A 144,179-nucleotide genomic window follows, 5' to 3' on the forward strand; every position below is an offset into this window, starting at 1 on the left:
TGGTTCAGAAATCGCAATGTTGGAAATGCAAAAAAATCGCAGATATAGGCCAACAGGCCCATAGCTGCGAATGGGGCCGGTATCGCAATTTGCGATTCGGTAATAGAATTTGCGATTTTTAAGAAATCGCTATTACCGATTCGCAAATGTGATACATGGCACTTTGCGAGTCGGAAATAGCGATTTCTTAAAAATTGCTATTTCCGAATCGCATAAGGCCGTGATGATACATCTGGCCCTTGGTCCTTTTAATTTATAAAACGTTTTAGTAGTTCATTGCTTTTAAGGAACTATAACAAATGTGGGACACAAAGGTTTTAGGGTGTGTTCAAAACATATTTTTTTTCAACTAATCACAGTAATGACACAATGGCTACAACTTTTAAAAAAGTGTATTTTTTAATTTCTTTAATTTTATTTTGCACTATAAAGAGTGCTATTCCTATTCTGAATATATGTAATTAAAACAACAATCTTACAGTGGGATCTGCGGAAGGTAAACACTGTTCTTGAGAACACTGTTCACTTTCTGTGCTTGCTTTTGCCACCTCTAAGGCCAGGGTTTGCAAAAGCACTGCTATAGGTCACAGGGGAAAAGCCTGGAGTCGCCGCTGTAACCACTGGCGACCCCTAAATGACATCCATATGCCTAATTTATATACGTGTGAAATCTCGGTGTGCAAACTGTTTATGAGGCTTCCTTGATTTTGCATCACATGCATAGTAAATCAAATTATTGGACTGAAAATGCCGAAGTCAAATGAAGTGGTATTGCAAGCACTTTTATAGTGTTGTTGGCTCAGGTTAATTTGCATTTTTTCCTTAGTCAATACTTTTTTACTTTGCTTGGTTGCATGGATTTTTGGTTTTGCTTCTAGCTCTTATCAACTGCTAGCTGTTGTATCACCTGTAAATTGCAATTTATCTCTAGTGTGTTTAGGTATATTCATGTTTGAGAACATTACATCATCATTTATTTCAGACACCTAGCAATGTGTTCCTTATGACTTCAGATAAATAAATCTACATATACTGAGAGTTAGCACAAATTTTTGATCAATAAACATTGGCCAGAAATGTGCCTAATCTGTTACTCAAATAAGGGTTGGACAATCAGCACTTACTTAGTTGTCTTACTCTGCTCAAAAAAGCAAAAAAGGTAATCTATCTCTGTTATTGAGGGTTCAAGGAATAAAACAAGCACATGTTATCCCGCCCATAACATCTTCTTGTCCTGACTATTGATCGCCCCTTTCTTGAATCCAAATAGAACCTCATGAACCCACATTAAAATTTTATGTAATAAAAAGCTCGAGTACATTAGTCAACTTGGTGGTAGAAATTTTGTCTCCTTATGCTCAGAAATACTTTGAAGGAGGCACATGGCTCTTTTTACTTGCCCTTTTCATTTGTTTGGTTTTGAATCCGGCAGCTCTTGGCATGGATTCTATGTACCGTTTGCTTCTGACCCCTTCGTTTTGGATCCTGTGGTGTAATTAGTTTTAGTTGTTTTACCACTGCTAACCAGTGCTAAAGTGCAAGTGCTCTCTGTCTAAATTGTATTGATGATTGGGTATCCATGATTGGCATATTTGATTTACTAGTAAGTCCCTAACAAAGTGCCCAAGAGGTGCCAAGGGCCTGCAAATCAAATGCTACTAGTGAGCCTGCAGCACTGATTTTGCCACCCACATGAGAAGCCCTGTAAACAAGTCTTAGGCCTGCGACTGCAGTTTCTGTTGGTGAAGTTTTAAACTACCAGTTCAACCTGGCAAGTGCACCAATTTCCAGGCCCAAACCTTCTCTTTTCCTGGGTGTCAGTCACCCCTAAGGTAGGCCCCAGTTAGGCACATGGGCAGGGTGCACTGTATCTAAAAGGTAGGGCATGTACTGATGTGTTTTAACATGTCCTGATAGTGAAGTACTGCCAAATTCATTTTTTACTATTGCAGGGCCTATCTCTCTCATAGGTTAATGTAGGGACTGCCTTTAAATATCTTTTAAGTGCAGTTTCCCATTTGGAGCAGATAGGGGACTCTGTACTCACAATTTTAAAATACATCTTTTGGTAGATTGGTTTTTAGATTGTCTCTTTGAAAATATCACTTGTAGAAAGTTAGCATTTCTTGCTTCACTATTCTGTCCCTCTTCCTCCCGGTGTTATCTACGTCTGGGTCAGACTGAAAATTGGGCTATTTGTTAAATCACACAAGACAGTGCCACAAAGGGAGGTGGGGAGTGTCCTGCATATCTTGGGCTAGAGTGGGGACAGAGGAGCTGACACTTACACCTGAAAGGGCTGTGCCTGTCCTCACACAATGCAGACTCCAAGCCCCTGGAGTGTTTATGGGACCAGGCCTGGGCAAGCCAGGATCTTGTAAACAACAGAGACTTCCCTTTGAAGTTTGACTACTTTAAAGTTAGAAATGAGTATAATTAGTGGACCCATGCCCCCAGATTTTTAGATCACTTCTGGACCAAGAGGAACCTCTGCCAAGGAGAAAAGCTTAATTCTTGAGGAGGACATGCTGCTCTGTCTGTTGCTTTGAAGTGCTGGCCTGCTGCTGCTTCTGCCTAATAGTGAAAGGACTGGTTGCTTCTTTCTGCAATCCTGCTGGTGAAGTTTCTTCAAGTACTTGGATTGAGCTTGCCTGTCTCAGGGACAGCAAAGACTTTATTTACTAGTCTCTGCGTCTACTTGCTGTGGATCCTAGCTCTCCAGGTGGTGTCTACTCCAGTCTCTGGGCCACTAGGACTGAAAGCTGATTGAAACACAAGACAAACCAGTCACAGATTCTGGTCGATGCCCAGACCGACACCGCCCGTGATATCGCCTGTAACAGAAGCTGTGGTCCCCGCTGGAGTGTGACAAATCTGCAGACATCGCAGGCCTGATACCGCTGCAGCCCCGCTGACGTCCTGTGACTTTGTGAGTCACAAGTGCATGTCACTGACGTCCGTGACACTCGACTCTGCCACAGCACCTGCAGCCCCGTGGGTTGACCGCGACCCCATGAGCTCACCTCAACGCCTCTTGATCCACAGGACATCGAGCCTGCCAGAGCGTAAGGAACTGACGCTTTGCACTGACACTGCATCACCTCCCCTTCTATGCAGTAAGGAACCAAAACCGCACCAGAGCCAGCGACCCCTCTCCTCCCCAACTCCGTGCACCGGCTTGTTTCTTCATTACCAAAGGTATTGTACCTGGGGGTCCGTGTGGCTCCTTGACCGGTGCCATTGGCGTCGGATTGTTGGGAACGACTCTATCACGATGCTGCGATAACTCTAAATTGAAGCATTTATGCTTTTAAGCGCTATATTCAAGTTTAAATTTTGAAAATTCATAACTTTGCTTGTGTATGTTGAGTTTTTGTCATTTTGGTCTTGTTTGATTTAGAGAAATATTGGCTATTTGTCTAAACTAGTGTTGAGTCCTTTTGTAGTGTTTTCACTGTGTTACTGTGTGTGATGGTACAAACACTTTACCATTGCCTCCGAGGTAAGCCTGACTGCTTGTGCCAAGCTACCAAGGGGGTGAGCAGGGGTTATCCTAGGTGGATATATCTCTTACCCTGACTAGAGTGAAGGTCCCAACTTGGACAGGGGGCAAACTGTCAACTACATACCCCATTTCTAACATTTAGTTTTTGTACTTTACTTGTAAGGACTTCAGTCACTAACTGAATCACTTTGCCCTAAATACAACATACAATATAATAATTGTGTTTTTGTTCATATTACTAAATAAATGGAGCAATTAACGATACTGATATAGTTTTCTGGCTTTGGGTTATAGCTTTCAGATCTGTAATTGAATTTATTTGTAGCAAAGTTGTACTACTTAAGTAATACCAATGCACTAATGGCATAAAATCATTAGGTACAATTGACATATTTGTAGTTATCCTGGTAATCTATGTTATATATCTGACCTTTATTTACACAAACTCACAGAGGTTGAGGGTGGAAACTTTTGAAGTCACATTTGGATGATTTTTGGTGTTAGCAGTGATGAAGCTTTACCCTGAGTTCATTATACCAGGGTAACTTGTTTACCTAGTCCTAGAGAGCGGAGAGTACAGAGTCGTTTGCAGAGATGAGTGGATATGATGTGAGTTACAGTGAGTTGCTACGAGACGCATGCTGCCACTGCCGCTGGAGCAGCAGCAGCAAGGAGTCCCTGGATCGCTATAGTTGACAGGTCTGATCCCATTCCCCCATCCCTGACATGGGGGCTGCAGCTGCCAGAGGCACAGAAGGCATGGCAGGACTCTCTGGTCATTCAGAAACAGAAACACTAAGCCCTCATGGCTGCCAGCCACATGAAGGTACAATGTCCAGGGGGGTGCAGACTGCAGTGCGGAGTGGAGCAGGGCTGTGTGACCGCTCAGGAAGCCAGATACTGAGGCAGTGGGGACTGTTGCAGGTGAGGTGAGCTGCAGCATAGCAAGGTTGGACAGGGCGAGGAAGCAGTAACTTATCCTAGTCCTAAGAATTTTTAAGAAGCCCCTGAAGCTCAAGGGTGTTGGGCTGCTCCGAGTGAGTATCTTACACCCCACACCTCATTGCAAAAGAGACTTTGAGTTCTCGTGTGTGCCCATGCCCTTCTCCCTATGCTGAAAATCAACATATTAAGGGATGGTTGAGGCAGCACACTTCTTCTTTGCCTCTGTCTTAGACAGAAGAAAGACAGTGGAAAGCTGAACTATCATTAAATTATCACAGGGGGAGGCAAAGGTGATGTGGCCTAACTATACAATCTCCGGGTGCTAACCTATCTTTCATCAATCTGCCCATAACCTGTAATCGTAGCAATATAAGAAGCAAGCAGCCTACACCGGACCCCACAGTGGAGGCTTATGAGAGACCCTAGGTTGGTGGTGTCTGCAGGAGGAGGTGCAGAAGCTACTGGAGTTAGTCTGGTGCAGCTTGTACCTCTCCTTGCAGCCTGTTACCTCATATAACCTCATCCACTTGTCAATTTGCCTACCTAAAAGTATATTCACAGCAGTACAGACCTGCATCTGTGGACAGGGGTAGGATGATTACAGCCCGGAGCCAAGCTATCTAGACCCAGTTTTCATCATGAAATCTGGAAAATCACAGAGGCTAGTGGTGACCAAAAAAAGGAGAAAAAGAGGACAGTTTATCCAGGACTATGTTTCTCCAGACCAGATTTCACCATTAATTTAACAATACCAACAACAGTATCTCACCCTGAATCAACAACACATGCACCTGCAACAAGCACTTCAAGAGGGGCTGTCACAAACTGCTTTCAGTCCAAAATCACCCATAAATTGAACTTTCTAAAATATCCAGAGGCAGCCATTTTCTCCAACAACACCAATATTAAGGGGTTGCCCACCCTCCTCAGCCCGACTGTGATTGTTCTACAAGGGCTCTGCCACTCCCTCTGTTGGAAGAGAGGCCAGGATGTTGCCAGCCCCATTATAACTGGCAATGAGGAACCCCAAGGGTCTCAAGATCTGATCTGTGCACCAGTGTTTGAAATCTTGCAGAGCTCTGTGGAAGAAATGAACTTCCAAGTGGACATATAGATCAGGCTCCTGAATACCTTAGCAATGTACTTGGCAAGAAATGAAGAAAAGATTAAAGCTAAACAACTTGATAAAAAGGGCACAGGTGGGTAACTAGGGACCAGTCCAGGGTTTAATCTGCTCTCTGATTATTGACAAGCTATCTACGCTTCCAGAGATGATGTCAAAGCGAGTTGGACATCTGAAGGAAGTGTTCAACATGCAGTCGGATAACAGCAAAGGACGATTGCAAAAAGATAAAGTGATAGATGATTATGGTAATCGGGCTGGCCAAGGAGATGGCTTATACTGTATGTGACAATGTCCAAAAAAGTTGTGAGACCTCAGAATGAGAATCCCAGACACATGCGCAATGAAGGCAATTATCAGAGAATGTTAACCACATGTAGATACCTAGGGGATGTACCATTCTCTTCCATCTGTCCACATGATTCTGGCATGGAGCATCTGACAGCAAAAGGGGAGCCAAAACAAAAGAGTTAAAAAAAGGAAGATAGGCAACAAAAACCTTACTCTGACTCAAAACCTGGCGGCCTACCCAATAATCCACACTAGAAAAAGACGAGGCCTTGCCATCCTGGTCGAAGAAGAAAATCCCTCTAGTGTCCTGGAAGAGGCTCTCGCAGATGCAGGCTTGATCCCAGAGTTCATTTCTGTACCTCAAATTACTAACATTATAGAAACTTCCCAAGTAAGTGCCCCACAAGATGCCACAAAACTAGCCACTGTAGTTATATTGGCTCCCCATAAAATTTCCCCTTTGACAGCCAACTGGGGCAGACTGATTTCAGGCTCAAATATCCATGCTGGGTGTCCTATTGCCTCTCTTAATAACATGCACTGCAATAAGAATGGGGCAATGGTGCACCAATTGACCAACATCATGGAAACCCCCAAGCAAAAGCATCTCATAATGCCAGAGGATCAGCCACTATAGGCAAAGTGGAACCCCATACAACACCCCTTTTGACAGCTAATCTGAAGAGTTCAACTACACACTTAAATACCTATGTTGGGGGACCTATTGTCCTTCTTAATAAGATGCACGGTAATAAGATTGTGACAGCAATCACGTTTCTTGGACTCGATGGGGAACCTCATAATCAGCATGCTCTGCCACCACCTTCTACAAGAGATCCTGCAGTATTCGCCTCCCTAGACTAGGGTGTTCAGCCACCTTTTTTAGTTACAGGCTGGCTTCCAAGACAATCTGTTATCCGGAATACGTGTCCACGGACCTGTTTGACATTTTAAATTGGGGCAATATCCTCAAGCTTGTTCTATGTGGGGGGTATGTTGGGAGATGTTACATTGCAAGACATCATCTCTATTTAATTCATCAATCCAGGTCCTGGTCAAAGTAATGAAACAACGGAAGTAACCTGAAGATCCAGCCAGCTGGCCCAGAGGGTTCTGGGAAACACAGAGATCTTTTAGCAGTGGGGAATTATAATTACTCCGGTAAGGGAACCTGGCAATCCGCACATCCTGGAGAGTCTGAAGAAAGAGGTCACCACACTGATTTGACCTTGACCACTCTTCTCAGTCCTAAGAAACGTTCTTAGCGAACTCCTGTCCCCGTAGCTAAGCAAACCAACAAGCCATTTGATAAGCCTGTCTCTGGTCCTGAAGCAGTAGATAATTGGGGTTGACTGTCGGGAGCTTTAAAATCAACCAGGTTCCTATGTTGACAAACCAGCAACGTTGGGTGTTTAATATATGCTCCTAGAACATCAATGGACTAGCAAATTATTTGGGGACCCCGAAATCCTCCAATATCTTTGCTCTTTCAAAATTATTCTACTAGATGAGACCTGGTCACTGATGCCTCATTATTGAGAGACTTATATAAATCACTTCATCTCTGCTATTAAACAACGTAAGCATGGTTGCAGTATGGTTGGCCTTGCCATTTATGTCTACATCACCAGCACAATTGAGTCCTAGGAACAACACAGTGACGACGAGGGACTCCAAATAGCAGGATTGTCGCTCAAAACTTTCAACGGTTCAACAAAGAAAATCATCTTGGTAAACATTTATATCCAACCATATGCTAGACCAAGGACAAAAGGTCTCTGACAAAATGATTGATTTTACAATAGGCTCCATGTCGGTGTGGCCTAACACTGATCTCATATCAGGCAAGTTCAATATGTGACTAATAAAAGCACTACCAGTAAATGAGATCACAGGAGCGCAAGATAGCTTCTGGATGACACCACCTGAAGACACCCCTGGGTGACATAAAGACAATAAGAGAGGTTGGTTACCCTTGAACATCTTGGTATCAGAGCTCTAAACAGCCAGATACTCCCAGACAAACCACCTGGTCTCTCATACTCAACTTCATTAGGGGCATCTTTAAATGACTATATTTTTGTCAGTCTCCCCCTGCTAAATACTGTCTCTTCCTTTGGCTCTGGAAACAAAATGGACAGTGACCACAGACCAAAAGAGGTAGTCCTTGATATGGGTTTGGATGAATTTGATTGTGCTGCAGACCAAGGAACTAAAAGGCACACAATTAACCTCAAATGCATTAGGTGCCCTGCAGTCACCCTCTCAACCCTGGCCATAGAAGCCGAAAAAATATTGGCATCCACTTATACTCCTAAGGGAGACCCTCTGTTTTTTGGGGTAAGGTTTACTGAAAAATTTGCTAGTCATCAGGCTAAGCCTGTCGTACCCAAAAAGAAACCTAAAACACAATATATGACCCTCCACCAAGGATGGGGAACCAACAACTCAATAAGGAGGGCATAAAAAAAGCAAACTGGCTGTGGAGAGCCCTTAAAGGGTCTCCAGGGGCTCCAATTGTATTATGAAAGCTGAGGGAGTAATGAAGAATGCTAAAGGAGTAGAAAAAGATCAATTGAAGGGAGAGCGGGAACTCCTTTTGTTCCAAACTATTGCATGACATCAGGTCAAATGATTCAGCACATTTTTGGCTGGGCGTGAATGGAGTGGGCAGAAATCTCCCAAACATGGCCTTCTTTAATATTGTAGAGCCAAATTGGTACCATTTCTTGCTTGACCACTTCAATCTGCCTACACATCTGTATTAATCACAGCGAGAGGGCCTGGAGGACCTGAAGGCAACCAAATTCATTCCACTCCAGTTCTGGTGTAGAGATTACAAAACATCCTGGTGCTCTATCGCTACTAGTCAAGTTGAGAAACAAACTGCAAAGGGATGCAGAGATGGGGGCACCAGACACAGATGGAATTCCACCAGCAATTTATAAGGAAGATCCAATATTTTGGGCTACACAATTAACACCTCTTTTCTCCACCATCCTGCAGCTGAACTGTATCCCTCATGCATGGCATGGCTTGATTCTCATATTCAAGGACGGCGACGTGGGCCCCTGTGAACTAACGTTTGCTCTAATTGGTAATGATGCCAAATACTTTGCAAGGTTCTTAACAGAAGACTGGTCAGTGCCTTGCTCTGCCTCCCGTGGCTCCACCCTGTAAGTAGAGCCCTTTCCCTGGCTTCTACGAACTCCTGACCCCTGTCAGGAGTTTGAGGCCCTCCTCCACCCGCAGGCTTCTGCCTGCAGCTCATCCCTGGTGTCAAGTGGGAGAGTTCTGCTTTCCTAATAGGCTAACTTCTGCCTCTCTCCTCCTTTTGCTTTGCTTTGCTCTCTGCTCTGCTTCACTACTGTCCCTTAGTGCTCCTTTTCCTAATTTCTCTCTCACTCCACTCTCTCTCTCTCACTTTCGCTCTCCCTCTCTTTCTCTACTCCGCCGCTGCCAACTTCCGTGCCCTCAACACCGGCAGCTTTCCCGCCTGCCTTCAAGCCTCCTCGCAGACCACCCGCGGACCCTTCCCTGCCGGAACTGCACCTTCACCAGCCTCCACGCCAACGACTCACTCACTAAGGCAGGACGCAACCATCTCAGATGTTTTCCTCTTAAACTCCCGCTCCCTCCACAAGCACGCAGTAGAGCTATGGAATCTACTTGACTCAGCCTCCCCAGACGTCGCCTTCCTGACCGAGACCTAGATGAACCCCTCTCAGCACCTGACATCGCCATAGCCATCCCGAACGGCTACAATATCACCCGCAGGGACCACTCCAACAAACCAGGAGGAGGCATCGTTATCATCTACAAAAACACCCTCAGGATCACGACCAACACCAAAGACACCCTCAGCACCCCCAAATACCTGCACTTCCAAATCCACACTGACCCAAACACCACCCTCCGAGGGCCCCTCATCTACAGGCTCACCAGCCCACGACAGCAGTTCAGCGACTCCATTACCGACATCATCAGCACGCATGCTCTCTCATCCACGTACTACATTCTCTTTGGAGACTTAAACTTCTACCTCGAGAACACAAATGACAACAACACCGCCACCCTGCTCGACAACATCTCCAACCTCAGCCTCAAACAGCTCATCACGACACCAACCCACTCAGCAGGGCACATACTCGACCCTATTTTCTACACCAGCAATCACGTCTCTTTCAGCCACACCACTGAACTCCACTGGACAGACCACAGCTGCATCCACTTCTCTTTCAAGAAACCCACAACACACCACCACACACAACGGATCCCCCACCGCAGTTGGAACAAGGTCACTGAAGACCAACTTATCGTGACCCTCTCCCAGAACCCACCCATTGACACCACTTACACTGATGCAGCTGCCCGAAACTTCAGGCAATGGGGCAACACATGTGCCAATACTCTCTCCCCAATCAAGAATCCCTCCAACAGACGCAGAAAGGCCTTCTGGTTTACCGCCAACCTCCACGAATCTAAGAAAAGCTGCCGAAGACTTGAAAGAAAGTGGTGCCAAGATCAGACTCTGGACAACCTCACAGCCTTCAAAAACGCCATCCGCAGACACCACCAACTCATCCGAGGATCAAGAGAACCGTCTTCAAAGACTGAATCAACAACAACACACACAGCCACAAGGAGCTCTTCAACGTCGTCAAGGAGCTCTACAACCCCTGCTCCAACACCAATGACATCCCGCCATCCCAAGATCTCTGCGACTCCCTAGCCTCCTACTTCCACCACAAGATTGCAGACATCCACGACAGCTTCAGCACTGAGACTCCCCCGCAACCACCAACACCACAGATTCACCTCTGACCAACCTCCTGCTCTCCTGCACCCCCGTCAACGACAACAACACCATTGAAATCATGAACACCATCCACTCCGGCTCTCCATCTGACCCCTGCCCTCACCACATCCTCAACAAAGCAAGATCCGTCATCGCACCCCAACTACGGAAGATCATCAACAGCTCCTTCGAGTCCTACCACGTTTTCCCAGAGAGCTGGAAACACGCTGAGATCAACACCCTCCTCAAAAAACCCACACGGACCCAAAGGACCTCAAGAACTCCGGCCTATCTCCCTGCTCCCCTTCCCGGCAAAAGTCATTGAGAAGGCTGTCAACAGACAACTAACCCGCTTCCTCGAGGAGAACTGCACCCTGGACCCTTCCCAATCCAGATTCCTCAGCAACTACAGCACTAAAACCGCCCTCATAGCTGCTACCGACGACATCAGAACCATAATGGACAGTGGCGAAACCGCAGCCCTCATCCTCCTAGACCTCTCGGCTGCGTTCAACATCGTCTGCCACCAAACCCTATGCTCAATCCTCAGCAATGCTGTAATCCGCCTCTCCAATTCCGCTCAGAGGCCACTGAAATCATCTTCTGCGTACCCCAAGGTTCATCCCTCAGCCCGACCCTCTTCAGCGTCTACATGGCCCTGCTCGCTAACGTGGCCCAATCCCACAACCTCAACATCATCTCATGCTCCGACGACACCCAGCTGATCCTCTCCCTCACCAAGGACTCCGCCAAGACCTACCTTCACGAACGAATGAAGGCCATCGCCGAATAGATGAAGAGCAGCTGCCTCAAACTCAATTCTGACAAGATGGAAGTCCTCATCTTTGGCTCCACCCCCTCCGCATAGGATGACTGCTGGTGGCCTGCCACTCTCTGGACCACTCTGACTCCCACCGACCACGCACGCAACCTAGGATTCATCTTGGACCCCTCACTATCCATGACCCAGCAAGTCAACGCCATCTCCTGCTTCAAAACCCACCACATGCTCCGAAAGATCTACAAATGGATACCCACCGAAACCAGAAGAACAGACACCCAGGCCCTCTTAAGCAGCAAGCTGGACTATGGCAATGCCCTCTATGCAGGAACCATAGCCAAACTCCAGAAGAGGCTGCAATGCATCCAGAACGCCTCCTCACGCCTTATCGTGGACATCCCTGCCACTGCCACATCACCGACCACCTGAAAAACCTAGTAATAATGTCATAGACACCTTTGGGAGATTAGTCAAAGAGGACTTTAACAAATTGCAAAACCAGATTAGGAGAGGTCACTTTCAGAAGTCATATAATATAACTTCTAAAAAGAGACTAGCTTTGAAAGAACTTGGCAACAATCAAAACATAGTCATCAAAGAGGCTGATAAGGGGGGCAACATTGTCATTTTGAACAGAACGGACTATGTTAGGGAAATTGACAGACAATTGTTGGACAATGTTGCATTTATAAGATTACAAGCTAATCCTATGAAAAAAATTGTTGACAACTTAGAAAAATTGTTATTACTGTGGCGGGACAAGGGCTTGATTTCTGACCTAGAATTCAAATATTTGTTTAACCCGTATCCCACATCGCCATGTCTATACATTTTGCCTAAATTGCACAAGAGTAAGACATCACCACCTGGTAGACCCATTATATCAGGGATAGGAGCACCAACTGAAAGGCTTTCTGAATTTATCGACAGCTACTTACAACCTGTTGTTAAGAACATACCCTCATATCTACAGGATACAAAGGATGTCCTCGTAAAATTAGAGGATGTAATATGGACACCAGAAATGATCTGGGTTACGTTAGATGAATCATCTTTATACACCTGTATACCTAAAGATAAGGGCTTACAAGCATTGCAGCACTTTCTTTCTGGTAGATCGGCATCATATTATGAACACACTGAGATGCTACTACGTATGATAGAATTTACACTTGAGAACAATGTTTTCATACACAAGGGGCAGTGGTTTAAACAAGCGCAAGGAGTAGCGATGGGCTTACGGTTTTCTCCATCCTATGCAAACCTATATATGGGTCTGTTTGAGGCGATACATATTTGGAAAGAAGGTCCCCCCCTTCTTACTGAAAACATATTTTTGGGGGGGAGATATACTGATGACGTAATAATGATTTGGACAGGATCTGAACAACAGTTAGTGGACTTTTATGATTACATCAGTATAAACAGTTACAACATACAAATGACCTATAAATATAGCAAAAACAACATTTGCTTTCCTGATCTAAATATATTCATCAAAGATAATAGGGTTCATACTAAAATTTATCGCAAACCAACAGCATGTAATGCATTACTACATGCCGAACAATCAGATTTCAGCCATTCCCTTTGGGGAAATGACTAGACTTAAAAGAAATTGCAGTGAACCAAATACACGTGATATTGAATTGGACATTCTGGAAAAAAGATTCTTACAAAGAGGGTATTCTAAACACACCATAGGGGTGGCAAGAAAAAAGATTAATCAAACAAGTAGAACCACCTTATTGGGTAAACATATAAAATCCTGAGACAATTCATCACATACAACTGTCAATTTCTGTACGGCTTACAGCCAAAACAGTCAAAACATATATTGTACTTTATGTAAACATTGGAACATATTGCAGACTGACTGTATGCTTGCAGAGATACTACCTAAAAGGCCAAAAATGATCCATAAAAGAGGAAAAACTATTAAAAATTAAGTTTGTAAAAGTTTCTTATCCCCTATAAAGGAAAACAAACTCATATGGCTCCCCGAGAAAATGAATAGCTTTTATAGGTGTGGTCACTGCAATGTGTGTAATCTGGCATTGCATAGGACTTTAGAATTCCGTTTTAACAGCAGTGATACATACAAAATTCTAACCTTTATCAATTGTAACAACAAATTTATTGAATATATATTGGAATTTGAATGTGGCCAAATATATGTGGGCAGTACCATCAGGTCCGTAAAAGAACGAATTCAAGAGCACATTCGTGCATTCAGAAATAATGATACAACATCGCCAGTAGTACGACATATGAACAAAAGACACCCAGGCATAAAAGTCCCATTAATAAAGTATATGGGCATAAACCATACCCCAGCAAATCCCAGGGGTGGAATTAGGACTCTTGATTTAAGAAGGAACGTAGCAAAATGGATTATTAAATTAAGAACCATAGAACCGGGGATGAATTTTGATGACAAATTGTATCACTTCCTGTAACTATGTATGAACATATGTGCATTTAAAACAAGGTTACATACCAATGTTGTAAGTTTTCTTGAAAAATGCTTTTTTCAATCTGGTATGGCTATAACAGCAATTTGTCTGCATTTTATAATTTATGTGTAGTGTTGTTGTCATTTAATGTTCACACAATTAAGTCTCTATTGATTATGAGGACTTTCTTTTCAAGGTACCTTGAACACTCTTTTGCTCTGCTCCCTTAGACACTCTATATCTGTTTTTCGTATATGGATAATTTAGTGAGTCCACATAAGTGAGTCGATATTTATTACAGCTTTTTGGTTGACCCAGACCTTTATCTTGACAGCTCAAGTAGATTTTATCTTTTGCCATCAATTGAACATAATGTTAAACTTGCGGTCGGTTTTTAACTATGCCGGCGCTAGTAACTTAGAAATGGATGACTTTGAGAACTTTCATAGGTCATTCGACATGTATCAATTTTTTTTGGTAGATTGATTTATTGGTCATGATAGTTAGGACACATTTTATTTTTGTTACTAATTGAATTCAATGATTAACTTGCGGTCGGTTTTTCTGCATGCCGGCGCACGTTTTTTTAGGATGTTTACAGTTCGATTGATCTATTATGTTCTATTGAATCTTCGCCATGATGTCTTTGAAATTAAGGCAATATGTTAATACATCGAACTTATGGGTGATTTCGAACCGAAGATTCCTTTATTTTAATATGGAATCTATATTTTAAAAGCTTATGATGTCTATTTTTGGCAATTTATATATTACTTTATTTGTGTCTGTTATGGGTTCACTTTGAGATGACCACGGAATTGTTATTAATATTTATGAAATCCACATATGCAAACTGATTGTAGTATATTTCTGTTCAATCAGTGCATTGTTACACTTACGAGCCATATGGGTGACACTAAAGATGGCTGCTATGTTTTTTGGTACTTTTTAAGGACTTCTTCGCTTTCTACATTAGCCCAATTCCGTCCCTTCTTGGACAGCTTAGTAACCTATGTCGGCATTGGACGCATACTAGTCCTCTTAATGAGTATTTAAGGTGGCGATATCACTGGTTGGGTTAGACGTTCATAATTTTATTTCTGACAAAGACAAAAGGGACGCAGACTCATGACGCTCAGCGTTTCAAAATACAGGTACTCCCTGACACCAACTTTTATAATGGTTATTTTCTTTTGTTCTTGTTAGTGCTATGATACGTTTGGTCACCTTTTATAACGCTCATTTTAGTTTCCAAATTAATGCTTGCACATGTACTATGCTATGTATAGCATACACGGACATGTCACATGATGCTTCTGGTTTTGTAGTAACTCTTTTAAATTTAGATCTTACATACAGGGTCATATTAACACCTAAATCGGAGCGAACTCACTTTACCTTTTTCATAAACTATAATTCCGGATCTAGAATTTGTTGGAAACCATTTTGATACATCATGATGTCTGCAGTCAACTACTCATCTGGCACATTTAAACATCTCTGGATGTTAGATACATCTGCTGGTAATACTGTGTGCATTTTTTTAACAAATAGGTGTACATTGGAACTTGTTCAAGTAAATAAACAAGCTACATGCTGCTGTTCTATTACAAATTTAGAATTAGGGTTATAATAATCATATATAAAGCCCTTTAACCGCAAATCTTTTTTCAACACTTAGCGATTGTATTATCGTTCTTTCAGGTATAAGAACACTCCTTCGTGATGTTCTTCATTGCATGTGAGATACATGCGAATTATATCCTTTCCTAGCCGATATCTGAGAGATAAAGTAAAATTTCAATAAGTAAGGTATTTTGGGCCTACTATGAAGAATTCACATATAGGTTGTATTGTATCAAGGTTAGTATGAGATTTAATATTTTCAGGACTATCATATCCATTTAGTCCCTAGCTTACGAATATAATTTGGTCTTCTTTCTTCTTATAGTCTTAGACAATATTTTGAGACTTATGAATATATGGACGATTAAGGTACTTACCTTTAGGAATAGTGAGTACAATCACCTAGGTGATGACATGACACATAGGGATCATTCCCTCACAGCAACTTTGGGACCTTTTCGAATTTATATTCTTTGCATGGTTGATTTTCCTAAAAGATATTTGCATCTTTATTGCTTGAGCACCTGGCTCTGTTCACAGGGAATAAATAGTCATCTACTATCTTTATTACATTTAAATAATATTGATAATGGACACTTGGTGTTGGTCCTCTTTTCACAATCTATGTTACTATTTAACATCTTTGGTGACTTGATGTGACCTGATGTGTTTTTATATCCATCTATAGTATGTGGTTATTTGTGTAATTTGTATATAAAATATTTTAAACAATAACACAATGTTTTGTATTATAATTTATCAGCCTTGAAGAAGTCCAGTTTTGGACGAAACACGTGTCGGCTGATGCTCCATGATCATCATAATAAGAATATACAATGTTCTGACAGATGCAATTCTGTGCATCTTTATTGTATAATTTCTTGTGCTGTGATTTGTGTTTTATGATATATGTCGTCTTCAATAAAAGTTTGTATGTATAAAAGAATTTGTTTGTTTATCACAATAAGAGAACCAACACCGTTGTTGTTAATTTAAAATATTATCTTAAGAACAACCAGAAACTCACAGTATTTTCTTTAAGCCAAAATTGGCCTTTAATATGTTTACATAATGATTACTCTGTGTGCTCCGCTATCCATTTTTCCTGTCAGCTGAAAAACCTGCACTGGCTCCCAATCAAAAAAGAGAATCACCTTCAAACTCCTCACCCACGCTCACAAAGCACTGCACAACACCGGACCAGAATACCTCAACAGAAGACTTTCCTTCTACACCCCAACCCTGCGTCAGACCAAAGACCTCCTCACCTTCAGGAAACGTCTCAAGACCTGGCTGTTCGAGCAGTAGCAACACCTCCGACTGCTTCTCCCCATCCCCTCCTCAGCGCCTTGAGACCCTCAGGGGTGGGTTGTGCACTTTACAAATTCCTGATTGATTAATTGATTGATTGATTGAAGAGCATATAAATCAAACAGGTACACTCTTCCAAAAAAAAAGAAAAAAAAACACTAGGCACACTCCAAAATAGAAGGAAGAGCCCTCACACATCCATTGGATGCCATGCTTCATTGTAGGGCATGCTCCTCGTCAGACTGGCACTGCAATATCTGACCGGCCCCTCAAGAGGGCTCTTTGCTGGAGATCTTAAACAGTAGTGCATGCCGTGATTAACTAGACATGGGAAAGAAACTAAACCTACGTCTTGAGTGAAGCTAAAGAGAAAAACTGGATAAAATTGGCTCAGGACCCTCAAAGAACCTAAACTTTATTGGGTAGATGGGGTCTCGGTCAAGGTTAAAAACAGACAATCAGGAGTGAAATGGAAATAATATTCCAGCACTCAACCAGAAAAAAGTGGGGGTGACTACTTGGCAGACGTCCATAAGAAAAACAAATAGCTGGATATCAAATTCTGCCCTAGCTACAGTAGTAGCAGTCAAGTATCAATTAATTAGCATAGAAAGTATTAGGGTTCATTGCATGAACCATGTATTCATACAGCAAAAATCAATCGGTATGTAAAAAACAGATTGTCATGGAAAAATGAATTCTCTGTAGGTATATATAGAATTAATCATCACTTTCAAGAAAAACATTTAACCATAAGCCATGTCAATGAAAAAATAATAAATGTGGAGGACGTCGAAAAAAAGGTTATCCTGAGGTAGAGAGCTGTGAAGTAACAGGCTGCAGCTCAAAGTGAACTGACAGTATGACAAATCAAAATAAATGCAAGTCTAAAAATGGGAGTACTCACAGTTGGCAAAACGAGGTTCTAGGTGGTGAACCTACCCTCCGGCCGCACTTCCCAAAATAACATTGGAAGACGCGCCGGTGGTTAAATGTCACACACACCAGTTGTTACTCCAATTGGATTATGAGAAGAGCGTCATGTGGATGCGGAACAAACAAACCCTGCCAACCCATCCTAAAAATAAGATAAGGGTCTCATTCATTTATGAGGTGCTAGCATAGGAGAAGGACTCCGCTGGGTTATGCACTGAAATAAAAGAAGGACCATCAGTCTTCAGTTGGAACTTAATCAAATACATAAACATAGAGCTTCACTAGGACTTAGAATAACACTCAGTAAATATCCATAGGGGAGTAAGAAAAAGGACCATAAGTCTTGAGTTGGAACTTAATGAAATAAACTAACGTAGTGCGTCACTCGGACTAAGAATAACACACCCACTGAATATCAGTTGGGGAGGAAGGAAAGAGAAAGTAGTAACTGTGCTGACATAACCTAGAGTATAGGTTATGGTTGCAAGTTCCCAACAGAAGGATATAACATCTTCAGGAACCTTAAGCTATGTTTCAACTTTATCAGAGTAAAAATATATATGTTTTACATAAAAACATGATGTGTCACAACATGTGCTGCCAAAAATGAGGTAAAAAAATGGCAGCAGAAATAGATGGAGGTTATAAAGAATATATAAAAAAAGATGATAAAACATGTCTCATCCTCCCCACGGATTGTCAATTAAATACTCTGTAGTGCAGGTACAAGAAAAAATATATAATGACTCAGGTAGTGGGGAAAATACTCATTCATGGAATATCATCAATGAGTCCATGTACATGAGTCCCAAGTCTAAACACCCAGCGTTGTTCTTTCTCCAATAAAGTTTTAGAGCCATTAGGTAGGACATTGGGTGTATCAAGAACAACCCACCACATGTCGTTCGGACTATGATTCTTCTCAAGAAAATGGACACTCAATTTGGTAGTTGAACATCCACATCTAATGTTACTATGATGTTCATTGATCCTAAGTTTGACTGGGCGGGTAGTCATTCCCACATAACATAAACTGCAAGGGCACGTGATCATGTAAATTCAATTGCGTGTATTGCAGTTAGTGTGTTTCAAAAGGTGCCATTTTCCAATAGGTTCTAAGTCAAGACAATCCAACTATTGTGTCAGTGTACAAACATTGCAGCCACCACATGGATAATGCCCTGAAAACAGGTAGAAGTTGCCACAATGCCATCTGATTATGTTCTGCATCTGTAGTCAAAGGGTGTATGTGTTCTGCCAAGTCTTTAATATTACCTGTTCGTTTAAAGGCAAACAAAGGTTTATCAATAGACATCCCCCCACTATTAAGTATGGACCAACATTTGTTTATAAGCTTTTTTATTGTGTTGGAAAAGGGAGTGTAAGTAGACACGCAGGTAAGTCGAGTATCTGAAGTCTTAGGTACAGTAGTTAACAAAGCATCTCTATGGTTATTACCTGCCCGTTTATGAGCAGAGTTGGTTATATGTTGTGGATAATGTCTCTTTTGTAACTTTAGTTTGAGGTCGTCAGCCTGAGATTCAAAGGTGGAACTGTTACTATAATTACGGCGTACACATAGGAACTGACAGTATGGAAGATTATCCCGTAATGACAGAGGATGGTGACTGTCATAAAACAGTAAGTTATTGTGGTCTGTTGTCTTCTGAAAAGTGCAAGTCTCCAATTTGCTTTGTTTGATAGTAATAGTGAGGTCCAAAAAGGAAATATTAGTCGTTGAGACAGTTGAAGTGAATCTTAAAAAAGGATCCAACCCATTAATCCAGGTGGTAAAAGGATCAACCCTGTCTATCCCACCTTGCCAGATGATCAGTATATCATCGATATATCTTTGCAGAGTCTGATATTGTCAGTAAATGGATTGGCACTGTTCAATATAAACTGCTGTTCAAAATGATGCATATCGAGACATGCCAAACTGGCATGTCTCGCATATCTGATGGTAGAGTTGCTTTTCAAATTGAAAAAAGTTTTCTGTTAGGGCTAGAGAAGCACACTGCATAATGAAGTGAACTGGTGTTGGGGAAGTCCATGCATTCATGTTCGGAGCTTCCTCAACCACAAGTAATGTGGCTTCTTGGGGGATAATAGTGTAGACAGCCTCCACATCGAGGGTAATCAAAGCAGTCCTACTTGTTCATTGGTATTAATAGAATCTATGAGGTTAACGACATCCTTGGTTACCTTGTAAAAAGTAGATGTTGTCCTCACAATAGGTTGGAGGAAATGGTAACAAAAGGAGGAAAGCGGCTCAAGAACAGATCTTGTTCCAGGGACAATAGGCCGTCCTGGGGGAGGTATTCTGTTTTTGTGGATCTTTGGGAGGCACTAAAAGTAGGGAATTCATGGATTGGTAGTCGTCAAAACCTCAGCCTCCTCCTGACTTATCCATGCGTTTGATTCTGCTTCATTGATCATGGTTCAAATTTGAAGTTGCAGTCTATGGGTGGGGTCCCGTATGATAACGGCATAGTAGGTTGAGTGACTCAACAGACGTAGGCATTCTCGTCTGTATTCTTGAGAATCCAAGATCACTATGGCACCACCTTTATCCACTGGTTTAATTACAATTCCAAGGTCTAATGCCAATTTCTTAAGGGCTTAAGGGCGTTCTGTTCCCTAGAGGAAATGTTAATAGAGGGATGTTTAGGATGTAGTTTACTCACATCTGTGAGAACAGCCTCAAATGCAAGAAGTTCGCAAGGCATGAATGAGGTGGGAGGAATAAAAGACAATGGATTCCTAAGGCCCGAGTCAGCCCAGAAGAGCTACTGCTTTGGGCCGAAGCTAATAACATCATTACACCAAATTAAACCAGGTTCACTAAGCATACAGAGATCTCAGTTAACCTCATGGCAATCTCCCTAAAATCCAACTGGGCAAAATGCAACAGCTACTAAGTTTATTTGGGTTTGATCGAATACAAGTCTGTGTTCATAAGGGTAAACCGGGGGAGGCTTTGGCAGAAATTGGCTCTCCCTAACGTTCTGGGTGGCCTATTAAGGGCCCTGGAATTACAGCACAAAGGTATTTGGGTAAGCATCGAAATCATAGATGACTCTTGTTTGTCCAGGCCAATCAAACTCACAAAAAGTGTTAAGCAAGGCTGTGTCCTCGTACCAACAGTATTAAATCTGTTCCTATCAGATCAGACTCCCATGTTAAACTCAGTTAATTCCACCCACCCAAATTTGGAGGGCTTTAAGTTCTCAAATTTGTTGTAAGCAGATGATCTAGTCCTGATTAGCAGAACCAAGGTCCGACTACAACACCTTCTTGATGCAACCTCAGCCTTTTCAGTAAGAAATGGCTTGATGCCAATAAACAAAAAGAAAATTAAGATCTTGGTTATTCCAAGGACTAGATCTAAAAAGCAATGTGGTTTCTGGATTTAAAAAGTTAGAGTCAAGTAAAAGCTTTAAGTACCTAGGTCTACTTCAATGAGAACAGGAGATATAGCGATCAATTAGACAAAAACAGAAAGAAGGGCAATACATTGACCCTCAGGTCCCTCTCCACAAAACTAAAAGGTCCTACACTTACGCCAATCCTGCACATGGCCAAAGCAAAGATTCTTCTGACCTCAGCCTATGGAAGTGAGGCCTTAAAGACATGAAACAGTGCAATACTGGACAAAATGATACTCAAGATATACAGATCAATTGTTCAGCTTCCCTCCCACTCATCTCTAGCATAGATAGGGCTGGAGTTTGGCATTGTTAAGCAGACATTGGGACAGAAAGCGGCTTTTGCCATAAACTCAAGTAAGCCAAAAGAGATTCACTGGGCCATTATCTCTGGTCTGAACTGGAAACAAAGCAAAGCTCCCTGGCAAGGTCCTTCCTGTGGTAAGCTTTAATCCTTCTTGGCTCAACAAGTGCTTGGGACTTACCCACTAGCCATGAGGATTTTAAAAGGCTGGCAAAAGCAAGTACACAATTGATCTCACTGTTAGAGGACAAGACTTGTCTGGCTCATTGTAAAAACATGGATGGATGCCACTTTCTACCTATACATTGCTGAAACCACAAACTTATCTAAGCAAACCATGTAATGACTGGTCCAAGGTACAGTTCTTGAAATATAGCATGGAGATAATACTGACCCAAATTATTATCCCGTATGAAAAAGGCAGCAGGCACAGGTGAATTGTTGGCTTTGCGATCAGGTTCAGGAAGGCATCATTTACATATTGTGCTTGTGCGCATCCTAATGGAGGACCGGTAGGAACTGCTCCGAAGAAGGTGTAATGATCGGGGTATAAGATCCTACAGGGAGGTTGTGTTGGCCTGTTTTGCTCCTTCGGACATTAAGCTAAACTACACACTGCTGAAATTCCTGTAAAAGGTGGAGGCCTTGGTTCAAGCAGATGAAGGGAAAGTGTGTGATTAGGTAATAAACAGTTTTGGCTTCAGCCCTAACCTCTGACCTTGATTCTTCATGGTTGTATGTAGGCCCTGTAAGCCGGGTAAAGTATCTAAATGTTAAGCCTGTTATAACTGCACCCGAGTATTCTACGGACTGGGCTTCACAGCCTTGGCGTTTTAATTCTTGTTATCCCCACTGTTGACTTCTTGGATCATCAATAATGCCTCTGCCCCAAATATCTCATTAAACATTTGTATTGTCTCTTTGTACACATAGTTTCTTTTAGTAACAGTCTAAGTATGTGAATCACCCTGACTTCTGATGCAGTTTTAATCCAGTCACATTGCACATTTATCCATTGCACTTGGACTTTATTGAATACAAAAATGTGCTCCTTAAGCAACACTGTATTGCACTTGGGGGGCAATATGCCCATAAAATCAGCCATACGATAGTGGCGTGTTTTGATTTTGTACATTACCTCCCTTCCCTCCTTCGCCTTTCTTTTAGACCAATGAGGCCTCCTGCCTCCCCCCTAGACCCTCCCTTCCCCTTTTAAACGCACCCCCACCCTTACCTCCTCTGTTCTTTTGTCTAGCCCCCGCTAGCCGTTTTTCTTTCTCCTTACCTGCACAGCAGGGCCTGGGGGTCTTCGATGGAGGCAATTCTCGGGACGCAGAGCTCCGCGAGGAGTGCTACAGCCTGGACGCGGCTTTGCCGAGCAGCCGGGCTGCTCAGGAGGTGCGTACTGAGGGCCGGCTGATGGGGTCAGCCGGCCCTCTGTGGCTGGGGCGTCGGCTTCCGGTTTTCTGCGCCGCAGAGCCGCGGGGGAATGCGGGAGTGCTGCTTTCGATTTTCTGACGGTAGGACGGGCGTTCTGCCCGCTGTTTTTATGGTCTTTACAGTTAGTTTTGACCTTTTTAGGGATTGGTGGATTCCTGTTGTGGGAGGTCCAGGTCGCCATATATGGGGAGTGCTTTTAGGTAAAGGGCAGTGTCTTTTGGATTATTAGCATGCCTAAGGTTCCGGCTAAGAGATGTAGGATTGTCTCTTCTTCCTCCTCTGAGGAGGAGGGTGCTGCTGGCGTTTCCACTCCTGGGGGCTCCCAGTTACAGGAGGGTAGGGGTACTCCCCTCATGTCCAGGGAGGAGGTGCAGGAAATGATCGAGGTGGCTGTTACCAGGGCTCCTCAAGCGGGGATGGCCAGGCCTGGTCAGTCTAAAATTGCCCATACTTCGGCATCTGCAAGGAAGTCCTCCTCAGATAGTGAGGGTGATGAGGCCCCATCTACGTCCTCTGGGGGTAAATATGTATCCAGAGAAGAAATGTGGGAGGTGATGGCACATGTTCGGGACAATCTGGGTTTCCCAGTGTTTCAACCTTCAAACTCGGAATCGCACTTATTTCCACAATATCAGACGCCTTCTAAGTTTGCCATGCCTTTTCAGGGACCTGTGAAGGATATGGTGTTTCGCGAATGGAAAGATGTGGATAAGGCTCAAGTTCCACGATTCCTGCAGAAACTGTATTTACTTGAGGGTGAGGAGGTATTGCCTCCTTCGGTCCGCCTGGATTCAATTTTAGCTACCCTGATTGGCAAAACGGCAGTCAATCCGGAGGATTGTGTGCCTACGGATGCCACAGACCGTAAAGTAGATTTGGGTCTTAAAAGAGCTTTTGCAGTTGAGAATCTGGCACTAAGGGCAGGTATATATTCTGCTTATGCGGCCCAGTCGTTGGTGCAGGACTTTGATAAGCTGGCGGTGGCTGTTCAGGAAGGGGTGGAATGTTCGGAGCTCCTGGCTGGTATGGAGCAGCAGGCCAGATTGTTGGCAGATGCGTCTTCTGATGTGGTCCGTACTTCGGCTCTGGCCTCTGGGGCTTTGATTGGGGCTTGTAGGTCCCTCTGGTTATGTTCCTGGAAAGCTGATCCAGGGGAAAAGGCGGCCTTGCTCAGACTGCCGTTTGAAGGTCGTAGCTTGTTTGGGGATCAATTGCCATCCATGCTTTCCAAAGCATTTAAGGAACGGAAGCATGCCTTGCCTTATAAAGGGGGATCTACTTCGGGTAGAGGGTGGAAGAAACATTCCCGCTCTTCTCCTAAAATGGATACCAAATCCTTTTCATTTAGGAAGCGGAGTTTTCAGCCGCGTTTTTCTCCTAAGAAGTCTGCTCCTGCAAACCGGGGTGGGTTCAAGAAGGGGTCCTGACAATCACTGTGGGCCTGGCATAGGGCCGGTTGGGGGAAGGCTGAGTCACTTTCTTTCAGCTTGGGAGGAGAGTGTCAACGATCGTTGGGTGCTGGACATTGTGGCCAATGGTTATGTCATCGATTTTGTGGTGGTACCTCCAGATTCAGGGGTACGTCCCACCCCTCTGCCTTCAGGGGGGTCACGGAGAAGAGCATTATTGGACGGAGTCCGGGACTTGCTGGTCAAGGGGGCCATTTCCCGCGTTCCGCTGGAGGAACGGGGTCAGGTCACTTATTCGGTCTTGCTTCTTGTTCAAAAAGTTTCAGGGCGATTTCGACCGGTGCTCAATCTGAAGGAGGTGAATGCTTGGATCAGGACGGTGCATTTCCGCATGCTGTCTATTCAGACTATCTTTCCATTGGTCAGGCAAGGGGACTTTCTAGTGTCGCTGGATCTGCAGGATGCTTACCTGCACGTGCCTGTGGCAAGGTCTTCACAGAGGTTCCTGAGGTTTGCTGTGGATCAGGAACACTATCAGTTTTGCGTTCTACCTTTCGGTCTCAAATCTTCTCCTCGAATTTTTACGAAGGTGCTGGCCCCCCTGGTGGCTTTGCTACATTCAGCCGGGGTGTTTATTCATCCTTATCTGGACGACATCTTGATTCATGCCCCATCACGGGTCCTGTTGCAGAGGCAGGTGGCCCAAGTTCTGGTGGTCCTGCAAAACCACAGGTTTTTAATCAACTGGGAGAAATCAGATTTAGTTCCGTCCCAGGATCTGGTTTTTCTGGGGGCTCGGTTTCGGACTCTTCTAGGCTTGGTGACAGTGTGAGAAAAGAGGTTAGGTGTACTCCAGTCCTGGGTAAGGAAGGTAGTGTTACTGACGGCACCCCAAGCTCTTCTATGGTTACGTCTACAGGGTCATTTGGCGTCAGTGATATTTCTGGTTCCTTGGGCACGTTTCCATCTCCTGTGCTTGATGACATGGTTCTTGAGAAGGTGGGTGCCAGGGTCCGGTTCTCTGAGGACCAGGGTTCCGGGGTCCGGATTGATTCGCAGGGATTTGCAATGGTGGTTGGATGCAGATCATCTTCGGGTAGGGGTTTCTTTGTCACCTCTGAGACCCGTGGTGGTGACTACGGATGCCAGCCTCTCCGGTTGGGGTGCGTGGATGGGGTCGGCTCAGATTCAGGGGTTCTGGTCCCCTCTGGAGGTGAGCGGGTCGTCGAATTGGCGCGAGTTGAGAGCTGTCTTATTGGCTCTGGTCCATTTCCAGGTGTCCCTGAGGGATGTGGCGGTTCTTGTTCGGACGGACAACTTCGTGGCCAAGGCTTATGTCAACCGGCAAGGGGGGACCAGGTCAAGGGCTCTAGCCAGGAAGATTTTTGTGTGGGCTCAGGAGTGGGTTCCTTCTCTCAGGGCTACGTACATTCGGGGGTGGTCAATGTTCGGGCGGATCTGCTGAGCAGGGTGATTCCTTCCTCTCAACTTTTCTCCCTCTGGAAGTCTCTGTTTCTGCATCTGGTTCGGCTTTGGGGGCTTCCAGTGCTGGATGTGTTTGCGTCCGCGGAAAATGCGAAGTTGGATCGCTTCTGCTCCCGGTTTCGGTGTCCCCAGGCCTGGGAGGTGGATGGGATGTCATGTCCTTGGCCGAGGGGCCTGTTGCATGCGTTCCCACCGTTTCAGCTACTCAGGTCTTTTCTGTTGCGGGTGAGGGATCTGGGGTCCAGGGTTATCGGGGTTATCAGGATTGCGCCACTTTGGCCTCGGGCGAATTGGTTCCCGTTGTTGCGGCTGATGGCAGACGGGAGGATGTGGCCTCTGCCTCTTTGTCCGTCTCCCATGGAGTTTCCCTGCCTCCCGTTGGGGTCGTTGAGGAGGTTGCACTTGACGGCCTGGAAGTTGAACGACGGGGCTTGACGGGTCTGGGGGTACCTGTAGCTTTGAGTTCTACCTTATTGGCTTCCAGGCGGCTTTCCACTTTACTTTCCTATGGTAGACAGTGGAAGGTTTTTTCTTCTTGGTGCTTGAGTCATGAGTTGGATCCTACCTGCGCGTCTATCTTTGAGGTGATGTAGTTCCTGCAGGACGGTGCTCAATTGGGGTTGTCGGTGGCATCTCTACGGGTACAGTGGGCAGCTATTCAGGCATTTAGAGGTCCGTGGCGTAATCTTCCGGATGAAGGGCGCTTGATGCCTAGATTTTTTCAAGGTCTTATTAATTTTTTCCTCGCCCTGTACGTTCTTTTCCTTCATGGGATCTTTCTTTGGTTTTGGATGTTTTAACGGATGCCCCTTTTGAACCATTGGGGGACTGTCATTTGCGCCATCTGTCCTTGAAGACGTTCTTTTTGGTAGCCATTACCTCGGCTCGTCGTTTAGGGGAATTGGGGGCCTTGGCCTGTTCCTTTCCTTTTTGTAAGGTTTTTCAAGATCGGGTGATTCTGGTTCCGGTCCCTTCATTTATTCCGAAAGTCAATTCTTCGTTCCATGCTCGCCAGGAGGTCATCCTTCCTTCTTTTTGTCCAAATCCCTCCTCAAGGGAGGAGGTCAGTTTGCATTCGTTGGATGTACGCAGGGCTTTGTTGGAGTACCTGCGGGTGGTGGCTCCTTTTCGTAAGGGTGATTCGCTTTTTGTTAATTTCGGTCCGGCACGTAAAGGTGAGAAGCCTTCCACGGCTTCCTTGAGTCGGTGGGTGAGATCATTGATTCTGTTGGCCTATTCCTTAAAAGGGGTGATTCCTCCTCCAGGGATTCAGGGTCGGTATACCAAGGGTATGGCGGCTATGGTGGCGGAGCTTCAGGGGACTTCCGTGGTGGAAATTTGCAGGGCCGCCACTTGGGTTTCTCCTTCGACGTTTGTGCGTCATTATAGGCTGTCGGACTTGGGTAGTTTGGAGTCGGTATTAGGTCACCGAGTCTTATCCTCTATGAGGTAATAGGGGTAGGGTTTTTGGTGGCCTTGGTGCAGGATATTAATAAAGTTCTTGCAACTCAGTGTCCGTCTCCTGTGTTTTTCTTGCTATGTCTCATTGGTCTAAAAGGAAGGCGAGGGAGGGACGGGAGGTAATGCTTCCATTTTCTTGCGATAATGGCATTACTCCTAGTCCTACTCCCTCGCCTTCCTTTCCGTTCCCTCCCGCCCTCCCGGTACGGACTGTCCGAGTTGCTGCTTGGGCTTGGTTTTTGTACAGGAGGAGGTAAGGGTGGGGGGGGGGTTTAAAAGGGGAAGGGAGGGTCTAGGGGGGAGGCGGGAGGCCTCATTGGTCTAAAAGGAAGGCGAGGGAGTAGGACTAGGAGTAATGCCATTATCGCAAGAAAATGGAAGCATTCTTCACCAGTTAAGATATCTAGCAGTAGCAGGTTTGGGGTCAACTCACCTCAACCTACAGGGTTTGAAGTGAGTCTCTTTTAAATCTTTCAATAAGCTACTTCTCTAGATGTTTTTTTTCAAAGGGCTTTGGTCACTGTACTACGTGCCTGTATTATATATTTCTTTTAGCATATTTGTTTATTGCTTTTATTGCACATTGTATTGCAATGGTTTTAATAAACAAGCAATAACGATTATTTATCATTTACAAAAACGGATGTGGGCCAATCAAAGATAGTGAACATTCAGGGATAATTTATTGAATTGAATTATTGTTAAAATCATAACATCTTGGCATAAAAATCAATCCATAAAAAAGAACAATAGGGCATAAAAACCTTATTTCACGAAAAAGTGAATGTCAATTTCCTGATCCCATTATTCCTTCGGTGCCATTCACGGGGTCGCATAGCAATATACAGATTCTTAGGTGCTTGAGGCTAAAGTTGGCTACATCGGTCAGTATAATTTAAGTATAGCCTGGTGTAGGGAGGCCGCCTAGAAATGGGCAGTTCTGAGATGCTTGAGGTAGAAAGTGCTTTATCAGTCTGTGAAGTTAGAGTGCAATTCAGAGAGAACAAAATAGGTTACATCTTCACATGGATAAAAGTTAGACCTATCAGGTAAAATGTTTCATATTATGTATGCATATCTTACATTTGCTTTAGAAATTAGGTGTAAGCAAAATTTCGGCATGAAAAACCAACAAGCACCCACTTTCATTTTCTTATTGTGAATCCGGCAGTAAGTGTTAATCTGTAGGAAAGATAAGAAGTTTTAAAATGTCTTTACCCTTCATCCATTTATTAGCCAGACTTGATTCTGGTTTGAGCATGTCACTTGTTTTAGATAGCTTTAGATTTTGTTCAAATTTTTTAATCGACCATCTGTTTTCACAATTTGTATACCCTTTTAGCCTAGCTGAACTAAATAAAATTCGCTACAGCTTAAATATATAAAAATTGCTGCTTACCTTTCACTGTATTTATGCTTCTCAGAGACATTGTTCACTCAAACGCAGGCTATTAGGATCAAACTGTATCTATTTACTATTTATAGTCTTTGAGTCCCACGCATATTAGCATAATGGTTAGATAAATCTGAAGATAAATAGCAGGAAATGCATTTGTTATATAATTTCCTATTTCTCCAGAATTTCTATCATGTGAGGTAATGTTGCTGCTTGCTTGCAGCTTTATAACGTATATTTTGCTAATTCAATAATAAAGGTACAGCAGTGTACAATACAGATTATTCTCTGGGACATGGGATGTTATATTTTCATGGCGTTTAGCAATATCTCCCATACATTGGGCTTGACCCATTATCTTAGCCACAATTTTCGGCTGTTTGGTATAATGTAAAGATTAAAAACTGGACCTGCGGTTTATTAGGTTCTCTAGCAATGGTTTTAGTTTTGTATTGGAGTTGTTGAAATGTACGACTTTTGAACAGAACTGGTGCATGTCTGTTAACGAGAAAAGAATACAGCACTCCAACAAATCACAACAGAACAATACCATTAAGTTATGTTGTTGTGTTGCCTTTCCTGTCGCAGCTGATAGGCCCACCCACACAAGTGGATACTGGTTTTGAAGGGACAAAAATGAGCAAAGGGGAGGGCGAAATGTTTAATAGCACCAGAGGAACTTTAGTAATTTAGGGCCTGATTTATGAAAAGTCAGTGCCACCTTTGCGTCATTTTTTTATGCAAAAGCAGCGCAAACTTACATATTTTGTAAGTTTGCACTGCTTTTGCATCAAAAAATGACGCAAAGGCGGTGCTAAACTTTCATAAATCAGGCCCTTAGTATTTCCAGGTTGCTCATAAAAAAACAGAATTATTAATTCAATTCTGCCGTTCTGACGGTGGAATTGAAGGAGAGCTGTAATGGTTTTAAACAGGGCTGGAAGAAGAAACAGTCCCTCTATGTCTGAAAACCACTGCAGAATAAATTTTTATTTGCAGTGATTTAAACATAGGGTATGTTCTTTTCCTGATACTATGGTGATTTATTTAGGACACACGATCTGTGATAAAGTCACCAAACCAAAATTGAAGCTAGTAGAAACAATCAACTTAGCATCAGCCCCTATGAAAAAAGACAAAATTAAATCAGTTTAGGTTTGATAGGGTTTTACGCCAAATATGTGAAAGAGCTTGCAGAATAGCCATATCATATAAGATAGCTGCTCTAAGGTAAAGCTACGTTTTGTCAAAATGAACAGGAGTACTTTCAGGAAATCAAAAATGCTGTTATGAATGCATCATTTTTTTACAAAGATTTTATCTCCAAGCCACAAACATTTTGGCTAGTGATGCTAGTGACAATTGAACTAGTGCTGTTGGTAAGTAAAGGAAAGTAAGGGGAAGGAATGTATTGTTGTCTTTACTTCACATTCACTGTGCCCAATGGAAGAAAAATATTCCGTTGTAGAATATGAAACATTGGCTTGCCTATGTAACATTTAAATGCAAGGAAGGTTTCCTAAATGAAAAACAATGTCCTGGATTTTTCTGTAGACAAAATAAAAACAGATGGAAAGGAAAAGGAAAGAGAACAGAAAGTACTGTGATAAAACATGGAAGGTAGAGATGTTGAAGTACTAGATGGACAGAGGGTAATGGTGAAAAACCAGGTAAGATATGCAAAGGGGAAAGTGCATTTTATGAGATAAAAATAAATGTTAAATTGTTAATAAATGCTGTGAAGTTGTTAGTAGGTGAGTATTGCCCTGTGTGGAGAGTTGTAAAATGTGCAGAAACTCTCTTGTAGAGGAATCAGTTATTTAAGAGTGATTATAATTTGAAGGATAAGGAGAATGGAATATATTAATATTGGAAAAGGCAAGGACGTGTGGAAGTGGATCTAGCTGATAGTATACAGGAAAGGAGTGGTAACAAGGATGTTGAGAATATGAGAGAGGGAAAGTTGAGAGTGGATGATGGGGTAGAGGGTGGTGCGGGGAAGGTTAGAACTAATGGTGTACTGAGAGAGGAAGATAAAATGGAAAGATCTAAAAGAAAGGTAACTCCACCTATGTGGGTAAAGAATTATCAAAGTGAATGAGGATGGAATGTAGTAGGGTTAAGGCCAATCCATATGCTCTTTTCATTGAATTGTGAACTGCTTTGCATTTTTGTTATTGGTAAGATTACTTTGTTTGTGTATATTTTTGGAGTTTTTTTTAGAAAGGTGATGTGGTCAACTATAGTTATATGTTATGAATGTATGTTTCAATATGTGTTTAAGATATAGTCATGATTCTAGAATGTGGAATGGAAAAAGGAGAAAATTGTTGCTCTGTGTGCTTGAGCAGTTAATGTATTTGCAGGTCAGAGGAATACAAACTAAGAACTAGTGTTTTGAAGAATAATTGTTGCAGTACAGTAATTCTGGGCAAATGTCAGGGTAATACAGGGTGGATTACCAACTCACTATCAATGGACTATCAATTGTGATCCAACTTATGTCATTTTATTTTTTCCCTCTGTCCAGCAAAACAGGAGGCTCTGTGTACCAATGGTAATTCTTACTAAATTCCGAAATCCATTTTTATTGTGAAAGAATTATGAAAAATAGACTTAATTAATACACAATTGGCAAATTGAAAAATGGTATCATGATGTATTTTATTTTTCTAGCAAAATTGTTTATATCTTTCTGGCAATCCAATAAGTGCGTAATATCTATTAAGTCATTGTAGATGGCAATGGAAGGCGGGCACATATACTGCTGTGGAGTTAAACTGTTATAGTATGGAATAAACGTCTAAAAACTAACAGTAACTAAATATTTTATACATTTACCAATCAATCCTTGTTAAAATAGGAAGAGTCCTAAAAAGAAGTGTAACTTGAAAATTATGTTCTACTAGAAATGTTTAGTCAATAAGCAGCCAAGTTAAACATTTGCAGTTTACAACAATTGAGGACAAATGTAAACTTCACATATTTATTTTTATGGATACTATGGTTACTTCTAACACTTCATTTTAAATTAAGTTTGTAGACAAAGTTAAACTTTATTTTGTTATTTGATGTTCAATTAATTTATTCTCACAGGCTGCTAATGTGCCATAAAAAGTATTGGGGAAAAAAACAAACAATAAGCATTCAGGCCAAAAAGTATGGCCAAACAGACAAGATAAGAGAAACGAAAAGAGAGACATAGGCCCTCATTATGATATTGGCAGTAAATCCCACTTACCATCACGCTGACTGCTGCCAACTTATCACCGCCGTGGTGGATATCCGTTCACCATATTATGACACACATACACCAATCCGTCACTATTCAGACACAGACACAATTCCGCCACACCAAAGGTCAGTGATAAACTGGCAGTATCAAAACCCACACAGTTATGACAACAGAACAACGCCCACCACGTTATGACTCACAAATCACCACGGCAGACATTCAATGGTGGTAAACCATTGGCGGTACATACCGCTGCGCTCAAAATACACGCACACATACAAAACAACACTACATTGGCCAATTTAAATAACATACACCTGACACCATACACCCACCACATCCACACACCCACACCACTATAAAACACACACCCATATTACCCACAACCCTTTATGACTACAAACCATTGGCACGAGACAGACACCAAGACCAAAGACAAAATCAGAGACACACACTACTTACACCTATACACCACTCACGCACCCCACATCACACACCCCAACACATCACCCTACACACCCTCACCTACACACCTCACACAACACCCATGGCACCACAAAGACACCCCCGATTCACAGAGGAGGAGCTAAGGGTCATGGTGGAGGAAATCATCAGGGTAGAGCCACAGCTATTTGGAGCACAGGTGCAGCAGATATCGATACCTAGGAAGATGGAGCTATTGCGGAGAATCGTGGACAGGGTCAACACAGTGGGACAGCACTCAAGAACTAGTGATGACATCAGGAAGAGGTGGAACGACCTACAGGGGAAGGTACGTTCCATTGCAGCAAGACACCAACTTGCTGTACAGAGGACTTGAAGGGGACCCCCACAACTAACAGCATGGGAGGAGTAAGTCTTGGCAATCATGCATCCTGAGGGCCTAGCCGGAGTAGGAGGAGGACTCGACTCTGGTAAGTCAACTCTATACTACTACTACCCCCCTACCTGCATGCCATCACATACCCCCAACCTCGCCCTCACTCCCATCACTCCACCACTTCCCACACACCCCACCATCACATCTCACTTATCCCAATGCCAAGCCCTGCATGCCATACCAATGCATGGACACCACTCACAGACCTGCATTGACACCTATCACTAAAACATGCACACTAGAGAGAATCAGCTAACCCACCATATGCCAACTTGTACAAGTGAAAGCTGCCAGCGCAAATACAAACAAAGAGGGCAGGTCCCTGATGCACAATATGTCAGACACAAAAACAATAACACAGCATTTACATCCCCACAGGTACCCCAGCCAATGTCAGCAGAGAGGAGGTGCCAGCAATATCCAGGCCCCCAACTGAAGAGGCCCTTAGTGATGACAGCAACTCTGGTCTTCAGGATCTGGATGACCAACCTGGCTCATCAAAGACCTCTTGACAGCCGGTTACCCAGGCCCAGTCACACACCACCACAGAGACTCCCCTATTAGGAAACACCACCACAGCATCCACCAAGCGTACCCACAACTCTGTCCCCAGTACACGTCAATCAGAATGTGTCCAATGCTGCAGGGACCCCTGGCCACACCTCATACCCAAGACAAATCAGGGACCTGGGGTCAGTGGCAGTGGGCACACGGTTCAGGGGACAGAGGCACAGACCAACAGGGAAACTGGGAGGAGTGCTGTGTGCCAGGTGGATGGCAGGCCCAGGGAACCGACTCTCCAGGAGGCACTTGCAGAGATCCTGGGAGCATATCAACATTCCGAGGACACGATGGGCCAGATCCTGGACAATGTGCAGGAGAACAGGCAGCTGCAGGAGGGACAGTACCAGGGGATCAGGGATGACTTGCAGGCCATTAACAACACCATGGTTTCCATAGCAGGGGTGCTGGGAGACATGGCCGACATTATGAGGGAGGCAGTGTCACACCAGTGGGCCCCTGTCACTAGCCAGACATCTGAACAGCCTTCCACCTCCGCTGCAGCTAGTGGCCACCAGCACCCCTCCCCCTGCAGAAAGTGATCCACCTCACAAACGTTCCCTGTGATCCAGACAGAAGCCAGAGACCTTTGCCAAGACCCCACCAGGAAATTAGAGTCTCCTGATTGTCACCCTTGTGTCACCCTGTCCACCTTGAACTGCTATAGCTGCCCTTCCTATGTCCCCTTGGACAATGCACCTGTGCTACAAATAGACTGGAGAATACCCTGGACTTTCCTCCATCATCACCCCATTCCATTGCACTTGCCCCTCCATATTTTAGCACTTCAATAAACACCCTTGGAAAAAAAATACTTTTGGAGCATGTCAAATTCTTAAAGTCTGTGTTCATTTCAACAGGTACAGACATTGCAATTCAACTGTACGGAAAATGAGCATATGTGCATGAAATGTAGCTGGCTGCAGTGATCACACCAGGAGCATATGTGAGGTCAACAACATCTGTAAAATGAATTGCCAAAGGGTATGGTATGTGTTCATAGAAGTGGGAAATAACAGAATGCCAGTGCCACAGAAATTCCAAAATATTTAATTGAAATGTGAAGTAACACTGTCTTACCTGTGTGTCATTGGAAGTACTGTCTGATCACTGCTGTTCTGTTGTCCTCATCCTCATCCTCTGCCTCCTCATCCTCACTGTGCACAGGGTCCACTGGGCATCTCCAGCCTCCTCCTCCTACAGAAAAGGTACATGGCGTCTCAGGGCAAGGTTGTGCAACATGCAGCTTGCCACTATTATTTGGGAGACCTTCTTTGGTGATTAGCACAGGGATCCACCTGTTAGATGGAGGCACCTGAACCTGGCCTTCAGGAGGCCACAGGTCCTTTCAATTATCCTTCTGGTTCGTCCATGTGCCTCATTATAACGTTCTTCTGCCCTTGTCCAAGCGTTCCTCACAGGGGTCAGCAGCCATGATAGGTTGGGGTAACCAGAGTCACCTGCAAATATTGAGGGACAACATTTAGCCACACACTATCCCATATGGTGCACACAATACCCATACAACAACATATATTGGGTGGGAACCAGGGCTCACCTATTAGCCACACCCTGTGCCTCTTTAGTTGGGCCATCACATTTGGGATGTTGCTATTCCTAAGGACAAAGGCATTATGCACCGACCCAGGATACTTAGCATTGATGTGGGAGCTGTACTAGCCCACCAAGCACACCATCTGTACATTCATAGAGTGGAAACTCTTTTGATTTATGAAAACCTGTTCATTTTGACGGGGGGTATAAATGCAATATGTGTTCCATCAATTGCCCCAAGAATGTTGGGGATATGTCATATTGCATAGAACTCGGCCTTCACTGTGGGTGAATCTTCAACCTGGAGAAATACAATGTAGCTGCATATGTGTTTAATCAGGGCAGACAACACTCTGGTCAGCACTATTGAGAACATTTGCTGTGACATTCCTGCTGCCAAGCCCACTGTCACTTAGAAAGAACCAGTTGGCAGAAAATGGAGCACTGATAGAACCTGCACAAGAGGGGGGATCCCAGTGGGGTGACAGATAGCAGATATGAGGTCAGTCTCCAATTGGGCACACAGCTATGTGATTGTGGCCCTGTCAAGTCTATAGGTGAGGATGATGTGCCTGTCCTCCATTGTTGTCAAGTCCACCAGGGGTCTGTACAAGGGGGTATGTCTCCATCTCCCATTCATCTGCAGCAGTAGCAATCTATGGGGCAAAAGAGTGAGGAGTCGGTCACAAACTGAACAATGGGGCTACAACAAAACTTTGCATGCTGTGAACTTATAATGGGTAAGTGTGAATTGTCCAGTATGTACAAATTTCACCAGTGACACAGGAAATGTCCAGGGCCTGCCCCCCGAAATGGCTTCCGCCTGTCCTGTGTGGAGGGACAGGTTTTAGTGATGTAATTCCGCTGACGCTGTGTGCTGTTGTGGGAGGCGGGCGGAAACCGCTGTGTAACTCCTCATTGGATAACATTGGGCCCTATGGCTTATAGTGGCCAATGGTGACCTACGTCTGCGGTGACAGTATGCACCGCTGTAGACGTGACTGCCATTTTCTATCTCATCCCTCACTTGCTACCTGATCTTCAACAGGAGAGAACCTACACTGCATGTGCTGCTGTGATCTGTGTCTGGAACCTACCATGGCCCGTGTGACCGGGGAAAGGAAGGGGTGCCTGTCGAACCCTGACCCCCCTGATGGCCTACATACTGGCAGTGGCCTATCCTGAGCTGGATGGGCACTTGAGGGCATCACAGCAGCCACAAGGGGGTGAGTACAGTGCCCATCATTACAACTTACGCATGGTATGGTGTGTCAGTGGGTCCCCTAGGCCAGGCCTGGTATTGCAACATAAGTCCCCTGGTGGCTAGGGTTCTGAAGGGATAATTCTGCTACCTAGCTCTTAGGCATCCACTACTGGTCAGGGCTGCGTGGGTCCCAGGTGTGCTGCATTTGCCGGTGTGTGCCCCTCCCCATGCCTTGGTGGTTAGCAATTTCATTGGTAGTGCAATGCATAGTGTGTAGGCCTGTTCCCTGTGTGTGAAGGCGCTGTGTACGCCAACAATGGTGTTGGTGCTGCCATTGACAAAGTGTATGCTTTGTCTTCCCCCCTATTTTTTTGTGACACTGTTAGCATCAACTGGCGGAGGAGCAGTGGCACCGGCGAGGGAGGGAGCTGCATCCCACAGGACCCAGGAAGCAGAGTCCACCTGAGCACCAGTGGGACAGAGGGCGAGAGCTGCACCACGGCGGAGACAGGAGGGGACAGTTCAGACACAGATACCTCCTCCTATGGAAGCTTCCTGGTGGTGGCGGACACCTCTGTGACCACCCCAGCTACAGGTGCATCCTCCATCCCCCATACCAGCACCGCCCTCCCAGCAGTCCCTCATCTAGTTGCCTGTGCCCGCTCACCCAGGAAGGTGGGCATCTCCTTCACACCAGGCACCTCAGGCCCTGCCCCAGTGAGCCCTGCTGCCCTGAGTGAGGAGGCTATTGACCTCCTGAGATCCATCTCTGTATGGCAGTCAACCATTGTGAATGCCAGCCAGGGGCTGGCAGCCCAGTTGCAACAGACTAATGCATTTCTGGAGGGCATGCTTGGGGACTCACCAGAGATCGATCCAGGGTCTGGCCTCCTCTCTGATGGCAGCCATTGTCCCTGTTTCCACCCTCCCCCTCCAACTTCCTCTTCCCAATCTCATTCTCCTCAACCCCAACCTATCCCAAGCACACAGGCAGACGAGCATGCACACAAGACAACACACAAGAGTGGTTCCGGCAAACACAAGCACCACACTTCATCCCACAGGCACTCACACAAACACAAACACCATCCAGATGCACACATACCAACATCCACTATTTCCACTGTCTCTCCCTCCTCCTCCTCCACCACCTCCCTCCCACTTCCATCTGCACTCACACCGGCATGCGCTACATCATCATCCACTGCCAGCATCATCACAACACCAAGCAGAACACACACCTCACTGGCAGACACCTCCACAACAGCCATGCACACGTCCCCTGTGTCCTCTCCCACTGTGTCTGTCCCCATCCTGCTAAGGTACACAAACGCAAGCACTCAGACACCCAACAGCCATCCACCTCACAACAGCATGCAGCCCATGAACATGCACCCAAAATCAGCAGACAGACACACCCAACAACCCCTCCTTCTTCCTCCACTCCCATTCCTTCTCCCTCTTCCCACCACAGTGTCCCTAAAAAACTGTTCCTATCCACCATTTACCTCTTCCCTACCCCTCCCCCACATCCTGCATGTCTGGCCAGGGTGGGAAGAACCCAGCCAAGCACCTCAGCCAACCAGTCCATGGGCCCAGTCGTCACCACACCCACTTGTGGTGGAAAAGGATCCAGGGCACATGTCCTGAGGGTGAAGGAGCCTGCACCAGGCAGCCTCAAGGGAAAAGAGCCTGCCCAAGCTGCTGCCAGGAAGACAAAGGCATCTGCCCCAGCTGCTGGCAGGAAGACAATGGAGCCTGCCCCAGCTGCTGCTAAGAAGGGAAAGGAGCCTGCCCCAGCTGGCAGGAAGACAAAGGAGCTTGACCCATCTGCCAGGAACACAAAGGAGCCTGCCCCAGCTGCTAGGAAGATCAAGGAGCCAGCACCAGCAGGCAGGAAGAGCAAGGAGCCTGGGGCAGGAACTGTGACGGAACCCCAACCATCAACCATGGTTGTGCAGCCGGCTGAGGTTGCAGGACATGGGCAGGAGCCTCCCCCCACCAGCAGCAGCACCACCACCTCCAGTGAGCAGCCATCCGAGGTTGCAGGGGATGTGCAGGATCCTCCCCCCACCAGCAGCACCACCACTACCTCCAGTGAGCAGCCGTCTGAGATTGCAGGGGATGGGCAGGTGCCTCGCCCTACCAGCAGCAGCACCACCACTGAGCAGCCATCACCATCTGCAGACGGTATGTAATCCTGCCTCCATGGGCTGCTGTACGGCACAATGCCTCCTCCAGAACCAGTGGGTAAGACACCCACTTAACCAAGACTCCAGAGGATCAAGAGCACAGGGCACAATGCCACCTCCAGAACCAGTGAGTAAGACACCCAACTAACCCAGACTCCCCAGGATCAAGTACACAGGGCATGATGCCCCATCCAGAACCAGTGGGCAAGTCACCCACTTGAGAGACTGTGGCCTTGCACTCCCCAGGACGAAGCAAAGGGCATGTTGCCCCCTCCAGAAACAGTGGGCCTCACCCACTTGAGAGACTGTGGCCTTGCACTCCCAAGGACGAAGCACAGGGCATTTTGCCCCCTTCAGGGCAAGTGGGCAAGTCATCCACTTGAGAGACTGTGGCCTTGCACTCCCCAGAACGCAGCACAGGGCATGTTGCTCCCTCCAGAACCAGTGGGAAAGTCACCCGCTTGAGAGACTGTGGCTTTGCACTCCCTAGGACAAAGCACAGGGCATGTTGCCCCCTCCAGAGCAAATGGGCAAGTCACCCACTTGAGAGACTGTGGCCTTGTACTCCCAAGGACCAAGCACAGGGCATGTTGCCCCCTCCAGAACCAGTGGTCTTGTTACATCTGCCAGCTGAGATGCCCACCCGTCACCCATCCCCCTGAGGTGCCTGCCTATTTCCCAACTGATGCCCCTGCAGTGTTCTCTGTTGATGCAGGTGCCAAGTGTGGCCTTGGACTTTGGCCTGTGGCCATGTGGAATACGTACATTGTGGACTGGGCTGTGACCCTTTTGTGTACATATGTATATATCTATTATCTTGCCTAATTTATTCATCTTGATGTGTTGCTCTCATTACATACACTTTTTCAAAATTGTTTTGTCCTTGCATTATTTGTCTGAGGTCTGGGGTAAATATGTTTTAGTAATGCAGCTGATTGTGTGTGTGGTATTCGCGGGGTGCGTGTGTGTGTCACTCTTGTTTACTTCCCTACCTCCCTTGTGTGCTAGGTGGCTGTACTCACCGCCGTCGTCTTCGCCGGCATTGGTGTTCATGGTGGAGCAGCACGTAGAATATCATGGGGAAGACATGCAGCTCTGGCTCCAAAGGTGTCGTGGTTGTTCCCTGTGTCTCCAATGGTGAGCCCTTTCCCTTTTGAGCTCAGTTTCTGCCAGGCTTTTGATGTTGTTGGTACCGCCCCAGAAAAGGTTGCGGTTTCCAGGGTCTTAATATGGTGAGCGAAACATTGACTTCCGCCTGGCTGTATGCAGCTACCGCCGTGGTGGCTTTTGTTTCCGCCCTGGCGGTTGGTGTGGTACACTACCTGTATATCAGAGATCTTTCCACCATGGTCATAATTTGGCGGTAATTACCACCGGCGTGTTGGTGGTATTACCACCACTTTAACACCTACCGACAGGGTTGTAATAATGGCCATAGTGTAAACAACTTGGAACAGCTGAAGGCAAGATGTAGAAAACAATGACGATTGGCTAATGCAAGTTGAAAGAAAGGGTATTAGTGATTGAATCACAGTATATACTACAACAAACATGGAACACCACCACATCTTTCTATGTTGTATAATAGGTTGGCTCCACACAAGATAGGAACAGCAGGCTTTTAATTTACCATAGCTTCCAGTATGATATTAGACATAGGTCTGCACTGCACATTAGCAAGAAATGGAACAACACAGCAGACATAGTTATGTGGTGCTCCTTGACTCAGGCACCTATTGTGATATGGCTCACATGATTAATGAATACTGAAGCACACAAAGGTTGTCCAATTATCATGAAATATAATCAAACATAGAAGTCCCAAGCTGGTAGTTGTTGTTTCAACTACTGTTGGATTATGGTATTGATGTTCTTGAGAGGGTTGTGTAAAGTCCTCTGATACGCTGTGTCATCTGCTAGTTGTTGGTCAATCTCTCTACTGTAGTCTTGTTTGTTCATAATAATTACATTGCTGCCCTTGTCGGCTTCTTTGATTTTAATGTCTGATGCTTTAGAGAGTGACGGAAGTGCATGTCTCTGTTCCCTCGTGATGTTATGTTGAATATGTTTCTGACCTGGGGATTCAAATATCCTCTAGTTTATTTAAATCCCTGCTCACTTCTTTCTAGAAGATATCTATGACATTGTTGGGTGGAAGGCATTGAGAAAATTTAGATTTAATTTTAGAGCCACTATCAAAATACAAATTAAAGCAAATGTTAAGCTCTTCCAAGATCTCAAAAAGTGAGAGTCTGATGTCTGTTCTAGAGATAGTAAAGTCTGTTCATGCCATACGTCTTTAATAGACATTTTACAGTCATTAGTTACTGTCAGCTTGGGACTTATTTATTTGATTATATTTCATAACAATTTGACTTCCTTTGAGTGCATCAATATCCTCTAATCATTATTTCTCACACTGAAGGCTTCTCCGGTTCTGACCACTGCACCCTAGGTGGCTGCATGTGCAAACCAGGAGAACATCAATCTGACTTCATGGGTTTGTGCATCTGTCATTTTCCTAGACTTATGTGCCTCTTGGGATGTGTGAACACTATGGCATAGCCACCCTTATTCTATGTATTGATATGTTTCACATGTTCTAGCCATCTCTGGCCCCTCTTGCTGGGTGAACATTGAGGGTTGCTGGTAATAATGGATTTCTGCTACAAGATAGCCAATGCACATGACATACTGGAGCACAAAATCATCATAGGGACCTTGGACTCGGGTTTTGCAATCCAGAAATTAGGAAACTTCAGACAATTTTTTGAGGGCCAGACTTTCCTGACCTCACTGGCATACATGGGCATATTAAATTTATCATCTCCTATCACCCTAAAATGGTGCAGTGTCACAAATATGTTCTGAGAAACACACAGAAATAATTAACGTTTTGCAACTCAATAAGATGCAATAAGAAAAGAGGAGGGTAACCCAGTGACTCCTTGTGTGCTTGTATACTATTATAAATTAGATTTAATGGCCAGCAAGGGGATCATTCACACAAAAAAATACTGTAAATGATTAATATGCATTTAGAGATTTGTGATGGTTGGTTTTGTCAGAATAATTCCGCAGTCCCACGTTGCAGTCACAGGTCCATGTAGAGGTGACTGATTGAAAAAGAAATTTGCAAAGCGTTGGCCCCTTCAAGTAGTCTCCTAATTATACATATCATAATAATTAAACTCATGCCTACTGTCATCCCACTAGAATAACTTTTTAGGGGTCCGCTGCAATAACTACCCACTATGCTTAGGCGTGAGGATGAACTCATGTATTTTTACAACCAGAGACCGAAACATTATGTTCATTCCACTACTTTAGTTTAGAACAATCAATATTGGGACATACCCTATACTAGAGGGATATGCTCTTGAGGAAATTTCCTTGTATTAGGAGTGGATTACACCATTCTGTCTCGGTGAATCAATATTTCTGGGAGTATGTACAACTAACATGCTGGAGAGATATGTGTTTCTTGTTGTTCATATAACCCCCTGTGACTTGCTTTAATACATACTAATTGATTGTGATTGCATTGCTGGTATGCCTGTTTCTTAATGTATTGCTCTCTTCCCTGCATTCATCCGTAATATTAGACATTTTATTGATCCCTGTGAATTTTACGTAGGGTGATATAGATCTCAAAATATTTAATTACAGTATTTTGTTGTATAAATGATTCCCTTGCTGCCCATTTGCTTTAGTTTAGCTCAGTAAGAGGTAATCCCAAAACATGTATTCTTCTAAACTTGGATAGGTGTGACATAAAAGCAGGTGACTACAACAGAGTTTTTATCCATTGTCCCTGGCATGAAAGAGCATGAGTCATGCTAAGAGCTCTCCTTGAACAATCCCATTCAACTTAGGTGCACACATTGCCCCATCATTTTAATTTGTGCTTATGTTGTAGTTTTGCTCAGATCTAACTTCCCCTCTAAAATCACAGTCTTCTCAAAGCATGCACATACCTACTTTAGACATTCATCATTTGCATCAAAACAGAGACTGAATGTATCCTCATTATTTATGGCAACATTCCCCAATTCCCACTTCTTTCTCAAAGCATGAATCTGAAGTTGTTCCTTCGTGTTTGTTGAAAGTATGCATTATGTGAATGCAGATGCATGTATGGAGGCATCCTATTCTCATAGTAGCATTTTTGAGTCTCTGTACAAGTAGTAGGAAGACAGACTAACCGTGTTGAGCAGCAAAAACCTATCTTTATCAAGCCACACGATTAATGTAGCAAGTATAAATCCTTCCGCCAACCATGCAAGAGGGGATAATCTGCTTAATGCTGAATCTTGGGGAGACCCAGAGGACCCTTCCTCCTACAGGCCACTCAATCTGCTCAACACTGATCTTAAGGTCCTTTGCAAAATAATACCGACCAGACTGCAGAGAAGGATTCAGGACCTGGTGCACAAGGACCAGTGTAGCTTTATGTCGGCCCAAAGTACCACTTTAATTATCTGTAGAGTAACTCAGGTGTTACATATTGCCTTGGACAGTGAAATGGAGTTAGCTTAAGTCTCCCTTGACCTGGAAAAGACATTAGATATGGTAGAGTGGGAATACCTATGGCAGCATTGCGTGGCAGGGGATTCTGTCCCAGTTTCTGTGCTTGGATCTGACTTCTATATATTCAACCCAACATACATATCAGAGTGGGGAGAGGGATTTCTGAAGCATGGACTATAGGCAGGGGTAATTGACAGGGGGACCCCCTTTCACCCTTGCTTTTTGCGTTGGCATTTGAGCCCTTGGTCTTGCTTCTGCACTGGGAAAATGACCCCCTGGATGATGAAGGTGTGTGAGACTCCACAAATGTGATATCATTGTACATTGACGATGTGTTGGAATATATGTACTCCCCTGGAGAGTCAGTTCTGCTCCAGTTGAACTTGATGAGGTCCTCTGGCGAGGTTCCTGGCCTGAAAGTAAACTGTAACTGTTGTTCCTTCTGGGAGCCCTGATTTAACGGCAACAACATCAGTTACCAGAGGTGGTTCTTTGCTGGGAGCTGGAGGGGTTCAGTTACCTGGGGATTTGAGTCACACATACAGAGGCTCAACACCAGAGCAAGTACGTGGATAGAGTCCTGTTAGGACTTGAACAATTCATCAAATTCTGGAACAGGCTTCCCCTTTCTGTAATAGATAGGGCTGGCATAGCAAAAATTGTGTTTCTGCCACACTGCCTGTACCTAATCCAGAATTCCCTGTTCCCATTGGGGGATCGGTTCCTCCGCAGATTGGACGGACTTTTAATCTCTCTCCAATGGGTGAGAAAGCACAGAGGGTGTTGGACTGCAGGAGATATTTATCCAAGGGAGACCTTTATCTCATTTCAGGAGGCATAGGACACATTTAGAATAGAACTGGTCTATTTTTACACTATGCTAAGCTGAAAAGTGTTGCAAGGGAAATATGTAGTGGGTTTCAGGAGGTGCCACATGCCTTCAGCGCTCTGGATGGTCTGATTGGTTGGGGGGGATGGGCGTCACCTTGTCACACTTCTCTGTAAAAGCTTTAGGGGAGACATGCACCACAAACAGTATGCAGAACGGGGTCCTGGGAGAGAGAGCTAGGAGAGCAAATCCGATATACTGATTGGGGGAGTTTGGCCTTCCTGGTGCGTGCAGTGTCCTGCAACCAGAGATTCAAGTTGCTGTGTTTTCACTTTTTTACTTCACACATGCCTGAAAATCAGTAAGTGCCAGGAAGAGATTATGGGGGTCATTCTGACCCCGGCCGGCGGTGAAAGCCGCCGGCCTGGCTGGAACCGCCAGAATACCGCTGCGCGGTCAAAAGACTGCCGCGGGTATTCTGGGTTTCCCGCTGGGCTGGCGGGCGACCGCCAGAAGGCCGCCCGCCAGCCCAGTGGGAAACACCCTTCCATGAGGATGCCGGCTCCGAATGGAGCCGGCGGAGTGGAAGGGGTGCGACGGGTGCAGTTACACCCGTCGCGATTTTCAGTGTCTGCATGGCAGACACTGAAAATCTTTGTGGGGCCCTGTTATGGGGGCCCCTGCAGTGCCCATGCCATTGGCATGGGCACTGGAGGGGCCCCCAGGGGCCCCACGACACCCCTTACCGCCATCCTGTTCCTGGCGGGCAAAACCGCCAGGAACAGGATGGCGGTATGGGGGTCGGAATCCCCATGGCAGCGCAGCAAGCTGCGCCGCCATGGAGGATTCCCCAGGGCAGCGGAAAACCGGCGGTACACCGCCGGCGTCAGAATGCCCATGGGAGCACCGCCAGCCTGTTGGCGGTGCTCCCGCGGTCGTTGGCCCTGGCGGATTTTACCGCCAGGGTCAGAATGACCCCCTATATCTATACAGTGGTGGTGCGAGACTTCTCTCTTTACCAAAGGCGGGCAGAGGCTTGCTCAGAAACAATCTGTAACAGAAATGTCAATGCTGTTGAAAACTGGCACATCTGGTAACCAGACTGTGTGTATCAGACGAAAGTGAGGTTACAGTGCCTGTCAGTATCCCTTTTACTGAGGATCCTGTACCATTCCAAACGCAGGCGGAAGCACTGATTTTCTCCTGTTATTTGTCAAGTGCACATTCTCGTAGAAGGGTTTAGCCCTCCTAGCTGTGCGAGAATCACACATCCCATATTCCATTAAATATAGACTACGCTTTTCCTGAAAGCATAAATAATCCGAAATGCTTCAGAGTTTAAACACTAATCATTCCAGAAGATCTAGCCCTGTAACAGCAAAACCCTTTCTCCCTTTGCATTGCTTTAATATTACCAATATGTTTTTAGCAAAATGAGGGTCCCTCATGCCAGACCCCCATGACCTAGGTTTGTTAACTATGCACCGAATATTGAAGATAACCACGGAACACACAGGGAGCCCCCACACTGTAAGCCACCTGCAAGCATTCCTGTACATACTTTGGGAGCCACAGATAAAAAGCATTAATATATACTGATCTGGAGCCCACCATGGATGTAGCAGCATATATTCTGCTTTCAGGTATGATACAGGGAACGATTTTGCTGCAGCATTTTTTTCGAAAAATAGAAATCCCCAATGGTCCAACTTAATGGGACACGAATATCAGCACACTCATAGGACATTACACCCCAAATCACATATCAGCCTTATACACTTATTACTCATCAAGTCCCAACTCCCAACCAGGCTGAAGGGAAGAATATTGTTGGGTGCCATTTATAGGTTTTCACCCACATGTAGGAAAACCAGACAATCCTCAATGAACATGTAATGGTTAAAGAACAAGAACCAGATTCTGTCACACCATCAAAACCTGACATTATTCTAAGATCATCCGATTTGTTTCTTCAGCAGGACCAGTTCAAAACCGCAACTAGCTCTAAAGCACTAGTAAGTTACTGAGCACTTTACAGTATCTCAAGTAGTTACATAATTGTATACAAAAGAATATTCTGAAGAGCAGAACATTAGCTCTTCGGTTTGATGGGCTCCCTCGATTTAAAGGTGTCTTATTGGCACCGATACAGTGTTTAAGTAATAGGCTTCATCAGCATTTCAAGATGGTATCATGCCAGAGACTTTCATCAGAGATAGAAATTCAGGGTACATCTGCAAGCACATATATCTAGCGATATATTTAAAAGATGAATGAGGTGAGATTGCATCTAATTTTAGATACAAAGCTATTGAGGTTATTGTGGGGCTAAAAAATACATTTATATGTTGTTTACATATCAAAGAAGTGAAATAAAACTGTGTAGACCGAATTTACTGTTTGGGAATAACAGAGGATAAAACCTCAGAAAATCACACTTATTGATAATGGTGCAGAGGTCATACTAATAAAATCACAAAAACACATTATTTAAAAAATCCAAAATATTACAATCAAGTTAGTTAGTAGACAATATATTAATATTCTTTTTGATATGGGTGGCTATTTAGTTGATTATTCAAATATAGGAAACATCTTGGAGAAAAGAAAAGACAGAAGTAACCATAGCTACTTATTACCTGAAAGGAATTCTCTAGGGGCACAAAAGTGCACTATTCTAATCCAGAACTATCTTGAGAAAAAATGGTGAGCTAATACTCAATATAAAAACATGCAAACACAACAAGGGGATGGATTGAATGCTTGAATTAATCCCATCCACTGGACCACTGTGGGCTGCATCCCAATCTATCATTTTTAGCCCACCAAGCAACCTCAGTTTTGACCCAGCTATATGCAAACCAGTCTTGACCCTGCTCCTCAAGGTGAACAGTCTAGCCAGGCCAGGTCCTTCATGAACCGGAACACAAGCAACCTAGAACCATTTTTGCCCTAGTTAGGACTCTTCAACCAGGTACAGCTTGGTTCCAGTGATACAATGAGCTTGGGACCCACGTCTGGGCATATCCGGGGCACTTAGGACATTCAATACAAAAACAACAAGGTGATGGGTGGAATGCTTGAATTAATCTCAGACATTGGCAATCGCTCTGGACCACATCCCAGTCCATTGATTTACTACCACCATGCCACTTCAGTTTGGACCCAGCAACATTCTGAGTTAGACCTGAAGTTAACTTTCTAACTAAAGTCTACCTTTACACCTGAAGTTTATGTTAGACCTGAAGTCTACGTTTAGACCTACTGTCTAAACTTAGAGTCTGATTTACAAAGAGCCTCTGCTCTTGTGGTGGGGGCCCTGCAGTCATGACTGGGGGACCTGCACTCTTGATGGTGAGAGCACTCATGACAGGGTCTTCATAATGGAAAAATGCAGTAGAGAGGTTCTGCCATGAATGCGGAACCCCCATCACCAGTGCAGGACCCCCACCATGACTGTAGCGCCTCCATGCATGCAGAGACCCTTTGTGAATCATACCCTTGGCCTTCAGGTCTAACTTATACTTCAGGTCTAAAGTTAGGTTGTAGGTCTAACTTGGACTTCAGGTCTAAACTTAGTCGCTAGATCTAAGTTTACCTTTGTGAATGGGACCCTTGGTGTGCACTATATCTGCAGAAGCTATTCAGTTCCAAAGAAGTAAGTTTATTTTAGACATGGAAAAATAATTTGTAATTTTGTCACAATGGATTAAACAGTTTGAGGTCTACTAACAAATGTATAGTAATGTACCGTTTAACAAACACAAAACCAGTGGCAGGATGGATATTCTTAGAAAAGGCAAAGACTAAAATAGGGATAACAGAAATTTCAAAACCTGACTCAGCAAGAATAGATATATAAGGAGAACACATTTCCTAGTTTGCACCATAAATCATTTATTATGTCTCTGGTACACTACAGTAATATCTCAGTAACAAAGCAATTTTCCTAATATCATGAAATAAGATAGACATATCATGTTGGATAAATAATTGGAAAACACCAGTATTGGCCCTAATAATGCAGTTCAAAATTCAAACTGCATTGGTGCTTCACAGTATATTTTAATTTAGGCCACGGATAGTGAACATTCTCTTATGACCCCAAGATTCTGCCAGTTCAAATAGATTAAGCTTGATATAATTAACCTACCTCCATAAAATATATCTAACCCTGGAAAATCTTTGGCCCCTCAACTGTGGCTTGTGCCAGAACGCCTTAGTTGCCAGTCAGGAGTAAGTGTCTTTGTCTACACTATTTGGCCCTAACTCTTGCTTATGCCCTTTTGGGCAGGAATATCTCGTAAATTTCAACAGGTTTTAAAATGCCCACTTGACGTGAAGCAAAAAATTATTCAAATACTCGATGATGAAGGCTTTACAAGTGCTTAGAAATCTGTCCTAAGACTAGGACTTACAATGGGCAAATGAGACATAGCTCAAAACAGGAGGAATCAAATACCCTCAAATCTGATTCAATGGAGTTGCAGCATGGATAGAAGCCACCCATTTGAACTGTCCATGTATGAGACCAGGGGATGTTCTTAAAAGCACTGGTAGATATGAAAGAGCTGGGAAGAATAAATACCAAGAACACAAGGGCTACAGTTAACTTGGTAATTTACATAGTGAGGACAATACAACACAATATCATGAAGAAACTAGGATCCATATTTACTAACCTGTTTGAGGACAATGCAACTTGGAGGACCATTTGACATAAATACCTAACATGTTTGTAACATGCATGCTTATATTTCTCTGGTACCAGGTATTCATGTTTAGAAAATAGAAACTAATTTAAAAATATTTAAAACAAGATTATTTATATATAGGCTACTAGACGTTTATTTACATTGGGGAAATGTATTCACTTATCCCATGCACTGATGTTGCTGCACTAAATCCGGTAAAGCAGTGCATTGTTTTTAAATCTTTATGAGTTGATAAAGGAGCCATAAATGACATAGTTGTTTGTTTCTCAAGCCTCACAACAGAACAAATAGGTTAATTTGTTTGTAAAAAGAAAACACTTTTATAAATTACAAGTTTGGCCCACAAGCTACTATTAGGAAATATTAAAGGTTTTAGCTCAGTTGTCAGATTTCCAGCTTTGCAGGCTACTTTTTTAATGTAGCCCAGCAGAAATATACAAATATTGATGTTTCAATTTGTTTGTCAATGCCATATTAACATATCTGCTATCTCAGGAGGAACACAAACATAGCTGATTCCTAGTGATTATTTTAGGGCTTTTATGGGAAAATGGAAATGCAAATATATCCTATTGCATCCAAGGAAGTGCCATCTATCCTAGCTGAAGAAGTAGGAGAGTTGTCAAACTAATGGCACTAAAGGGGCATCAAAATCAAAGTTGGGTGTGATCACAACTCACATCTTGTTGCCAGATGATGCCTTAGAAAAGTGAGGAAAATAATGGAGTCACAAAAAAGCTGCACCACCACAAGTTCATTATTCTGATGTGGACTGTGTAAATAGTATCTTGAACACATATGGGAACTGTTTTTAAACAGTGATTGACATGTTGAAGCTAGTCCCTCAATTATTTAGGAGTAGGAAGAACAGACTGAAAATGGGTTTAAAGTCATCTCTTCAGATTATTCTAGGGTTTTCTAACTATGGACAAAAGTTGTAGGAATTATAAGAGTGAAAAAACACATACACTAATTATAAAAAGTAAGAAGAGACAACACCGGAACAGGAAATAGACAGAAAAGGTTGAGGTCATACAGAAGGAAGACAATAAACGTTAGCAGAGGTTGCTGGGCTATAACATTGTCTCATGTTGGGGTACATTAAGGTACTCAATAGCAGAATACGGAGGAGTGGTCATATTCAGAATCTATAGTGCCATCCTCTGCTAGACACTATTTTTATAGGAGACAATGTGCTGATGAAATATAGGACTTGATTCAATTAATCAGAACAATAGAACATCCAGAGCAATTGGTCCAGGTGCACTTGCAATTACATAGAGGAAACATATTGAAATTGAGTGAAGCTTTAGCACATCAATTTATCTTTCATAAGCGAAGAAAATTTTTATTAAAAGTTTGTCAAACAGGAGGTGTTAGAAAAGGGGTCTTTGGTTGACAGTCAGGTTACCCCCTGTTCAAACAAGAACCCTCACTATAGTCATGATAAAAGAGAATCACCCTCAGCTAACCCCTGCTTACCCCCTTGGTAGTTTGGCAGAGCAGTAGGCTTAACTTCAGAGTGCTAGGTGTAAAGTATTTGTACCAACACACACAGTAACTTAATAACAACACTACAAAATGACACAACACCAGTTTAGAAAAATAGGAAATATTTATCTAAACAAAACAAGACCAAAACAACAAAAATCCAACATACACAAGTCATGTTATGAATTTTTAAAGATTAAACTCAAAAATAGCGCTTAGAAACACAAAATGCTTCGATGAGGTGTTAACATGGCGTTGTGACGGAGTCGTTCCCAACAAGCCGACACCAGCGGCGCCGGACACAGAGTTGCGTAGACCCCCAAGTACAGTACCTTTGGTGAAGAGTTAAAACAAGTCGATGCGCGAAGTCGGGAATCGCGGCCTCGGTGCAAAACATTGAATCTGCACACTTCGAGCAGTATCGGTCACAACGTGGTGCGGTGACTTCCACGGAGTCGCGGACTTCAGCGGGGCTGCAGTGGCGTCGGGCCTGCGAAGAGCGTCACGTTCCAGCGAAGGTCACAGCGTCGGGTGCAGGCGGCGTCAACGGGTTCAGCAGCGGCGTCGTTCCAAATTTGTCAGAAGTCGATTTCCTTGGATTTCCACCAGCTTTTCTTTCAAGGGCCTAGGGACTGGATAGGACACCACTTGTAAAAGCAGGAGTCTCTCCAGAGACTCCAGGTGCTGTCAGAGAGAAGTATTTGCTGTCCCTGAGACTTCAAACAACAGGAGGCAAGCTCTAAATCAAGCCCTTGGAGATTTCTTCACAATATGGAAGGCACACAATGTCCAGTCTTTGCCCTCTTACTCTGGCAGAAGCAGCAACTGCAGGATAGCTCCACAAAGCACAGTCACAGGCAGGGCAGCACTTCTCCTCAGCTCTTTAGCTCTTCTCCAGGCAGAGGTTCCTCTTGTTTCCAGAAGTGTTCTAAAGTCTGTGGTTTTGGGTGCCCTTCTTATACCCAGTTTCTCCTTTGAAGTAGGCCTACTTCAAAGTAAAGTCTCTTTGGAATGTGAAATCCTGCCTTGCTCAGGCCAGGCCCTAGACACTCACCAGGGGGTTGAAGACTGCATTGTGTGAGGGCAGGCACAGCCCTTTCAGGTGCGAGTGACCACTCCTCCCCTCCCTCCTAGCACAGATGGCTCTTCAGGATATGCAGGCTACACCCCCGCTCCCTTTGTGTCACTGTCTAGTGTGAGGTGCAACCAGCCCAACTGTCAAATTGACCCAGACAGGGAATCCAAAAACAGGCATAGTCACAGAAATGGTATAAGCAAGAAAATGCTCATTTTCTAAAAGTGGCATTTTCAAACACACAATCTTAAAATCAACTTTACTAAAAGATGTATTTTTAAATTGTGAGCTCAGAGACTCCAAACTCCACATGTCCATCAGCTCCCAGATGGAATCTACACTTTAATCAGATTTAAAGGTAGCCCCCGTGTTAACTTTTGAGAGGGACAGGCCTTGCAACAGTGAAAAACAAATTTAGCAATATTTCACTGTCAGGACATATAAAATACATTACTATATGTCCTACCTTAACCATACAGTGCACCCTGCCCTTGGGGCTACCTAGGGCCCACCTTAGTGGTGTCGGACATGTAAGAAAAGGGAAGGTTTAGGCCTGGCAAGTGGGTACACTTGCCAAGTCGAATTTACAGGTAAAACTGCACACACAGACACTGCAATGGCAGGTCTGAGTCATGATTACAGAGCTACTTATGTGGGTGGCACAACCAGTGCTGCAGGCCCACTAATAGCATTTTATTTACAGGCCCTGGCACCTCTAGTGCACTTTACTAGGGACTTACTAGTAAATCAAATATGCCAATCATGGATAAACCAATCACATACACATTTTGTAAAGGAGCACTTGCACTTTAGCACTGGTTAGCCGTGGTAAAGTTCCCAGAGTAACAAAAACAGCAAAATCAGAGTTCAACACACATCAACAACCTGGGAACAGAGGCAAAAAGTTAAGGGAGACCACGCCAAGGATGAAAAGTCTAACAGGAGGTAAATGATTATCAAGTAAATGTTGCTTCATTTCTGTTTGTGATGTTTAGGCCGAGATAGTTGCAAAGATACTTCTCATTGATTTCCTTCCATGGTAGGTGAGAAGCAGAAAAACCCTACATGCAACTGTGTTTTGAAGATCAACCCCCACTTCAAATAAATGTGCCTTCCAAGCATTATAGATAGTGTGAATGTCTGAATGTCTGACTGATGGTCAACCAGACAATAACTATTCATAAATTAATGCTGGGGGTTTAATTTAGAGGATGGTGGATGTGATACTGTTTCAAAACGTGGTAGGTATCCAGTATGCCATATTACAAGTGTTGTAGGCTATAATGTACTTGTAATATGGATAACGGGCATCTGGCATATTTATGATGGATTTTCTTGTGTGTCAAACTCTAAATAAGGCCCTAAATCATGGTTCATGTAGTTGAATTGCTTTGAACTGTAATTGTTACTTCAATTATACTTAGCCTTCCAGCAAATAGAAATAAATGATGAAAGTTAAATGTTTGAAGCAAACTATTTTCCTGTGTTACATATAATTACATATGAAATGTGTGGAGCTGCCTTGTTATTCACAGCATTGATATGTTTTCAATTTAATCTTTCATAATGGTACTTTTTGGTCCAGCATCCATATATATTATAGAAAGTACCATAAAGAAAATCTGATCCCAGTGATGTTTTAAGCCCCTTAACTGTATCTAAAAATGTATATCCGGAAAGACTCTCCTGGGCACATGTAGTGCACTTTACTAGGGACCCACAAGTAAATTAAATATGCCAATTGTGGATAGGCCAATGTTACCATGTTTTAGAGAGAGAGCACATAAACTTTAGCAATGGTCAGCTGCCCAGAATCCTAAAGCCAGAAAAAACAAAGTCAGCAAAACAGTAGGTCAGAAAGCAAAAAGTCAAGGGGAAACTACACAACGGATGCTAGGTCTAACAGAAACTCCATCCTATTAATTTATTCCAATTGCTCTATATTTCTCCAGCTAACTTAATGGGACTATTTAAGAATAGAGAGTAGGCCCTATTGGATTTTAAATCTAGGGAATTTAGTAAGCACATATTTGTCACATTGGAAAAAATGTCATGGTCTGATTAAAACTATTGGAAAAGCGCTGCTATAACAAATAATGTGTAGTGGCTATGAAAGACACTGACCAAAAAGAGATCCCATTTGTAAGAAAGATTTGACTAGACACACCAGGATAACATTACACTACAGACTAAGAAGTGTGAAAAAGAAAAACAAAACAAGACAGCAGGAGTTTCCACCCATGCACCCAGGTTCTGGAACAACATCCCAGTTAAAGCGGACCGTCCCAAAGTTACTTCCGTTTATGGAAAAGTTCAAAAATCACCTCTTTAAAGAACACTACATCATAGGGCAATAAAAGTCCACAACCCAACTTCCTCTCCTCCTACTCATTGAATGTATGCTTGTATTTGATGAAGTCCACTGCCTTTTGGCTATGCCTGTGCTATAGAAGTGCTGTAGACTTATGCACATACATAGTGGAAGGAATATATGTGGCTTAATGAGCCTAGAAAAAACACCAATGTTATCTAAGCAAAAGAATTGTTCCCATGTGCTCCTTTGTTAATGATAACTTAGTAAGATCAGGACTCACCTTAATTTGTCAATGTTCTTTATTTGATAGAGTGTATAGAGATGTATTCTGCAAGAATAAATTGCATGCTTACCCTTTGTTCAAAGGAGCTCCAGCAGCATTTTATCAAACCGTTGAGTAATAGGTAAATTAGTGCTTGTGTTATTTTCTGCCAGTCAGTAATTACCCTGCTCATGGTCACAACTGGGTCAATCATTGCTGAAGAATAACACAAAAATCGAATTTTAAAATATGGCATCAGTATCCAACAACCACTCTATAATATAGGTACTGGAAGTAGGGGTAAGTAGTGGGTGTTCTGTAGCACCCCCCCACCCTCAAAATAACCATGCTCTTGTTCTGAAGGTGAACGAGCAATAGAGATACCTTTACATGTTGAGCTTAGCTTGTCATATTTGGTGAACGCTCAAGGACACAGGTCAAATATTAGGCTATGTTCAACAGCAAATTTATACGTATTCGAAAACTGGTTTTACCTTCATTTTTCTGATTGGAAAGTGGGTTGATTTTGTAAAAGTGACCCACGTGACAATCTTTGTGTAGTATAGAAAGTGAAAGGAAAGGCTGTAGGATGTTAGACTTTTTCTAATGCACAACAGCATTGAAATACCTATACACATATTTCAAAATAAATCGTCAATTAGGAAAGCACAAACGAAGCACAGTGTTTGTACATTTGAAGTGTGATGAAAACAACAATTTTAATGGGAACATAAAATCGAGACACTTTAAATGGTGATGCACAGAAGTAAATTCTGTAAATGGCAGTGTGCTACTATACTAGTGCTCCAAATGCACTACCACCTACATACTACTCCCTCACCACTCTCCTGATGATTGTGTATGGTATATTTGCTACACTTGCTTTTTGTTATGCCTGGATTTTTTCACAATCCCTCTAACTTCTGCGATATAAAATTGATGGCAATCCCCTCCCACTCTTAAAGTTGTACCAGCACCACTGCTGTATAGAATTATACGGTGGGCTAGAAATGTTCTTGGTCTACCATTCTTTTGGCACTATATACAGTCTAGTGTGATGTGGACATAGCTCCATTTATCTGTTTGTCACTATCATTTTAGGGGTCCCGCAGGGTATTAGTACTTGACTTTCAAATAGGAAGGAAGGAAGACAGGACATAATGTATGTGGGACGAAAAGTTACTGAGAAGCAGAGAGACGATATATTTTATCAGACAAACGGCAAAGGGAAGGGCACTGAAGGGTGAGAAGAAACAAACTACAAAGATGCTAGGTGAACCCTCATATAAATATGAGTGAAGTAACAGACGGAAATGAAAGAAAAAATATGGTTGCTCACGGTAGTGAGTAGATGTTAATGCACTAGTAAAAAGTGAGGTCCATGGGATATAAGTGTCTTGGAAGTAATGGTAAGTTTAGCAGCATCGAATTGTAAAAGGTTAGAAATGTTTTATATGCTGGCAACTTCATAAAAGCTTTTTGGTTTTATCAATCGAATGTGATGGAAAAAAATAAGTGCTTAGTTGCAACTTTATTTTTTGTAGTATTACAGAAACCACAAAACAAAATTGCAACTAAGAAAAAATACAATGATACCAGCGATCTCTGCCAATAATACTAAAAGAAAAAAATGAACCTCTGTTTTTGAATGACTAATTAACCGAAAGTATACCCGATTTCATGTGACCTCTCGCAGACAAGAAGGGCGATAATCGGAGAGGATGATTCACACTCCAATTGGACTCAAATGTTGAGTTGAAAGTGCAAACGCATGCTCAGAAGTGTCAGTAGGCGAACCTTAATTTGATATTTGTTATTGTTTTAACTTTGTTCAGCATTCCTATTTTTGTTGTTTTTAAAGCAGATTTGGGCGATTGTGTTTAGCTCTGCTATTGTCCGCTAAAACACCTTTCCACAAAGAAAACCGAAGAAAAACAAGCATTTACAATACAGGGTCTCACATTTGCTCGAGTTAGAGCTATTACCGTTGTAAACTCCTAAGCGGACTTTTCTTGCCATATACATTGACAAAGAAAAGTAAAACAGTTTCACATAAGAAAGCCGATTCAAAGCACCAGGGCAGGGACGTGAAGGAGAAAACAAAATAAAGAGTGAAATAAAGAGGGATCACTAACCCTTCAGCTGAATTACGACCTTTTAAATAGAAAAAAGGGTTTCAATTACCAATCATAAAACAATTTCTTTTTGGCTTTCTATAAGAGGGGGAATAGTTTAACGTATGTTTCAATTCTGCATAACATATGAAGGCATTAAAGACCACATACCACGATGCACAATGAAATGTCTTACTGGTAACAAACATGGTAATTTGGGGATACTGGTTTAACGTTCGCAAAGCCAAAGATCGACCTTCCCATGGACCCAGAACAGTTGACCTGCACACATAATCTCTTGCAACATGCAACCAACACATTTAAAATATTGCATCCCAGGCTTCTGCACTATGGACTGGCATTACAAACCACAGCATAGACATTGCTGAAAGATTAGGAAGCTAAATGTGTTGCTTACCCTACCTACCCCCTGAACTGAATGGTGAAATCTCTACACCCTGCAGCTGCTGTTCGGACTTTTTCATCAGTGACTCCCAGTCTGCACCGCCCATGAAAATATTATATTACAATCCTTAATTTGGTTTACCTTTGCCTACCAATCAACAGCTCATCAGAGCTGACCAACATCTCGGCCACAAACCATGTGCATAACAAATACAGGAAATAATTTTCTGGTGCACATGGGACTTAACAGTCAGAGAGGTCATTTCTTTTCAATAACCGCAATTATTTTGTCTCGTCACACAGGCAACTACACTTATATTGTAGGCAACAACCGAAAGTCATATCTATGGATCAAGGAGGCGTTACCACACCTAAGCAGTTAGAATGATGGGTGCCACAAAGACGTATGTGTAACGACCCTGCATCAAGCACAGGCGTCTGCCAAAAGGTCTGCTTCAGAGCTCGCCAAATCAAACAGGACGTTCATCTCCTACCTCATCATCGTTAGTAAGCCATATTTGAATTTGTATTGCTCGTAGTCTTACACCACACGTCTGGACACAGGCATTTACATATGTGAATTAACAAACAGTGAATGCATTACAGTGTGACTTGTAGGTGCGCACCTACCTTCTTACAACCTTTTAAAATGGGCTGCAATGAAGTTTTAACATGGATTTCAGATTCTACATGTTAAATGCCAGGGCGGGTGAATGCTTCCAGTGGGTGCTGTAACAAACTGGATTCAGTAAAGTTTTTAGCCCCGAGGCACTTTATGTGCAGATGCTTCCAAAAAATGTAACCATTGAGAAAAAAAAATCCATGGATTATTTTTGGGAAGGTGTTATCACCAACACGATAAGAATGCAGCTCCCAGTATTGCTGTGATACGGACTGCATAGCTCCGTGCAAAAGCAACCAGCATTTGCTAAAAAAACAAGCTGGTTTAGGTTGCTAGGAATTTACATGAACTGCAAGATTCTCTTTTCAAATAATGAACTCATGTTAGTATTTATGTAAGTTGCCCTTCAGCCCCCTGTGAAATCCCTCACTCTGCAACGGACATTTTAAAAGCAGCCAATACTGAAACAAGCATTTGCAATACAATCGGCATTGAGTTAGAGCTATTAGCCTCGTAAACTAGAGGACGCGTCGCATTCCATATGGGCAGCGGCAGCCGCTGCAAATCACAAAGGAGAGCGGGAGGGGGTTTGGATGGGAAAATGTACAAAAACTGTTTTTTAAAAACCAAGCATGAATGTGTTGTGTAAAACCCAGCGCGATCGTGCTGCATAGGAAATAAAAAGATGAAGTAGTCCGGAAACCATGCTGAAAACATGGAGCCTCTTATGTTTTCAGTAGTTTGCCGGTGCTGTTGAGGAGGGCTGAACACCGGAAAAGGCATGATGTATGCATGCCTTTCACTAATGAAACCAAACGAATTTTAAAAGGCAAGCCAATGACCCAATGAAAGTGACGAGCATGACATGGGCGTGGTTAAAAGTCCTCAGAGAGCTTACAACAGAGGCAAGAGCGCTTGCATGCTCAACTCTAAACAAAAGAAAAAAAAGAGACAGAAAAGCATTGTAAGAATGGTTTCCATTAAGAATCATATTAAACTCATCCTCTTCTACACGACTTTAATGATCAAAACTTTGGTTTACACGAAACAAATTACCTAGGTAATGGCAGTACTGGTGTGATATAACACATTTTGTTTATTAAATAAGTCACTCTGAGTGTTGATGCAAATATGCTGTTGAAATTGGCACTATGACAGCAGCAGTACGTTTTTTTTCTTCCATGAAAGGTTTTAACAAGGACACCGGACATATTTAAGTGATCCATCAGGCAATAGATTCTAGGAAAAAGATGCTTTCTTTTCAGCTCATACTGTGCAAAAGTCATGTACATCAATGTTTCCTTTCTTTATTATTGTAGTGAAGAACTGCACACAGGCCAATTTTTAAAAAAATTGGATCGTAAGTCTTACTTTTTTCCACATTCGGTATACTTTGGCTCACTAGATCATACTTTTAAAAATGCTCATGTTTCTTTGTAAAACTCAATGACATCATTCCTTTGCAGGAAATCCAGCTTTGCCCAATTGTATAAACAGTTCTTTACTGCATAATTTTTGAGTGAAAATACGTGCAGCGTTTTTTATTTCATGCACACATGAGAATACAATTCAATAAATGTGTCTTTGTTTATAAGATTTCACAGAATTACTTGGCGGTGTTCCTAAACAATAGCATCTGCATGGGTTTAAACTGACATGGAAAAACAAGATGGTTCGACTGGATATTCTTATCTGCACTGACCTTAACTTAGGTGTATTTATTTAGTATATAGAAATCAGATTCCTCCTTCACCTTCTGGTAAGTTCAAATATTTAACAGTGCATTTATAATCGAGATAAATTATAATAAAGGCATTTAGTGCCACAAAATTATGTTTCAGAACAGAAATAGATCTATTTAGCTCGCCAAGAATTCGCAAAAGGATATCTGGCTTGTGTAAACCATTTACTACTATGTAGTGGTATGCCCTGACTGCGTACATTTAGGCAGTAGGGAACCTCATGCAGCCTTTCGGGAATGAGTTACTCATCGCATCGATTGCACTGATAGTTACAAACGTCAGTTTTTTGCATTCACAAACCCCTCCTCTACCTTTAGTCACCCTGGAAATGGGCTAAGATCTACTTCAGCAAGGAGCTGGAGTAACTCCCCTTCCAAGATGGGAAGAGGGAAAGGAACACTCATATTATTTTTAGGTTCGTGTGGTTGTTGCATCTGCGATTTCATGGCATGTGGGTTCCCGAAAACTGCAGGCATCTCTATATCTAGTGATTATTTGGACTTAAAAGACACTGTGAGAAGCCAGTAGGTGCAAGCTGGAAGAGTCTATCACCTGTGCTCCTGGGTACTTGACTGCTGCCCCTTCTCTCCTCAACTCCAAATTTCCAGTCACCTGCTTGAAGATTTGTAGCTGCATTTTAAGGTGAATCCACAGCCAGTCCACTTCAGGTCTTCTTTCTCTTTTCCTTTCCAATTAGACTGATGGATTCTTTCGACTTTCTTAATCCATTATGTTTCCTGTTCTTTTACTATTTAAAGGCCTCAGTCTGGTTGGAGGGTGCATAGCAACTAAGCTGTGTCCCTTCTCTTGTTTCCTCTCTCCCTCCACTTTCTGACCTTTCCATGCTTGCTACTGGAACTGGTTAGCTGAATTTGAGGAGTCCTAATCCTAAAGAGCTCATGAAAAAACAAACCTACTCCCCTTAAGGACATCCTTAAGGCTCCCCTGGAGAAGGAGACCATAATCTGGTCTCTCCATCTTACAATCGTGAGGGGTAAACCCATCCCAATCCTAGTTGGAAGTGCTATCTGGTAGCATTGTTTGTAAGGTTTTTGGATGTGGTAGATGCACACAAGAGAGATGCCTACCAGTGTCCGCATGTACATTAAGTGGCCCTTGGTAAACAGTTACCTTTTGTATTTTTTCTTTGTTCAAAATATTTTTCAAAACTTTTTCAATATTGCATTTGCTATAATCATTGAAAATATTATCAGAAGAGTATCTGTGACTACCTCTATGCGCTAGAGATTAAGGTTACCCATGATGATTGTGAAAAGTCTTTACTATGATAGGTCAGTGTCAGAGAGAGGATGCCTACTATCCACAGAGGAACAGCAATGTCAACCCTTCCCCAACATGTTCCTACTTCTTTCTCCTTTATTCCCATTACATGGCTAGGGGGAATGTACAACAGCATCTATAAGAGCACCAAGAAGCACACCGTAGTATTTACTAAACCTCATGGGAGGGATAATATAGTGGCAAGACATGAATGAAAAAAACAGTGATGGTGGAAGTAGGGTTGTGGCTGGTACTTCCATTGCCCAATATGTCTTTCAGAGATTTAGACAGGTGAATGAGTAAATGCAAGTCCCTTTATACTCCTGCAGTGTTTTGTTTGTGCTTAAGAGCAGTAAATGTTTAGCATGATTAAATAAGGGAGAGATTGCTCTGTTATGTTTTATGTACCTCACAATTTAAATGTCTGAATGCATTACACACCATTTAGTGACACAAAATCACAAGGGTTTTAATAATACAAAAGGGTTTTCTACAATGTACTAAGTCCCGTTTGCGATTCAGAAAAGTGTTCCTCAAACACAAAAGAGGATTTGCATCTTGTTGTGAATTAAAATTATGAAGAGCCATGAAAGGGGCATCCCCCCCTTATTTGAGATTCACAAACAGTTGAAATTTACCAACATGCCAAAATAGTTTGTAACCCCTTCACAGAGGGGAAACTGCTGCTCTTGGACAGCTACCTATCTGAGAATTGTGGCAGGAGCCTTGGATGAAGCAGTCAGTGGTCTAGAACACAACTCTTTGCTCCCCAATGTCTTTTTAAATGAAATATAATAGTGCTTTTTAAAGTCGCACCAATTCCTTTAAGAAATAAATGCTGCTTTAAAAAAAGAAAATTCCTGTTTGAGATTGTGAAGGCATGGCCAGTTGTCTGCTGCAAGGCACAATCCCTGTGTTCATTGCCAATCAGAGAGGGTCACAAACAATGATCTGATCGATTAATGTTAATTTGGTAGGACTTTCTGTGACCCCTGCGAATAAGACGTTTGTGTTCTGACCTAGATCACATGGCCAAGTGACAGGCAGGTCACAATAATAATTGGTAATACATTTGAAAACTCTTTTTGCACCCTGCATTGTAGCATGTCTGGTGCCTTGCCTCAAAACTAGAGAAGTGTGATGGGAGCACGTTTTGAATAGTATGAAAAGAACAAATGACACATTTTGCATGATAAACAAAATAGTATAATTTTATATTATTCTTAGCTAATTATATAGATTTTCATTTGAAGTCACACAGTTGAAGTCCCACAAATCAGTGTATTTGTGGTATCCTGGGCAGACGTAACTATATTGTAGTATTTTACATACGCAGCAGTGCTATTAATGTTTTACTTCAAGCGACTAGTCATGCTGCACAGGATGCACATGAACTTCCAAACTTTAATTATCAAACTGCATGTTAGAAACTATTCTTAGTGTTCTTACTGGACTAAGTGAATTTGCATAGTTAAAAAAAAACAAGTACGTTTTTTTAGGTTGAGCGTTAGCGTTCGGCCTGCTGTATACTATAGAGTGAGTTCCAGTGTTTTCATTTGTTAGCTGCAGTGTCCTTCAAAAATCCTTGCTTGCTAGTGGTCAGTTCTGCCTCTTTGTCCTGCCTTTTTTCACTTTGGGAGCAGCACAAAGTATTGTGTAATTACACTATGTTCTGTTTATCTCTTCTGTAAGGGACTTTTTTTTAGCATTTGCCTGTTTCATTCAACACTGTGGATGCTTGTTCAGTCCCTCCTCCTCACCAGCTCCCTTTGCAAATATAATAAAACAGAGGGGGGCTTTTCCAGGGCCAGCTTGCTCTCCCCTCACAGTTGTTTATGTTGTGTAAACAGGATTCCGTTAATCATGCTTATTTTTAAAAGGTCACAAAACACGACCCATGTGTTTTTGCGAGTTGAGCTCTACAGCTTATTGTTTTCATCCCCATGTGCGCTGATCGGCGCAACGGGTCTCGCATTTGCTCGAGTTAGAGCTATTAACGTTGTAAACTCCTAACTTCTTGCCACACAAATGAAAAGAAAAAAAAAAAAGCAGCACAATCGCGCTGGGGTTTACATAGCGCGATCGCTCTGTTGTTTTGTTTTCATTTGTGTGCTAAGAAAAGTCCGGTTAGGAGTTTACAAAGCTAATAGCTCTAACTCGAGCAAATGCGAGACCAGTTGCATTGAAAATGCTTGTTTTTATTATTTCTACTGGCTGATGGCATAATATAGGTCTGCATGATTACCAGGCCCGAAATCAGAAATATTTTACATGCATACATTGATCTGATTCATTTTAAAAGTATATTCTATATCAAAATACACAGAGATTGTTAGAAAATTCCTCTTTTTACAAGGTTACTCTAATTCTTTGCTGTTATTGCTGGATCTTGAACCCTGCCCAGGGGCACTGCTGACCAGCCCCCAGTGATATTAAACCCTTTCACCACATTATGCCTGCTCCAGGCATGATGTATGCAAGGGTTTTGTTATGGCGCTAGGAGGCCTTCAAAAATGGAGCAGTGAAATTTAACAGATTTCAATGTGCCATTTTTGGTGTCATTCCTAATTCATGTTCAGAGCAGGCTTTAAAATGACATTCCCGTAGAAACCTGTGGGCCTTCTTGTATTTTGCCACATTAGCGTCAACATTTTTGACGCTACTGTAGCAAAGAGTCAAAAATGTTGATGCTGTTGTGCTAACAACCACAATTGTGTACCATATCATAAATATAGAGCAACCATGGTGTTGTTAGGTGCTGTGGGGGGGTCGCAGAAAAAGTGGTGCATCAGCTCTGATGCACCAATTTTTCTTAAATATGGGCCAGAGTTCCCATAAAGGACCCCAAAAACAACTCAAAGGGAAAAGGGGCTGGTTCACATTTCCAATCTGACCACCAAAAGAAACACTACCCTGACAAAAGTCTGCAGCCCAAAACTCCCAAGTGCTATGAGTGCTTCGAATATGATCACCACAAGGGGCATTCCAAGTGTCCCAAAGGAGCACCACCGCCCACTGAAGGGAAGTCCTCAGGGGTGGCTAGTGTAGGGATGGGGGAGGAGTTTGTCCCAGTTACTGGGGAAGTTTAGTTGGGTTACCCTTGTGTCTGTGGGTGACAGAGAGATGGTTCCTAAGATCCTTCTGCCCTCAAATACCACAAAGTATAGGCAATGGATCACTATGAATGGGCATAGTGTTGAGGCTCTGAGGGGTACGGATGCCAGCAGTACTATGGTAAGGAGTCAGCTGGTGTCCCAAAGGCAGGTGATTGCCAGTGCATTCGACTGGGTTGTGGTGGCTGACAACAGAGAGGGCCACTATCCTGTGGTTGTTGTTCCATTTGAGTGAAGGGGTGTTTGAGGACTTCTGAAGGTTGCTGTGAGCCCTGTAATGCCTATAGACCGTTTGCTTGGTAATGACCTTGAGCACACAATCTGGAAAGAAGTGGAGCTCAAGGCTTATGGGGAGATGTTGGGGTTACCACATTGGATCTATGCTACAACAAGGTCCATGGCTGACTGGGAGGGAAGTCAGAAAGGGCTGGAGCATTGGCCCAGGCAGCTGCTAAAAAGGTGAAAGGAAGAAGGTGTGAGAAGCCAGTCCCTGAATGTACCCCCAGTGAGATGGACGGGGCTCCTGCAGTGGCCGTCCCAGAGTCCACCGAGGAGGACATTGTTTCCCTTTATGTCCTGCCTGCACTTTCTGGATGGCATGTAGAAGGAGACCCAACCAAGGAGAAGTTCTCTAGAGAACAAAGGGAGTGTCTAACCCTTGAGGGCATGAGATGCTAGGCTGAAGACCAAGCAGCAGGTGATGTTTCTGGGAGCTATCCCATTTACTGGGAGGACAACCTCCTTTACAGTAAGACTAAGGCTCCTGTGCCTGGGCCAACAAGGGCTGTGGTGGTTCATCCATGTTACAGGGCCTTCCTACTCATGCTGGGTCATGAAATTCCCCTGGCAGGACACTTGGGCCAAGGCAAGACCTTTGCAAGGCTTGTCTCCCACTTCTATTGGCCAAAGGTCAGGAATTACTCAAATGCATTCTTTAGGACCTGTGCTACCTGCCAGGCCAGTAGGAAGGCAGGGTAGGGGTTGAAAGCCCCTCTTAGTGCCTTACCTGTAGGTTGCACACTCATTGAGTGGGTGGCATCAACATTTTCGGGCCTATGGATCACCAGGCTGCAGCAGGCAGCCTGTTTATCCTGGTTCTGGTGGACCATGCCAATATAAGAAGTTGGCTATTTATGTAGTATACCAAATGTAGACGTATACTATGCAGATGGTACAGGCAACCATTATTGGTTTACAGGGGTAAAGCAACAATCTCAAAAGCTCTCTTTTGTGCTAGTGTGAACAAGCTGTTAGGCTTATCAGAGCCTAGAGTAGTGCTAACAATTTGTTGAGCACATGAGTCAATAAATGAGACACACACTCAAAAAGGAACTCAAGACCAAGGTTTAGAAAAATAGTTTCTTTGTTTATATTATGTTTCAACACCAGAATACTTTGAAGAAAATGAATACTCTGCAATTGATATTAGCTTTCAATTAAGGAACACTTTTATTCAAATGCGCTTTTACGTGGTAAAGGTTCCAAAGTACTTTTACTGAAAAGGGATCCTTGCAAAACGTTCTCGGGATCCCTTGTAGGTAGTTGGGTGCTACGGGTGTAAGGTCAAAAGCAAGACCAACAGCACAGTTTTACTTGCCCTGGGGCATCCAGGTTCAGTGGTGCTAGTTGAGTCTGGTGTCCTGTGCACTGCACACTTGGCGACGGGGGCACCTAGAAAGAAAGTGCAAGTGGGGACAAATCCGTAAGTTGCCAACTGGGGGCTCGGTTCTTGGGGGTCAGGAAGCAAGAGAACGCTATTGGATGTCATGGACCCGAGCCAGGGAGCTCGGGTGCAGCAGGTTTTTCTCGTCAGTGCTCCTGCATCAAGGTACCCATTGTTATTTGGGGGACCTGAAATAAGAGGAAAAAAAACGAGGCAGCTGAATGGATCTGGAAGCTGTCCTCTGAGATGCTGATGTTCCTCGATAGCTGGTCTTTGGATACAATGTTGGAATCAGATTTGGACTTCGTTGTTGCAAGGGCTTGGGTACGCCAGTCATTGGTGCAGCTCAACTCCAGTTGATTGTGAGGTCTTCTCTTTTGGAAGGGAGATGGGACTGGCCTCTTGGAGCACGGTGACTTCCACGTGGGTGGTTGCTATCTCGGTGGACCCGGTGGTCAGCAGAATGGTGAACTAGACATTGTGGTTGGTGCTTGCAAGACTCAGGAATGTGGCTTCTCCACTCCAAAGGAGATGCTGATGGGCTGGCGAAGTGCTGGAGAAGCTCTGAGGTTTTTGGAGACACTACTGCTGCAGAACTAGCCAGGATGTCACGATTGTCAGGACAGGGGCAGGTAAGCAGACAGGGATTAGTGTCAAAAGTTTACTAGTTGTCCACTGTTCTTGCTCCTTCTGCTCTTCTTTGTGCTCTTCTTCTTTGGGTAAGATGAATCTCTTCTTCTGGTCTCAGGGGGAGACCCAAATACTCAATTTAGGAGTGTTTAGGGGAGAGTAGAGAAGTAGTTAATGAGCTACTTACCCTTGGGATGACTACACCCCGTACATGACCACTTTCTGTTAAATTGTGTATATTTCAGACGTGCGTTACAAGAGACATGCTTAACCTGCAGGGGGGCCTTATCCCATTGTGTAGTGGTGAGCTCTGTGTTTAGGGAGTCCTCCCACCGTACCTTACTCTGAGATGGTGGGTTACCCCACCCATGAAAAAGTGCCTTATTTAGGGCCGATATGGTTTTAGGATCCAAGCCGTGCTTAAGAATGCTCTGGAGGTTCAGATGTTTCTGGGGGCCATATGCTGGCAAGCTTTGCCCTGATGGCTAAGTAAGTAAGGAAAAGGCCCACCCCCACGTCATATTGCTCCCGTAGGTCCAGGAAGGAGAGTAAGGCACTGTCATGATACAAATCGCCTGGGTGTGTCAGCCCAGCCTCCCTCCATTGGACGGAGTCATGCATACCTAATAGGCCACTCATGACCAGTAAGTTCCATAAAGGTAATGCCAGTGCATATGGAAGCGGTGCCCTCCTGACATTTATGTAACGCTTCCAGATGAGTTTGAGCATGTGTAGCTGCAGTCCAGGTCTACAGTCCGGCCCATCCGAAGAAAACAGCCATTTCAGGAGGCTGTCATTTCTCAGGACAGCTCTTATCAGGTGCACCTCTCCCGTTCCAGTGTCTGCCAGTCAGCGGCTAGGCCATTGTAGCTGTGATGCAGCAAAATATCATTCGAAATCGGAAACTCCTAGACCTCCTTCTGAAAAAGGCCATTGTAGGATGATCAATAAGGTTCTCGTGCGTGCCATTCCCCACATTAGGGCTATCTCCAGACTCCGTAGGGAGTGGAAGAAGGACCTAGGCAGAATCACTAGAAGAGCAGAGCAAAGGTTTAACAATCATGGGAGTACCAGCATCTTGATTATCGATGCCCTGCCCATGGGGGACAACAAGGGCAATCGTATCCAGAAGTGCAAAGACTGGCTTATGGATGACAATACCCGCTCATGGTTACCTCACACCAAGTCCCTGGATATATGATAAACATTGACTCCCAAGTAATGTAAGGTATCAAAGGCCCAGGGTAGGCGTCCTGCCTGTAACAAGATGCCATGATCTTGTGCCACCTTCCACAATGGGAATATGCAGGATTTGCCCCAATTTATCTTAAGGCCCGCTACCTCCCCAAAGTGCGTAAGTAAGTCATATAAATGCAGTAATGTGGTGATGGGATCCCGCAAATATATAAGAACGTCGTTGGCATATAATGAAACGATATACCATGGGGGCCCTATCGCAATGCCCCATTCTGGTCCTCAAGAGCGTAGTTCCATGGTTCCATGGCCAATGTAAACAGGACCGGCGATAAGGACCATCCTTGCCGGGTGCCCCATCCTATGGAAACGTAACACTAGATGTAGTGGCCTGAACGGACGCGCACTCCTGGATCTGTATATAGGAGCTTAACCCATCTGAGGAAGTTGGGTCCTAATCCAAAAGTTCAAAGGTTTTGTAACAGATATTCCCAAGATAACGTATCAACCGCCTTCTCACAATCTAATGAAACTGCCACTGAAAAAACCTCCACCCCGGTCAGGGCATCAACAATATGGCATAGCCGTCTAATATTAGAGTGTGTGGCTTTCCCCAGGACATAACCATTCTGGTCAACATGAATAAGTGTGCTTAATACAGGAAGAAGCCTGTTCATAAAAATGATGCTTAAGATCTTATAATCAAGGTTTAGCATTGACAGCGGCCTATAAGAACTCACTTCTAAGGGGTTGCTACCAGACTTTAACAGAACAACCATCAGGGCTTCTGGAAGTGATTCAGGCACTGTGTTACACTGATGTGCCTCATTGTAGACCTCGAGGAGAGGAGGGACTAAAGAGGACCCAAAGGACACGTAGTACTCGACAGGAAACCCATTGGCGCCTGGTGTTTTACTACGTTCCATCTGCTGAATCACCAATGTAATTTCCACTTGCTAATGGGGCTGTTCCAGCTCTTGTTGTTGTGCTAGGGACAAGTTGGGAATCAACCCAGTGCAGGACTATGTAGATAGTGAGGAAGGAGAAGGTGCCTCTGGGGCAATGTATAGTTGTTTGTAATATTTAGTGAATACCTCATTAATGTCCATCTGAGAGTTCTGGACAGTCCCTGTGTGATCACGTATGGCTCCTGTCAAGATCCTAGATGTCTCAATTTTCAGCAGCCATGCTAATATATGCCCTGGCTTGTCTATAGGATTTATAATCTAGGTCGCCCTGCCTATTGAGCTCCCCCCAGTAACGGTGGTGCTGGGCCACCAATTTCAGATAAACACTCAGTAGGGTGACTGCCTCTATTTCCAACAAACGCAAAAGCCTCTCTGATTCAGTACACTACATGTGAGTGTAGAGAGGACACCCCATGTCATGGAGATACAATGTCCCTGCATAACCACCTTCAGGGCCTCCCATTCCAACCCCTAGACGCCCCTGTTTCTGCGTTTTCCTGAAAGTAAGCAGAGATGGCTGTGGCTAGTGTGGTGCGACATACTGTGTCCTGTAGAGCTTCGACTCACAGGTGCCAGGAGGGGATTGCTGGATGTGGCCTTCCCCACTGAAATGTGATGTTAAGCGGGATGTGATCTAATAGAGTTCTGCTGAGCTATTCAGAACTGTGCATTAATGGATAACTCGGAATTGCAAAGGAGGTAATCGAGACGTGTGTATACTTTATGGCCTGGAGCATAGTAAGAGTAGTCCCTTTCGTCATGGTGACCCAGTCTCCAAACGTCATGCGAGTCTAGGCTCCTAGTCCACTGTTGGAAATGTTTTGTTGCAGAGACATCCGCTGTGCCCTGCATGGGGGGCAGCGATCAGTCCCAATCTGAATTATGTGTACAGTTAAAATTCCCCCCCCATAACTCTGGGGCCTATGGCTGTGACAACATAGTGAGGGATAGGGTATCTAGGAAGGCGGCAGTGTTGGGGGCATATAAGGAGACCAAATATAAATGACGGCCACCTAAGGTACCTTTTACCATTATATATCTACCTTCAGGGTCTGACAGTATCCTATTGGATATAAATGGAACCTCAGGCACAACCCAGATTGAGACATGTGAGCATAGGATGAATAGATCGTTCCATATATTTGCCCACCCCATCGCTTACAAACTTTAGCCAAATCACTATTGGTAAGGTGGGTCTCTTGAAGACAAGCAAAGTGAATATCGGGGTGTCAGAGATAAGCATATATTTTATGTCTTCGGTTCGGTGTTGCTGTGCCCCGAACATTCCATGTGAGAACATTATACGTTGCAGTCATGAGAACCATGTACAAATATCTAAATACATGTCAATGTTATTGATCCCCCTCTCGGTGACCGCTCCATCCCCTCCATTGCCCGCATACCAACATCATGTGTTCCAGACGGTAATATGAAACATTATAACACAAACATCATAAACAACTCTCATTCCCCAGGCCAGAGTGCTTAACAACACCATGCCACTCTTAGTAAAGAAAAACAGCAAATACGGCAAGAAGGTCCTTACGGAACAGTTCTCTGGGGGCGGAGTCAAGGAAGGAGCCAGAGTGTGCCCATTGTAGGCCTGTGTAGAATAACAAGAAGCAGTTGCTGGGTCCATGGCTTTACTGACCTTCTTTCCCTACAAGACTGATTTGGTATCTTCCTGCGTGTTTACCATATGACAGAGGAACAGTTTCACAGATTATCTGCGGATCTTGGAGTAAACCTTGACCGCATGTGGAATGGAGTGCCAGATGACTGAGAGACACCTGTATCTATCAGAACTGAAGTTAGTCGCTCGCTCAGCTTGCAAGGCCGCGTAAGAGTTTGTGTTGCAAAGAGAGGATTCTGAGACTGCTGGTGCCTGCTCTGCAGCATCCTGATCCTTAGTTGGTTTAGCTCTGGACGGCCCTTTCTTCCGATTCCTGGATATGAACTGTAGTCAGTCTCTGGGTTCCTGAGTCTCCGATGGTGCGCTTACTAGATTCTTGGCATGGAGCCAGGTCCATATGTCCTCCGGAGAGTGGAAGACATGACTTACTTCATGGTCTATCACTGGAAGACAAGTCTAGGAGCTTGCAATGGAGGGCTCAGTCATTGAGGGGGGTCCTGGGAGCAAGAGAACACCTTTAGATGTTGTGGACTCGGGCTTGGGAGCTCATTTGCAGCAGTTCTTTGTCAGTTGGTGCTCCTGCGTCAAGGTGTCCACTAGTCTTTGGGGACCTGTAAGATGAGGGCAAAAACAAGGCAGCTGGATGGCTCTGAAAGATGTCCTCTGCAATGCAGATGTCCTTCAATAGCTGGTCTTCGGATACGATGTTGGAATCCGGTTTAGACTTCAACAAGCCTTGGTAGGTGCAAGGGAACTGGTACCCCAAGTTTGATGCAGCTCAGCCCCGGTTGATCCCAATGTCTTCTCATTTTGCAGGGAAATGGGACTGGCTGCTTGACACCAGTGACTTCCTCTTGGGTGGCTGTTGCGTTGGTGGACCCAATGGTCAACAGAAGGGTGAACAGGAAATTGCGGTTGGTGGAAGGAGGGAAGTGGCTCCTCCACTCCAAGGGAGATACTGATGGGCTGGTGAAGTGCTGGATAATGCTTAAGGCTTTTGGAGTCCCCACAGCTGCAGGACGAGTAAGATGTCATGATTGTAGTGACAGGAGCAGGTAGTCAGACTGAGCTTTACACCAAAATTCCACCAGTCATCCACAATTCCTTCTACTTTGGCTCCTCATTGTCCGCTTTTTTTTTTGGGTCAGACCAATCTGTTCATCTGGTGTCAGGGGGCACTTAGATAATCAAATTTAGGGGTGTTTAGGGAAGTGTAGCCAGGTAGCCAATGGGCTACCTACCCTTGTGGTGGATACGCCCCATATATGACCACTTCCTGTGGAAGTGGGCACACCATGTCCCAGAATTCCTAGTTCTACCAAAATCAAAATATTGGAGCTCTTATTCGAGTGTCCACTTTGGAAAGCCCAACCAAGAGGTGTGGCAAGCCCAAATGTGGGACACGCCTACCTGCCTAACTAATTAAACTGCCTGTCATAGTGCCAAGTGGGCCTCAGGTCAGGGGGGTGGCAACTCCTAGATAAGGGGAAGCTGAAGTTGCATGCCTAAGATGGCAAGGCCTTTGAAGTCCCTTTTCTTGGTATGCAGGTTCACTAGCGACCCTGCTGGAGTAAGTGATAACTCTGAGATTGTGGACTGTCACCTCCAGGAGGTCAGAAATATGTTTGTGGTGGCAGGCTGGTTACAATAAGTCAGCCAGCACACTAGAAGACTAGTAGGTTTTAGGGGGCACCTTTAAGGTGCCCTCTGGGTGCACATCATAATAAATCCAAGACAGACTTCAGGCTGCAATTATTAAAACGAGGTATTTTTTGCCAAACACCATAGGTATAATTGAAGCCATTATGCAGCTGGGGAACTCACAGTGACTAGTAAATACCTCAAGATGGCTTCCATGTTCACTTGCAATTTCCAGCAATTAAACCAGACATCACAGGGGCATATCTGCTCATGTAGATATGTCCTCACATCAGATATAATGCGCCCTGCCTTAGGGCTCCAAGGCCTGGTGTAGGGGTGACTTACATCTATCTAAATGCAGTGAGTGGGGCATGACACACAATGAGTGTGCCATGTTGCATCTTTGCCTGGCTTGCACCAAGACATGCAGACTGTAAGGGCAACTGTGTGAAACTTTTTAGGGGTGCTCCTAAGGGTGGTACAATACATGCTTCAGCCATTTGGGACCCTCTTCTGTACCCAGGCACCAGGATCCACTCCTGTGCCCAGGCCTACAGCCACTAGGTACCCAGAGGCAACCACTCTGAGGACCACAATAGCAGCTGCAGTGGCAAACACTCTGATGGAGATTTTTACTCAAGTCGGTTTCCCCAAGGAAGTTGTACCTGATAGGGGCACAAAACTAATATCTGCTTACGTGAAATAAATCTGGAAGGAGTGGGGGTTACATACATGTTCTCCACTCCTTAACACCCACAAATAAATGGGCTTGTTGAGAGAATCAACAAAACCACAAAGAGCATGATCAGAGGCCTATCTGAAGCCTTGAGGAAAATGCTGGATATCCTCTTGTGATGCCTGTTGTTTGCCTACAGGGAGGTACCACATAGGGGAATGGAATTCAGCCCCCTTGAGCATCTGTATGGGCACCCTTTCACAGGGCCTCTCCGTTTGATCAGGGAAGGATGGGAGCAAGCTCCCAGGAAGAGTCCCCAGGATGTAGTAAGCTACATGCTGGTCTTCAAAAGCCAAATGGTTAAGTTGTATGAGCAAGCTTCTGAAAACTTGGAAGTCAGTCAGGCTGTGATGAAAGAGTGGCATGACCAAAATTCCATCTCTGTGGAATTCCAGCCTGGACAGAAAGTGTAAGTTATGGAACCTGTGGAACCCAGGGCGCTCCAGGGCCATTGGACTTGGCCCTATGAGGTGATTAACAGGAAGGACGCCATCTGGTGGACCTTAACACCCCCAGGCAACCCCATAGGGTGCTCCATATTGATCGGCTCAAACCTCACTTTGAGAGGTCTGAGCTCACCATGCTGTTAGTGATAGATGAAGAAGCGGAGGAGGAGAGTGACCTTCTCTCTGACCTCTTAGACTCCATGGAGAAGGATCAATCCATGGAGTAATCATTTACCCCAGTCTACCTCCTGAACAACACAGGGACCACTACCAAGTGTTTGGATAGTTCTCCTCCCTGTTTTCCCTTACTCCTGCGATTACCCACCTGTGTACACATGGTGGGGTCACAGGAAACAACCTCCCTCTCAAAAATTAGTCTTACTGGTTGTTGATTAAGGTAAGGGTCACCATTAAGAGAGAAGTCTCTAAAGTGCTGTAGTTGGGGGTGATATAACCCTCCAGTAGCCCCTGGTCCAGTCCTTTGGTGCTGGTACCAAAACCTGCTCCACCGAGTACCACATCTGAACTGAGGTTGTATGTGAATTATAGAGGGATAAATTCAGTTACTAAGACTGGTTCTCACCCCATCCCCTAGGCTGATGAGTTGATTGACCGGTTAGGGGCTGCCCAGTCCTGAAGTACCTTTTATCTTACATCAGGCTACTGGCATATCACCCTAACAGACAGTGCCAAGGAGATGTCAGCCTTCTCCCCTCCAGAGGACCATTACTAATTTAATGTTATGCCTGTTGGACTCAAGAATGTCCCTGCCACCTTCCAGAGGTTGGTGAAATAGTTCCTTGCTGATATGGGGTCCTTCTCAGCTGCCTATCTGGGTGCCATAGCTGTCTTCACCAGCAGCTGGAAGGATCATCTCCTTCACCTCTAGGAAGTACTTCAGGCTATCAAGGCCAGTTACCACCAGATAGGGTGAGGGCCTGTGGTGTGCTTGGACACCTGGTGGGCATGGGTAAGATGCAGCGCCTCCAGGCCACGATAGAGACTATCATGGCCTGGGAGCTCCCCAAAACCTAGACTGAGGTCAGGGCATTCTTTGGCCTCATTGGATGCTACAGGAGGTGTGTCAAGGGATATGTCACCATTGTTGCCTCCTTGACAGAGATGACTTCTAAGAAGCAGCCCAGAAATATGATATGGACAAAGGCATGCCAACAAGCATTTGACTCCCTGAAGCAAGTCATGTGCACAGCTCCTGTGCTCAAAGCCCCCGACTTCTCCAAGGAGTTTATCGTTCAGACAGATGCCTCAGAACATGGCATAGGGACAGTTTTAGCACAGCCAAATGAAGAGCTCCTGGACCAACCTGTATCCTTCATCTCCAGAAGGTTCCTCCCCAGGGAATAGAGGCAGAGCTCATTAGAAAGAGAAGGTTTTGCTGTGGCTTGGGCACTATAGTGGCTGAGACCATACATGTTTGTCACTCTGATTCAGACTCACCATAGGCCCCCTCAGGTAACTCATGCAAATGAGGGGAAAAAAACCAAAATTGTTGAGATGGTCCATTTTTCTACATGGTATGGACTCCAGGGTGGAACACAGACCATGGGAAGACCACGCCAATACTTATGGTCTATCTAGGTGTTTCAGCCTTAGTGATGAGAATTCACTAGTGGTTGGGGAGCTCTTTCCCCTTTCAGCTGGAGGGGCAACATGTTATTCCTGTAATCCTTAGGACGATCTTGCCCCACACCTTTTGCCAGTTTACATCACTTTTTTGTTGTATCTTTATGTTGGTATTAGGACTCTGAGAACGTTATCAATGCTGATCAGTGCTAACGTGCATTTGCTTCTTCCCTAAACATGATAACACTTGTGTTTATACAATTGTCACATTTAATTCACTTGTAAGTCCCTTGTAAAATGGTATGCCATATACCCATGGCTTGTAAATAAATGTTACTAGTGTGCCCACAGCACTGATTCTGCCACCCACTGAAGTAGCCCTTTAAACAAGTCTCAGGCCTGCCACTGCAGAACCTGTGTGCGCTGTTTCACTGCCACTTCAACTTGGCACTTAAAGCCCCTGGCTAAGCCTTGAATTCCCCTTTTTTTACATATACCACACACCTAAGGTAGACCCTAGGTAGCCCATATGGCAGGAAGCCATGTAACTAAAATCGTAGGACATGTACTTCAAAGATTGTGTATGTCCTGGTAGAGAAAAACTCCTGTAGTCACTACTTCTCTCATAGGCCAGTTTTGGGAATTCCTTAAAATACTTTAAAGCTGTTGTTCCTGATTAGAAAGGAGTACCTGCATCATGTTTCATATTATTGGAATGGTAATGATAAACACTCTTTACTGGCAAAGTCGAGTTTAACATTACTATTTCAGAAATGCCACTCTTAGAAAGTTGGCATTTCTCTGCTCTTGCAGCTCTGTGTGTCGGCAGCCTGTCTTTAATACACATTTGGGGTCAGTGGCAGATACACTTTGTGCAGTCCCTCTAGACAGCTACAGATTTAGGAAGGTTAACTGTATCTGCATACTCATCTGCACTCCAAATGCTCTTCCTGGGAAGGAGGAGGAAGGAGAAGCTGACACTTACACCTGACTAGGGAGTGCCTGTCCCCTCAGAAAGGGCTGATTACCCCCTACTCATAATCTGGAGACAGGGCTAGGAAGAAAGGACCTTTGTGCACTTAAAAGACCATTCTTTTAAGTCACTCCCACTTTAAAAGCAGACTTGGGTGTAAGAACTAGGTGCCAGATGTATCAAACATTTTTGCAATCGAAAAAATGAATTTTGGGATGTATCAAGTCCAATTTGCGATTTGGTAACTTGTTACTGAATTGCAAATTGGATTTGCGACTACATACTGATTCAGTATTATGAAGGGGCGTGTCAAGGGCATCCCTTTCTAATACCGAATCATAAAGGTATGTATGATTGTTTTGTGACCATGAATGCAGTTGCAAAACAATCGCAGTTAACACCAATTTCAAATTGATGCTAACCCATTTGCAAATGCATGCAAAACATTTTTAAGAACAGGCAGTGGTTCCACTGACCATTGTCTACTCTTAAAAAATGAAAAGAAAATTTTTCATTTTTCTTTTATAAACGCATCTAGTTTTCCTTTAAGGAAAAAAAGCTGGATTTAAAAAAAAATTGCTTTATTTAAAAGCAGTCACAGACATGGTGGTCTGCTGAGCCCAGTAGGCCACCATCCCTATGATTGTAGCCATTCGCAATGGGTCTCAAATTGCGACCTACCTCATGAATATTAATGAGGTAGGTCCATTTGCTAGCCCTTGCGAATCGCCATATGAAACTCCTAGACTTGTATACATTCCAATAGCGATTACTTAATTGTAACTCACAAAAAAATGCAATTTGGTACTCGCTATTGGAATTAATGATGCATCTGAACCTAGCTCTCTGATCCTGCCAAATCAGTACTCTACTGGACCTGTGAAGAGCTCTTCCAGGAACAAAGACTACTGTTCCATAAGGAGTTCCACTCTGCTGGACTACTTTTGAAGAAGGACTGCTCTTTGATTTGATGAGTCACCCTGCTGCCTGCTGATCTCTGCCCTGCTTAGGAAGGACTGGACACCTCTCACCTAAACCCAGAGTGACTCCAAGTCCTTGTTGACTTGCCCCTCTGATCTCCTGCAGTCTTGGGGACATCAAAGACTGTCTTCAACCTACAACTAGTGCCCGGACTTTGTCTGCTGTGAATCCTGCTCTGCCAAGTGGTGCCAGCCCAATCCTGGGCTCTTAGAAATGAGTATCTGTGCTGCAACTGAAAGAAATTAATGCATTGACGATGTTGCACCAATTGGAACTAGCACATTTCCTCTCAAAGTCGATACATTGCCACTGCTGTCCATACCACGGACTTCGCATTGCCGACTCAATTCCCAATATTAACTGATCTACGGCACATACTCAATGTGGTGCAGCTCGGTACCGATGCATTGCCTACATCTACTCAATCGATAGGGATGCATCTCCTCCTCTGCTCCAAGCATTGCGCTCTTGGAGTTAACGGTTCTTCCATCCAATGTACTTTCTCAGTGCTTCCTGCATGGGTTCTGTAGCCAGCTTGTCCTCCTTCACAGTCCGCCTGAACTTTGGATTTACCACGGTCTAATGCAACCTCAAAAAAACATTTTGTGGTATTGACTTCTGAGCACTATTTTTTGTTTACTCTTTAAATATTCATATTTCAACTTCTACTGATAAGATTTTTAATGTTTAGGTATTGTTCTGCTCATAGAAGTATAATCTATACCCGTGGGAAGTACTTTTTGTGGTGTTTTCATTGTATTATTGTGTGTGTGTGTGTGTGTGTTGCACATATACTTTTCACACTGACTCTTTACAAGAGGGGGAGCACAGGTTATCTTTAAGTGCGTATCTGACTTGCACTGACTAGAGTGGTGGATCCTACTTATACAGGGTGCATGCTCTGACAATGAGAAACTACATTTCTAGCAATTTCCAAAAAACATGCCCACCCGCTTTAGAATATAGCATCACCTGCAAAAACATGCAATATCGCCTTTGAACCAAGGCATACATCCTTTAACAAGGCCATCTAGCAAACAAGACTCAATGTAGAGTGTGCCCATACCAAAGATGGCCACCTGCTCTCTGGCCACAAATTAAGTCATATCAGCAACAATTGCCCTTATTGAAAAAATGTTGATCTTTGCATGTGTGCCACATCCTTTGATCTATATTTGCGAGTATGTACTTGAAAGCTTCCACTAATTAAGCATGATATCAAAGCATTGAAACCATTTTTAGAGGTAATAACCCACTTTTCTAGCCCACAGTTATGCTAAAATCGGGCACATTTAAATTCATGTCAAATCTCTTAATTTCTAAAATAAATCGACTTGTTATTTTCTTCAAAGAATTCCAAGTCTCACATAACAACACAAATCACACAAAACACACTCATACACAAACCTATAAATTGGGTTTATGTCAACTTCTCTAGCTTTTCAATCTAAATAAACATAGACATGAGTAAGGCAATAGAGTGTACTTATCTACCCAGAAGCAGTAAACAAAACAGGGAGAAGATGGAATGTTGCAGAGTTTCATGGACTGAATGTTTTGGTTTGCTTTGTGTGTTATTCCATGTTCTTATTTTCGACCTTTGAAGTGTTTGTTGCCTGGCAGTGGTGAATAAAAGTGAGAACAAAATGCCAGCCTCCTGACTTACCATAAAATCACAAGGACTCACACTGTCAAATTGACTGCAGAACTGCTGTTCAGGTCCTCACACTCTCTCATTTGGATGGTGGTAACACCATGATCTCTGGCCTCCACTGGTACCCTGCAAGTGCATCTTACACACCACACCATATGTTATCCTGGGGTGGAAGAACTATGAACACAAAACCCTCATCCTCTATTCAATGTTAATTCCGGTCGACACCATCTTCAAAAACAGCTTAATCATTTACAAAGCCATCATGACTAGCACCCACAGTTATTTTGAAGATAAGCACACCTTCTTTGGTGTCTCTTGGTAGACCTGCAGCCAAGCCACCGTCAGGCTGGAGAACTAAAATAGTAAAAGAGGAAACAAGACAACAGTCTGATTTCCTTCTTCCCATGCTCTGGAACATCCCCATTACCATAAGGACTGGACTTCTCCAATTTAGGAAAGAGTTAAAGAGACCTGAGTTAATGTACTCAACAAAACAACAAAGATGGCCTCTTTATTTGGCTGCCATCCCTCACACCATGATCTCCGTAAGCATTACTATGCCCTCCTTCTTCTTTTCCCATTCATATCCTTGCCCCTCCCATTCCTTTGGCTCTACAAGCAGTCATTTTTTTAAAAAGGAAATAGCAAAAAAAAAGTAGCAGAGGTTACAGGAATAATACAGGGATTCTCCTCTTCTCATGATGTGGGCGCGAACTGTGGCCGTCACTTAAATTAGCAGGTCGGTCTTTATTAAATCCTTCAAAAAGAATGTCATAATTATTACAATTGAGATAATTGCATGGCAACTGCATTTCCCAGCTGAGCCGGATCAAGGCATAGATTTAGGAGGGGAAATGTAACACTGGTCTTAGAAATATTGTCAACCGTTCACATTCTACCAGAGCTGTCAAGATATTAAGACAATGAATAATGTGGGTAATCAAAAAATGCCATTCTGTGCAAAGGAAAATAAATATGTATAATTGTTCACATTCTCAAATATAAGAACCATCATAGTGCTTAAGAGCTCAATACCTATATTGTGCAGCATCCACAATAATATTAAGAAATTTGCATTAGGTTGTAAATAGATTCTTTACTGAACAAATTCAACGCCAGAGCTTGAAGAAAACCACATTGTTTTCAATTTCCTAGGATGGCAGTTCAGTGCTAGAATATTTCACATTTGTCGCACCAGACACATTGTATTATCTTACACAATGCAACATTACATGACTGATGTAATTGAATGTGACACATCGTTAACCTAGGAATTTCATAAAGATGTGATTCTCATGAAATCCGTTTGTATTTTTTCATTCCATATTAAATGCAAGCAGTGATACCAGGATGTACTTGACTAAGAGAATGCGAGCTAGAAATGTAATGTGAGCTAGATATGTAATAATATTATCAAGTCCAAATGTACCTGCATGTATTTGGAAGCATTAATATGCAAACACGTGCACAAACCACAATAATGCACTGTTTAAGCCAGCCAAATTCACCAAGACAGCAAAGCCCTTCACCAGTGTTCCCCTTTTTTTACGTGATTAGGAGAATAGCATATTTTTGTGTTTTACAAAAGCTAGTATTAACACTATGCTAACGAGAGATTAAAAAAATTCCAGTGCTATATGTTTAGAATTTTTAGGAACTGTATCACTAGCATCTGTATTTACACATGACTGTAGCCACAATTTAGAATGATACTAATCTATACGCACAAGATCCCTGAATTTACCAACTTCCTGATTCCCAAAACAGTGTGAATATATTTGCGTTTTTTACAAGATTGGCAGAATTCCAAGGGCTAAATCTGGCAAATGTAATTATGACATAGGCTGCCAGGCATAATCCATTTCCATATGGGTAGCGAGCAAAGTGTTGATTATGCCCACATTTTCATGTAAATATGAGGAATTTCACCTTTTGTGTAGAAGTAAAAAAGTTCCAAGAATTTCACCATACTAATTTTACCAAGCCTGTTTATCCTTTTCTTCAGCTGAAGGTCCTTCGAAACATCAACCTGGCATTAAGCTACAGTTACATGTGTTTCCCAACGGCGACCTGACTGACGGGAAAACTCAAATACAACAGTTGAGACACGTCATTTGTTTTTCCCCCTACCAGAAGTCCTCCCTCGTGACTTCCTCTAGCAATGAAAGAAGGCGTAGGCTAAATTTAAGAACAGTGTTAAAAGCAACTACCAAATACAGATTTCTTTGCAAATCTCGATTTGGTAATTACTATTACTAATATACAAAGGTGCTATGTAGCTCTTCTTTCCTAAATAGAGATTCAGAGTGGGTGGCAAATATACCTACTGCATGAATATTAATGAGGTAGGTCGCAATTTGAGACCCACTAGGATTTGCTGCCATCATAGGAACAGTGGCCTGGTGGAGTCAGCAGACCACTAAGTCTATGATTGTTTCCTAATGAAGTATTCTTTTTTCGTCAAAGAGAACCGGGATGTGTTGAAAACTATTACATTTAATGCTTATTTAAGAGTGGGCAGTGGTCTGTTCTACCACTGCTTATTCTTTAAAAATATTTTTTCGACCAATCTCAAATGGGAAGGTGTCCCTTGGGGACCCATTCCCATTTGCAAATGGGTCACCTCCAACTTTGAGTTGTTGGTAAAATGCAAATATTTTGCACCATGTTGGTCGCAAAACATTGGAAAAACCATTCAGATTCTCTGTTTGGAAGGGATGCCCTGAACAAGCATCTACCAAAAAATGATTCTGTTTGTGTTCACAAACCCAAGCTATGATTCAAAAACAAGTTCCAGAATCACAATTTGGTGTCTGTAGATTACAAAAAAAAAATTGTGGCCACAAACAGCATGATTCTGCAAATCGGGCTATTTGTGACAGCAACAATGCTTTGTACACCTAGCTCCAAGTGTAGTGCTCCATCAAGTAACAAATGGTGAATGGATGCTGCCTCCCAAACCTGTGCCATACTGAATTCATTCCCACTGCACTGTTAATTCCAAAGGAGGGTGGTGCTGCAAAAAATATATGTATATAAAAATAAAAAGTGAGCACTTGCGAGATTGGAATCTTTGAAACCTTCTCTATATCCTCTGTCTGTTGAATCAGGATGTGAGAAATATGACCATAATTTCAGCTTTGTTCTGATCATATGTTTATGACTGCAAAACATTAGTGAACCAGCCCCTTAGAGTGTTTTATGTCAGAGTATTGTGGATATATATTTTTTTGGGGTAAAACATCGTGACAATGTATATCTTACAATGTATATTCTACTATACTATTCTAAGCTACATATCTACATACTTGGAAGCCTTATATCATCATGTATTTACAGATTTGTGTATAGTTTTTTTGGTTTGATGCAGTATCATAAATCAACAAAACATTACAAACAAGCGCATTATCAAAGTAGGTCATAGTAGGAACATCATCATAGTCTACATTTGAAGACACATGGTAACAATTCAATAGTTACCTAGAAATTAATAGGTGAAATAGCACGAAGGGGGCAGAAACGCAATATAGAAAATCAGTATGCAATATAGCTCAGCGAGAAAGAGAGACAGAAACAATCTCGGCATTAGTCATACAACCCCTCAGTAAAATTGTCTTCATGTGCCCCGCTGAAGGGGGGAGGGCAGGATAGCTGTGTGATAGTGAATTGAGTATGTCTCGCTCAAATCCTCCATTTGTCGTGAAGGTATGGCCATAGATAATTTTGAAGTGGTTGCCATATGTCCCTTTGACAGGAGGACGGTTGCTGTAGAGCTGCATACGTAATACTAGTGGTGTTAAGATGCGACATTTCAAGCAACCATGCAAACGTGATAGGGATTATATGACTGCCCCATCGGGGTGCGATGCGACGTTTCGTGAGGAGGAAGGCCAGTGCGACAAAGCGCTGAGTCGGTTGAGGTAATGGCTTAACATAGCATAGTAATGCCAGCAGTGGGTTAGGACTGAGTAGATGCCCTATTGTGAGGGAATGGTATGCACTGAGCCCCAAAATGCACAGATTGTGGGGCAGTTCAAAGTTAAATTAACAAAGACAATGTTAACAGCCGAACATTTTGGACAAGTATGTAGTCGAGATGAGTCTAGTTTGTCAAGCCTTTGTGGTGTCATATAAGTGCAGTGGAGTTATTTGTAGTGTAATAGTTTATGCCTAAATTTAGTCTGTGCATAGCAATAGTACCATTGTTTATCTGACAGAGAATACCCCAAGTCTCGCTCCCATGCCAGTGTAGAGTTCTCTACCCCTACAGGTCCTAGCTTGAGAGAGGTACTGTAAAGTCAAGATATCATGTGTGTGCTGCCCGGGGCTACAATAATTAACAATAATAGAGGGAAGTCAATTGGTTTGAGTGGATAAGTAGGCAGCATAGTGAGTAGGGTGCTGTGTAATCGATGTAGGATAAAACTTTCTAGGTGAGTTGTATCATGTCCCTCATTGATCGTTGCAACCATTTTCAGTGTGGACTTCTTAAAAAGGTTACCTATCGTATATAAGTGACGGGAGGTCAACACTCTCTGGGTTAGCCATTCCAGTGTAAGCGGGAGCCATGGATTTGCTACTAGTGGGAGGTGAGTAGAGTACAGCAAATCATGGCCTAGTGATCGGCGTGGCTTGAGCCAAGCCCAACATGTAATGGAGATTTTCTGGATTTCAGCTGGGGTCCTGGGAGGCCTTGCAGCAGGAGGGAGCAAATGGAAAGGCCTGCGAATGTTCAGGTTTAAGAAATTGCAGTCGGGCATCTGGGTGGTACTAGAAGTAGGCAAAGTGTGCCTGGGCTACTAAATAATATAGAGAAAAGTCAGGGACCGAGAGGAGGAGTTCAGGGTCATGGTGGAGGAAATCATCCGGGTAGAGCCACAGCTATTCGGATCAAAGGTGCAGCATACATCCATTGCTAGGAAGATGGAGCTATGGCGGATAATCGTCGACAGGGTCAACGCAGTGGGACAGCATCCAAGAACACAGGATGGCATCAGAAAGAGGAGGAACGACCTACGGGGGAAGGTACGTTCCATGGTATCCAGACACCAGATTGCTATACAGAGGACTGGCGGTGGATCCCCACCTCCTCCCCCACAACTAATAACATGGGAGGAGCAAGTCTTGGCAATACTGCATCCTGAGGGTCTCACAGGAGTAGCAGGAGGACTGGACTCTGGTAAGGCAAAGCTTTACTACTATATCCCCCACCCTACCTGCATGCCATCACATACTCCCACCCTCACCAGAACACCCATCACCCGAACACCCCACAGATACCCAACTACCACAACCCACACATCCCAAAACCAAGCCCTGCATGTAACACCAATGCACGGACACCCATCACCAAAACATCTCCAGTAGAGAGACTCACTCATGCCCCAAAATCACCAATCACTCAAGGGCCACGGCAATAATGCAAGCACAGGAGTAGAGGTTAACTCACCTACTGCACCAAACGGCACACACAGATACTAAGATTATGCATTCACACCCCAACAGGACCCATACCCGACATCACCGGACATGACGTGCCAGACATATCCAGTCCCCCCACAGAAGAGGCCCGCAGTGATGACAGCAGCTCTGCACGCCTGGATCAAGATGACCAGCCCGGCCCATCAGGGACCTCGGGACAGTCGGTTCCCCTGACACAGTCACAAACCACCACTGAACCTGCCCCGTCAGGAAACACCACCACAGCACCCACCCAGTGGGCCCATCCCTCTTTCTCCAGGACACGTCAATCAGCAGTGTGTCCACCACTACAGGGAACCCAGGCAAACCCACAACACAGGACGATCAGGGACCTGGGGGCAGTGGCAGTGGGCACACGGTTCAGGGGACAGAGGCACAGGATAACAGGGAAGCTGGGAGGACTGCTGTGCAACAGGGGGAGGACAGGCCCAGGGAACCCACTCTCCACGAGGCACTCTCAAACATCAAGGGAGCTTACCGCCATTCCCAGGAGAACATGGGCACGGTACTGGCCAAGTTTCAGGAGACCCAGTAGCTGCAGGAGGAACACTACCTGGGGATCAGGGAGGACTTGAAGTCCATCAACACCACCCTGGTCACCATTGCAGGGGTGCTGGCAGACCTTGTCAACACCAGGAAGGACACAGTGACACACCAACGGGCCCCTAACACTAGGGTGGATGATGAACAGCCCTCCACCTCCGCCGGCGCTAGTGGACAGGAGGCACTGTCACAGGAACACCAGGCCACCAGCACCCCAACCCTGCAGAAGGAGAACCACCTCGCAAATGGTCCCTGAGATCCAGGAACGAGACAGAGAACATTGCCAAGACCCGGCCAGGAAATAAGACCCCCCTGAATGTCACCCTTCTGTCCCACTTTGACACCCTGTCCAGCTTAAACTGCCTAAACAACACACCTGTGAAACACATAGACTGGATTCTGCCATGAACATTCCTCCACCATCACCGCAGCCCATTTCACAAACCCCTCCACTTACTTGCACAGAAATAAACACCCTTGAATCACAAAACAATCTGGAGGCAGTCTGTGCTTTCACAGATGTGTAATTGCAAAACCTCTGGAATATAGCAATGTCAATGTACTTGTTCACATACCAATGTAACACAGCTGTAGGCCAGCAGTAAACATAGCTGTTGGAAAATGGGTTATTGGTAAGGGCAGGTAGGTACCTACACCTAGCAACAAGCCACTAACCTCCACTTAGGTCAAGTTAGGTCTCAGTAAATTAACCCCAGCTCAACCCTTCGTAGCTTGGCAACGAGCTTCAAGGCTTAACTTAGGAGACAGTGTGTAAAGCATTCAAATATCACAAAACAGTAATTAAATAAAGCACAGCAAACAGTTTAAAAATCCAAAACCAATTTATAAAAATAGTTTATATTTTTATCTTTAAAATGACACCAAAACGAATAAAATCGGATAAAGGGAACCGGAGATATGAATTTTTAAAGAATTATTATTTTTCTAGCGCTTAGAAACAAAAAGCGCCAATCGGGTCATCTGGTTGCACCTCGACCGGGGCAAAGTCAAAGTTTCAGGCCGACCGCGATGGAGCCCTGCTCGGCTACAGGTCGCGGGACGCCTCGGTTAAAAAGTTACCTTCTGACTTAGTCTTTATTTTGAAGATTTTCTTCAGCGGGACGAACCTGCCAGTCCTATCCGACCTCCTGGAGCCCTTCTCCGGATACGCGATGCTGGATTCCTCGGTGGAGATTTTTACCTTCGGACTTAGTCATTTTTTCGAGGTGAAAATCCTTCCACCAGGGTAAACCTGGATCTTGATCCGACGTCCATGGAGCCCTTCTCGGATACGATGGCTGGGAGGTCCCGGTCAACTTTTTACCTTCGGACTTAGTCTCTTTTTCGGAGATTTTTCTTTACCGGGACGAACCACCAAATCAGGCCGGGTCGCGGTTGAGGCAAGCCGGCTAGAATTTCCGCGGCGGGTCGGTCCCTCTATGGAGCTTTTTTACAAAAATTCTCAAATCTTCTCCAAACTTCTGGGGCTTCATCCAGATGTTCTTTTAAGGTTCTTTTGGGGTCCACAGCTCACCCCAAGGGTCCAGAAGTTCTGAGATGGTCCTTGGGGGGTGCGGACTACCACTCCCAGAATGCACCTGGCGCAAACTCCTTTTTGGCCACTGGACAGTGGTCAGCTGGTCACTTTCTTCAGGAGTTGGTGCAGGGGACTCTGGATAGCAATTTTTCACCTGTAGCAAACAGGGAGTCCCTCCTTGAACCAGTTGAAGCCAGGCAAAGTCCTTCTTGTGGTGAAGCCCAAGTGTGCAGCTGGTGCAGTCCTTCTGAGTGCAGGTTCCAGGTGCAGGCCAGGGGTCCAGCAGGGCAGTCCTTCTTCTCCTTTAGTTCTTTTCTTGTTGAATTCTGGTGGGGATCTGAGGTGTGGGTGCAGGTCTGCCAGTTTTATCCTTGCTCCTGGGTGAAAAGCAGGGGGGTCCAGGTTCTCCAATCAGGTACCGGGTCGTCCCCCTGTGATGACCACTTCCTGGGAAGTGTGGCAAAAATCCATCCCAGAAGGCAACATTCTCTAAAAATCCAACATGGCTGAATCTGATTTTTGGAGGTTACATCTGGCTGAGCCCACCCTCTGGTGTGGCTAAAAATCATAAACACACCCCTCTCCTGCCCTCTCCTAATCTAATCAAGGGGGCACCTAGTTGTCTGGGGTTGCAGGATGTGGGGGTGTTGCTGGTTGCTCCAAATGTCTTTCTCTGCCTTTGAAGACCAGTTTGGCAGCCCTCCCCCTTCCTGCCTCACCATCTGCTGAGGGGAGATTCTCTCCCACAAGCACATTCCTTTGTGTGAAGCCAGGCCACTTCACACCTCATCAAGGCAGCTTGGCTAAGCTGCTGCAGGCTGGCCAATCAGAGCACAGCAGCAAAAACAATGCAGGGCTGAAATTGGCAACTTTTTAGGTAAAGTCTAAAACTTTTTACCTGAACAAGTTATATTAAATCCAACAACTGGAAGTTGTGGGATTTATCACAACAATTAATTTGATACCAAATTCTTGGTATGCAACATTTAAGGAGACTTTAAAATTTAAAATAAAGTCTCCCCATTCTAGCCTATGAAGGCCATTTACTCCAATGAGGGAAAAACGAATTTGGCTGTTTTTACCTCACCAGGGTTTATAAATCTATTTTTATAAAGTCCCTGCTTATAGTTACATGGCACCCAGCCCTAGGGGCACATAGGGCACACCTTAGGGGTGACTTATATGTAAAAATAAGGTAGTTTAAGACTTTGGAACTACTTTTAATTCCAAAGTCGAATTTGCATATAACTTTAATTTAAAAGCAGCCAGCAAGGCAGGCCTGCCTTTAAAATGACAGTGGGCACCTCAGCAGTGCACCTAGGTGTGCACCACCTATGCTGTGGTCCCTAAACCTACATGCCCTACCATATACTAGGGACTTATAGGTAGGTTAACTTAGCCAATTATAATTAGCCTAATTTGCATATCCATTTTACATAGAGCACTGGCCCTGGGACTGGTAAGCAGTACCCAGGGCACAGCCAAGAGTCAGTAACCACCAGTACCTGTCCAAAAAGTGTGGGGGTGACCAGGGCAAAAAGGAGGACTTTCCTTCACTAGCAGAGGGCACAAAGTGGGACCCAGATCTGTGAAATGGAAAGGCAAATTAACAAGTCAGGGTCCATACACTAAGTGAAAATGGCAGACTTATGCTAGCTCCAACAATAGTATGAGATGTGGGAAGCAGTTACATTTTCTTACATGTGTTTCACTGGAAGTATTGCATGATGATGTTGTTTCGGTTGTCTACATCTTCTTCTTCTGCCTTCTCTTCTTCATTGTCCACAGGCTCCACAGCTGCCACAAGACCACCATCAGGCCCATCCTCCTGCAGAAAAGGCACCTGACGTCGCAAAGCCAGGTTGTGCAACATACAGCAGGCCACGATTATCTGGCACACCTTCTTCGGTGAATAGTATAGGGAGCCACCTTTAAGATGGAGGCACCGGAATCTGGCCTTCAGGAGGCCGAAGGTGTGTTCTATAATCCTCCTAGTTCGCCCATGTGCTTCATTGTAGCATTCCTCTGCCCTTGTCCGATGATTCCTCACTGGGGTCAGTAGCCATGACAGGTTGGGGTAACCAGAGTCACCTGCAAATGTTGAGGGACAACTATTAGACAGACACTAACCCTTAGGGACAACCCCACACCCAGACACCTATATCAACTGTATTGGGACCTTGGGCTCACCTATTAGCCACACACGGTGCCTCTGGAGTTGCCCCATCACATAAGGGATGCTGCTATTCCTCAAAATGGAAGCGTCATGCACAGAGCCAGGATACTTGGCATTCACATGGGAGATGTACTGGTCTGCCGAACACACCATCTGCACATTCATTGAATGGTAGCTTTTCCGGTTTCTGTACACCTGTTCATTCCTGCGGGGGGCAAATGCCACATGTGTACCATCAATGGCACCAATGATGTTGGGGATATGTTCCAGGGCATAGAAGTCACCTTTCACTGTGGCCAAATCCTCCACCTGAGGGAAAACGATGCAGCTGTGCATGTGTTTCAGCAAGGCAGAAAACACTCTGGACAACATGTTAGAGAACATTGGCTGAGACATCCCTGATGCCATGGCCACTGTTGTTTGGAAGGAACCACTTGCCAGGAAATGGAGTACAGACAGAACCTGCACAAGAGGAGGGATACCTATGGGCTGAGGGATAGCTGAAATCAGGTCTGGCTCCAATTGGGCACACAGTTCTTGGATTGTGGCCCGATCAAGTCTGTAGGTAAGTATAATGTGTCTTTCCTCCATTGTTGCAAGGTCCACTAGGGGTCTGTACACTGGAGGTTGTCTCCATCTCATATTCATCCTCAGCAGTTGAAGACTATGCAGGAAAACGGTGAGCAGAGGGTCATATTCACACATCTATTGCAATAATGATGCATTTGTTCATTTACTGAACCAGTATGTGAATCTGAGAGTCAGTTGCTGTGCCAATGTCAGCTGTGACGCAGTTAGGTGCCATGGCCTGAAATGGTGGCTGCCTGACTTGTGAGGAGGGACAAGTGGAAATTAGGTAATTCCCCTGGCGCTGTGCGCCGTTGTGGTAGGCGGTCGATGACCGCCCACAACTTCGCATTGGTTATCACTGGGCCCTATGGGTTCCAGGAGCCAATGGTGATGTACGCCGGCGGTGACGGTACGCACCACTGTGGACGTGACCGCCATTTTCTATCTATTCACTCACTTGCTACCTGACCTTCAACAGGAGAGGACCTACACTGCAAGTGCTGCTTTATCCTGTGTCTGGAAGCGACAATGCCTCATGTGTCTCGGGAAAGGGCCCCTGTCTTCACTGTGGAGGAGTTGGAGAGACTGGTGGATGGGGTCCTCCCCCAGTACACTTTACGTTCCTCCAGACAAACAGGTAAGTACACTGTGAGCATGATGCTTGGGCCACAAATGTATGGAGTGCTGTGTGTGTAAGCCACATGTCAGGGGGGCTGAGGTGTCCTGGCCAGAGTGCTGCATGTATGGTGGTCAATGTCTGTGCATCAGGGGATGGGAGGGATATGGTGAGCCATGAGTGTGACGGTCCGGACGGTTAGCTAATCCCTTTTTTCTGTATTTTTCCTGCTGGTCAGCGCCCATCAGAAAAAGGGTATTTAGTGTGCCATCGCCAAGGAGGTGTGGACTCTGGGGCTCTTTGACAGGCAGAGCACCCACTGCCACAAACGGTGGGAGGACCTGTGCTGCTGGCCAAGGAAAACGGTGGAGGCCCAGCTGGGGCTGGCCTCCCAACGAGGAAGGGCTGCCCGTCGTACGCTGACCCCCCCTGATGTTCTGCATCCTGGCAGTGGCCTATCCGGAGTTGGATGGACGCTTGAGGGCATCACAGCAGCCACAAAGAGGTGAGTACAAATTCAGATTCATGACTTTGCACGCGTTAAGGTTTTACCTGGGTGGGGATATGGACTGTGGGTGCCCGTAGGCCAGGGCGATCATGCCAGGGTAGGTCCCTTGTTGGGCTGGCTCTGAAGCACTCCAACCCCAATAGTGTTAGTGGGCATCTACTACTGGTCAGGGCCCTGTTTGTTTCAGGTGTGCAGCTGATGGTGTTAGGGATTGTACCCCATGGGCTGGTGAGTAGCACTGTAACTGGTAGTGCATGGAATAGTGCATAGGGCTGTTCCCTGTGAGTTGTGTACGCCAACGGTAGTGTTGTTGCTGGCATTGACCAAGTGTATCCTCTGTCTCTCCCCCCCTTTTTGTTTTGTCACCCTGTACTTGTGTGCATTAGCATCATCTGGCGGAGGAGCAGTGGCACCGGCGACGGAGAGAGCTGCATCCCACATGGGCCTGGAAGCCGAATCCACCGACAGTGAGGGCACCAGTGGGACGGAGGGCGAGGGGAGCACCATGGCGGAGACAGGAGGGGACACTATCGACAGCGACTCCTCCTCCGATGGAAGCTCCCTGGCGGTGGCGGACACCTCTGAGCCCACCCCACCAACAGGTACCACTGCCACCCCCCCACCAGCACCGCCCTCCCAGCAGCCCATCAGCGTTTTTCCCGTGCCTGCTCACCCAGGAGGGTGGGCATCTCCTTCACCCCAGGCACCTCAGGCCCTGCCCCAGTCAGCCATGCTGCTCTCAGTGAGGAGGCTATTGACCTCCTGAGATCCCTCACTGTTGGGCAGTCAACCATTCTGAATGCCATCCAGGGTGTTGAGAGTCATTTGCAACAAATGCATGCCTAAGGGCATTCATTCTGGTGTGGCAGCCCAACAGAGAGCATTTCAGGCTCTGGCCTCCGCACTGATGGCAGCCATTGTCCCTGTCTCTAGCCTCCCCCTCCAACTTCCTCTACCCAGTCCCAATCCCCTCAACCTCAGCCTATCCCAAGCACACCTTTAGACCAGCATTCACCCAAATCAACACACAGACGTGGCTCTGGCAAACACAAGCACCACGCTTCATCTCACAGGCACTCACACTCACCAACATCCACTGCCTCCATTGTGTCCCCCTCCTCGTCCACCTCCCTCCCAGTAGCGTCTTCACTCACACCTGCATGCACTACATCCTCATCCACTACCTCCATCACCAGCACGCCCATCACTGCACGCCCCTCACTGGCAGTCACCACCCCCACATCCATGCACACGTCCCCTGTGTTCTCTCCCACTGTGTCTCTGACCCCTCCTCTCAAATTACACAAACACAAGCACACACCCACCCAACGGCCATCCACCTCACAACAGCATCCAGCTTGTGCACCTGCACCCAAACACAGCAGAATGACACCTCCTACAACCACTCCCTCTTCCTCCACTCCCAAACCTTCACCCTCTTCCCACCACAATGTCCCTAAGAAGCTTTTCCTGGCAAACATTGACCTCTTCCCTACCCCATCCCATCCTTCCCCTCGGGCCAGGGTGGCCAACACCCAGCCCAGCACCTCAGCCACCAAGTCCATGTCTGCTGTGGGTCCTGCAGCTGTCAGACGCTCAAAGGGGGCACACGTCAGCCCAGCCAGTGTGCCACAAACCCCTGCCAAGGCAAAGACCATTACGCCACCTGGCAAGGTGAAGAAGGGGACAGCATCCAGCAAGGGGAAGGATCCACAACCACCCAGCAAGGCCACCTCAAAGACTCCAGCTGCCAGACCCAAGGTGACACCACCATTTGCCAAGGGCAGGAAGGGGCACAGAACACCAGCCAAGGCGATTCAGCCGTCCGAGCCTGCAGGTGAAGGCCTGGTGGCTACCAGCACAACTGCCAGCACTGCCATCTGCACCGCGGCCAGCACCACCAGCAGCACCACCGCTAGTACTGTCGCAAGCATTGCCACCTGCACCACCGAAAGCACCACTACTGTGAGCTGCAGCAGCCCCAGTGGGCAGCCGTCCAAGGCTGCAGGAGAAGGGCTAGAGCCTCCCCCCCCACTGGCAGCACCAGCACCTGCACAGTGCCCAGCAACGCTACCTGCACTGCCGCAAGCACCGCTGCAAGCCCTGCCGCAAGCACTGCCACCTGCACCACTGCCAGCAACAGCAGCCCCAGTGGGCAGCTGTCTGAGGCTGCAGGAGAGGGGCTGGAGCCTCCCTCCACCACTGGCAGCACCCCCACCAGCACCGGCACTACCACCACTGTGTAGCCGTAGCTGCCGACGGATGGACTCTAGCCCTGCCTCCATGGACTATCATGCATCCTGGTCACTGCAAATCTCATGGCTCTGACACCCAGGTGAGGGACTGTGAACTGCCACCCCCAAGTGCTGCATCACTGGGCACAGAGCCCCCTCCAGAACCAGTGGAGAAAGGCATCCACTCACCCTATCCTTGGCAAGATGAAGCACACTGGGCACAAAGCTCCCTCCAGAACCAGTTGAGAAAGGTATCCACTCACCCTATCCTTGCCAGGATGAAGCACACTGGGCTCAAAGCCCCCTCCAGAGCCAGTGGAGAAAGGCATCCACGTGGGAGACTGTGGCTTTGCACTCCCCAGGAGCAAGCAGTGCTCAAACCTCTCACTTGAGAGACTTAAGAGACTATGGCTTTGCACAACCCAGGAGCAAGCAGTGAGCAAACCACCCACTTGAGAGACTTGAAAGACTGTGGCTTTCTACTCCCCAAGACCAAGCAGTGGGCAAACCACCCACTAGAGAGACTCTGGCTTTGCACCCCCCAGGACCAAGCAGTGAGCAAACCACCCACTTGTTAGACTGTGGCCTTGCACTCCCAATGACATCGCTGTGGGCATGGAGCACCCTCCAGGAGCAGTGGCGTTGCCCCATCTTCTGGCTGAGGTGCCCCCCCACCCCATACCCCTGAGGTGCCTATGTGTTTTCAGTGTTCTCTCATATTGAGGCAGGAGTCAAGTGTGGGCTTGGCCTATGAGTTTTGGCCCAGTGGCCCATGACATTTTGAATGGAGAATATACCGCCTTTTCTACATATGGTATATTTTGTAAATACTGTTTTTGAATTTATAACGTGTATCTGACTATTTCTAATATAACACTCATTTGACTCCATTCCTTTTGTCCTTGCATTCTTCCAGAGGGTTACGGGGTGTATATGTAATGTTGATGCATGTCTTTGTGTGTATGGTGTTGGGGGTGAGGGTGGGAGTGGGGGTGTTGCGTGTTGTGTTTGTATGTCACTCTCTTTTTCCTCCCCCCTCCCCTATGTGCTAGGTGCAGTACTCACCGTGGTCGCCGCCGCCACCGTTGGTACTCCTGGTAGATGAGAAGATACACCAGCATGGGTAACACCTGTAGTTCGGGCTCCATGGCATCGTGGTTCTTCCTTGGGTGTCGAGAGGTGAGTGGTTTCCCTTTTCAAGTACTGTTTCCGCCACGCTTTTGATGGCATTGGTACCGCCCCGGAAAAGCTGGCGGATGGGTGGGTTGGAATGGGGTGGGCGGTACATTGGCATCCGCCTGTCTGTTGGCGGTTACCGCTGCGGTGTTTGTTGCTAACACCGGGGTTGTCGGAGAGTTAAAGTGGCTGTATGTGTTGGCGGTTTCCGCTGTGGTCGTGATTCCATTTTTGTTACCGCCAGCCTGTTGGCGGTATTACCGCCGCTTTAACACTGACCACCAGGGTTGTAATGAGGGGCTAATTATCAGGGAGAAAGTCCAGCCCTGATCAAGCTGTTGTGTGATCTGTTTTTGGCTCAACTTGAAGTAGAATAGTGTCCCGGTAAGTCAACTCTAATGGCCTCTTCCGATGGAAACACATGGTGAAGGTAATGGCATCTTAAGCTTGAGCCCGTTTGTAAATTTCAGCTATTTGTGTTGAGTTCTAATTCATGGTTGTAGTTCTCTTAGATATTATGCGAGCCAAATCAATACATTTGCATTTCATTTTAATGATTTTGGGTTGTGACATTAGACCAAGCAGATAGATCAAATGGCCTAACAAAGGTTGCTTTTCTGTCCAGGCTCAGAGTAGGTTTGTAGTTTTATTCAAGTAAATACAAATAAAAGAACATGACCACACCATGTGAATGACATTAGAATCAGGACCAGCACATCTGGGGCACCTGTTGTTGGAAATTAGGTTACTGATTGACTAAGGTGTCAGCCCTGGTCATGAATCAACCACAATCCTTGTCAGGGTAAGGCATTAGCAAACCCCAAATTAACCTGTTCTCAACCCCTTGGTAGCTTGGCACAGAGCAGTCAGGCTTAACCTAGAGGCAATGTGTAAAGTATTTATGCAACATGTCAAACAGCAAAACAGTGGAACACCCCACAAAAGGACTCCACACCAAGTAAACAAATTAGAACTTGAATTAATAAATAAAACACAACCAAAATGACAAAAATCCAATGAGAATAACTTGAGTTCTGAAAAAGAATAAATAGCAAAACAGCCCTTATAAGCAAGGAGGACCAACTGGGAATATCTGGTCACACTGGACAGGGACAAAGTCAAACGTTCAGTCTGACCACGATGGAGCACATGCAGGCTACAGGGACCTAGTTAGGTCCGCTGAACCAAAATACCTTAAATTCTGGTTGCAGAGCTTTGCATGCATCAGACACACAGATGCGTTGCACAGTCTGGGCAATGTGTTTCTTCCGAGATGCGGTGAGGCTGTGGTGCAAAAGCCTGATGTGTCAACATCGAGGATCCTGTTGATGGGGCTTGCTTTGCAAAGACCCATGTCGAGGATGCGTATTGCAGTCTATACGATGAGTTGGTTCCGATCTATGCAGTGGCTGTGATGTGGAGGTTCTGTGTCATTGCTGTGGCTGCCATTGACGAGAAATGCAGGTTCTTGCTCCAGGGAAAGTGATGCGCAGTGATGGTTTGTAAGGCGTTGCACTTGTCCCAAGATCCGGCGATGCAAGTTTGTTATGTTGGTTCTGACCCATGCACTTGCGTCAATGCGCTAGTTCTCGTCCACTCAACAGCAGCGATGCATGTTGTGTGCTCCCACAGTAGATGAGGCGTCAGTTCTGCTGGTGTAAGCGCATAAGGTCCACTTCAAAGAGTCCAAGACTGGTGTGGCACCACTTGGCAGGTCAGACTCACAGATGTTCAGGTGCAGTAGAAGGGTAGTTGGAATTCTTTTATGTACTTGAGACCTCAGATTAGCAGGCCAGCCAACTAGTGCTTGGAGTCACTCTGGGCTCTAGGTGGAGAGATGCAGGTCCAGTCTTTCTCACACCCAGGCAAGAGGGCAGCAGGAACAGGTCAGCAGAGCAGCAGGAGTCCTGCAAAACAGCATCCAGCACTGTTATAGACCTTTAGCAGCACAGCAGTCCTTTTTCCTGGCAGAGTATCCAAAGGTCCAGATGCAAACTGATATGGTGGCAGCTGAGGCCTAAGCTCCCATTGTGTGGGGCTGTTCAGGAGGAATACACAAAGCCCTACTTCCAACTACACCCAGGCATTGGCCAGAGACAGGCTGCAGGCACCAAATGGTTAAGGTAAGAAAATGTAAACATTCTAAAATTGGCATTTTCAGAATTTCAATTTTAAATCAGACTTCACCATAAGTTAGCATTTTAAATTGTGATTCCAGAGACACCAAACATGAGTGGAGTCATCTCTTCCCATCTGCAAAATACATTTATAAGATGCAATAAGGCAACTCCAATATTATCCTATGGAGAGATAGGCCTTGCAGTAGTGAAAAACAAATGTATGAGTGTTTTACTACCAGAACATGTAAAACTGAAAAGGACCATATCCTAGTCTATGAATACACTGTACCCTGCCCTCGAGGCTGCTCAGGGCCTAACCTATGGGTGAATAATACATATTAAAGGGGAAGGTTTGGGCCTGGCAAAAAGGTTTATTTTGCCAAGTCGTCATGGCAGTTTAAACTGAAGAAACAGGCACTGCAATGGCAGGCATGAGACAAGTTTAAAAGGCTACTTAGGGGGGTGACACAATCAGTGCTGAAGGCCTGCTAATAGCATTTAATTTACATGCCCTGGGCACATGTAGTGCACTTTGCTAGGGACATATACGTAAATTAAATGTGCCATTTGGGCAATATTCCAATATAACCATGTTTTAAAGAGTGAGCACATGCATGTTAGCACTAGTTAGCAGGGGCAACATGCTCAGACTGCTAAGGCCAGCAAAAATAGCTCCAGCAAAATGAAGGGAAAGAGGCATAAAGTCCTGGGGAAGGCTATCCTAAGGCTGTCAGGTCTAACACGTGTCAGGAATTGTGGGAAATTTTCTATGTGACATAGTGTGTCTTGTTTTTTTCTTCTTGATTTTTCAGGGCAAACCATAGTATATCAAATAACACAACCATCTAGCCTCACCAAGAAAAACCAAGAGAAAAAAGATTATAATCAACCAGAACACCACAACTCAACATCAATAGACTGACAAAATACATATGAGCTGCCAATAGCTATTACGTTGAATATATACACAATCTAAGCGGATTTCATGAGAATAGAATAAACAGGATTGTAGATTCAGAGGAATCTACAAGAGACAGGCAAAAAGAAAAAAGAAATCTATGTGCCCGTGTCATGGGCAGTAGCCGCACCTACCAACCAAAACCAGACCCTCCACCTTTGAGGATCAATCTCTATTAAAGCCAATTCCAGCATGCTAGTATTAAAAAATCCCACCACCAGATCCACTGGTCAGGAGGATCACTGGACAGACAAAAATGTTCCAGAATCAACCTAGCTAATGAGATTGAGAAGATTTATAGACCTACCAAAAATAGGGAAATAGTCGATGAAAATCGTAGCATGATCAATTTTGGGTCTATTGTGACCCTACAGTTGGATACAAGGCACAACTTGCCAAAAATAAATTTCCAGTATAAATGAATCGAGGGACACAAAGCAAAAACATGAACCAAATTAGCCCCTGGTAGTTCACAGCTAAGGCAGTGGTCATCCATTCGTAGCTTCATATAAAAAAGGCGATGAGGTGTGTAATACATATCATTAATACTTGTAAAATACTAGACCTTTATACGTGCAATATTCAGTACTGCCTGTGCCAGAGTGTTACTATACTGAAGATCATTTGCAGTTACTTTAACACTGAGGAGCTGAATCCACTGATGCATCCATGATTGAAACTGATCAGTAGAAGGATTCTGAGACAGCACATAAATAGTCCTATAGATAAGCCCAATATTATGTTTACATGTAGACTTCCTAATGGGCTCCAACTAGGGATTATCTGACTATTTTAGCTTGCCCTCCTTATAGCTAAATACAAAATGACGCAATTGGAGGTATGCGAAAAAGCTATTATGAGGAAGAGAAAACCATTGTTGTAAATTCTCAAGGCAATAGAGAGTGCCCTGTACAATAATTCACCTAGAGTATAGGTATCTGTCGTCTCCCAGATAGCCCAAAAGCTGTCATGAATGATGGATGGTAAATTGGGATTATAACCTAAATAACACGCTCACTTTTAATCACCCGATCCCAGATTTGTTTCTGGAGGGAGGCCCGTGAAGCAGGAGGCTGCTCCAAAAACTGCTTAACTCCACACCCATCCCTTGCTATGATACTGCAAGTGAAATCATATTGTAAAAGGCTGTGGATCTGGCCCTCTCATCATCCAGAGCCATACTCCTCTGGCAAACAGCAAATTGGGGGATCTATCCCCGACACGAGGCCTTGAAAGTGTCCGGCAACATCAGAAAAGATGCAGAGCCAGTGCTGAACCCAAAAAACTCAAGTATATGAGAGTCCATAAAAACGACAAACCCCTCCTCAAGCAGCAGCTTATGTTCAAAAGTCCAAGCTCGAGGCCTTTGAGTCAGGATTGACTTATTCAAATGAAGGAGCCAAGATAAAGAATTATGGTCTGATAAAACCCAGGGATAGAGTACTAGCTTAGAAGAGGAAGTCAAGGTATTACTGACCAGAAACATATCTAACCATAACAGTGATCTGTGGGAGGCAGAATAGAATGTAATTTCTGGGTCTCAAGGCCAATTTACCCTCTACAGATCGACCAAAGCATATGAAGACATTAGCTGATGCAAGCCTGGTTGTAATTGGCAGTTTCCGGCTTGCACCAAACCATTATGGTGAGGATCTGAGGCCCATGACTGGGATGCAGAGTTTCTACTGGGACATATTGTTTCATGACAATCGCCACTGACAATAAATGGAGATGGCAACAAATGAAACTCAGACAACAGATAATCAAAGCTCCTCAGGCAATCATCATTGGGCCTATAAGCCACACAGATAGTAAGACGCACTCTATCCCTTTGAAAAGTTGCTAATAGCCAACATCCCCCCGTATCCACCTGCTGGCATGGACCCCCACTTGCTGTCCTGCGAAAGTGGCATAACACCTCGCTGGGTTGAGGAATAGCATGAAATAGAAAAAAATGTGATAGCCTAGTGTCTCTAACACCGCACATTCAGCAAGTGACAAATGTGTCTCCTGATTACATGAAATTCGCAGTTTGAGAATATTGAGCTCCTCCCGAATCATTTTTCGCTTATGAGGTGATTTAACCCCGTTGATAGTCAAAGATAGAACATGCAGCAGCTGTCGAGGACACCCAGTATTAACAAACATGGGGCAATAACCCCAAACCCCCGAGCTGCTCTCCCACCACATCAACCCTGGAAAATAACTGACAAATTCATTTTGTCAGCCATGAAAAACAGTATTCTATCACCCCTAATAAACATGCTCAAATTCAAATTCAAACAAGCTTCCCCAACACCATCAACCAGACCGATTCCTAGAAAATCAAACCAACCCACCCCACCAAAGCAGTGCCCTAACAAAAGAAGGGTCAGTACCCCATCCATCAGTTATCAGTTAGTATGGTTTACAGCTAAGGTGAGGTGTGCTCAACACAGATGGGCGGGCCCATCCTTCCTAATTTAAACAAGGTTGTTAGAAATAATATACCCAATTACCAACTATCAGTAGTGCTCACAATAATAGTGATAATATTGATAATAATGCAGAAATCCCACCTATGTGAAAACAAGAGAGAAGAAAGAGAAAAAAAAGAGAGACGCAAACCCCCCATCCCAAGAAAACAAAGAAAAAACCCTCATCACAGCACTAAACAACCCCCTCCTGCCCTTAGCCCATAAACCAAAAAAACATACACAATAGCACTTAACAGTTTACAACATCTGGAAGTAGCAAGAATGGACGGATACACTCAACCACCCCGGTTGCCACTGAGTTAATAGCTCTTGTACCTTACTGCCATCTTAACAATAAAATGTCTGTCCCCCTTTTGGATCCTCACAGCTGCAGACTCCATTAACCCTTTCTGCGCTTCAGTCAGCCTGGAGCCATCCGATGCTACAATGCTCATGTGCATCGGATGGTTCTTGGCCATCTGCGCATATGGCACTGGAAATCCCTCTGGTGTGGGCACCAGAGGAATTTCCTTTCTGCCAAAACAGCCTCAGCACCTGGGAAGTAGCTCCCCAAGCTCCCAAAGCTGTTTTTGGTTTTCAGTAAAATGACAATCAGCGCGCGCTGAAGTCATTTTACTGAAAACTAAAGTGTAATGAGCAGATTAGCTCATTTCACTTTCACTTTCACTGCCTCAGTGCTCTGTGATGAAGGGCTATCTCAGCCCCTCCAGCACTGAGGCAGACGAAAGAGGTATCATTTAAAAAGGGAGAATCTCCTTTCCAATGGTACTCCACTCTAGTGGATACTTGCTTAGGGATCGCTGCAGGAGGGCGACCCCACAGCAGGGATCTACCCACTAGAAACCAGGGAGAGAGGAGCGGCCCCTTGGGCAAGGGCTTTTGCACCATCTTTCTTTTTTTTCACTTCCAGTCTTTCTGCCCCCCCCAGGGGGCAGACAGGGGCAATAGCATGCCCCCCCTAGGGGGTAGACAGGGGCAATAGCACCCAATCTGCCTGACAGGGGGAGCAAAGAGCCCACTAGGAACCAGGGATTCTTTTTTTGTATACTTATTGGGGTGGGGTCTGTCCTGAATGGGCCTTGTAATGCCCCCACCCCTCCCAAAAATTGGCATAGTCTTTCTACTCCCCCTGGGGGCAGATGGAGGCAATAGCCCCTGATCTTCCCCCTCGGGGGGCAGAATGCCCACTAGGAACTAGGATTTTTTTTTATTCATCTAGAGGTGGGGGTCATCCAGAATGAGCATTTCAAGGCCCCCACCCCTCTGCCCCCATCTGTCCCCCAGGGACCGATGGGGATATTAGGAGATTTGTGGCTTCCCTCAGAATCCAGAACTTTCCATCATAGAAATGTGAGGTAAATATCTACTTTAGACATTTTGAGGTTTGTAATTGATTCTGGGCAACAGAGCCTGGTGAGAGCCACATAAGTCATCCCATCTTGGATTTCCCTGGGTGTATAGTTTAAAAAATGGACAGGTTTGTTAGGTTTCCTTAAGTGCCAGCTGAGCTAGGTCCCAAAATCCACCGCTAGGTACATTGCAAAAAAAGAGAATGTTTTAGGAGCAAAAATGTGATGTGTACACGTTGGTTTTGGGGACGTTTTCTGTTGCGGGCACTAGGCCTACCCACACAAGTGAGGTTGCATTTCTATCAGGAGACTTGGGGGATTGCTGGGTGGAAGGAAGTTTGCAGTTCCCTTCAGACTCCAGAGGTTTCCATCACAGAGATGTGAGGTAAATATGTTTTTTAGACAAATTTTCAGCTTTGCCCGGGATTCTGGGTAACAGAGTGGTGCGAGCCAAAAAAGTCACACCATCCTGGATTCCCCTGAGTGTTTTGTTTTAAAAAATGTGCAGATTTGCTAGATTTCTCTAGGTGCCAACTGAGCTAGGACCCAAAATCCACCGTTAGGCACATTGCAAAAAAAGGCATCGTTTTTGGTGGCAAAATATGATGTGTCCATGTTGTGATTTGGGCCATTCCGTGTCGCGGGCACTAGGCCTACCCACACACGTAAGGTACCATTTTATTGAGAAACCTAGAGGAATGCTGGGTGGAAGGAAGTTTGTGGCTCCCTTCAGACTCCAGAACTTTCCATCACAGAAATGTGAGGTAAAAGTGTTATTTTAGAAAATGTTTGAAGTTTACATGGGATTCTGGGTAAGGGAGCCTGACGAGAGCCACATACGTCATCCTAGTCTGGATTCCCCTGGGTGTCTAGTTTTGAGCTAGGGCTCAAAATCCACAGCCAGGCATATTGCAAAAAAGGGTCAGTTTTGGCTGGAAAAATGTGGTGTCCATGTTAGTTTTGGGCTGTTTCCTGTCATAGGCAGTAGGCCTTCCCACACAAGTGAGGTACCATTTGTATCTTGAGACCTGAAGGAACACAGAACAGTAGAACAAGTGTTATTACTGATTGCCTTTCTCTGCATTAGAGCCTTCCAATTGTAAGACAGTGTATATGTAAGAAGTAATTTTGAGAAATACCCTCTCATTTGCATGCTAGTATGGGTATCCAGAAAATCAGAGATCAAATAACCACTCCTTATAAACTTTATATCTTGGGCCCTTGGTGTGAGCAGAGATGAACTTGGGAAGACAAACTGCTCATGCAGGCTGACATGGCATTTCTGCAGGGTATGCTTTTACTTGGGTCAAGCAGGGTGGCACAATCAGTGCTGCAGCCCTGGTGACCCCTTTACCATCCCTGCCCTGGGTACCACTGGTACAATTTTACTAGGGCCTTACATGGGTGGTAATGTCCTTGCCAATTGGGCATACGAATCACAGTACAATTTAAGGGAAAGAGCACAGGGACTGACGACTGATTAGCAGGCATTGGCCTACTTTCACATCAAAAACAACAACATCGAGCAGCAAAAGATGGGGGGTGACCATTCTAAAAGAAGACTTTACAACATCCCCCCTCCAAAATGAAAGGGGATTAACCTCCCTTCTGGTAGTCCTCATCATCTAAGTGGAAGTACCTGGAAAGGCCATTTGTGTTGGCATGGTTAATCTCTGGTTTGTGTTCCACTACAGTTTGAACCTTGAAGTGATCCCCAAACAGGTAGGGTCCCAGCTTCTTCGGGGACCAAACCACAGTAAAGGCTTCCCTCTCAATGGCACTCCGATGCTGTCCTCTGGGGAGACATCACATGTTAAAATAAGATACTGGCTAACCCTGGCCCTCATTTTTGGTTTGTGACAACACTGCCCCAATCCCATGTTCAGAAGAGTCTGTCTGAACAATGAACTGTTTCCCATAGTCTAGTGCATGAAGGACAGGTGCAGGGTGTCAAAGGCATTGTGACAAGCTGCAGTCCAAATTATCTTCTTTGGCTGTTTCTCTGAGGTCAACTCGGTGAGAGCGGCCACAATGGTACCATACAAAGGCAATGACTTGGGTCTGTGTCTTAGTAGGCTCCCAATACAGAATGGTCAGGATTTGGGGTTGGAGAGGTCTAACTTGGCCTCAACCTACAAGGGGGCCCAAGTAGACTACAGATCTCTGCCCTGTGTGGCACTTACTGGTCTTGATAGTGAGGCCTTAGCAACACAAAAGGGTGATAAACGGGGTGATGAAACCTTTCAAACACTCACCCCCGGTCACAGATCTGGGTTAAATCCATTGTTCTTTTGCTCACAATGCCACCCCAGTTTGGACTTAGACATATCCAAATCAGTCTTTATCCTGATCCCCAGGGGAACAGTCCAGCCTGAACTGCCAGGCATCCTGGGACCAGTCATCAGCAAGACTAGCTTGAATCCAGTGGCACAGTCAGCCTAATAGTGAGGCCTGCCTGTTTCAGTGCCTGCAAAACTTTTCTCAGGTGGACTAGGAGATCCTCCCAGGTGGAGCTAAAGACTGCTATATCATCCAGATATGCTGCACTAAAGTCTTCCAAACCTGACCGATCTCTATTTACCAAACCTTTGAAAAGTGGCAGGTGCATTCTTAAATCCAAAGGGCATCACCTTAATCTGAAAGTGGCTAACTGCAGTGAAGAATGCAAATCCCTCCATGGTTCCCTGGGTCAGACCAATTTGCCAGTATCCTGATGTCAAATCAAAGGTACTGAGAAACTTGGCAGCCCGAGCTTGTCAATAAGCTCATCTGCCCTTGATATTGGGTGTGCACCTGTCTTAGTGACTGCATTCAACCCTTGGGAATCCACACAAAATCTCATCCCAACTTTACCATCTTTTGAGCGAGGTTTGGGGACCAGATCCACTGGGCTAGCCCAGAGACTATTAGAGGGTTCAAAATCTCCTAGCACTAGCTTCTTCTTGACTTCAGTTTTGATTCAATCCTTGATTTGATCAGACAGTCTGTAGAGTTTATTCTTGACAGGGAGGCTGTCACTGGTTTCCACATCATGGGTACACCCAGTTGTCTGACCGGGGATCAAAGAAAAGAGCTTTGTAAACTGACTGAGAAACTGTCTGCAGTCAGCTTGCTGCTGTGCACTGAGTATATCAGAAAGATCAACACTCTCCACTGTACCATCTTTGTGATTGGGTGACAGGAGATCAGGGAGATTGTTCCCTCCATCTGTTACCATGAGCATTGTCATGTTAGTCCTGTCATGGTGTGACTTTAGGTAATTTACATGAATCATTCTGTGATGATTCCTGGGGGGGCCTAGGTCAACCAAAGAGGTGACCTCCCTTTCCCTTCTAACAAATGGGTGGGGCCCCAGCCACTTGTCCTGAAGGGCCCTGGGAGCCTCAGGCTCCAACACCCACACCAACTGACCAGGTTGATACTCAACAAAGGCTGCCTTTTGGTCATACCGGTGCTTGTCAAGCTCCTGGCTGGCCTGAAAATTCTTGTTTGCTTTCTTCATGTACTCAGCCATGAATTGGCTCTGTCACGACAGATCGTAACAGAGCCAACACACTCTGCAGGACACACCCTTGATCCCATCTTTACTACAGGAACCTCCGCTACCTTCAGCCACACCACGGAACTCCCATTGACAGATCACTGATGCATCCACTTCACCTTCAACACACCCACCATCACCAGCCCCCAACTCTAGCCATCGCATAAAAATTGGACAAGAATAACCGATGATCAGCTCACCGCCACCCTCGCCGCCCCCACCATTGCACGCAACGATGACCCAAACACCGCAGCACGCACCTTCCACAACTGGATCAAAGACTGTGCCAACACCATAGCCCCCCTCAAAAAGAACAACACCCACACAAAGAGAGACAGTTGGTTCATCCTCAAACTCCGGGAATCAAGATGCACCTGTTGCCACCTCGAGAAAATCTGGAGAAACACCAAATCCCCAGAAGCCCATAGCAAATTCTGAGCCGCCACCACCGCAAACTACAAACTCATCAGAAGCACCAGAAAGAAGGCTATCCTAGACAGGATCTCCTCACAAGCACACAACAGCAAAGAACTCTTCAGCATCATCAAGGAGTTCGCCCAACCCAACAGTGAAACAACAGAAATCCCACCCTCACAGGACCTGTGGGACAGACTCAACACCTGCCTCCACCACAAAATCAAGACCATCTACGACAGTTTCAACAAGGACAACCCATGTGCAGACCCCCCCTTCCAAACCCTGATACCAACAAACCTACAATCTGCGCCTGGACACCCCTCTCCACCGAAGATACATTGAAAACTATGAAGTCCATACACTCCAGGGCCCTCAGGGACCCATGCTCCCATCACATCTTCAACAGAGCTATAGACACCATTGCCCTCAAGCTCCACCTTATTATCAACTGCTCACTAGCTGCTGCCACCTTCGCCGATAACTGGAAACACGCTGAGATCAACCCCCTCCTCAAGAAACCGTTGGCTGACCCCACCGACCTCAAAAACTTCAGGCCCATCTCCCTACTCCCATTTCCTGTGAAATTAATTGAAAAAGCAATCAACAGCCAACTCACTACGTTTTTAGAAAGCCACAATATCCTCGACATCTCCCAATCCGGATTCAGAACAAATCACAGCACCAAAACAGCCCTCCTGTCCGCAACAGACGACATCTGCCCCCTACTGGACAAGGGAGAGATGACGGCACTCATCCTACTTGACCTCTCTGCAGCTTTCGACACAGTCTCCCACCACACCCTGATAGGAAGACTCCACGAAGCCGGCATCAGAAACAAGGCCTTTTACTGGATCCAATCCTTCCTCTCCAGCAAAACTCAACGAGTGAGACTTGCCCCCTTCCTCACAGAACCCACGTTCACCACCTGCGCAGTGCCCCAACGATCCTCCCTCAGCCCCAAGCTGTTCATCGTCTGCATGGCACTGCTAGCCACCATCGTCAGAAGCAACGGAATAAACATAATCTCCTATGCCAATAACACCCAACTCATCCTCTCCCTCTCCAGCGAACCAGACAAGGCCAGACACAATTTCCACAAAGGCATGAAGGCAGTCGCCAACTGGATAAGAGACAGCTGCCTTCAACTCAACACAAACAAGACCGAAGTACTCATCCTGGGCCCTCAACCCAATGCATGGAGCGACTCATGGGGCCACCCTCCCTTGGAAACCTGCCTACCTCTGCCAGCCAAGGCCGCAACCTCAGAATCATCCTGGACCCCGACCTCAGCATGAACCATCAGATCAACTCAGTCACCTCCACATGCTTCCTCACCCTCTGCCTCCTATGCAAGACTTTCAAATGGATCCCCCTCGAACATAGAAAGACCATCACACATGCCCTCATTACTAGCAGACTAGACTACGGCAACGCACTCTACGCCGGAATCAACAAAAAACGAATCCGCAAATTTCAAAACATCTAGAATGCCGCCGCCAGATTGATCCTCGACCTACCTAACACTGCCACATCTTGCAACACCTACGTACAGTGCACTGGCACCCCATAGAGAAAAGAATCACTTTCAAGATCCTCAACTACGCACACAAAGCCCTCCACAACACCGGACCAGCCTACCATAACCAGCGACTCAACTTCCACGTATCCCACAGCGCCCTATGCTCTGCCCAGCTCTCGCTTGCAGAAGTACCCCGCATCAGGAAAGCCAGAACAGGGGGACGCTCCTTCTCCTACCTCGTAGCCACGGCCTGGAACACCCTACCCATCCACATCAGACAAACCACCTCCCTCCCCAGCTTCACAAAGGAACTGACAACATGGCTTTTTTAATCTACCTCCGGTACACTCCCTTCCCCAGCGCCTTGAGACCCTTACGGGTGAGTAGCTGCGCTTTATAAACACTGATTGATTAATTGATAGTCCACTATGTCCTGTTTGGTTTGTTTGAGAGGCTTCTCCCATCCTTCCCTCAATAGTCTAAGAGGACCCCTTACATGGTGTCCAAACAGAAGTTCAAAGGGGCTGAAACCAACCCCCTTCTGAGGAACCTCCCTGTATGCAAACGGGAGGCATGGCAGTAGGGTATTTTAGCGGTTTCTGAGTTTTTTCTGGGAATTCCATGATTATGCCCTTAATGGTCTTGTTGAATCTCTCTTCCAGGTCATTAGTCTGGGGTTGGTAGAGGGTAGTGAACTTGTACATTACACCACATTCATCTCACATAGCCTTCCGGTATGCAGACATGTAATTTGTACTTCTATCAGAGACCACTTCCTTAGGAAACCCCACTGTGGTGAAGGTACCAACGAGGGTCTATGCTACTGCAGGAGCATTTGCAGTCCTAAGAGAGATTGCCTCTGGGTATCTAGTAGCATGGTCCACTACTACTAGGATAAACCTGTTCCCAGATGCAGTAGGTGGGTCAAGGGGACAACTATGTTGACCCCTGCTGTCTCAAAGGAAGTCCCAACCACAGAAAGTGGAATTAAGGGAGCCTTTGATTGTTTACCTGTTTTGATACTAGCCTGACAGGCTACACAGGAGCAACAAAACTCCTTGACTTCCTCAGACATCTGGGGCCAATAGTAATGGGCCACCAACTGGTCCCAAGTCCTTGACTGACCCAGATGCCCAGCAAGGGGGAATGTCATGGGCTAAAGTTACTATTATCTCTCTGTATACTTGGGGGACCACCACTCTCCAGGTTGCCACTGGTTTGGGGTCCATGGCCTACGTATACAGTAAGCCACCCTACCTACAAAACCTGTGAGTGCCACTGACATCTCCCTCTTCTCATCTGGCAGCTTGCTGCCTAAGGCCCTCAAGAGTTGCTCTTGGCAAAGTGCCTCTCTGCGGGTCCCCCTGCACTAAGAAGCTCTGCCAGGTCAGGCCAGGCCTCTTCAGTTTCAGTTTCCTCCTCGGGCATCAGGGCCTCACCCTGGGGTGAGTTCTCCCCTTTACCCTGTTTGGACTTAGAAGCTTGGTCAGCAGTCCTTCTCTTAAAGTTATTGGTCATAGTGTCAGGCATCAGCTCTTTACTTTTATGCTGTTGTGCAGCCTGTCCCTTAGTTGTCACACCCACCCACTCAAGGAGACCGAGAATCTCTGCATGAGCTTATTTTTCTACTTCTGCCCATGCAGAAGTCTCCAAGTCATTGCCTAACAGAAACTTTACTGTTATGGCAGGAGACACAACCACTTTCTTTGGGCCAGTAACTCCTCCCCACTCTAAATTCACCAAAGTCATTGGATGAAGCTTAGTCTTGTTTTCAGCATTGGCAATCAGGTGACTGGTACCAGGGATCATTACATCTGGGGAAACCTTTTTGGCTGTCACCATGGTGACACTGGCGGGTTCCCCTATCTCTTAGAGCCTCTATTTCAGTCCCAGTTATTCTTGGCTTTTGTACTTCTTCAGGCTTGAAGGTAAGACTGCCAAGGGTTCAATGTCCAACCCTCTCAGGGAAACCAAAATACCTTCAGTGTGACCTTTGGCCTCCTAAGAATACTCTTGTTATATGATCCTAACACGAACAACCCCATTGGACTGTCCCTCTTTGGGGGACTTCTTGGTTCAAACTGCATCACCTCTCTTGTACTGTGCCTGATGATAGTCAAAGCATGTCCCAGACCTCTTGGGATCCCAGTTCTTATCCTGATAAGCCTTTCCTTTCCTTTGGAAAGGGTTTAAGGGCCAACCCTCCTTAGAGGTGTTTTGGGGGTCTGGAGAGGACTCTTTCTTTTTATCCTTGTTGGTGCTACCCCCGTCCCCTGTTGGGAAGTCTGACCACCCTTCTTAGAGTCATCTCCATAATGGGTCTTGTTTTGGGGAACCCTTGACCTGACCCTTCTGTCAGCTATCTTCCCCAGCACTCTGGAAGACGACAACTCAGAATCCACTAGATGCTGTCACTGTTTCTCTGAATAGCAATTGGTCAAGATGTGCTCTTTCATCAAAAGATTATAGAGCCCTTCAAAGGTATTTACAGTATTTCCCTTTATCGAGCCTTCTCCTACCTTGACTAAGGAGTCAACAAAGTCAGCCGAAGTTTGGTCTTGACCTTTTCAGGTACCCCTAAACTGGACTTTACTCCTCTGTGGTGAGTTCAAACCCTTCTATGAGAGTCTTTTTCATGTTGATGTAGGACTTCCCAAAGAAGGGTCAGAAGCTGGGAATACCTCCCAAAGTAGAGAGCCCCAGTGCTGGTGACTTAACTTCCTCATCCTGCAGCACCTCTCAAAGGCTGCAAGCCATGTCTCACTGTCACCAATGGTATCTCTTCCAGTGTACATAGGGGCAGTCCCTTTGGGAACCTTAGGGTTAAAAGAACCCGCACTTTCCCTATTTATTTTGGTACCACCATCCTTGGGAACTAGTCCCAGTCCAACCCTTCTCTACTCCAGGGCTAGTCTCCCCTCTTCGACTTCAAGCCTCCTCTCCTCCAGGGAGAGCTGCTCATGCATGTTCTCAAGAGTCCTACCCATCCTTCTAGTGGGGGGCTACTAGAGTGACTCTTGTCACTTCCCACTTGTGAAGGGGGTCTGGGAAAGGGTGAAGAATCAAGGTCCTCACCTCCTTCCCCATTACGTACTGGGACCAGGGCTTCTCCCTTCACCTCTGCAGGTTCTTCTTCTGAGGAGGAAGCCTCTTCTCTATGCTTATTTTCCTCAAATAAGTGAGGGCTGCTACATTGTCCACTCTTTTAGCTGTAGCTCTGAAGCCAATATCTCTAATCTTGCACAAATACCTAAAATCATTGATCTTGAGGATGGAAAGAATAGGGTGATCAAGGCTCAGGATATTCTTCATTGTGCTTGGTTTATCTGTGGAGTTGGGTACTTTTAAAAAACGTTTTAAAATTCCTTTATCTAACTACATAGAAACTTTTAGAACTCTTTGAAACATATTGGAATGGGGATATAACACAGGGCCCTAGCAATTCCAATTAAACTCAATTTAAATCTAAAATCTAAAAAATGTTGTTTGGGTCTAAAAACAATTGAGGATTTCTCAGGTACCCAAAAATAAACTTATATATACGTGGGGAAGTGAAACACAAATTCAAGATCAGGACCCCTGAAGCACCAATGTAGCAAGGTGGCAGTATTATGTGGTATGAAATGGGGGGGGGGGGTCTTACCATGTAATACTAACATGTAACCTAGAAGTGGACCTCAGATTCATACCAATAAACCTTAGCTCACTCCTGATAGAGTGGCAAAGAACAGCCAGGCTACTTAGAGGAGCATGTGTAAAGCATTTCACAAAATTGATCTACAATCTAACCCTGGAATGTAAAGGCCTTTGTGCTCTCAGGACCTGGATTCCACAACTGAAACTTTGCTACCACGTTTGGTGGCTCTGGGTGCAGAGGAAGCCTTGCAGCTGTCAATCACGGAAGGGTTGTGCCAAAGGTACTTTTCCACTTAGTCGAAGTCACCTTCTTCAGGATGCAGGATCTCAGCAGTGGGGTCATTCTTGACATCAGTAACTATTGCTGGGAGTTGCTTTGGAGGCGGTTGTGTCCGGGAAGGGGTTGGTTAGCTAGCTGGTGACTGACAAGACTTTGCAGCGGCAAATGCAGTCCACAGGTACTTCGTTTGCTGGAGGTCGACAGGAGTGGTGTAGCGGATTGAAATTTGGTATGTGCCTCACTACAGCTCCCAGGGTGGAGGTCAAAGACATTCTTTGGGGTCGCTCAAAAGGGGTCTGACAGGTTGCACTTCTTGTGACACAGCATGACGATTCTTCTGCAGGTTGCTTGTGACTGGTTCCACCAGTCAGGGAAGTCTGCTTTAGGTTTCTGGTGGCAACTGGAGTACCTCCTGCTGGAAGCAATGAGTTTTTGCCACGGGCACATGTCAATCACCCAGTTCCGGTATATGGTCTCCTCAGGACACTTAAGTGTCCTCTCTTTGCACTGCGGCAGAGTTCAAAGTCCTATTGTCGGCGACTTCTCTGGTCCTTTTTTTGGATTCAAAGTCAGAACTGAGTTTCTGGTGACAGGGGAGCCCCTTAAATCCTAGTTTAGGGGGCATTAATGGTGTGTGGGATAGCGGCCAATGGGCACCTGGTCCCTGTGGCTAGTCCACCCCTGAGGGTGCAACTTTCTGTGGGAGTACATAATGTTTCTACCCAGAAGCGTCTAGTTTCAAGGTTTGCTGACATGGCAGAACCTTTCCTCCGCTGTACAGATCGCCTAGCCCACCCTAAAGGTGTGGCTAGTCTCTTGGAGGTGTGCACCTCCTGCATAACTAATTTTCCCACCTGACAGGGCAGGATGGGCTCTGTCCTTAAGTCAAGGGGCTACATATCAAGGATGGTGAAAGCCTTTGAGGCTCCTACCTTAATTACTGTAAACACTAGCCACACTGGGAGGGAAGAGGTGTGACTTCCTTCCTGCCAAGGTCCTTCATCTCCATCCTGAGGAAGTGCTAGCACAACCAGCAGGAGGGCACACTCTTGTCTTAGCGGCAAAAGGTTGGGGGAGCCCGCCAGGGCAAGAAAAAGTTGGCAACATGGTGGGCATCCTCTAAGGATGCCACTAGTGTACATGCTAGCTAATCCTGAGCACGAGAATCATGCCCAGGGTTAAACATTAGGAGTTTGACACCAAACATGGGGGAAATTGGTTGGTCCATCAAGGAGCTGGACATCTGGGGTTTTCCTGGGTGCCAGCCCTTGTTATCCTATGGACTGCCCGTCACTTGTGGTAGCATCAAGTTTCAAATGCTATCACAGGGTCATATATGCTCTTACATATATGTAGTCACTTATAACACAGTGCACCCTGCATCCTGGGTTATAGGAGACTTACCTTAGGGGTGACTGACCTGTGCTATGACCAGTGAAGGGATCTGCCTGCACTTGGTGTGGGCAGAGTCAAACTCAAGCACACAAGCTGCTTGTGAGTCAGCTGACATGATAGCTCTGCAGGCTTTGATTTTACTTGGGTCAATCAGAGTGGCACAATCAGTGCTGCAGTCCTGTTGACCCCTTTATCACCCCCTTCCAGGGTACCACCAGTACCATTTATTAGAGTCAAAGTCATTGCCAATTGGGCATGCTAAATCACAGTACAATTTAAGGGAAAGAGCACTGGCTCTGAGGGCTGATTAGCAGGCCTCAGTGTACTTTCAGATAAAAAACAACAGCAAACCTTGGAGGGTGGCCATCCAAAAAGGAGCCTTTACAATAATCCCTAAAACCAGAAGGGTCCAGTGGATGTAACAGTATATTGCTTTTAAATATCTGCCATACCTAGAAGAAGTTACAGATTACAACATAGACACAAATGGCTGTTTTTTTCAACTCAATTTAATTTTTATTTATTTCAACTGCTACTTTCTATAGGAAATCCTTGAAGGTTCTACACAAATGACCCCTTGCTGAATTCAGAATTTTGTCTACTTTCTGGTATCCACCAGTGGGTTCATACCCATTTCTGCACACAGACTGGAAGGAGACTGAAAGCAAACAAATAGGAAAAATGGGCTATGTCCCAGAACAATGCCAAAACTATTTTGAAAAGTTGGTTTTCTGATTCAAGTCTGTCTGTTCCTAAAAGCTGGCAAGATGGTGATTTTAGCACCACAAACCCTTTGTTGGTGTCATTTGCAGGGAAAAAAACAGACACTTTCTTCTGCAGAAAATAGTGACCGGGGTCCTAAATTCTAGGAGCAAGAGGCCTCACACACCCATGGGGTGTCATGCTTCATCATAGGCACTGCTCATCGTCAGACCGGCGCTGCAATGTCTGACGGGCACCACCCCTGGTGGGGGGGCTCTTTGCCGGAGATCTTTTTATATGGTGGTGCCGTGACCCCAAAGGTGACTGAAGTGTCAACGGAGATCAGAAGAGAATGTGGTTTAAAATTGACTCTCAAAACCGCCACTGAGACAGAAGATTTTATTAGACCAGATGGACGGTCAGGGCCAAGGTTAAAAAATAAAGTCAGAAGAGTGAATAAAGAAATTAAGATCAATCACTCTTATAGAGAAGAAAATATCAAAGAGAGGAGTCTGGGGATTCTCCAAAGTCTACCCTCTCATGGGTCAACATGTTTCACATCCTGGTGGTCCAAACGGATCCAGTGATGCTTCATCAGGACCTTATGTGACTATGTGTATCTCCTGAATAATAAGGGCCACATATATTTTCAAACAAGGTATACAAGTTACTCTAGGCCAGCAAATAGCTAGGGGGAGTAACAATCACTTACATGAATATGGAACCAATAATTCCTAACTCGTACCCTGCAAAAAGAAGTACACAGGTTATACCAAAGTAAGGACGAGTCATGACTAATATGTATCGCCGCTCTCCCCTTTTTCATTTTCGAGTCCCGTTTCCTTTCTCGGGACTCGACTTGTTACGCGTATCTGTCCATATGTTGCTCTGTTAAATTATAGGCAACATTTATACTTTACCCGCCGGCACTCCACGCTGCTATACCTGCTGCCTGGTGATTTATTACTGCAAGACAGTGTATCTACCTAGGAGATACCCCCGGCTTCACATTGATATTGATTTTGATTTTCATTTTTACTTTTAATTTGGTTCCCTATAGGATGGACTTAACCCTCATATTTATGCAGATATTTGTACTACTCTTTGTTCTCCCTACTGTCCAGCCCTTTCACCAGGACAGAACCTGTGTTTGTAATATAGATTTTTCTGCTATTTCTATTGATCTCTATGGACTCCTTGTCCCTCAGCTATTTTACTGGTACACAATATTTATTGTCGTACTAGTCACGTTTGTCTTACCATGTTTGCTGTGATGGTTCCAATTAAGAATCTACTATTACTACACTTTAGACCCCTATGTCACTATACATATGAGGAACTTGATTGGATACTTTACCTTTCATTTAACTAATTTTGTTGTTCCATATCCCCTTTTTAGACGTCAATTAGCGCTGGACCATTGGTCTGTGTATTCCTAGGATGCTCGTCTTCAATTGTAGGACGGTAAGCTTGTATTCACAAGCATATGCATGTGTGTTGTTCACGAGGTAACACTTTCACTGTACAGCACGGTCGCTTCTTTTCCCACGATACATATTAGTCATGACTCGTCCTTACTTTAGTATAACCTGTGTACTTCTTTTTGCAGGGTACGAGTTAGGAATTATTGGTTCCATATTCATGTAAGTGATTGTTACTCCCCCTAGCTATTTGCTGGCCTAGAGTAACTTGTATACCTTGTTTGAAAATATATGTGGCCCTTATTATTCAGGAGATACACATAGTCACATAAGGTCCTGATGAAGCATCACTGGATCCGTTTGGACCACCAGGATGCGAAACATGTTGACCCATGAGAGGGTAGACTTTGAAGAATCCCCAGACTCCTCTCTTTGATATTTTCTTCGCTATAAGAGTGATTGATCTTAATTTCTTTATTCACTCTTCTGACTTTATTTTTTAACCTTGGCCCTGACCGTCCATCTGGTCTAATAAAATCTACTGTCTCAGTGGCGGTTTTGAGAGTCAATTTTAAACCACATTCTCTTCTGATCTCCGTTGACACTTCAGTCACCTTTGGGGTCACGGCACCACCATATAAAAAGATCTCCGGCAAAGAGCCCCCCCACCAGGGGTGGTGCCCGTCAGACATTGCAGCGCCGGTCTAACGAGGAGCAGTGCCTATGATGAAGCATGACACCCCATGGGTGTGTGAGGCCTCTTGCTCCTAGAATTTAGGACCCCGGTCACTATTTTCTGTTTTGCATGGTTGGAACAGTGTATCACTTATTTTCGATGTTTCCACAAGGAGGATATACACTGGACCATAATTCCTCCTGATCCCTCCCTTATTTTGAGTACTTTCTTCTGCAGCACATTCTTCCCATTTATCCCAGAAAACGAAACATTTAGCTATATATTGCCCATTTTCTCAATTCACTTCAGGGGAATCCACAAACCCTGGGTAACTTTAGAATCCCAAGAATGTTGGAAAAAAGGATGTAAATTTGACATGGATGCTTTATGTGGACAAAATGTTATGGGGGGGGGGGGCTAAGTGCTAACTACCCCAAATAGCCAAAAAAGGGTTCAACAGTGGGGAGAAAAAGCCTAACAGCAAAGGGGTTAAAGAAACCAGAGCCATTAACTGCTTCAAGGCAGGGATGTACTCCCGGAGCTGCCAGCGCCTTACAACCATCTGATGGCAGAAGTCTAAACAGATGAAAGATTCTGCATAGCAGGGCTTGACCGGTAGCTTCGAGTAGCAAAACAAAAAATCTCTTGTCGGAGAGTAAAATTCCCAATATACAGTGGAAGAGCATGAGGTTAACGTGAAGGCTTCCTACAAAACAACGTGCTTCTCTAAATCATGCAATACATATCCAAGTCACTCAATGTTGGATAGGCTCCCTGAAACAAACGGACCACAAATCTCCTAGGATTGTCTCCCTCCCACCTTTCTGGGTGGTAGGCTGAGACCTGCTGAGCAATCTTCAAACTATTCTCTTCTAGAGCCTTTTGCATAACAGTCTCAGATGGCTCGACTGTCCCCAATCGTGACTGTAGAATATCCATATTCTTCAAGAGTTTGCGAAACATCACCTGAGTTTTCAAATGGGCAGCTTTTAATGTCAAAGTGTCCTTTAGGTACTCCTCGCTGTGTTGTAATAGCAGGTGGTAGATAGCAGTCAAGGTAGACTCAGTCTTGGAGGAACATGGCCGCTCGCAGCTAGATTGGTGCAGAATTGGGTGTGTTGGCTTTCCCATATGCCCTTTTGTATGCCGACGTGAAATGTTGAAATGAGGTAGCGGCATCTAAGTGCCATTAAACAGCATTAAGAATTCAAACAACCTAACCAGCTACTTGAAGTCCAGTTCACTGGATGGATTTCCTGACCAGTTTTGCTGAATTCTGCGGACTCAGTGGCTAGGTGTTGTTTGCCCGTGGGATTCCTGGCTCCTGTGCTGCGGTCGGTATTCCTTCCCGGGTCGAAGAGCCGAGCGGTGGGAGAGAGGCTGCTGTGAATATCTTCAATATGCTCCATATGGTGAAGTTTGATGATTCGTGAAGAAACAAGGCAAAAATGCACTAGCAGCTGACTCTTCAAAGATTATAAAGATTGCAATCAGTTAGTGTTGGTGTTTGGCGCATGATATCTAACATCTGTACGCTGCACACTGGCTGATGATGGTGGTTGGAGCCCCTCTCTGGATGTGTGCATAGCAGTGGTGGTGACGAGAGCAGAGAGCTGAGGAAGGCGGAGGAGTGGACATTTATGGATATATATGGGTCTTGTTGATGCTCATCGGTTTAGCTCCAGCAGAGCAGGTGTTGCAGTGGCAGCAATCGTAGCTGTCACATCAGCAATAGGGTGACCAGGAAGGTAGACTGTGCCCATTTTGCAGTTGGGCTGCCGGCGGCTAAAGGTAATACCTCTTTCCTGGCATCTGTGCTGAGACTCTAAGTAACTTGTACTCCGCCCTGACTCTTGGATGGGAAAACACACTGTTGCCTTTTACACTGGAATTTTTAGGGACACTGTTTGAACCAATGCCTTACCATGCAATATGAAAGGGGAATACTCGATCACACAATTAAAGTTCACAAGTTACTTCTGCTGGGTTTATAAAGCATCAGATTGACTGATACTAGTTCAATAAATCCATGCGTCGTGAATTAAATTATTCTTTATGACGAGCGCTGGCTGTACCTTTGCTTAACAAGTATTAACCGTATCTATAGCTACATTTCATTACAAAGCTTCCAATTTAGCACACGAACATAACCTACAAATGCTAAAACACAAATAGGAAGAGTTGGTCAAATGCTCCCGGCTCATTAATCGAACAACTGAATTCATTGCATTAGGTTAGACAACCTATCTTAAAAGTCACACAGAAAATGGTTCATGAAAGGTTTTTGAATGTCCATAAAATTGAGCAAACTAAAGGGAAATGTCATTTCCTGTTCATGTTATTAGGAGGTTGGTGACAGATGTTCATTAACCCTTTCGCTGCCAGGCCTTTTACCCCTCAGGTGCCAAGCCCTTTTTTGGCTGTTTGGGGCAGTTCGCGCTTAGGCCCACATAACTTTTTGTCCACATAAGCTACCCACACCACATTTGCGTCCTTGTTTTCCAATGACCTAGGGATTCTAGAGGTACCCATACTTTGTGGGTTCCCCTGAAGGAGACCAAGAAAGTAGCCAAAATACAGTGAAAATGTCGTTTTTTTGTTAAAAAAATGGGGAAAAAGGGCTGCAGGAGAAGGCTTGTATTTTTTTTTTCCCATGAAAATGGCATCAACAAAGGGTTTGCTGTGCTAAAATCGCCATCTTCCCAGCTTTCAGGAACAGTCAGACTTGAATCAGAAAAACACATTTTTCAACACAATTGTGCATTTTACTGGGACATACCCCATTTTTACTATTTTTTGTGCTTTCAGCCTCCTTCCAGTTTGTGACAGAAATAGGCGTGAACCCAATGCTTTATATCCGACAGCTAAACATTTCTGAAAAGTAGACAACATTTTAAATTCAGAAAGGTGAAATTAGTGTAGATCCTACAAGGGTTTCCTAAAGAAAATAAGAGCTGAAATAAAAACATATTGAAATTGAGGTGAAAAAAAACTAGCCATTTTTCTCCACGTTTTACTTCGTAACTTTTCCCCTATGTCAGATTTTTTAAAGCAATATACCGTTAGGTCTGCTGGACTCTTCTGGTTGTGGGGATATATATAGGGCCTGTAGGTTCATCAAGATCCCTACGTACCCAGAGCCAATAAATGAGCTGCACCTTGCAATGGGTTTTTATTCTATACCGGGTAGACAGCAATTCATTTGCTGAAATATAAAGAGTGAAAAATAGGTAACAAGAAAACCTTTGTATTTCCAAAATGGGCACAAGATATGTTGTTGAGAAGCAGTGGTTATTTGCACATCTCTCAATTCCGGGGTGCTCATACTAGTATGTGAATTACAGGGCATTTCTCAAATGGAAGTCTTCTTTACACACTGTCTTACATTTGGAAGGAAAAAATGTAGAGAAAGACAATCGGCAATAACACTTGTTTTGCTATTCTCTGTTCCCCCCAGTCTCCTGATAAAAATGGTACCTCACTTGTGTGGGTAGGCCTAATCCCCACAACAAGAAACGCAACATGGACACATCACATATTTACATTGAAATCTGACATGTTTTTGCCAAAGTGCCTAGCTGTGGATTTTGGCCTCTAGCTCAGCCGGCACCTATGGAAACCTACCAAACCTGCACATTTTTGAAAACTAGACACCTAGGGGAATCTAAGATTGGGTGACCTGTGGGGCTCTCACCAGGTTCTGTTACCCAGAATCCTTTGCAAACCTCAAAAGTTGGCCAAAAAACACTTTTTCCTCACATTTTGGTGACATAAAGTTCTGGAATCTGAGAGGAGCCACAAATTTCCTTCCACCGAGCATACCCCCACGTCTACCAATTAAAATGATACCTTACTTGTGTTGGTAGGCCTAGCACCCGTAATAGGAAATGCCCCAAAACACAACGTGGACACATCAAATTTTCCTAAAGAAACATAGCTGTTTTGGAAAGTGCCTAGCTGTGGAATTTGGCCTCTAGCTCTGCTGGCACCTAGGGAAATCTACCAAACTTGCACATTTTTGAAAACTATACACCTAGGGGAATCCAAGATGGGGTGACTTGTGGGACTCTCACCAGGTTCTGTTACCCAGAATCCTTTTCAAACCTCAAAATTTGGCCAAAAAACACTTTTTCCTCAAATTTCGGTGACAGAAAGTTCTGGAATTTGAGAGGAGCCACAAATTTCCTTCCACCCAGTGTTCCCCCAAGTCTCACGATACAAATGGTACCTCACTTGTGTGGGTAGGCCTAGTGCCCGCGAACGGAAATGCCCCAAAACAATATCTGGACATATAAAAATGATCAAATGCACAACTACCTGTTTTTGTGGTGAGGGTGGCACCTGCGTTTTTGGTCCTGGGCTCAGCAGCCATCTAGGGAAACGTACCAAACCCAGACATTTCTGAGAACTAGACACTGGAGGGAGTCCAGGGAGGTGTGACTTGCATGGCTCCCCCAGTGTTTTTGTACCCTGAATCCTCAGAAAACCTCACATTTAGTTAAAAAAAATCATTTTTTTCCAACATTTCTGTGAGGGATCACCGCACAGGGCCAAATTTCCTACCACCCAACATTCCCCTCAGTCTCCCGGTAAAAATAATACCTCACTTATGTAGGTGGGACAAGTGCCTATGACAGGGAAGAGTAAAAAACATGTTGAAATTGGGAGGGAACCAAAAGGGCAGTTTGAAAAACAAAACATTTTTAGGCTGACGAGTGCAGCAGAATTTTTATCGGTATAGGTGAGACAATGCCGGGTGGTAGGAATTTTGTGGATTCCTGCAGATTCCGGAAGGTTCCATCACAAAAATGTTGGAAAAATGTGTGATTTCCAGCAAAGTTGGAGGTTTGCAGGGCATTGTGGGTAAGAAAATGGTGCATGGTGCATGTGAAGCACACTACCCTGGAATCATCCAGATGTTTAGTTTTCAGATGTGTCTAGGTCTTGTGGATTTTTCTACATGGCAGCTTCCCAAAGTCCAAAAAGTGCAGCCCTCACCATTCTAAGAGGGACGATTTTGAGAGTTAGCCAAGCTCTCAAGGCCCAAATGAAAAACCAAAACCCAAAATAATCAAAGGTCCTCTTGCTTGCTGTGGGATAGGATGTTTTATTGTGCGTGGGAGAGCTGAAAGACTGTTACCCTCTTCAGTTGGGGTGAGGGCATAACCGGGCCGATACTGGTTGGTAGCCACCACCCCACTATTATTTTTTTTTTTAATTCCCTGGCATCTAGTAGACTTTCTGCCCCCCTGGGGTGTGGATCTGGGGTAATTGCCCCATCTGCCCACTGGTAGGCAGAACAACTTTGGCCCCATTTATTTGTGGTGGGGGTATGGCCATACCCCCACCTTCTTATTTTGAAAGAAAAAAAAAATCTGCCCTGGTCTCTGGGGGCAGATGGGCCTTCCAAAACTATGGCCATCAGTAATGTGCCCCCATGGGGAGTGACCCTTGCCCAAGGGGCTGCCACCCCCAAACAAAACACACACATAAACACACACCAATCCCTGGTGCCTAAGTGGTTTCTGCCCCCCCTGGGTCAAATCGGCCTAATAGAAATGACCTTAAAGAAATTTGCCCTTGCCTAAGGGGTCGCTCCCCTTGTGTGAAATTGGCACAAAAGAAAAAATGCAATCTGGGGAGCTCCGGCTCCATTGGCCTAGGCTATTGCGTAATTCCTCCCGATAGAAGCAACCTATCCAAGGAGGTGGTTAAACAAAATCCTAACTATGGGTAAGAGGAAGGCGGGGGGACAGAAGGCAGATATGGAACCCTGCCGTACTATGATTGACTCCTATTTAGTTAGAGAGGTAGGTGTCATCCCAAAGGAAATTGACCTCGCCAAAAGGCGTTTAACCCTGGGGGCAGCAGGATAGGGAGATGAATTAGAGGGTACCCTTTTCCCCCCTCAATATGCACCTGATCTTCATCTCACAACTGAAACAACGGTCATGAGAAACGGGGATGCCCATATAAAGCCTAGGACCCCATCCAGCATAAACCCTACACCAGCAAGCCAGTCACCCATTGTTAAGAGGAACAAAAGGGTGCAGAAGGGGGGCTGGTAGTAGCCCGGGCCCAATTATGTTTGAAAATATGGCATCTACAGAGTGGAAAGATTTCACATCTCTCCTTGATAACTTACTTAAGCCTGTTAATGATAAATTGGACAAATTGGAGGGGGAGGTGGAAAAAATACCGGCAACCTTGTGGGTGGCATATAGGCCCTCATTACAACCCTGGTGGTCGGTGTTAAGGCAGCGGTAACACCGCCAACAGGCCGGCTGTAAAAAAAAATGGGATTACGAGCATGGCGGAAGCCGCCAACATAGATAACAACTTTAACACTCCGACCGCCAGGGCGGTAGCAACAAATACTGCGGTGGACACCGCCAACAGACAGACGGAAGACAATGTACCGCCCACCCTATCATGAGGGGCCAATCCGCCAGCTTTTCTGGAGCGGTACCAACGACATCAAAAGCATGGCAGAAACAGTACACTGAAGGGGAACCACTCACCTTCCAACACTCCATGAAGAACCAGGATGCCATGGAACCCGAAATGCAGGTCCTCCCCATGTTGGTGTATCTACTAATACACCAGGAAGTAGAAAGAAGGCGGCGGCGACTGTGAATACTGCACCTACCACACATGGGAGGTAAAAGACAATTACACACATACACGGCACGCAACACCCCCAGTACCCCACCCTCACCCACAACACCATACACACTAACACATCCAACAACATTACAGATACACCGCGGAGCCCCCTGGAAGAATGCAAGGACAAAAGGAATTGAGTTTAACTAGTGATATTTTGAACAATCAGGGGGAAGGGGAGGGGGCACCTCAGCCGGAAGATGGTACTACGCCACTGCTCCTCAAGAGGACTCCATGCCCACTGCTTGGTCCTGGGGAGTGCAAAGCCACAGTCTCACAAGTGGGTGGTTTGCCCACTGCTTGGTCCTGGGGAGTGCAAAGCCACAGTCTCTCAAGTCTCTCAAGTGGGTGGTTTGCCCACTGCTTGCTCCTGGGGAGTGCAAGCCACAGTCCCTCAAGTCTCTCAAGAGGGTGGTTTGCCCACTGCTTGGTCCTGGGGAGTGGAAAGCCACAGTCTCTCTAGTAGGTGGTTTGCCTACTGCTTGGTCCTGTGGAGTTCAAAGCCACAGTCTCACTAGTGGATGTTTTGTTCCACTGGTTCTGGAGGGGGCATTGTGCCCAGTGTGCTTCATCCTGCCAAGGATTGGGGGAGTGGATGCATCTCTCCACTGGTTCTGGAGGGGGCATTGTGCCCGGTCTGCTTCATCCTGCCAAGGATTGGGGGAGTGGAAGCATCTCTCCACTGGTTCTGGAGGGGGCATTGTGCCCAGTCTGCTTCATCCTGCCAAGGATTGGGGGAAGAGGATGCATCTCTCGTCTGGTTCTGGAGGGGGCATTGTGCCCAGTGTGCTTCATCCTGCCAAGGAATGGGGAGTGGATGCATGTCTCCACTGGTTCTGGAGGGGGCTTTGTGGCCAGTGTTGCTGCACCTGGATTGTGGCATTTCCCATTCTCTCACCTGGGTGTCTGAGCCACGAGATGTGCAGGGAACAGGTAGCATGATTCTCCATGGAGGCAGAGCCACACTCCATCCTGCGGCGACTTTGGCTGTAAACTGCTGGTAGTGCCAGTGCTGGTGGTGGTGCCTCATGTGGTGTGTGCAGGGTCCAGGACGTCTCCTGGAGCCTCGGACGGCTGCCCATAGGAGATGCTGCTGATGTCCGATGTAGTGGCACTGGCTGGGCATGTGGCGGTGCAGATCCGGTGCAGGTGGCATGTCTGCGGCGGTGTCTGTGGCGGAGATGCTGCCAGTGCTGCCTGTGGTGCAGGAGTCTGTAGTAGAGGAGGGAGACACCATACCGCCTCTGGCAGCCTCGAATGGCTGATCACTGGGGAGGATGCTTGTGACTAACGTTGTGGCAGCGACAGTGCAGGTGGTGGTGCAGGTGGCGGTCATTGCGGTGGTGCTGATCGTGGTACAGGTTGCTGGCCTGTCTGGGGAAATTGTGGTCACGAGCCCCTCACCAGGAGGCTTCGTGCCCTGATGTGCCTTGCCCTTGCTCTAGTGTCCCTTCCCCACCTTAGTAGTCACTGCTGGGACCTTGGCACTGTCCTCTTTGGGTTTGGATGAGGCTTCGCTGGGTGGGTGGTGCGACTTTCCCCTGCTGCATGCCGACCCCTTCTTACCCTTGGCAGGTGGCGGAATCGGGTGGTCCTTCCCATCTGTAGGTGGCACACTGGCAGCCCTGACGGGTGCCCCATTTGATCATCCCGGACTTGCAGGGTCCACAGCGGACGCCGAGGGAAGAGGTCAATGTTAGCTAGGAAAAGTGTTTTTGACACACTGGGACGGGAAGATGGAGGGGGTGTGGGAGTGGAGGAAGAGGTAGTGGTTGTAGGAGGTGTACGTTTGCTGAGTTTGGGTGAAGATGCATGGGCTGGAGGCTGTTGTGAGGTGGATGGCAGTTGAGTGGGTGTGTGCCTGCGTATGTATACTTTGGAAGGAGGGCTCACAGACACACTGGGAGAGGACACAGGGGACAAGTGAATGGTTGTGGGGGTGGTGATTGCTCGTGAGCAGTGTGTTGTGATGGGCGTGCTGGTGATGAAGGCAGTGGCTGATGATGTAGTGCATGCAGGTGTGAGTGGAGACGATACTGGGAGGGAGGTGGAAGACGAGGAGGAGGGGGACCCAGTGGAGGCAGTGGATGTTGGTATCTGTGCATGGGGATGGTGCTTGTGTGAGTGCCTGTGTGATGATGTGTGGTGCTTATGTTTTCCTGAGCCACTTTTGTGTGTTGAAGTGTGTGCATGCTCGTCTGAAGGTGTGCTTGGGATAGGCTGAGGTATAGGGGATTGGGTCGAGGTAGAGGAAGGAGGGGGGAGGTTGGACACAGGGACAATGGCTGCCATCAGTGCTGAGGCCAGAGCCTGAAATGCTCTCTGTTGGGCTGCCACGCCTGAATGAATGCCCTCCAGGTATGCATTTGTTTGTTGCAAATGCCTCTCGACACCCAGGATGGCATTCAGAATGGTTGACTGCCCAACAGTGAGGGATTTCAGGAGGTCAATAGCCTCCTCACAGAGGGCAGCAGGGCTGACTGGGGCAAGGCCTGAGGTGCCTGGGACGAAGGAGATGCCCACCCTCCTGGGTGAAAGGGCACGGGAAACACGCTGAGGGGCTGCTGGGAGGGCAGTGCTGGTAGGGGGGGTGGCGGCTGTACCAGTTGTTGGGGTGGGCACAGAGGTGTCTGCCACCACCAGGGTGCTTCCATCAGAGGAGGAGTCGCTGTCACTGGTATCCCCTCCTATCCCCGTCGTGGAGCTCCCCTCGCCCTCCGTCCCACTGGTGGCTTCACCCTTTGTGGTTTCAGCCTCATGGGCCATGTGGGATGCAGCTCCCTTCGTCGCTGGTGCCTCTGCTTCCCTGCCACATGATGCTAATGCACACAAGGACAAGGTGACAAAACAAGAAGGTGGGAGACAGAGGACACACATGGTCAATGCCAGCAACACCACTACCGTTGGCGCACGCAACACACACTGAGCTGCCCTATGCACTAGACCTTGCCCAACCACTCACTAAGGTAGTCACCAGCCCATGGGGTACAATGCCTAACGCCAGCACCTGCACATCTGACAACCACAGGACCCTGCACACTAGTAGTTGCCCACTTGTACCATTGGGGTAGGGGCGCTTCGAGCCTGCAAACAAGGGACCTACCCTGGCATGATGGCCCTGGCCTAAGGGCACCCGCAGCCCACATCCCTCAGCCATCTAGTTCCTAAAGCACGCAAAGTCAGCTGTCTGAAACTGTATTCACCCCCTTGTGGCTGCTGTGATGCCCTCAAGCGCCCATCCAACTCCGGATAGGCCACCGCCAGAATGCGTAACATCAGGGGGGTCATGGTGCGATGGCACCCCTTCAACGTTGGGAGGCCAGCCCCAGCTGGGCCTCTGCCATCTTCTTGGTCCAGCGGCGCAGGTCCTCCTATCTCTTGCGGCAGTGGGTGCTCCACCTGTGATAGACCCCCAGGGTCTGCACCTCCTTGGCGATGGCACGGCAAATACCCTTCTTCTGGTGGGCGCTGACCTAGAGGGTAAAGACAGAGGAAAATGTCATTACTCATCCACCTGGGCCATCATACTCATTGCCCACCAGTTCCCACCCATGCCCTGACACACATATACTGACCACCTCTCATGCAGCACTCAGGCCAGGATGCCTTAGCACCCCCCAACATGTGCCTACAATCCACACCACTCCAAACAGGCATTGCCCACGCATCATGCTCACAGTGTACTCACCTGTTTGTCTGGAGGACTGTAGAGTAGCGTGTACTGGGGGAGGACCCCATCCCCCAGTTTCACCAACTCCTTCGCATTGAAGGCAGGGGCCCTTTCTCCAGACACTCTAGCCATTGTCGCTTCCAGATTCAGGTCACAGCAGTACTTGCAGTGTAGGTCCTCTCCTGTTGATGGTCAGGTATCAAGTGAGTGAATGGGTAGAATATGGAGTGGTGTCTGTGGCGGTGCGTACTGGCACCGTCAGCGTACATCGCCATTTGCTCCTAGAACCCATAGGGCCAAATGATAACCAATGCGGAGTTGCGCGGCGGTCTTCGACCGCCTACCGCAACGCTGAACAACGCCAGCGCAGTTACCTCATTTACCCTTGTCCCTCCTCACAGGTCAGGCAGCCGCCATTTCATGGTGGCACATGGCCTGGCACCTAACTGCATCACAGCACATATTGGCACATATACTGACTCACGATTTCACACACTGCTTCTATTACATTAATTCAGACACAGTTGTGCTATCTATGTGGTAAATGACCTTCTGCTCACCGTTCTCCTACTTAGGCTACAACTGCTGAGGCAGATGATGAGATGGCAGCATCCTCCGGTGTACAGAACCCTGGTGGACCTTTCGACAATGGAGGACAGGCACATTATAATCACATACAGACATGATCGTGCCACAATCCAAGAACTGTGTGCTCAATTGGAGCAAGACTTGATGTCAGCTATCCGCCAGCCCACAGGTATCCCCCCTCTAGTGCAGGTCCTGTCAGTGTTCCATTTCCTGGCAAGTGGCTCCTCCCAAACTACAGTGGCCATTGCATCAGGGATGTCTCAGACAATGTTCTCAAACGTGTTGAGCAGGGTGTTGTCTGCCCTGCTGAAACATATGAGCAGCTACATCGTGTTCCCCCAGGTGGAGGATTTGGCCACAGTGAAAGCTGACTTCTATGCCCTGAGACATAGCCCCAACATCATTGGTGCAATTGATGGTACACATGTGGCATTTGTCCCCTCCACAGAAATGAACAGGTGTACAGAAATAGAAAAAGCTACCATTCGATGAATGTGCAAATGGTGTGTTTGGCGGACCAGTACATTTCCCATGTGAATGCCAAGTATCCTGGCTCTGTGCATGACGCCTATATCTTGCGCAATAGCAGCATCCCATATGTGATGGGCCAACTCCAGAGGCACTGGGTGTGGCTAATATGTGAGCCCAAGGTCCCCACACAGTATGAGTAGGTGTCTGGGTAAGGGGTTGTCCCTAAGGGTGAGTGTGTGTCTCACATTTGTCCGTTGATATTTGCAGGTGACTCTGGTTACCCCAACCTGTCATGGCTTTTGACCCATAGTGAGGAATCCCAGGACAAGGGCAGAGGAACGTTACAATGAGGCACATGGGCAAACTAGGTGGATTATTGAGAGGACATTCAGCCTCCTGAAAGCCAGATTCCGGGGCCTCCATCTGACAGGTGGCTCCCTGTACCACTCACCCAAGAAGGTGTGCCAGATCATCGTGGCATGCTGTATGTTGCACAACCTGGCATTGAGACGCCATGTGCCTTTTCTGCTGGAGGATGAGCCTGGTGATGGTCTTGTGGCAGCGGTGAAGCCTGTGGACAGTGAGGAAGAGGAGGCAGAGGAAGAAGATGTTGACAACAGAAGAAACATTATCCTGCAGTACTTCCAGTGACACACAGGTAAGAGACTGTACCTCCTCTTCACTTTTCATTATACTTTAGGACATTGTACAAGGCAGCCTCTTACCCTCTGTCTATGGACACTGACTGTTTCCTTTGGGTTTCCTGTTTTCAGATCTGTGCACCCCATTCTGGCTTCTGCTATGTGTACTGCTGTCCAACAACTGTCATACATTGGCATGAGTAAATGAACATATACCTTGTAATGCTTTGCTAATGTTCTAGTAATACATTTGTGAATCATCCGACTGACTCAAGATTGTTATTTGTTTCAAGGGTGTTTATTTAGGTGATAATAACTATAGTGGTACGTGCAAGGGCCAGGGGTGATGGTGGAGGAAGGTCCATGGTAGAGTCCAGTCTCATGGCATCACAGGTGCATTGTCCAAAGGGGCATAGGAAGTGCAGCAATGGCAGTTCAAGGTGGACAGGGTAACAGAGTGGGACAGAAGGGTGACAATCAGGAGGGTCCTATTTCCTGGCGGGGGTCTTGGCAATGTTCTCTGTCTTCTGCCTGGATCGCAGGGACCATTTGCGGGGTGGTTCTCCTTCTGCAGGGGGTGTGGTGCTGGTTGCCTGATGTTCGTGTGGCAGGGCCTCCTGTCTACTAGCGCTGGTGTAGGAAGCTGGCCTGGCTTGTAGTGGGTACCAGAGGTACTTACACCTTGTGCCAGGTCCAGTTATCCCTTATTAGTGTAGAAGAGGTGTTTTTAGCAGCTAAGGCTGATAGAAGGTAGCTATGGCAAAGCAGCTTAGGCTGAACTAGGAAACATGTAAAGCTCCTACTATACCACTGGTGTCATATGCACAATATCATAAGAAAACACAATACACAGATATACTAAAAATAAAGGTACTTTATTTTTATAACAATATGCCAAAAGTATCTCAGTGAGTACCCTCAGTATGAGGATGAGAAATATACACAAGATATATGTACAGAATACCAAAATTATGCAGTAATAGCAAAAGGAAGTAATGCAAGCAGTGTAAAGTTGCGATAGATTGCAATAGGAGCACATAGGTATAGGAGCAACACAAACCATATACTCCAAAAGTGGAATGCGAACCACGAATGGACCCCAAACCTATGTGAGCTTGTAGAGGGTCGCTGGGACTGTAAGAAAACAGTAAGGGTTAGAGAAATAGCCCACCCCAAGACCCTGTAAGGTAGGTGTAAAGTGCACCTACAACCCCCAGAGAGCACAGAAGTCGTGATAGGGGGATTCTGCAAGGAAAACCAACACCAGCAATGCAACAACAGTGGATTTCCGGACCTGAGTACCTGTAAGACAAGGGGACCAAGTCCAAGAGACGCAACAGTGTCGAGAGTGGGCAGGAGCCCAGGAAATGCCAGCTGAGGGTGCAAGGAAGCTGCCACTGGATGGAAGAAGCTTGGTGTTTTGCAAGAACGAAGAGGTCTAGGAACTTCCCCTTTGGAGGATGGATGTCCCACGTCGTGAAGAAGCTTGCAGAGGTGTTCACAAGCAGAAAGACCGCAAACAAGCCTTGCTAGCTGCAAGAGTTGTGGTTAGAGGTTTTGGATGCTGCTGTGGCCCAGGAGGGCCCAGGATGTCGCCACTTGGATGAGGAGACAGAGGGGGCACCTAGCAAGTCAGGGAGCCCTCACAGAAGCAGGCGGCACCCACAGAAGTACCGAAACAGGCACTTAGATGAGGAGTGAACCGGAGTCCATGCGGAGTCACAAAAGGGAGTCCCACGGCGCCGGGGGACAACTCAGATGGTTGTGCACTGCAGGTTAGAGTGTCGGTGTCCCAGGCTTGACTGTGCACGAAGGAAATCCTGGAAGAGTGCACAGGAGCTGGAGCAGCTGCAAATCACGTGGTACCCAGCAATGCAGTCTTGCGTGGGGAGACAAGGACTTACCTCCACCAAACTTGGACTGAATAGTCACTGGACTGTGGGAGTCACTTGGACAGAGTTGCTGAGTTCCAGGTACCACGCTCGTCGTGCTGAGAGGGGACCCAGAGGACCGGTGATGCAGTCTTTTGTTGCTTGCGGTTGCAGGGGGAAGATTCCGTCGACCCACAGGAGATTTCGTCAGAGCTCCTGGTGCAGAGAGGAGGCAGGCTACCCCCAGAGCATGCACCACCTGGAAACAGTCGAGAAAGCCGGCAGGATAAAGCGATACATGGTTGCTAGTAGTCGTCTTGCTACTTTGTTGCTGTTTTGCAGGCGTCCTGAGCAGTCAGCGGTCGATCCTTTGGCAGAAGGTGAAGAGGGAGATGCAGAGGAACTCTGGTGAGCTCTTGCATTCATTATCTGAAGAATTCCCCAAAGCAGAGACCCTAAATAGCCAGAAAAGGAGGTTTGGCTACCCAGGAAGGAGGATTGGCTACCAAGAGAGGTAAGATCCTATCAGAAGGAGCCTCTGACATCACCTGCTGGCACTGGCCACTCAGAGCAGTCCAGTGTGCCACAGACACCTCTGTTTCCAAGATGGCCGAGGTCTGGGACACACTGGAGGAGCTCTGGGCACCTCCCCTGGGAGGTGCAGGTCAGGTCCTTTGTCCAGTTTCGCACCAGAGCAGGGCTGGGGGATCCCTAAACTGGTGTAGACTGGCTTATGCAGAGATGGGCACCATTTGTGCCCATCAAAGCATTTCCAGAGGCTGGGGAAGGCTACTCCTCCCCAGCCTTCACTCCTATTTCCAAAGGGAGAGGGTGTTACACCCTCTCTCAGAGGAAATCCTTTGTTCTGCCTTCCTGGGCCAGGGCTGCCTGGACCCCAGGAGGGCAGAAACCTGTCTGAGGGGTTGGCAGCAGCTGCAGTGGAAACCCCGGAAAGGCAGTTTGGCAGTACCAGGGTTCTGTGCTAGAGACCCGGGGGATCATGGAATTGTCCCCCCAATGCCATAATGGCATTGGGGTGACAATTCCATGATCTTAGACATGTTACATGGCCATGTTAGGAGTTACCATTGTGATGCTATACATAGGTAGTGACCTATGTATAGTGCACAGGTGTAATTGTGTCCCCGCACTCACAAAGTCCGGGGAATTTGCCCTGAACGATGTGGGGGCACCTTGGCTAGTGCCAGGGTGCCCACACACTAAGTAACTTTACACCCAACCTTCACCAGGTGAAGGTTAGACATATAGGTGACTTATAAGTTACTTAAGTGCAGTGGTAAATGGCTGTGAAATAACGTGGACGTTATTTCACTCAGACTGCACTGGCAGGCCTGTGTAAGAATTGTCAGATCTCCCTATGGGTGGCAAAAGAAATGCTGCAGCCCATAGGGATCTCCTGGAACCCCAATACCCTGGGTACCTCAGTACCATATACTAGGGAATTATATGGGTGTTCCAGTATGCCATTGTGAATTGGTGAAATTGGTCACTAGCCTGTTAGTGACAATTTGGAAAGCAGAGAGAGCATAACCACTGAGGTTCTGGTTAGCAGAGCCTCAGTGAGACAGTTAGTCATCACACAGGGAACACATACAGGGCACACACTTATGAGCACTGGGGCCCTGCCTGGCAGGGTCCCAGTGACACATAGACTAAAACAACATATATACAGTGAAATATGGGGGTAACATGCCAGGCAAGATGGTACTTTCCTACAGCTGGCGGAGGTAGAAGGCTGTTCCTCGGGTTGGCTAGTGTCAGGGGCCCTTTATTGTGCCACTGCCTCCCTCATGGTCTTGCCCATATCAGCCAGCACCCCTGCTATGGTGACCAGGTTGGTGTAGATTTTTGTGAGGTTATCCATGATCCCCATGTACTGTCCCTCCTGCAGCTGCTGGTTCTCCTGAAACTTGGCCAGTACCGTGTCCATGGTCTCCTGGGAATGGTGGTATGCTCCCATGATGTTTGAGAGTGCCTCCTGGAGGGTCGGTTCCCTGGGCCTGTCCTCCCCCTGTCGCACAGCAGTCCTCCCAGCTTCCCTGTTGTCCTGTGCCTCTGTCCCCTGAACCGTGTGCCCACTGCCACTGACCCCAGGTCCCTGATTGTCCTGGGTTAGTGGTTGCCTTGGGTCCCTGTAGTGGTGGACACACTGCTGATTGACGTGTCCTGGGGAAAGAGAGATGGGCCCGCTGGGTGGGTGCTGTGCTGGTGTTTCCTGAGGGGGGAGGCTCTGTGGTGGTTTGGGGCTGTGGCAGGGTAGCCAACTGTCCAGAGGTCCCTGATGGGCCAGGTTGGTCATTGTGTTCCAGGCGTGCAAAGCTGCTGTCATCACTGTGGGCCTCTTCTGGAGGGGACTGGATGTAGCTGGCACCTCCTGCCCAGTGACGTTGGGTAGGGGTCCTGTTTGGATGCAAATGCATAGTTATTGTATCTGTGTGTGCCATCTTGTGCAATGGGTATGTTTTCCTTATGGATTTGTGCTTTCCCTGTCGCCTTGGCCTTGTGTGATTGCTGATTGCGTGGGCTGGGTGGGTCTCTCTACTGGGCGTGCTGTGATGATGGGTGTCCATGCAGGTCTGTGATGGATGTCCATGCATTGGTGTAGCATGCAGGGCTTGGTTTTGGGATGTGTGGGTTGTGATAGTGGGGTATATGTGAGGTGGTGGAGTGATGGGGGTGAGGGTATGGGTAGGAGTTAGTGATGGCATGCAGGTAGGGTGAGGGATTTAGTAGTAAAGATTTGACTTACCAGAGTCCAGTCCTCCTGCTACTCCTGCGAGGCCCTCAGGATGCATGGCCGGCAAGACTTGCTCCTCCCATGTTGTTAGTTGTGGGGGAGGAGGTGGGGGTCCACCGCCGGTCCTCTGTTCTGCTATCTGGTGTCTTGATACCATGGAACGCACCTTCCCCTGTAGGTCGTTCCACCTCTTCCTGATGTCATCCCTGGTTCTTGGATGCTGTCCCACGGCATTCACCCTGTCAACAACTCTCTGCCATAGCTCTATCTTCCTTGCAATAGAGGCCTGCTGCACCTGTGATCTGAATAGCTGTGGCTCTACCCGGATGATTTCCTCCACCATGACCCTTAGCTCCTCCTCAGAAAACCTGGGGTGTCTTTGAGGTGCGATGTTGCGGTGTGAGTGATACGTGTGAGGTGATGTGTGGGGTGATGTGTTGGGATGTATTATGTAATGTGCGTGGATGGTGTATGATTGATGGTGTTCTGTGCCTCTGATTGATTGTGTGCTCTTTGATTGTCTCTCTGTGCTTGTTCGATTTTTTATTGGTTGTAAGGTGTTGTGTGGGTGTGTGTTTTATAGTGATGTGGGTGTGTGGGTGTGGTATGTGTATGTGTGTCAGGTGTGTGTATTTTGAATTGTCCAATGTGGTGTGGTTTTGTATGTGTTTGTGTATTTTGAGCACGGCGGTGTGTACCACCAATGGTTTACCGCAGTTGAATGACCGCCCCGTTGATTTGTGGGTCTTGATACTGTGAGCGTATTCCTGTTGGGGTGACGGTGTGGGTTTTGCTATCGCCAGTTTATCACTGACCTTTGGTGTGGCGGACTTGTGTGGGTGTCTGTATTTTGGGGGTATTCTCTGTGTTGGTCATAACACCTGTGGCGGATTACCGCCATGGTCATGGTATGTTGGTGGCCATCAGCAAGGCGGTAGGCGGCATTTACTGCTAGGGTTGTAATGAGGGCCAAAGAAGAGACCATTGTGTCTCTTCCCAGATGGCTTACGACCTATACAAAATACCGAAGCATCTGAACGATTTACCCTGAACCCCCAGAAGAGCGGATCTGCCCGACTACATATGAGAGAACTGCCTACTGTTAATCTACCTCCAGAGTGTTGCCCTTATGTCATTTTTATGGCCAATGTCCCCTCTCTATGGCCTGACCAGAGTGCGCAACAGGAAGACCTGAAGAATAAGGTTATGCATTGGCTAGGGCAATTTATTCTCAATGGACTATTCCTACCAGATCATTCTAACTCAGAGAGTGGAGTGGGTGGGGTTCCTCGAGGGAAAGACTGAGGGGGTGAATGTATAATTATCCATTTTAGAAATCCTCAGCTGGTGAGGGATAACCTGCCCAGGGACTCTTTTTGACCGAAGCTAGAAACACCCCAGAACTGCTCCCGCTAGGTGTATTCTATAGACACTTGCAACCTGGACAGCCATTATACAGACACTCGCTCCATGGCAGCCATGGATTACCTTCGCACACCCATGTTCCGAACGTATTGATAATTTACATTCTTCCTCGCTGTTACCTCTAAGTAATAAATACCAGGCATTAAGTTCACTGGCAGATAATTATTGACTGCCATACAAGGGTTCTGTAGACAGTGAGACAATGAGGTTTTGGACGGAGGGAACTGTCAAATGTAAGATGGTTGTGAGCCCCAACAAGCCATTCTTAGTACAACAGGGCACAGATGGTATGGACGCTGGGGATACAATCCACAATGGGGATGGGGAACCAACAGAAGTAGCTCAAAAAGCAGCCAGCATTGGAATGAAATGATGCACGGATTCAGGTGATTGTCAACACTAATGGGCGCCACCATTTTTCAACATGGAATGTGCAGGGTCTACATGGTAAAATTGAGACAGAAGAGTGGGGTTCAATAATTAGCAAGTTAGATGTGGTTTGCATCCAAGAAACTTGTTGCGCTTCACCTGTCTATGTGCACGGATTTACCACACACCTCCTGCCAGCTACACCATCGCAATGTGGGAGCTCCTGGTGCTTATCTCTAATAAACTCCCTGTAGTGGTAAAAAGTAGTATGGAGTCCACACACTTCTAATTACTGTGTCTTCAGTATATGAATATGGCTGATGTGGTCATAATTAATTATTATAACAACGTTTTTGACCCCACTCGCTGTAGGGTTGTTCACGCACTGGACCAAAGTTTAACCCCTTTGCTGCCAGGCCTTTGCCCCTCCTGTGCCGAGCCTTCTTTGGCTATTTGAGGCAGTTTCCGCTTAGGCCCTCATAACTTACTCTCCACATAAGCTACCCATGCCAAATTTGCATCCCTTATTTCCAACATCCTAGGGATTCTAGATGTACCCAGACTTTGTGGGTTCCCCTGAAGGAACCAAGAAATTAGCCAAAATACAGCAAACATTTAATTTTTTTTTTAAACTGGGAAACAAAGGCTGCAGAAGAAGGCCTGTGGTGTTTTCCCTGAAAATGGCTTCAACAAAGGGTTTGCAGTGGTAAACTCACCATCTTCCCGGCTTTCAGGAACAGGCAGACTTGATTTTGAAAACCCAATTTTTCAACACAATTCTGATATTTTACTGGGACATACCCCATTTTTACTATTTTTTGTGCTTTCAGCCTAGTTCGAGTTACTGACAGAAATGGGTGAAAAACAAATGCTGGATACCAGAAAGCTAAATACTTCTGAAAAGACTCCTAGGGGAATCCAAGATGGGGTGACTTGTGGGGCTCTGACCAGGTTCTGTTACCCAGAATTATTTTCAAACCTCACATTTTGGCAAAAAAACAAAACTTTTCTTCTCATTTCGGTGACAGAAAGCTCTGGAATCTGAGAGGAACCACGACTTTCCTTCCAATCAGCGTTCCCCCAAGTCTCCTGATAAAAATGGTACCTCACTTGTGGGGGTAGGCCTAGCGCCCGCAACAGGAAATGCCCCAAAACACAATGTGGACACATCACATTTTCACAAAGAAAACACCTGTTTTTTGCAAAGTGCCTAGCTGTGGATTTTGGCCTCTAGCTCAGCCGGCACCTAGGAAAACCTAGCAAACATGCACAGTTTTGAAAACTAGACACCTAGGGGAATCCAAGATGGGGTGATTTGTGGGGCTCTGACCAGGTTCTGTTCTGAGAGGAGCCACAAATTTCCTTCAACTCAGTGTTCCCTCAAATCTCCAGATAAAAATGCTACCTCACTTTTGTGGGTAGGCCTTCTGCCCGCAAAAGGAAATGCTCCAAAACACTATCTGGGCACATAAAAATTATCAAATACAAAACTGCTTGTTTTTGTTGGGGGGTGGCACCTGCATTTTTGGTCCTGGGATCATCAGCCATCTAGGGAAACCTACCAAACCCAGACATTTCTGAAAACTATACACCGAGGGAGTCCAGGGAAGTGTGACTTGCGTGGATCCCCCAATGTTTTCTTACCAGGAATCCTTAGCAAACCTCAAATTTAGCTAAAAAAATCACATTTTTCCCAGATTTCTGTGTGGGATCACCAAACCAGGACACATTTCATACCACCCAACGTTCCCCTCAGTCTCCTGGTAAAAATGATACCTCGTTTGTGTAGCTGGGCCAAGTGCTTGTGACAGAAAAGAGCCAAAAACATGTCGAAATTGAGGGGGAACCAAAGCGGGTCCAAAAGGGCAGTTTGAAAAAAAACATTTTTAGGCTGACAAGTGCAGCAGAATGTTTATCGGAATAGATGAGATAATGCTGGGTGGTATGAATTTTGTGGATTCTTGCAGATGAATTTTGTGGATTCTTGCAGATTCCAGAAGGTTCCATCACAAAAATATAGGAAAAATGTGTGATTTCCAGCAAAGTTGGAGGTTTGCAGGGCATTGTGTGTAAGAAAATGGTGCGAGGTGCATGTGAAACACACCACCCTGAAATCACCTAGATGTTTAGATTTCAGATGTGTCTAGGTCTTGTGGATTTTTCTACATGGTAGCATCCTAAAGTACATAAAATGCAGCCCTCACCATTCACAGTGGGACGATTTTGAGAGTTAGCCAAGCTCTCATGGCCGAAATGTAAATCCAAAACCCAAAATAATCAAATGTCCTCTAGCTTGCCGTGGGATAAGATGTTTTAGTGTGCGGGAGAGAGCTGAAAGACTGTTACCCCCTTCAGTTGGGTTGGGGGCATAACCAGACCCATACTGGTTGGTAGTCACCACCCCACTATTTTTATTTTTTATTCCCTGGCATCTAGTAGACTTTCTGCCCCCCCGGTTGTGGATCAGGGGTAATTGCCCCATCTGTCCACTGGTGGGCCAAACAACTTTGGCCCCATTTATTTGGGGTGGGGATATGGCCATAACCCCACACTCTCATTTTGGAGAAAAAAAACCTTCCATGGTCTCTAGTGGGCTTTCTGCCCCCCCCACCGCCCTTGGGGGCAGATGGCCCTTCCAAAAATAGGCCAATCTGACCATCAGTAATGTACCCCCAAGGGGAGTGACCCTTAGCCAAGGGGCTGCCCCCCTAAAGAAAACACACACATGCACACACCAACCCCTGGTGCCTCAGTGGTTTCTGCCCCCGTGGGGGAAAATAGGTCTATTTGAAATACGCCAATTTGCCCCCAAGGGGAGCAGAAATTGCCTAAAATAAATTTGCCCCCCAGGGAAGCGACCTTTCCCTAAGGGGTCGCTCCCCTTGCGTGAAATTGGCGAAAGACAAAAATCCCCGGTGCTAGTGGCTTCTGCCCCCCTTGGGGGCAGATTGGCCTAATAGAAGTACGTTGATTTGCCCCCAAGGGGAGCAGAAATGGCCTAAAATAAATTTGCCCCCACCCCCGGGGAACAACCCTTGCCTAAGGGGTCACTCCCATTGCTTGAAATTGGTGCAAAAAAAAATCCCCGGTGCCTAGTGGTTTGGCCTAACAAAAATCGGTCCATCTGCCCCCAACGGGGTCAGAAAAGGTCTAAATAGAATTTGCCCCTCATTGGAGCGACCCTTGCCTAAGGAGTCGTTCCCCACCTCTAAAAAACAAAACAAACAAACAAAAAAAAACTTTAAAAAATGATCCCTGGCTCCTAGAGGCTTTTTTCAAAGTGCCTAGCAGTGGATTTTGGCCTCTAGCTCAGCCGGCACCTAGAGAAACCTAGCAAAACTTTGCATTTTTGAAAACTAGACACCTAGGGGAATCCAAGATAGGGTAACTTGTGGGGCTCTGACCAGGTTCTGTTACCCAGAATCCTTTGCAAACCTCAAAATGTGGCCAAAAAAACACTTTTTCCTCACATTTCGGTGATAGAAAGTTCTGGAATCTGATAGGAGCCACAGATTTCTTCCACCCAGTGTTCCCCCAAGTCTCCCGATAAAAATCGTACCTCACTTTTGTGGGTAGGCCTACTGCCCGCGAAAGGAAATGCCCCAAAACACTATCTGGACACATCAAAATTATCAAATACAAACTACTTGTTTTTGGGGGCGGGGCCTGCGTTTTTGGTCCTGGGCTCGGCAGCCATCTAGGGAAAGCTACCAAACCCAGACATTTCTGAAAACTAGACACCTGAGGGAGTCCAGGGAGGTGTGACTTGCGTGGATCTCCCAATGTTTTCTTACCCAGAATCCTCAGCAAACCTCAAACGTAGCTAAAAAATCACATTTTCCATCATTTCTGTGTGGGATCACCGCACCGGGACAAATTCCATACCACCTAGTTCCCCTCAGTCTCCCGCTAAAAATGATACCTCATTTGTGTAGGTGGGCCAAGTGCTTGTGGCAGAGAAGAGCCAAAAACATGTCGAAATTGAGGGGGAACCAAAGCGGGTCCAAAAGGGTAGCTTGAAAAAAATAAATTTTAGGCTGATAAGTGCAGTGGAATTCTTATCAGTATGGATGAGACAATGCTGAGTTGTATGAATTTTGTGGATTCCTGCAGATTCCGGAAGGTTCCTTCACAAAAATGTTGGAAAAATGTGTGATTTCCAGCAAAGTTGGAGGTTTACAGGGCATTGTGGGTAAGACAATGGTGCGGGGTGCATGTGAAACACACTACCCTGGAATCATCCAGATGTTTAGTTTTCACATGTGTCTAGGTCTTGCGGATTTTTCTACATGGTAGCATCCCAAAGTCTATAAAGTGCAGCCCTCACCATTCCAAGTGGGACGATTTTGAGAGTTAGCCAAGCTCTCATGGCCCAAATATAAAACCAAAACCCAAAATAATTCAATGTCCTCTTGCTTGCCGTGGGATAAGATGTTTTAGTGTGCAGGGGAGAGCTGAAAGACTGTTACTGTCTTCAGTTGGGGTGGGGGCATAACCAGGACCATACTGGGTGGTAGTCACCACCCCACTATTTTTATTTTTTATTTTTATTATCTGGCGTCCATTAGACTTTCTGCCCCCTGGGGTGTGGATCAGGGGGTAATTGCCCCATCTGCCCAGTGGGAGGCAGAACAACTTTGGCCCCATTTATTTGGGGTAGGAGTATGGCATTACCCCCATCCTCTTATTTTGGAAAAAAACTTGCCTTGTCTCTAGTGGGCTTTCTGCCCCCACTTCGGGGCTGAGGGGCCTTCCAAAAATAGTCCAATCTGGCCAACAGTAATGTGCCCCCATGGGAGAGACCCTTACCCAAGGGGCTGCCCCCCTAAAGAAAACACACACACCAATCCCTGCTGCCTAAGAGGTTTCCGCCTTCCGGGGGCAGATCGGCCTATTAGAAATACGCCGATTTGCCCTCAAGGGGAGCAGAAATTGCCTAAAGTAAATCCCCCCTCAGGGGAGCGACCCTTGACTGAGAGGTCGCTCCCCTTGCGTGAAATTGGCGCAAAAAAAAAGTCCTCGGTGCCTAGTGGTTTCTGCCCCCCTTGGGGGAAGATCAGCCTAATAGAAATACGCCAATCTGCCCCCAAGGGGAGAAGAAATGGCCTAAAATAAATTTGCCCTCCCAGGGGAGCGACAGTTCCCTAAGGGGTCGCTTCCCTTGCGTGAAATTGGCCCAAAAAAAAAATCCCTGGTGCCTAGTGTTTTAGCCTAACAAAAATGGGCCAATCTGCCCCCAAGGGGGGCAGAAATGGTCTAAATACAATTTTCCCCCCAGGGGAGCGACCGTTGCCTAAGGGGTCACTCCCCACCTCTCAAAAACAAAATAAAAAAATCCCAGGTGCCTAATGGTTTCTGCCCCCCGTGGGGGCAGATCAGCCTAATAGAAATATGCCACTCTGCCCCCAAGGGGAGCAGAAATGGCCTAAAATAAATTTGCCCTCCCAGGGGAGCGACCCTTGCCTAAGGGGTCGCTTCCTACCTCTAAAAAACAAACAAAAAAATGGTCACTGGCGTCTAGCGGTTTCTGCTCCCCCTGGGGGCAGATTTGCCCAATAACAATAGGCCTCTCTGCCCCCGGGGGGGGCAGAAATGGCCTAAATGAATTTGCCCCACCCGGGGAACGACCCTTGCCTAAGGGGTCGCTCCCCTTGCGTGTAATTTGCATAAAATTAAATCCCCGGTGCCTAGTGGTTTCTGCCCCCCTTGGGGACTGATTTGCCTATCTAAAATCAGCTAATCTGCCCCCAAGGAGGGCAGAAATGGTCTAAATACAATTTGTCCCACAGGAGAGTGACCCTTGCCTAAGGGGTCGCTCCCCACTTCTCAAAAACGAAACAAATAAAAAAGAATCCCCAGTGCCTAGTTGTTTCTGTCCCCCTTGGGGGCAGATCGGCCTAACAGAAATATGCCAATCTGCCCCCAAGGGGAGCAGAAATGGCCTAAAGTAAATTTGCCCCCCCCCCCTAGGGGAGCGACCCTTGCCTAAGGGTTCGCTTCCTACCTCTAAAAAACAAAACAAACAAAACAAATTATCACTGGTTCCTAGAGGTTTCTGCTCCCCCTGGGGCAGATTGGCCCAATAACAAAAGGCCTATCTGCCCCCGGGGGCACAAATGGCCTAAAATGAATTTGCCCCCCCCCCGGTGAGCGACCCTTGCCTAAGGGGTGGCTCCCCTTGCATGATATTTGCGCAAAAAAAAAAATCACCGGTGCCCAGTGGTTTTTGCCCCCCTTGGGGGCAGATTGGCCTAACATAAATTGGCCGATCTGCCCCCAAACGGGGCAGAAATGGTCTAAATACAATTTACCCCCCAGGGGAGCGACCCTTGCATAAGGGATCGCTCCCCACCTCTAAAAAAACAAAAATATATATCCCTGGTGCCTAGAGGTTTCTGCCCCGCGGGGGCAGATCGGCCTAATAACAATAGGCCGATCTGCCCCCCACCGTCACGCCAACAGAAATAGGCCCACACTATCACGAATCCACGCGGCGGTCTTTCAACCGCGCTATTCCATTGGCGGTACACACCGCCGCGCTCAAAATACACACACATTTACAAAACACAGCCACATTCGACAATTCGAAATACACATACACACACCACTCCCACACACTCAATACAATCTAAAACATACACCCACATCACCCACAAACCCCTACGACCAAAAATCACAAATGAAGGCCAGAGAGAGACACCACAAACAACTAACAAGCATCCACAGGCACACAATACCATCACCCATAGAACTTCCAAGGCACCTCACACAACACACCACTAAATATCACACCACCTATCACCACACACACCACCCCACACATCACCCACACCACCCCATGGCACGGCAAAGACACTCCAGGTTCTCGGAGGAGGAGCTCAGGGTCATGGTGGAGGAAATCGTCCGGGTAGAGCCACAGCTATTCGGATCACAGGTGCAGCACACCTCCATTGCAAGGAAGATGGAGCTATGGCGAAGAATCGTGGACAGGGCAAATGCAGTGGGACAGCACCCAAGAAATAGGGATGACATCAGGAAGAGGAGGAGCAACCTATGGGGGAAGGTGTGTTCCGTGGTCTCAAGACACCACATCGCAGTTCAGCGGACTGGCGGCGGACCCCCACCTCCTCCCCCACAACTAACAACATGGGAGGAGCAGGTCTTGGCGATTCTGCATCCTGAGGGCCTAGCAGGAGTAGATGGAGGAATGGACTCTGGTAAGTCAAATCTTTACTATTACATCCCCCACCCTACCTGCATGCCATCACATACCCCCACTCTCACCCTCACCCCATCACTCCTACTCCTCACAAATGTTCCACTATCACAACCCACACATCCCAACACCAAGCCCTGCATGCAACAACAAAGCATGGACACCCATCACCAAAGCATGGCCACTGCACATACCCATACACCCCCCTAAACCATCATCATGCAAGGTCCTACACAGGAATGCAAGCACTGGGGTACACGGACACCGACCCATTGCACACCATGGCACACACAGATGTAATAAACATCCTTTTTGTACCCATGCGGACCACTACCCAACGTCACCGGACAGGAGGGCCCACACATGTCCACACCACCAACTGAAGAGGCCCACAGTGGTGACAGCAGCTCTGTCCAACTGGATCTAGATGACCGGCCCGGCCCATCGGGGACCTCGGGACAGTCGGTTCCCCTGACACAGTCACAGGCCACCACAGAGCTTCCCCCCACTGGAAACACAAGCACAGCACCCACCCAGCGGGCCCAAACCTCTGTCCCCAGGACACGTCAAGCAGCAGTGTGTCCACCACTACAGGGAACCCAGGCTAACCCACCACCCAACAACAACAGGGACCTGGGGGCAGTGGTAGTGGGCACACGGTCCAGGGGACGGAGGCCCAAGAACACAGGGGAACTGGGAGGGCTGCTATGCGACAGGGGGAGGACAGGCCCAGGGAACCCACTCTCCACGAGGCCCTCTCCTCCATCATGGGAGCCTACCACCACTCCCAGGAGACAATGGCAACGGTACTGGCTAAGTTTCAGGAGACCCAGCGCCTGCAGGAGGAACAGTATTTTGGCTTCAGGGAGGAACTCAGAACCATCAATTCCACCCTGGGCACCATCGTAGGGGTGCTGAAGGAAGTACTCAACACCAGGAGGGACAGAGAACGATGCCAAGACCCCCGCCAAGAAATGAGACCACCCTGAATGTCATCCCTATGTCCCACTTTGTCACCCTGTCCAACCTTAAACTGCCCCAGCTCTACTTCCTATGCCCATTTGGGCAATGCACCTGTGAGACTAATAGACTGGACTCTGCCATGGACAGTCCTCCACCATCAACCCTCACCATTTTGCAACCCCCTCCAATATTGAGCACTTAAATAAACACCCTTGAAGCACAAAACAATCTGGAGTCAGTCTGTGATTTCAGAATAGTGTATTAGCAATTACAGTGGCAAAATGCTCTTACAATTGTAATGTCAACATACCTATGTCACACAGCTCTAGTCCATGAGGAATCAAAGCAGACGTCACACAGTGGGACCCACATCTGTGAAATCGTAAGGGAAAGTGACAACTCAGTGACCATACACTGGGTGAAAACGACAGACAGTAGAGAGGTAGTAGTGTTAATGTACATGTAGTAGGCAGGTTTGTATTCTTACCTGTGTCTCACTGGAAATATTGCAGGATCACCGAGTCCCTGTTGTCCATGTCCTCTTCTTCTGCTTCCTCGTCTTCACTGTCCACAGGCTCCACAGCTGCAACAACACCGCCATCTGGACCATCCTCCTGCAGAAAAGGCACCTGTCGTCGCAATGCTAAGTTGTGAAGCATACAGCAGGCCACGATGAGCTGGCACACCTTCTTAGGTGAGTAGAATAGGGATCCACCTGTCATATGGAAGCACCTGAACCTGGCCTTCAGGAGGCCGATGGTCCGCTCTATTATCCGCCGTGTTCGCCCATGGTCCTCATTGTAGCGTTCCTCTGCCCTTGTCCTGGGATTCCTCACTGGGGTCAGTAGCCATGACAGGTTGGGGTAACCAGAGTCCCCTGCAAATGGCGAGGGACAACTGTTAGACACACACTAACCTGGAGTGACATCCCCAGACCCAGACAACCATTCCCACTGACTTGCTTCCAGGTGCTCACCTAATAGCCACACATAGTGCCTCTGGAGTTGACCCATCACATAAGGGATGCTGCTATTCCGCAGGATGTAAGCGTCATGCACTGAGCCAGGGAACTTGGCATTCACATGGGAGATGTACTGGTCTGCCAAACACACCATCTGCTCATTCATGGAATGATAACTCTTCCGGTTTCTGTACACCTGTTCACTCCTGCGGGGGGGACCAAAGCCACATGTTTCCCATCAATGGCACCTATGATGTTGGGGATATGTCCCAGGGCATAGAAGTCTCCTTTCACTGTAGGCAAATCCTCCACCTGAGGGAAAACGTTGTAGCTCCGCATGTGTTTCAACAGGGTAGACAACACTCTGGACAACGCGTTGGAAAACATAGGCTGGGACATCCCTGATGCTATGGCCACTGTTGTTTGAAATGACCCACTTGCAAGGAAATGGAGTACTGGCAGCACCTGCACTTGACGGGGGATTCCTGGTCTGGCTCCAACTGGGCACACAGTTCCTGGATTGTTGCACGGTCAAGCCTGTAGGTGATGATCACATGTCTTTTCTCCATTGTCGACAGGTCCACCAGCGGTCTGTACACCGGAGGATGCTGCCATCTCCTCACATGTCCCAGCGGAAGGGGCCTATGAAGGACAACAGCGAGCACAAAGTCAAACAACTCAGAGGTACGTAAACACAGCTTACAAAGAACACAAATCATAATCCGATATTTGGCCTGTATGTGTGTTGAGGCTAGGCCTAGGTATGTGTGACACAGTTAAAAATTAAGTAATGTGGGCCCCTGAAATGGAGGCTGCCTGACCTGTAAAGTGGGACAAAGGGATGTGAGGTAACTGCGCTGGCGTTATACACCGTCGCGGTAGGCGGTCGAAGACCGCAGCGCAATCCTGCATTGGTTAACATTGGACCCTCTGGGTCCCAGGAGCTAATGACGATGTACGCCGGCGGTGACGGTACGCACCGCCACGGACGTGACCGTCATTTTCTATCTATTCAATCACTCGATACCTGATCTTCGACAGGAGAGGACCTACACTGCCAGTGCTTCTGTGACCTCGGTCTGGAAGAGACAATGGCTCGTGCGACTGGGGAAAGGGCCCCTGCCTTCACATCGGAGCAGTTGGAGAAACTCGTGGATGGGGTCCTCCCCCAGTACACGCTACTCTACTGTCCTCCAGACAAACAGGTAAATACACTGGGAGCATGCTGTATGGGCTATGCCTGTGTGGAGTGGGGTGGATGAAAGATGAGGGGAGGGATTGAGGCGTGCATGAAACGACGGTGAGTGTATGTGCATCATGGCAAGGGTAGGGATGGTGGCCAATGACTGCGACGGTGCAGTTGGTAATAACTTTTCTTTTCCCCCTGTACAATTCATGTAGGTCAGCGCCCACCAGAATAAAGATATTTGGCGTGCCATCGCCAAGGACGTCCGGACCCTGGGGGTCTACCACAGACGGAGCACCCTCTGCCGGAAAAGATGGGAGGACATTCGCCGCTGGAGCAAGAAGACGGCGGAGGCCCAGCTGGGGATGGCCTTCCAAAGTGGGAGGGGTGCCCGTCGCACCATGACCCCCCTGATGTTCAGGATCCTGGCGGTACCGTACCCGGAGTTGGATGGGCGCTTGGGAGCATCACAACAGCCAGAAGGGGGTGAGTACACTCTCATTCTGCTGATTTTGCGTGCAGTGGAGGTGTCTGGGTGGGGGAGGTGGGCTGTGGGTTTCCCTAGGCCAGGGCGAATTTAGGAGGCAAGGTCCCCTTGTGCTGGCAGAGCCTGTGGCACCCCACCCCACCTGTGTACAGTGCCAAGTACAACTAGTCAGGCTCCTGTGAAATTGATGTGCGCAGATGTCGTCCATAGCCTTGTAGGCCATGTCCCAGGGATTGAACAGTGGAAGCCAAGTGCGTGGCGTAGTGCAGGGGGCTTCTGTGTCTGTCGTGTCCGTCAACGGTAGCGGTAATTCATGCACTCAACATGTCTTTCATATGTCGTCCCCCCCTTTTTGTGTTCTCCCTGTTCTTGTGTGCATTAGCATCATCAGGCGGAGGAGCAGTGGCAACAGAGCAGGAGGGAGCTGCATCCCACATGGCCCTGGAGGGTGAGACAACGGAGTCGGAGTACACCAGTGGGACAGAGGGCGAGGGGAGCTCCACGGCGGGGACAGGAGCTGACACCAGTGACACAGACTCGTCCTCTGATGGGAGCTCCCTTGTGGTGGCGGCAACATCAGTGCCCCCTGCATCTACAGGTACAGCCGCCACCCCCCCTACCAGCAATGCCCTCCCAGCAGCCCCTCAGCATTTGCCCCGTGCCCGCTCACCCAGGAGGGTGGGCATCACCTTCGCCCCAGGCACCTCAGGACCTGCCCCAGTCACCCCTGCTGCCCTCTGTGAGGAGGCCATTGACCTCCTCAGGTCCCTCACTGTTGGGTAGTCTACCATTTTGAATGCCATCCAGGGTGTAGAAAGGCAGTTGCAACAAACCAATGCATTCCTGGAGGGCATTCATTCTGGTCAGGCGGCCCTTCAGCGAGCTTTTCAGACTCTGGCCTCAGCACTGATTGCAGCCATTGTCCCTGTGTCTAGCCTCCCCCCTCCAACTTCCTCCACCCAGACCCAGTCCCCTGTACCTCAGCCTATCCCAACCACACCTTCAGACCAGCATGCACACACCTCAACACACAAGGGAAGCTCTGGCAAACATAAGCACCACACATCCCACAGGCACTCACGCAAGCATCACACACATGCAGACACACCAACATCCACTGCCTCCACTGTGTCCCCCTCCTCCTCCCTCCCAGTCTCGTCTACACTCACGCCTGCATGCACTACATCAAAAGCCACTACTTCCATCACAAGCACACCCACCACTACACCCCGCTCACGTGCAGTCACCACCCCCACTACCATTCACACGTCCGCTGCGTCCTCTCCCAGTGTGTTTGTGACGCCACCTCCCAAGATACACAAACGCAGGCACCCACCCACCCAACAGCCATCCACCTCACAACAGCCTCCAGCGCATGCACCTTCACCCAAAGTCAACAAACCAACACCTCCTACAACCACAACCTCTTCCTCCACTCCCAAACCCCCTCCAGCTACCCGTCCCATTGTTTCCCAAAATCTTTTCCTGTCCAACCTTGACCTCTTTCCCACACCTCCCCCACCCCGCCCGCCTCCTATGGCCCGACTCTCCAAGTCCCAACCTAGCACCTCAGCCACAACATCTCCGGGACCAGTGGTGCCTGTAGTCACCGGAATCTGGAGTGCACCGGCCACCAAGGCAGCCAGTGTGGCACGGAGCCAAAGCACGGACACTCCCCCACCTGTGAAGCATGTAAAGCTGGCCAGTGCCCGGCGGGAGAGGGGGAAGTCTCCAGCCACCAAAGCCGCTCTCAGAGGTACAGGTGGGAGTGTGAAGTCAGCTGCGACACCTTCCAAGGTGGGGAAGGGCCACAAGAAAGTCAGCAGGTCTGGAAAGAGCAGCACGGCGGAGAAGACCACCATCATCCCCGCTGCCCTGGAGCCCACCGCCATCATCCCCGCTGCCCAGGTGCCAACCGCCATCATTCCCGCTGCCCAGGTGCCCCAGGTGCCCACTGCCATCATCCCGCTGCACAGGAGCCCACCGCCAGCACCTGCCATGCTGCCCAAGAGGCCACCCGCCAGCACCTGCCCTGCTGCCCATGAGGCCACCGCCAGCACCAGCCCTGCTGCCCAAGAGGCCAACACCAGCACCAGCCCTGCTGCCCAAGAGGCCACCGCCAGCACCAGCCCTGCTCCCCAAAAGGCCACCGCCAGCACCAGGCCTGCTGCCCAAGAGGCCACCGCCAACATCTGCCCTGCTGCCCAAGAGGCCACCGCCAGCACCAGCCCCACTGGGCCAGAGAGGACCGCCAGCACCAGCCCCGCTGGGCCAAAGAGGACCGTCAGCACCAGCCCTGCTGGGCCAGAAAGGACCGCCAGCATCAGCCCCGGTGGGCTAGAGAGGACCGCCAGCACCAGCCCCGCTGGGCCAGAGAGGAGCACCAGCCCCGCTGGGCCAGACAGGACCGCCAGCAACTGAGCCACTGCAAAGGACACCGCCGCCACAAGCACCGGTGAACAGGGCACCGCCGCCACAAACACCGCTGAACAGGGCACCGCCGCCACAAGCACCGCTGGCCCATGAGTGCCAAGGGCACTGACGCTACTGAGGCCGCCACGTGCAGGATGAAGCACTCTGGCACCATTCCCCCTCCAGAACCAGTGGAGAATGTCATCCACTACCTCAGTCCTTAGCAGGATGAAGCACTCTGGG

This window comes from Pleurodeles waltl, chromosome 11, assembly GCF_031143425.1.
Source record: "Pleurodeles waltl isolate 20211129_DDA chromosome 11, aPleWal1.hap1.20221129, whole genome shotgun sequence".
Lineage (NCBI taxonomy): Eukaryota > Metazoa > Chordata > Amphibia > Caudata > Salamandridae > Pleurodeles > Pleurodeles waltl.